Source organism: Aplidium turbinatum, chromosome 11 (assembly GCF_918807975.1).
Source record: "Aplidium turbinatum chromosome 11, kaAplTurb1.1, whole genome shotgun sequence".
In the NCBI taxonomy this organism is placed as follows: Eukaryota; Metazoa; Chordata; class Ascidiacea; order Aplousobranchia; family Polyclinidae; genus Aplidium; species Aplidium turbinatum.
The window spans coordinates 16,781,450-16,925,628 of NC_137482.1; the positions used below are offsets into that span (position 1 = coordinate 16,781,450).

General features: G+C 38.1%; 9 protein-coding genes across 10 annotated transcripts; 4 read left to right on the forward strand and 5 right to left on the reverse strand.

Moving 5' to 3' along the window:
- The first annotated feature begins 14,451 nt into the window (after positions 1-14,451).
- On the forward strand, positions 14,452-16,618 carry LOC145779295 (purine nucleoside phosphorylase LACC1-like). Its single transcript, XM_082590838.1, has one exon. The coding sequence runs from the start codon at positions 14,455-14,457 to the stop codon at positions 15,673-15,675; it is 1,221 nt and encodes a 406-aa protein (XP_082446964.1). The 5' UTR covers positions 14,452-14,454; the 3' UTR covers positions 15,676-16,618.
- A 6-nt stretch (positions 16,619-16,624) lies between these two features.
- Positions 16,625-35,621, forward strand: LOC145779294 (uncharacterized). The gene is made up of 14 exons (XM_082590837.1): positions 16,625-16,812; positions 17,281-17,482; positions 18,878-18,962; positions 19,577-19,735; positions 25,012-25,098; positions 25,267-25,341; positions 25,481-25,667; positions 26,964-27,232; positions 29,320-29,399; positions 31,458-31,622; positions 31,980-32,185; positions 32,538-32,665; positions 32,826-32,945; positions 33,734-35,621. Exons 1-14 carry the CDS (start codon positions 16,638-16,640, stop codon positions 33,971-33,973), a joined length of 2,178 nt encoding a protein of 725 aa, XP_082446963.1. The 5' UTR covers positions 16,625-16,637; the 3' UTR covers positions 33,974-35,621.
- A 351-nt stretch (positions 35,622-35,972) lies between these two features.
- LOC145779940 (zinc finger protein 704-like) lies at positions 35,973-50,500 on the reverse strand. Of its 2 annotated transcripts, none has more exons than XM_082591628.1 (9): positions 50,308-50,500; positions 49,715-49,860; positions 49,359-49,472; positions 43,009-43,121; positions 41,843-42,537; positions 41,476-41,625; positions 41,148-41,351; positions 40,816-40,916; positions 35,973-38,637 (listed from the first exon to the last, which is right to left on the reverse strand). In XM_082591628.1, the coding sequence occupies exons 1-9, from the start codon at positions 50,362-50,364 to the stop codon at positions 38,526-38,528; spliced, it is 1,692 nt and encodes a 563-aa protein (XP_082447754.1). In that variant the 5' UTR covers positions 50,365-50,500; the 3' UTR covers positions 35,973-38,525. The 2 variants fall into 2 exon arrangements, with proteins under 2 accessions (XP_082447754.1, XP_082447755.1); XM_082591629.1 differs by having other exon boundaries at positions 41,843-42,530; positions 42,999-43,121.
- Positions 50,501-59,131: 8,631 nt separating this feature from the next.
- LOC145779612 (uncharacterized) lies at positions 59,132-63,501 on the reverse strand. Its single transcript, XM_082591249.1, has 4 exons — positions 63,262-63,501; positions 61,838-62,038; positions 60,987-61,088; positions 59,132-60,347 (listed from the first exon to the last, which is right to left on the reverse strand). The coding sequence occupies exons 1-4, from the start codon at positions 63,456-63,458 to the stop codon at positions 59,951-59,953; spliced, it is 897 nt and encodes a 298-aa protein (XP_082447375.1). The 5' UTR covers positions 63,459-63,501; the 3' UTR covers positions 59,132-59,950.
- Positions 63,502-63,505: 4 nt separating this feature from the next.
- LOC145779611 (F-box only protein 42-like) lies at positions 63,506-66,116 on the reverse strand. Its single transcript, XM_082591248.1, has one exon. The coding sequence runs from the start codon at positions 65,904-65,906 to the stop codon at positions 64,572-64,574; it is 1,335 nt and encodes a 444-aa protein (XP_082447374.1). The 5' UTR covers positions 65,907-66,116; the 3' UTR covers positions 63,506-64,571.
- A 14,424-nt stretch (positions 66,117-80,540) lies between these two features.
- On the reverse strand, positions 80,541-95,813 carry LOC145779937 (alpha-tectorin-like). The gene is made up of 11 exons (XM_082591625.1): positions 95,694-95,813; positions 94,961-95,023; positions 93,117-93,192; positions 92,498-92,672; positions 89,406-89,566; positions 88,690-88,861; positions 87,828-87,901; positions 85,682-85,874; positions 84,706-84,816; positions 84,354-84,462; positions 80,541-81,577 (listed from the first exon to the last, which is right to left on the reverse strand). Exons 1-11 carry the CDS (start codon positions 95,743-95,745, stop codon positions 81,396-81,398), a joined length of 1,368 nt encoding a protein of 455 aa, XP_082447751.1. The 5' UTR covers positions 95,746-95,813; the 3' UTR covers positions 80,541-81,395.
- Positions 95,814-104,208: 8,395 nt separating this feature from the next.
- LOC145780259 (uncharacterized) lies at positions 104,209-105,156 on the forward strand. Its single transcript, XM_082591963.1, has one exon. The coding sequence runs from the start codon at positions 104,209-104,211 to the stop codon at positions 105,154-105,156; it is 948 nt and encodes a 315-aa protein (XP_082448089.1).
- A 26,324-nt stretch (positions 105,157-131,480) lies between these two features.
- On the forward strand, positions 131,481-132,092 carry LOC145780260 (uncharacterized). Its single transcript, XM_082591964.1, has one exon. It carries the CDS (start codon positions 131,481-131,483, stop codon positions 132,090-132,092), a length of 612 nt encoding a protein of 203 aa, XP_082448090.1.
- A 2,368-nt stretch (positions 132,093-134,460) lies between these two features.
- Positions 134,461-134,997, reverse strand: LOC145780261 (protein CFDP2-like). The gene has a single exon (XM_082591965.1). It carries the CDS (start codon positions 134,995-134,997, stop codon positions 134,461-134,463), a length of 537 nt encoding a protein of 178 aa, XP_082448091.1.
- Between the last annotated feature and the right edge of the window lie 9,182 nt (positions 134,998-144,179).

Consider the following 144,179-nt stretch of genomic DNA (forward strand, 5'->3'; position numbering starts at 1 on the left):
ATTGCAACTTTTACCTAAAACTTTACAGGTTTCAGCAGAGATGTTATTTTGTAAAGGCTATACTTTGGGGCAAAGTGGGACAGCTGTATTAGGGAAAAGTGGAACAATGCATTAGAGCAACATGAGACTCTAGAAGTCTAGATTGTATCTGTGGTTCTTCTGTTGATTGAATTTTTGTTTATAGCTCCTTTAGCCTTCAAGATTGTAAAATATTTATCAGCATTCATTTATATTGTACCGGTAGGCCTACACAATTTAACTCTGACAATGGTTCGTCGCTATAAGAGAAAAACTGAAATAGGTAAATGGACGGATAGGCTATCAATATTAAGAATGCAATAGAAGATGTGAAAAGCAAAAAGTTGTCTTTGAGAGAAGCGGCTAAACAGTACCAAATCATTCAAAAATGAAGTGTCCCGCTTTGCCCCACGGCTGGGGCAAAGCGGGACATTCAAAAAATAAATTCTTTTTTTATTTGTACTATAACAGAAGAAAGATTCTGCTTGATCTTCGAACCAAATATGCTGACCAACTAAGGCTTTCGATTAAAAAAGAAATTAACTAAATCCAACCATCACTGTTGCTAAAATTACGTTTTTACAAAAAGTGTCCCGCTTTACCCCGTCTTCCCCTACTTTTATACATGAATTTAATGTGAGTGTACATTTTGTATTATTATTGTAAAATCGAATTTTGTATATCTTTTAGTCGGTATTTTATTTTGTTAATCTTTTTGTAGTCGTAGTAATGTGGTGACCCTACTGATGTATAGCACTAAATAGAGTTTCCAATCCCGTAGTTATAGATATCCCTGATGAGAGCAATTTAGATGTGTTTCATTTCTTACTGCCTTGAAAATGTTACTTTTAGGACAGTATGAATGATTTAAGATGGTAATTAACAAAAACAATTGTGTAACGTAGCCTACTATGGACAGAGAAAGGGTTTTAAAAGTTTAAGAGTCAGATATGCACTATGCAGGCTGGGTCGTCAATAATTAACGTTAACTTACAACTTTCCAACAACTGTATTTAACATCAATATTTAGCGTTAGCCTACAATGTTAAATTAAATATTTGTTAATTTTATATTTTTTCGGCCTAAATTTTATAGGCCATGACTGAAAATTTGAATAAAAGAATAGCTATTGTAGAGCTCTTTATATCGAGCAAGTCAAGGAGTGATTTTGCAGACTTAAAAATGAACAGAATGTTGATCTGGAGAAATCTCAAAAGGCACAAAGAAAATGGAAGTGTCAAAAAATCGACCTGGCCAAGGTAGCCCTCGAAGCGCCAGAACTTCAAAATTGATAAAAGCAACCAGAGAAAAGGTGCGAGGAGATCCATTCAAAAACTGGCAAAGGAGGCGAACGTGGCCTATGGAACCATGTTCACAGTTCTCAAGAAGGATTTGAAGAGTCCCGGATAAGCCCATTCAAACACATGAAGAAAAAGTTGCTAAACGCCAATACCATTGAGAAACGTCTCTCCCGAGTCAGAATTCTGCTCTCACGCATTGAAGGAGTAGGCACGCTGCCAAACCTTGTGTTCAGCGATGAGAATAAATTTGATGTCCAGCATCATTTTAACAGTCAGAATGATCGTGTTTGATCAAGAGATGGTGACGTGGAACCCCGGGTAATCACTCGGAGACAAGGGGCGGCATCCGTGATGGTGTGGGCCGCAGTCAACGAATCAGGAAAGAGTCCATTGATTTTTGTGGATCAAAGAGTGAAATTCAACCAAGAAAACTACCGAAATGATATTCTTGGGGGTTCATTGTTGCCTTGGGCAAAACACACTTCAAACAACGTAGTTGGTCATTCCAACAAGATTCTGCCCCTTTATATGGAGCTAATAAGAGAACGCAAAACTGACTTTCAACCAATGTGTCGTTCTTCATTTCCAAGAAAGAATGGTCTCCTTGATCCCCAGACCTGAACCCCCTAGACTTTGGCATCGGGTTTTACCTGGAGAGCAAAGTTTCCTCTACCTGAAGGCTAATCTAAAAAAAGAATGGACCAAAATACCTCAAAGAGTTATTTGTGACTCTTGCAGGTTCTTTTCGAAGCGTCTCCGACTTGTTATCGACGCAAATGGCGGACACATTGAGTAATGAGTAAAACTTGTTTTTCCTAAATATTTATTTATTTGACAATAATATTAAATGTTTATTACTCAAAATTGTTTGTCATTTGTTAAATACGCAGTTGTTTGAAGTTGTAAACTTAATTATACCCTATATTATTGTCACAATTTTAATTATTCCTCCGGTACTTACTCATATCTAACCTGGAAGCAAAAGGTATAAATGGGAAACACACAAAAACTTTATTTTTGGTGGCGGGTTTGAGCCCCCTTAGCCCCATGCTGGGTGCGCTACTGCTACAGTCTCATCGTCTAGCAAAGAGAAAAAAATTACGTTTCGCAGGAGTCTGATTAGTGATATATATATGTGCGTTGTTATTGGTTAAGGTCAACATTGTCGTTTCGGCAGGGTCGGAAAGAAAATTTTGTGCGTTACTCTAGGTAGCTAACTAATAGTTACGCACAAAAATTCATTCCTGACGCCCGTAAATAAATAATTATTTGCAATAATTGATAAACCAACAATCAGCTTTTACCATACCACCTCTGTTTGCTCGAAAAATTTATTCTAGTGACGTTCGTGTTGGACCCCTACTTCTGTCTCTTCAAATACGTTGAATTTGAGGGTGAACAGTAACGAAGGATTTTACTGAGGCTATCATTTTTTAAGTAACATATGACCACCTTTTTTTCGCTAAAAACACTAAAAAACGTTTTTTTCCCCGTTTTTGTGAAGATTTTTAATGAAAGGTACAATCTTAAATCATAAACACTGGCTAAAAATGACCTAAAAAACATTTTCAAGGTATAGTTAGAGATGAAAAAAACTAAATTGCTCTCATAAAACAACTTTCCTACGTCAGGACAGGCATGGCGGCCATTTTAAATTTTTGTTTAGCCAATTAAACTTTTGAAATCTAGCCTACATGGTCTAAGGAAAGCCAAGGTACATAATAATATGTGCCAATTTTATGCTTGTGTCACCAAATGAAGTATTTTATGAGAAATCTGAAGTTATCTGCTTAACTATAGTAGAAGCTTTCTCTCACATCATCCAAGATCGAAAATGCGATAGGCCTACCGGGTAGTCTACAAACCGATGAAGGAAAAGAGTTCACCAATCGCATATATTAAGCTTTCCTACAAGAGAACAACAAACATTTTTTCACAAGAAATGAGACTAAAGCTAGCATTGCAGAAAGATTCCACAGAACGTTAAAAACAAAAGCGTAGCGATCAGTGTTCCCTCTAAAGTGTGCAACTGAGCAAATGTGCAGTAGCCTAGCACCAGACTATTCGCGCAGTAAAATCTCATTCTTGCGCACACTTGCAATTTCCAAATTTAAAAGCAAAATGATCTTCAACATAATTTTTGGACAGAACGCTTCTGCGCTTATCGCATTTATACCGTGTGCTGATGCACATGAACATGCACTATACAGTACCCTTTTGTTACATCTATTTGAAGTAAATGTGTAATTTGTTCGCTTGTTATTAAACTTTTTCTAGACCAGTGGTTCCCAAACTCGGTTCACAAAGTTGGTAATTTATTTTAACTCAGCATTAAAATGCTCATGCTCACTAAATCAAATATTTGCTCAGCGTAAAATTTTCTTAGAGGGAACACTGGTAGCGATACTTCACCGCGAAAAACACTCTAACCTACATTAATATCTTGAATGATTTATTGTGGAGTTACAATCACAGTTATCATCGCTCAGTCAAAAGGACTCCTGCCTCGGTTAATGAGCACAATCAGGAAGTTTTTCAGGTTCTATATGTAAAGCAACGACCTCTTAAAGGTTCCGAATTTCAGGTTCGCATCAGCAAGATAAAGCAGCTGTTTGAGTAAAGTCATGTAGGCCTATGCTTAACTAAAGGCCTACTGAAGAAACTTTTCCCGTTTCGAAACACTTGATTGGAAATCCTACTCTCTACAAGCTTAAAGACTACAATAATGAAGAAATCCAATGTCGTTTTTATCTTCAAGCACTTCAAAAAATTCACAAAGAATGATGATGAATATCTAATAGAGGGATTCCACGGTGAACCAACAGACCGTGACGGCTTGAAGCTTGCGCTGAAAGTCTAGACAAACTACAGTAGGCCTACTGCACACTGCACTGATTGTTCCGTTCATATTAAAACCAGTTTAACACCATCTTTCTGATTTATTTTTAAGTCATGAACACAGAATAGGTTACATAACCACATTATCACCATAAAAACAATTATTCAGCCAAATATGGTAACTCAAAACTAAAATAAAAGTTTGCAAGGGAAGGTAGCATTTTTGCAGTCCAGAACATTTTATCAAAGTGTATTCGCTCAATAAATAAAGACTTTGAAGTATAGACAACTAAGTCACACCAAGGAAGACCACTGAGAGCTATTTTCCCCTGAATTTGATAAAAATAGTTGTGTGTACTTTTCAGTTTTAGTTAATCTACAACGAACTGGAAACAAAAGTCATTATTAAGAGCTACTTCTTGTACACAGTTGTTTCTATATTTAAATAGACACTTCACTTCCAAGAGTCCAAATTTTTTCCCGGTTTTGTACTTGTCAAACACTTTTCCATCTGGGGAAGCTCCAAAAAAATTTAACCCAGGATTGACTATTAGGCCGCTGTCAAAAATCTCTACGTCTCTGTTTAGTTGCTTTTTCATCTTTTTACGATATAACCGAACTGCATGCTTCTCCTTTGTCAAACCGTAGCGAACAGCTGGAACATGGTGTAGCATTGGTGGTTTAAAAATTGATCTTAAAAAGGAAGTGGTCTTCCGCTTAATAATTTTTCCAAAATTTGAGATTAGTTGTCGTTTTCGGCTATTGAGCCATAAAACTGATTGAGACTGCAAAGTTGTTGCCTCCTCAAGAGCATGTAATAGTAATAATAATCATGTTTTTGATTGATTGATTGAATCTTTATCCTCGGACTGGGAAAGCTTCTTGAAGACCTTAATCCTGGCAGTTTCGCATACTTGTAGAGGCGTTGAATCACTGACGCAGGCCCGGTCACCAAGATTGACAAGAGTGAAGTTTCCGATTGTTGAAGTCTTTGCGCCCATTGCGATAACGTACAGTACACTGCGATCACAGATGCGGTACAACAGACGACAGGAAGTAGCGAAGTGACATATAGTCTTCGAGTCAGCTGCTTCCTTTATTTTGGCTTGCCACTAAGTGTCTTCGCCGAGACACAGCCGCGTGCTCTGGAGCGATGTCGAACCCACGTCCTTTCGAACGTCGCGCAGATGCTCACCACTCGGCTACGCAGCCGACGATGTGCTTCCTGTAAGCCCATGTACATTGTACAAGCATGTCTTCATTTGATGCATCATGATGTTTCAAACGGTAGGAAAATGGTGCATTTGAAGCAGAGCATGCTGCAAAGGCTTCAATTTTGCTTTCAAGCAAGGGACGTTTAAGATCATTGCATCTGGCATCGAATTTGCGTGATGCGATGATGCTTTTCACCCTCCGTTTGGTCCGGGCGGTCTCCGCTCTTGTAAAGATGTAATTTGTGACTGGTTCTGCAAAAATGGCGTTGCCTCTTGGTTTGTGCCACTGTTGCTCTGTGCTGGTGCAGGATAAAGCTCCTGGGATCATTTTTACATCACAAATGTGAAAATGATGCATCTTGTATAGCAATGCAGGCTAATGTGACTGCATCTACGACCAAGTCTGCAACACAAAGAAATGCAAATTAATACCAAACAAAAGTTTATGCACGGTAACAGAACAAAGTATAGGACTATGTAACCAAACGTGGTAGGCCTAGTTTTAGTTATCCATGTTAGTAGCCTAAACTGCTTCATATTACTACAGTAGGTAGGCTATAGGCCTACATAAACCGCATATAGGCCTAGGCTTAGCTGTAATATCAAATGGCTTATGCTACAAGCAGCAGTAGCAATAATATGGTTCATAAAAAAATAATCCTCAAAAGTGTAAAAAGACTAGTTTGTAACGACATTACAATTTAATATCACCCATCCAAACTTTCACATGACATAGAAAGAAATATTTAGCATTATAGATTACCTACAACCATTTACTCGCCCTGCCTTACAAGAGCACTTTGATTTCTGTATTACTGGACTCGATTGCTTCATCTGAAGTGTGAGTTCATGCGGTTTATCAGTTTTTCTCTGACTTGGCCAACATTTTGCCTTGCAGATAAAACTTTGAGAATCTCCACGTTTAGTAAAAATTTCACGCAAATAATCTTCAATGAAAAACTGATAACCTCCTTTGAGAGGTCTTGCAGATGGTCCAATCCAGTCTGATATTGATCTTATATCAAACCATGGTAAATATTGTAAAGATTATGACCAGTTATTCACTTCCATCGTAGATATTTAGCATCGAAACAAATAACTTGACTGGTAACAGAGGGTTTTGTAATACAGTACCTGGTTTCCATGCAACGCTTCAACCTCTCAGTGCGCATGGAAGCGTAACGTGGAATCCCTCTATTGAAGCTATAGTCGGAGAATGAAAACGAGGAAGGAATAAACAAGTAGGCTATAAGTGAAATGGTTAGGTTATCCACCTGAATTTAACACTTGGATCAATAAAAAAGATTTAATTGCTGTTTCGCTTACAATTTCTTCGCTTGTGCATTACAATCAACAAAACAAACTGTGTACAATTTGTGTGATGTATTTCGATGTTCTTCTTTATCGTGTGTCACACGGCCGTAGCCCAGAGCATCACGCAAGCTCTTGCTCTATCGTTGAACTCGGCCAAATCCTGTGCAGAACACCTTGCTTTTAAGTCAAGGCATTCGAGTAGATGTTGCATTGTTTGCTCCTGTCCGCATTTGCAACTTGTGCTCCCCGTGAAAGACTCCCAGTGTCTCATTAAAGTGTTACACCTGCCATGCCAGTTCTTAAGCGGTTGAGGCATCGCCAATACTTCCACGGTTCCATGTATTTCGATAATGCAAAACACAACATTAACGGTAGGCTATAATATTTATTTACACGATTTTTTAACGCTCCAAAATTCATCACTAAACAAATCAGGTGGGATTGAAATTAAGTTTCAACTTCCTCAAACAAGTCAAAAATCTCGCAGAGGCGTTGGGCGTCATATCCTCGATGCTCACATCCCCTAGGATCCCATTTATCAGCAGTTTGAAGGGGGGCTTCTACGCTTTTTTCTTCTTGAAGAGGAATGGAATCAACTTCTTCATCACTTTCCTCCACATCAAATATTGGAGAATGGGCTAAGAAGGGATCAAAGAAGGTGGGTAGAGACGAAATGCAGCCTTCGCGATCGGATAGGTCAAACCTTTTAAAAATACCTTCATCTTTAGGGGTTGAGCTATCTAGAGGGATAATACGTCTTCGATGGTCGGATGCATATTCACTATCTTCATCATCACTATCATTAGGTTTGAAGCGTTGAGAGAAAAAAAACTTTTTGAAGATCATCGTCCCCTCTCATCACACTCTGAAGCTTTTCACAAGACATTTTTTTAGCAAGTAGGCCTACCAATAAATTTGTAACAACAAACGAACGAAGTATTTTTAAGTTACATTCAGACTTTTTGCCGATTGTGTCCTATCACTGTCGGTCCTAACCCCTGAAACCTGCGATTTTGACTTAAAATGTACGGTAATTGTTTGTCACGAGAAACAATTATAGGCTATTTAGGGTTAAATTGCTGATATATGTCTTTTCAATTAATTTAAGGTCATATCCTAAACGTTTTCTTCGATGCTTTTGGCGTAGCCTACGTGACTTTAAGTTTGGGACGTTTCGACGAGTTTCTACGCTTTTTCAGAGTCATGTGATAGTGAAGTTTTTGAGTTTTTGTATAGCTGAGTTTTTGGTGTTCTCTAATTTTAGCCGCAGTTTTTGCCTGTTGGTGTGTACGAGCTGCCTTTACAAAGCCTCTACAAGTATGCGAAACTGCCAGGATTAAGCTCTGCAAGAAACTTTCCAGTCCGAGGATAAAGATTCAATCAATCCATCTTTAATAAGTTTTTCGCAATTCTCAAACTGAATCTGGCAACACTGAAAAGTGATATGCAGGAAGCCAAGCGAAACAAGTAAACAGAGAGAGAGAGAGAGAAACCTTTTATTTTGTCTGTTGCGAGAAAAGTATACGGTACAAAATATAGACAATGCAAATAAAATAGCACCATAACTAGAATCTACAACAGACAGGAAGCAGCGAAAGACTATATTAGTCATCGAGTCAGCTGCTTCCCGTGTTTTTAATGTGACAAATGTCAAACATCGGCATTACGTTGAAACCAAGATATGCGTTAAAATAGGATAAGCTTAAGTTCCGTAAAAAATGAAAACAAAAAGTTGTTTACTGCTGCGACAGTCAAGTGAATTGCTGTGATTTTATTCAAATATCAAAAAATATCATGCCCTACAAAAGTAGTAAGTTATGAGAAAAAAAACAAACAAAAAACTATGCATAAACAACAATTTCTAACTGCTAGCATAAAAGACGAAACAGAAACACTAAAAGTAGGCCTAATCATAGTATATAACTTTAAACCTTAACAAAATCAGTCAGTTTATAGGCCGACTTGAATACAGTTCATAAGATGACAGCCATTAATAAATAGTACTTAGCACTAGTTCGTGAGTAGTAGACCTAGGTCTACGTAGTATCAACAATGTTCAATCCGAAAAATTTGCGATAACACTCGTCAATGTTGTGGCAATAAAAACAGTCACAGACAAAGTTTTTTCATATAATAAATTTTAACATTTTTTTGTGAAAGTTTTTACACTCGTAGCCCCTACTACTTCAGAAGGTAAATCATTCCATATTTTTGGGCCTAAGAATTTCAAACTGCCTTGGCCTTTTCTTGAGCTGACACTACGTAAGTGAAAGTTATTTTTTTGAGAAGCTCTAGTGCCATGGCAATGTACTTCAGTAATTTCCTTAAAGTAAGGTTCAAAATAGCTTGGCAATAGCATATTTTTAAATTTAAAGACAAATTTAGAAATTTCTAATTGATGCAAGTTAGTGATGGGAAGTATGTCGAGATCTTGGTACAGTAGTGAAAGTTTTGCTCTTCTGTTGCTAAAGGTTATTGTGCGAATGATTCGATTTTGCATTGTCGAAATTTTCTTGAGCAGTTTTTGTGTGCTTGAACCCCAACATAAAATGCCATATTGTATTATTGATCGTGCAAGAGCATAGTACAGTGTTAACATGCTTTGTTTGTTTGTGTAGTTTCTAATTTTATAAAATATTCCAGATATTTTTGCCAATCTCCCAGATAGATCTTCAATGTGATAATTCCAACTCAGTTTGTCATCAAGAAATATGCCAAGATATTTGATGTTTGTTTTTTGAATATTTATGTTGTTTAAGACTACATTTAGTTTTGAAGTTGACCCTCCTTTTCGTTCAAGTAACATGTAAAATGTCTTGGAGTAGTTGATACATAATTTGTTTGCATTGAACCAATCAGTGATACGCTGCATCTCAATTTCAGTGTTTTGCTGCAATTGCAAAATAGATGTTGCTGAAGTAAAAAAAACAGTGTCATCAGCAAATAGCTGAGAATCGAAAGTTATTATAAGAGGCAAATCATTTATGTAAAGCAGAAAAAGCAATGGTCCAAGTATAGATCCTTGAGGAACACCACATGTGATATTTTCATGCTTTGATTTGAAGCCATCAGCAGAAACATATTGTTGGCGGTTGTGTAAGTAAGATTTTATAAGGCCTCCCATTAAACCTCTCAGGCCATAAAACTCCAGCTTTTTTAGAAGTATTTGGTGGTTAACGGTGTCAAACGCTTTTGCTAAATCAAGAAATAACAGGTAAACGTAATGATTTTTTTCTTTGAGTTCAATTAGTCTTTCATGAAGATTACTTAATGCTAACGTTGTAGAATGACCTTCCCTAAATCCAAATTGTTGATCATTAATCACGTTGAATTTGTCAAGAAAGCTCATCAAGCGTTTGTAAATAATTTTTTCTAAAAGTTTGCTGATATTTGAAAGCAAGGAAATAGGACGGTAATTAGTTGGATCTGCTTTTGCCTTTTTCTTGAAAATAGGAATAACTTTTGCAATTTTTAGAGCGTCAGGAAATATTCCTTGTTTCAAGCATGCATTAAAAAGTTTAGTTAAATGAGGTGCAATAATACTTTTTGATAACTTTAACATTCGAGAAGAGATGTCATCTGGTCCATCCGATTTTTTAACATCTAGTTTGTTTATTAGGCATTCGACTTCATTTTCATCAGTTTCATATACCGCACATGTTTGTTTTAAAGCAGGCCCCATGAATGAATCAAAGTTTGACTTTTGCTTTAAGTGTGAGGTTAATTTTTCGCCAATATGTGTAAAGTGGTAGTTAAGTTGGTTGCATATTTGTTCTTGTTTTTTGTATGAAATGTTTTCTGCAATCAGTTCATTGGGAAGAGTATTCGTTTTAGCTTTCTTTTTTTGAAGAAGTTCATTGATAGATTTCCATGTTTTTGATGAGTTGTGTCTCGATTCATTGAAGCGTTGTTTGAAGTAGTTTTGTTTTGAGATTTGTTTAATGTGAGTTAATTTGTTTCTATATTTCTTGTAAAAAGATACTTTTTCAGGACAATTTTTTTTGTAGCAAAGTTTGAATAATTTATTTTGGTGTTTGATTGAAACCAGAATTCCTTTTGTGATCCATGGCTTGTTGTACAATCCAGACTTTTTCCTACTGAGTTTTTTTAATGGGAAATGAGAGTTGATTAGTGTTTGCAAAATAAGTATCAATTTATTAGTGCTGTCGTTAATATTTTTATAGCTTGTGGTTAATTTTAGGTTTTCAAGTTGATCTGAAAGTTCACTCAAAAAAGCATCAATTTTATTTTCTTCAATTTTTCTTGTCAAATACGGACGTTTTTTCATTTTGCGTGGTACAGTTTTGATTAATAAAAATGTTGGTAAGTGATCAGATATATCATAAGTCAATACATTAGTTTGTGCACTTTCACTGTTATTAGTATAAATGTGATCAAGTAATGTTGACGAACTTTCGGTAATTCTGGTAGGCACATTAATCAAGTTTGAGCATCCCAAAGCAGTTACAGCTTGCAAATAAGAAGAAATTTTGGATTCTTTATTAGATTTGGCTAAATCAATGTTGAAATCACCCAAAACGTAGAAGTCACAACGTTCTTTTTGAATCATGTGTAAAGTATCACTGAATTTATCCAAGAAAACTTCATAATTTCTGTAAGATGGATGTCTGTATACAACGCCTATAATAATTTTTTTAGAATTGGTATGAGACAGCTCTATCCACATGTTTTCACAGTCTTCGATTATAAATTGTAGATCTTGTCTTTCAGAGTAAATGATTGAGTTATGAAGGTACATTCCAACGCCACCAGCATTGGTTGGAGAATCAGCTTGTATGAATTTGTATTCAGCAATATTAACTAATGGATTTTCCATTTTTAATTTTGTTTCCGTTATGCACATTATATTAGGTTTAAAATCCAACTGAGTCATTAATTCTTCTAATTTAAATTTGTTTTTTATTAAGCTAACCATGTTGAAGTGAAATATTGAGAATTTTTTTTTAGATCCATGCTTTAGTTTAGTACGTATTTCAGCAACGTCTGCATACTCAGAGGTGGTGACGATGGTTTTCTTTGACGTGTTTTCAGTGGCAAAATTTGCAGGCGTAGTAAATGTGTTCTGGTCATGAGAATATGTTTTGTTACTAGAGAGGGAGTTTTTTGAGTAAGAATTTACGTAGTCAGCAGACATTGCAAGAAAGAAAATGTTTCCAATAGACAAACAAACAACCAATGATATAGGATACAAAAGATAACGGAATGATTGTACAACAAAACAAATAAGTGAATAAACCACCAACACCTGCATTTATATCTTATAATCAATATAACAGAACTGAGAAATTACTTAGGCTATGGGTGACAAAAGAGACAATTTAATGCAAGAACTTGCAATTAATTAAGACTAAATAGAACGTACAGCAAATCAAGTCGAAGTAGTGTGAGAAAAAACTTAGAAACAAAATCACTATTAATACGTCATAATAAACAAGTTTAACAAGGAAGTTAAAACATCAGCCTTCTACCGTACGTACCAAGTTAGTGTTATTTAAGTAGAAATTTACAATAAAAAGTTAGTGGTGAACTACAAACTATTGGCCAACAAAAGAAAATTAAAGAAAAGGCAGAGTTGTAACATACAGTAGGCCGACAATGAAAAAGTCCAGATTTAATCCTTTAGAAAATTGATTTGGTAGGTCATAAACAACCTTTTTCTGAGTCAATGGTTACAGCACCAAACCTGGACAGGGTTTTCTCTTGTTCTGGGTGAGAATGAAGGTTGACAACGGTTAGTTAAAATATAAAGACGTCCGAAAAGATTTCTTGTTACTTTTCTTCAAAGTTCAAATTAACTCTGAGCAATCCAACTCAGAAAATGCAACTAACAGAATGGCTGCCAAATTCACTGATAGCTTCTAGCTTGCCTAAATCAAGGTTTCTTTATAGTGACCTCTTTCTACGAGTTCTTTTTCAATTTCGAAAGTTTTGCTACTGAAATGATCACAATTAAATACCTTTCTTATTTTGTCCGAATTTAGTTATTCACCAGGTCTTAGTTTTTCTTGAGTCCAATTTATATATTTAGACCTGGAGAGCAAAATCTTTGCTGTTTACTTTATAAAAGCGCGGGAAAGAAAAAACAACCAAACCAAAGTAGACTTGTGTATTGGTTCCGTTTTTTTTTGTCAAAGCTCTGCTGTTTTCGAAAGTAGTTGATTTTTTGTAGCATATGTACAATTGCTAGACTGAGTTTCAGAACGCAGACTAACATTTTAAGTGTTGCTGTGTTCTTTTGCTAGCTCAAGCACCTTTGAAGTGCCCTTATTTATTTTCGCATACAGTAGTACATACGTACCTACCTTTAACCGTATCTGTTACTGGCGTAGACCTTATGGTCTCGCCCTGTGCTAATTCAGCAATTTCACATAGAAGCAGTGACGCTAGAAACCTGAGATTTCTTGACTTTTACTTTTTTTTCTTGCCCCAAATTTTAATCCCGATTATGTTGGTATCGGATAATTGTGAAGTTCACAATAAACCTTTTGTCACAGCCAGTTATAAAATGCAAGAAATTTCCTGATATTCAATAGCTTGATTGACAGTTTACTATTAGCGTGCGGTTTCATTTTGTGTCTGTCAGTCATAACACGCCGGCGCTAAAATTCCATTCTCTACCCAGGCAGCAAAATCCGTCATTTTTACATTGATTCAACGTCGATTTTGCTGTCTGGGCAGGGAGTTGGTGTTTGACGCGATATGAGTCATTATATGCTGGCAGACATCAATTATGAAGGTAATTTATTATTTGCGCAAATTGCTTTGTAGTGCAAAACGTGCATGGAATACTGTTTGCACAAAAACGGAAAAACAAAATTGATGAAATTCTGTGTTCTATGCAAGAGGACTTTCAAAATAAAATGTCAAATGAGAAATTTGATCAAGAAATGGCGAAAATAGGTCAAAAACCGAGTCTTTATCACCTTTTCTACCTAAAAATTTTAGGTTAGGCTAAAATACACAATCACGAATATATTTTGCGAAATAAATTGATTGAAGTGATAGATAAGGCTTTTTGACCAACGGCATACTTTTTCCTGTTGTTATTTGATATAAGCCGACGAAGTAATTAGCAATAAGAGAGACGTAGACCTGATGGTCTCGGCCAGTAACTCTTGACGCCAAAAGGAAGCAGTGACAGATACGGTTAAGTGTCTTGTTGATTGAGACACAGCTGCGTGCCTGGAGCAATATCTTTTCTAAGCGTTGTGCAGGTTCTCTCACCACTTGGCCATGCAGTCATAATGCAACTTATCCTCTGATCCAATTTTCAAAAGCTCAAATTTTTAGCAGTGTTTGAAATGTTTTGGTTTATGTTTTGCCCACTTCGTCAATAGTAGTCTTTCAAGTTATAAGAAATGATTGATTGATTGAATCTTTATCCTCGGACTGGGAAAGCTTCTTGCAGAGCTTAATCCTGGCAGTTTCGCATACTTGTAGACTGTAGAGGCTTTGAATCACTGACGCAGGCGGTCACCGAGATTGACGGAGTAAAGTTTTTGATCGTTGAAGTCTTGTTGCCGGGGAACCATTCCATCCATTAGATGCCGCTGAATGGAGAGCAGTCCTTAACGTGCGTTGCTCAAGCGCACACCCCGAGAGTCGAACCAGCGCCACTTGATCTTGAAGCTTCTTCGTTCCAGAAGTGAGGCGCTAACCAATTGAGCTATCGGGGCGGATTACTTTAATTTTAATTGTTGCATATATATATGTACAGTTACTATATTTTTGTCCCTTTCAGAACAAAAATGGCGAAGTGCGCAATAGTTGTAGTTGGCAATATAAACAAAAGTTACAAGGATTTTTCTGAAGAGCTTGTTGAGTTATGGAGACAGACATGCTTTGTTTCAGAAGATGGTATTTTTGTGGTTGGTCAGGATGGAAATCGATGTTCATCAATTGTTTCCCAAGTCCTGAGCTGTGGTGTAAATCGTATCAAGTCACATGAATACCCTCATGTTCATGCTTTATACGAGGTAAAACGGAATGTTGATCGCTTGAGTATTTCGTGTTGTCATATTGTGCTACCTGAGAGTATGAAGCAATGCTACAGTGATATCTGTGATGCATTATTTACTCCTGCTTACCACATTGTGTTTTGTACTTCTGATCATCTTACAACAAATTATACTGAAGTCGAGAATGTTGAAGAATCTATTGTTCGTTATTTAAGAGATATTCCTTCTGACGAAGTAAAAATATATCATTCAAAGTTGATCCCTTCTGTATTTTTGCATGGCTATACTTCTCGAGAGGGGGGCATATCCACTTACTCTGATCAGGCATCTTTAAACATGTGCTTTTCTTCTAAGAAGAAGGATGGGAAATTTGTGGTTACGGAAAACAGAAATCGTTTAGCTCGTGCTGCAAACTTTGATCCTGAAAAACTTTTTCTTGCTAAAGCAGTGCATGGAAAAGATGTATGGGTTTATGAAGATAAAGAACCAGAATCTTATGATGGAATTGTAACAAATACACCCGGAGTGGTCATTGCTGCACCAGGGGCAGATTGTAACATGCTGATATTGGTTGATCCAATTACAAAGTCATGTGGAGCTGCTCATGCTGGCTGGAAAGGAATTTTGAAAGGAATTGTTCAAAAAACTGTATCATCCATGATTCGGAAATATGGAACAAACCCTCAAGATTTAATTGTCACAGTTGGTCCGTCTTTGAGTGTTTGTTGTTGTGAGTTTGGTGTCGAACAATCAAAGCAATTTTCAAGCATTGATCAAAACTGTGTTGTTTGGAAAGAAAATTTGCCAAAACCATATTTGGATTTGCGACTTGCTGTCAATGTTCTTCTTGAACAACTTGGAGTAAAAACTCAAAACATTGATGATGGAAAGATATCAGAATCAACATTGGACATCTGTACCAAGTGTGATCCGGACAAGCGATTTTTTTCTTACAGACAAGTTGGTTCACAGTTTGGCAATCAAATTGGTTTTGTTGGGTTGAAAAATTAAACAAAATCTGATATGACAATGCAGAGCTTTCCTATTTGTTACAAGTGAATCACCATAATTGCTGTGCAATGCTGCATTTATGACTGACTATTTCATGTCTGCATGGTATTGACACACTTTTCTTAAAAACAAGGTAGGGTGATAATTTGATGTAGTGCCGGTATTCTATTGCTTCACTACTGACAAGAATTACATTTTGCTATATCAGTCTTGTAATCTATGTTAACAATTTTATTTCAGTAGTTTCAAGACATTCTTTATCATGTGTTATTTTCTGTGTAGTTTCACTTTTGCTTTTTTTGGCATTGTTTGTTGGAACTTTTTCTCTAGTAATTGAAAGTGCTTGAAAGTTGTATTGTAGGTACTACGTATTGATGGATATTTGTGTCATTATTGTAATTCTGCAATAAAACAATAGTATTATGTATAACTGCATTTATGTTGCGTAAACAAAATTTCAATACATGCAGCAGTTACAATGAAACATTACATTTAATGGATTAATGTTTTATAAACAATAATAAAAACGATAATCATAATTAAGCAATAATAATGTGCCAGACTGTGCCTGTTACTGTATAAATGCATTCTTGCAATGGTTAATATTACAAAAGCTGATATGGTGGAAATTTTATCTCAAGCATTATGGATTGAAAGATTTAAAACCATTGTTGCAATGTTAATGTACACTAAAAGTACATTAGTGTATATATTACGGTATTGGTTAAGCTGTTTCATCTTTCCTTTTTTATGCTATGTACTTTTTGCATGTATTATGTGAATAGTTTACTCAATGTCAACAAATTTGTAAGTGTAAACTGTGATGTGGCATTATGTAAGAAGCAAAATGTTTGATTTGATTTCTGCTTGCCTATTCTAGCAACATATTTTTGAAAGGTGTTTTTGTTTTTCTGATGTGCTAATTGCTGGAATGTTTTAAACAGGTTTGTTTTAGTTAGAAAATGTTTAAATCATCAGTTGATGAATTGGAAACTTTAACTGACCAACTGGGAAAAAAGACCAAAGAGCTGAGAAGATCATGTAACATCCCTGATAAATTCTATAAAGATCTCAGTGATTTATCTGAATCCTTCACCAAAGCAGTGAAAAAATTAAGTGAACTTTCTGAGGAGTACAGTGAGCATTTGTTTCATTGATATTACCATAAAAAGTTATTGTTGCAAGCAGTACGGTTGTCGGTAATATAGAGGTCTTTGTTATTGCTTACAATGTATTTGTGCAGAAAAGTTATTTTTTGCAATTTATTATAATACATTTTATACAGTATCAAAGATAGTGATCAATCAACTTAAAAACAAGGAAGTCATTCTAAAATTATATATGTAAATCTCCCAAAAGCAAGAAATTGATGAAATGAAGCCAAAAGATTATGCCTCCAGTGCTAGATTCGGGATTTGTATAAAAGGAGACCCTTAGTCTTATGCAAGCGAGTCAAAATCACAATGTGTTCATTCATGTGTGTTTTGTTTGTACAGCTTCTGATTGATTGTTATTTTTTTAAGAAAAAGTTTAGGCTACTCCTATGAAGACTCCTTTGCACAAGTTTTGCTTAGTCCCACTTTCACTTTACATATTTACTCTCAGATTCTTTTTTGCTGCAACTTTCTCCTGCTGATGTGGGACTTCCTGAGATATTAGATCAGCAAAAATTTGGCGGTGGAAGCTTTGGAGATGTCTACCAGTCAGAGTTAACCGGAGTTAAAGTAGCTGTCAAGTTGATGAAAGAAAAGAAGAGCTCAACAGAACAAGATCAGGCTGATTTTGAAAATGAGATCAGAAATCTGAGGTGAATGTTTGCACATGCAACTAAAATATTTTTTATGACTGTCACTTTTAAGTATTTCGTCTATGTAAGCCATTCTTACACAACTTGTAAAAGATTCTTGAAACTAACGTTTGGAATGTAAAATTCAAAATATAAAAGGTACCTGCTTAAAAACTATATATACTTGATCTTTTTGCCCCATGTCTTTTCCTAGCAAAAGAATGACAGGTAATGCTCCAAGCCGGTCAGCTCCATCAAACAAACTCCTTTACCTCGCTACTATCCAACCTGAAGTTTTACAAGCGTTTTTCTGCAGCATATCTCTAGCTAAACGCCAATCATTTTCTGTCATCGAAGACACTTCCTTTTCTTAGCATAACCTCATCTCCTCAGTTGAGATATTTGGTCATTGTGATACATCACCCACCTGTTTGGGATCAGGACATTTCGTCGCAGACAAGCTGACCGCAGTCGACCTGTCACAGGAACATCTCACCGCAAGATTATTTGACGCGAATTCTATTCTATCTTGCATTGCGCAGATATTTTTGTTTGCTAGTGTTCAATTCCCATTGGCTATTGTTTCAAGATGAGAATAAACGTTGGCACGGAAATAAGCTATAAGAAAACAATTGGCACGTCAGCGTGTTTGAGTTGGATGCCCTTTTGTCTACCATAAACTTTATGTTGATGTTAGTGATTCGACCAATATATCATAATCACAGCTTGCCGTGGCTTTTTTGTGTCGAGCTTGGAGATCTGGTGATTAATTAGAAAACAGCAATAAAGTAATCTTATAACTTTCAAATCCAATACCGGCTTGGTTGCTTATGTTTGTAAGATTGTACTGTAACAAAATTGTTGTTTACCGATTAAAATATAAAACCCGCCCCCAATGTACGGTAAACTGCACAAATGATGACAAAAAAACTTTATAAGATATTGTTTAGAATTGAATAAATATGGTATGTCATCAAACGCACACTAACCTTGGTTGTTCAGGCTAGTTTTATAAGTCAAATTGTTTCCTTATAACTTATTTACTCTACACAAAAGGTGCGTGACTTAAGTTTCCGTCAATTGTTATTCGACTTTTGACCCACGCAATGTACTGTAAAGTGATGTTTTATGGCCGCAGAATAGATAAAGTAGAATTCGCGTCAAGTAGTCTCGGGGTGAAATGTCTCCGTGACAGTTCGGCCGCGGTCAGTTGTCTCGCGTCAGGTCGACCGCGTCCGTGTGTTGCGTAGCCTACCCTACTTGTTAATCCGTACCAGTGTACCTTCATTTTACTTTTTTTTTTTTATTTAAGACTTTCTTTATACTGTAGCATACAATACATTGGCTGTGGCGATCAACTTTAACACCAGTCTCATTTTTACAAAACCGAGTGACGCTTTTTATTATTTCTTTAAGGTTGTTACGGCATGACAACATAGTTGCTTATCGAGGGAGCGGCACGTTTGAAAACAGACGATTTGTTGTCATGGAATTTATTAAGGTACTCCATGTGCACTGGAATCCAGGGCTGTGGAGTCGGGTGAAAAATATACTACTCCGACTCCTCGATTTGTAACTGGCCGACTCCAGCTTCAGTGTTGCCAGATTTTTTTTTAATTTTCTCATTTAACTTCACTTAAGTTGTGATTGAAATGGCGACTTTCACAAAATCTGACAAGAACAAAAATTTCCATTTTCTGATAAAGTTTTAGACTGCAAATATAAAACACAAGAAACAATAATTTGAAAAAAATGCAAACACAATTTTATTGTTCATCGTTTTGTATATACTCGGAGTCGGCCTTTTTTACAACTCCGATTCTGGACGCGCCAAAATCCCACTGAGTCCACAACTTCGACTCCACAGCTCTGCTAGAATCTTTACCAACAACTGTTAAAGTCACATTGACATTGTCACATATATGTTCACAGACTAAAAGGATTTGTAAGCCAGTGATAAATCTCACCACTGATATTCATGGAAAACAATTTGCAAACAAAATTTATTATGAAGCATACACTTACACAATCACCATCTTTTGCTGTGCCATTGCTGTTCAGCATGGTCACAGCGTTTTCACCTACCGATAACTCGAGTTTTATTGTTATTTGCAGGACACTCTTGCTGATTTCATAATATCTCGTTCTTCTGACGACAATAGCGGTCTCACAGCGTTCCTAACTTGGCATATCGCTGGTCAGATTGCAAAGGGGTTGGCCTTTCTTCATTTTCATGAGATCACTCATAGAGACATAAAGCCAGACAACGTCTTGGTAAGAAAACTGTTGAAAAGCAGAGGATTTTTGGCACATCAAGTTCGACATGTTGTACAGGCGGTGCCATACCTGCGGACCCCTGCTAGCGGAACAAAAGACAAGGGACAAATGGATGATGATAAAATGGTGCCAGACGTTTCATTCCGGTTTGCGTGCGAAGAAATTGTTTCTTATGCTTTTTTAGCTCATAGTTTACTGAGAGTGCAGCCGGTCGACTAATCGATGTTGAATGCACTTTGGCATTTGTGAAACTTTGCTTGTTGATCAGAAAGAATTCTTTATTTGTTTTCTTAGTACTGCTAATTTGCATTCATCAAATGCTGGCATTTGCACAACAATCTAACCTCTTAGTGTAATTTATTAAGTTAAGAATCGATTTCGCTATAGTAATAGCATCTTCAGCTAGCACATGTAAAAAAAGAAGAAAATTTGAAAAATACGTAAAACGAACAAATAAAGCAAACTCCGATGTTATCAACACGCATAAAAATTATATTTCAAATAGATGGTTACATAATATTAAAATCAAAACCTGCAAGCCTAAATCTTAACTGGTGTTCTCCCACGATTTCCAACAATATACTGGTGCAAAATTCAAGAAATACATTAACCTGATCATTTGTCTAGTAAATTACAACAGTTTAAGAAGGCAAATACAAAGAAAAAACGCAATTTAGTTTCAGTCCATTGTTGTAAGTTTATATCGATAAAGCGTCAATAAAGAATAAGTGTAAATGGGCATCCATCTAGTAAATTACAACAGCAATTTAATTTCAGTCCATTGCCATAAGCTTACATAGACAAAGCGTCAAAAAAGAATACGTTTAAATGGGCATAGTTGAAGAATCTACACCACAGGGGTCGGAGGTTGCTGATGACATGGGATTTAAGTGGTTCTTCTTCTTCAATTGCCTTGCCTGAACCAGGCATCGACGGCCTCAGATGAATAATTCGACCAAATGTTCCTATTATATGTTGCATGGATAATTGTTTCTGTTTTGTCGTTAAATTGTTCCAGATGTGTTTGTTTTTGTCTGCCAGGTGCCCGCTTTCCAAAAATTTTACCAGTTAAAGAGAGATGCTCCAGTTTTTGCTTTCTTATTACATGGCCGAGAAATTTATATTGTCTGGTTTTCATACTTTTTAACAGAGTTCTGGTTTGGTTCACTTGGTGTAGAATTTCTTTATTTGTTTTCTTTGCCAGCCATGAAATGCGTTGCATTCTACGGAAACACCACATTTCAAAAGCATTAATCTTTTCTGCCATTTTTGTTGAAATATTCCAGGTTTCAGAGTTGTAATGAAAAACAGGATAAATATAGCATTTTAAAACTCTAGATCTTGTTTTGAAAGAGATATTTTTATTGCAAAGAATTGGTTTCATTTGTTGAAAGCTTGTTTTTGCCTGGGCTGTTCTTATGTTGAGCTCTGTTTCGTCTCTTGCATCCCAATTCACCATAGTACCGAGGTATTTGAATTTTTGGACCTGTTTAAGAATTGTTCCATTAACTGATAAATTACAAATAGGAGTTTCGGTTGCTTTTTTCTTTGTTCTGACCATTGTTTCTGTTTTCTTTTTATTTAATTCCATGCCAAATATCTTGCTTTTCGTACACACAATATCTAATATGTTCTGCAGTTTTACGTCCGACTCGGCTATCAAAACGGTGTCGTCAGCATATCGTATGTGGTTAATGTTGTTTCCTCCAATACTAATACCTCTTTCATCTTCAATATGTCTTAAAATTATTTCGCTGTATAATGAGAAAAGGTCAGGTGATAGCACACAACCTTGTCTTACTCCTTTCTGAATGGGCGTGTAGTCACTGCAGTCATCATTTATCCTGATAGCAGCTGATTGTTCGTAATATAAATTTTGAATGATTCTTAGATCTTTGTCGTCTATTCCAATTCTGTCGAGCATGCATAACATTTCATTATGTTGAACTCTATCAAAAGCTTTTTTATAGTCGATGAAGCACAAGTACAGGTCTTTTTGCATTTCGATTGATCTTTGAGCGAGGTTTTTCAGAATGAAGACCGCATTCCTTGTTCCTTTATCAGGCATAAACCCATATTGGCATTCGTTTATTTCTGGGTGTAATTTGTTTCTAACTCTGTTCATGATGACTCTCAGCAGTAGTTTAATAATATGGGACATCAGACTAATTGTGCGATGTTCTTCGCATTCTCTTGTGCCTGGTTTCTTCGGGATTGTAATGAAAATAGATTTTGTCATATCAGTTGGAATTTCACCGGTGTCATATATTTTGTTGAAGAGTGCGTGGAGTACGTCAATGCCAATGTCATCTAGTACTTTTATCATTTCTGTGCTTATTTCATCTGGGCCTAATGCTTTGTTTGTTTTTGTTTTACTTAAAGCAAATGTTATTTCACTTTTTAAGATGGTTGGTCCTGAAAGTGGCTCAGAGAATTTAAACGGTTTTGTTGTTCTTTCTGGGTCCCCATATAACTCTTCAATGTATTCTTTCCATCTGTTAAGGATCTTGTCTTCTTCCAAAAGTATTTCACCTGATTTAGACTTTAAACACCCAGATTTGTGTATTGATTGGAATTTTCTTGTTATTGCTTTAATCTTTTGGTGTGCTTCACCTGGTGTGAAATTGTAGATTTTTTCAATAGTAGCACATTCGTTATTGAGAAAGTCTTCTTTTGATTCGTTGCAAGCCTTCTTTATTTTGTTGTTTAAGCGTTTATATTCTAAGTCATTCTTGTTCTTATATTTTCTTCTCTCTTTGATCATATCTAAAATTTCGGGTTTCATCCAGTTCTTATGCTTTGAAGCTTCAACCGTAGGAAAAACTTCAGCTGCTTTGATTAGAGAATGTTTAATCACGTTGAAGTCTTCCTCTGTTGATGTTGCGTTTTTGTTGTTGATTTTTGAGCTGATCATTTCATTTTGGAATTTTTGTTGATGTTCATTTCTTAGGCTAATATCCTTGCAGAAGTTCCAATCAATTTTTTGTTTCTTTTTAAGTTTCTTAACTTTTTGTAGTCTGAGTCTAAACTTGGCAACCAATAGGTTGTGATCGCTGTCGCAGTCGGCTGTAGGAATTGTGGAAGCATCTGTGATAGTATTTCGAAATTTTTGAAATGTCAGAATATAGTCAATTTGATGTCTCGTGTGATTATCAGGACTCTTCCAAGTCCAAAGTTTTTCAGGGTTTTTCATAAACCAGGTGTTGGCAATGTACAAGTTTTGTTCGTGACACCATTCAATCAATGTTGTGCCTCTTTCATTCATGGATCCTAAACCGTTGTTTCCAGTTGTTTTTCCATGAGCAATATTTCCGACCTTAGCATTGAAGTCACCCATTATAATTGGTATTTCGTTGTGTTTACAGTTTTGTAGAGCTCTTTCAATGTCGCCGTAAAATGTGGTAATTTCTTCATCACAAGCAGTACTTGTTGGCGCATATACTTGTATTAGACTAATGTCTTGTTGTAAGTTCTTTAGTTTTACGAGAAGAACGCGGTCTGAAATTGCCCAGAACCCAGACAAATTAGCACAAACTTTGGGATGTAGTATTATTCCAACTCCATTAGAGTGTTTTTGATTTCCTGAGTAAATTACATTGTAACCATTCTTCTTTATTTGCCCACTATCGTTCCAACGCATTTCAGCCAAACCAAGAATGCTGATCTTCAATCTCTCAATTTCCTCAATGATATTATCAAGTTTTCCTTTTTGGTAAAGTGTTCTAACGTTCCATGTTCCAATTTTCAATGTTTTGTTTTTCCATTTTTTTCTGAGTTTCTTTTTCATTTGTTGCTGTGTTGTTTGTGGGGCAGTAGCATTGTGACGATCTGGTCCAGCCTGCCCACAAACTGGAGTCCTACCGAGCGAGGAACCTCCCAAAGGGATTGTTCCCTTTACGCTGTTCTTGTTATACTTTATCTTTGTAATATTCATGAGGTATGTTGAGCCATGATTTGACTAGCACAGGCCATTGCTAGTGCCAGAGCTCCGTTGGCCTACTAGGACTTTGCCCCAGCGTTTCCCGATCCTTACTGCGAGGAAGTGGAGTTGGTCTTCAAGGATCAATTGGTCGAATCAATTTCTGTATGTTTATGGTGGCTTTGATTGTATGTAACCATTTATCTTCAGCGATGTCTAAATAATGTTTGCTGGGTTGTTCGGCGAAAGTAACGACAAAGCAGTCTGCCAGAGCTGGTTTCTTTTTGAGTTCAATATTGTGGAGTTTCGCATAATGTTTCAATAATGCTGCTTTGTCACCGGATTTATCAAAGTAATTAAAACTGTTCCAAATAGATCTATGTGTGGCCCAACGTGTGGAAAATTTTGTCATGGTTTGTCCTACATAGTGTTCGTGACATATGGTGCACGTTGCAATGTATATCCCGTAATTTTGGCAAGTTAATTTTTGTTTGAGACTGTATGTTTTGTTGAGTTTACATTTAATAGAGGTGCATTCTTTTACCATAGGCTTATGCGCTCCATGGTTACCACACAGTGCACATTTGCCGCATGGTTTGAAGTAGCCATTGGTTGGTGTTACTGTATTCAGGGCAATTTTTTTGTATTTTGTGAGTAAATTTCCCAGCGTGCTTGGCTTTTTATATGTCATCATTTGATTGGGCTGTAGTTTTTTCTCTGCGTTGGTGGTCTTGAGTAAATTAGGAAAAGATGTAGGCCAGATTACTCTGTGGGCTTTGGTTGCATTTTTTTCTGTGGGTTTAGGTATCCGTTCTGTCCATTTTTCAGCAAGTTGAATTTTTTCTTTGATAAGTTTTTGGGGAAAATTTGATTTCAAAGCCTTGTTTTTAAGATGTTCAAGTGCTGCAGTGTAGTCGTGTTGTGTTTCATTCAATCTCCTGAGTCGTAATGCTTCTCCATGTATGATTGCCTTGAATGTAGATGTGGGGTGATGTGATTTACCATTGAGGTACAAGCGATCAATAGCTGTTTCTTTGGTGTAGTTGGTGGTCACAAATTTAAAGTTCGAAGTTTTGCAAGTGCGGTGGTTAACATCTAGAAACTCAACATTTTTATCAGTTTGGGAGGTGTTGATTTCTCTGAAAGTAAGTTCCAAGTCGTGATTTTGAAATGCTGTAATTAAGCTGTATAGCGACCAAAGTTATAGTTACAGGAAAGCATCTAACCATGGCTATAAATTACAATTACAAATTTTTGAGACACCAAACTTGTTTCTGACTTTGTTGTACTTGTTAAAAGGTGTATTATAAATAAATTTATGAATAATCCATTTTTGTGTTTCTTCTACTTCTAGCTTGACACTGCACCAATACATCCCGTGGCTAAACTGTGCGACTTTGGACTTTCGCAAAAAAAGCGAACTGGCAACTCAAACAAAAACGTAAGTTGATTACAAAGTTTGACCGATGGTGGCTAGGTAGTTACGGTTGGTAGCGCTGCAAGACATGGAAATGACATGTTTCATTCAGCACTATGACTGTTGCAGCAATACAATTGTAAACTGTATTTGTAATATCACAAGCGAGATTTACTTGGCAATTCTATGCAGCCCGGGCATGTGCGGTTCAACCCAAAAGCGAAAGATGAAGAACAAGGAGCTGTGAAAATGAAAACCCAAAAGAAGGTAACGGATTAACTAGTTTTTGGTAGATTTAAGGTCACGTGAGCGAACTCAACTGTTGAGACTAAAGTTGTTACTTTGAAGTATGTTGCTTTTTTGGAAGCTAGTAAATTTACGATTTTCTGTGCTTGGTTGGTGTCAGGATGAAGACATTGCACAGATGAAGACCCAGAGCGCTCCTCCTCAACTGATTGGGAACGAAGACTCGGATATTAGCTTTGAAAGAGCTAAGAAAGTGGACGTGTTTGGATTTGGCTTGGTAGTCCTGGCAACAAGGACCGGAAAGAAACCTTGGCAATTCCACAACACGCATGAGCTCGAAAGGAGCGGTGAGCACTCGGCTATTAGCCTTAGGTTACTTCTAGTGATGGGTCTGCTACTATTCGGCGAGTGCCCTATTCGGCGAGAGCTCTTTTCGGCGAGTTTCCTATTCGGCAATTTTTTGAATTTTTTTTTTAAATTATCGGGTATCGTAGCCGAATTATCATTGCTGCTTTTACATCGTTTTAACGTCGCTAAACGTTGAAATAAAACCCTAACCTCTAACCCCAACCCTTACCCCTAATCTCTAACCCCTAACCCTAAAACGGCAATGATAATTAGGCTACGGTACCCAATAATTTAAAAAAAAATAATTAAAAAATCGCCGAATAGGGCACTCGCCGAATCGGACTCGCCGAAACGGGCCATTCCGTCTAGTGATAGATGGAACAAACTCTGGCCATTTTTTTTCAACTCCGGCTTCGGATCGGAGGTGTGTGTGTAGCTGTTTCATGACCTTGGATAACTCAAATTGTTGTATAATTGTGGTGTTGTAATAATGCAGGAATACACATGTTGCCTGTAACATTGTCATTGGTCGGAAATATAAGATTGAAAACGGAATCAAGGAAGTCAGTCAAAAATCTTCAATATTTTAAACAATGATTCATCCGGTTTATAGAAAACATTGCCAAATTTGAAATCTACCCAAAAGTTTACTCCAAAATGGACTCTTTTAAAGGACCCTAAATGTTGTCACCAGGCACCTTCTAGAGCGCTTGATGAGACAGGTACACCATAGCGCATTGATTATATGAGGTGCTGAAGTAGATATTACTAAAAGCCGGAAGCTCCGGCCGGAGTTACAATCATCTAGCCAGTACATCCGGCCCCCTGTTAAAATGTTGCCTCAGGTGCATCACTAGTTACTTTGTAAGTTTTTTTCCTGTTTCCCATGTACAGTCGCAAGAAAACGTGCCAAATTTATGAAATGTTGTTTTTGGAAATAATTTGTTACAAATGTTTCGACGCCGCGTGAAGTATGCCTTTGATCTAGACTTTACGAAACTCTTTGTTATTTAAGTAATTGAGTGTAAGGCGCCTTGTTGGTAATTGTAATTAATTATCAAAGCAATTGAGCTTATGTCACGTAAACTTTTCTCAAAAACTTTATCTAAAGTTGCTGCAATGCTGCATACTCTTGAGTAATCCACTTGAACATAAGGTTTCAAGTTGTGCCCATAATCTGAGCATTTTAGGACATTGTTTGAAGCAATAAATGCTAATAAAAAACATCAAATGTTCATGGGTATGTTATAAACCTCATAACTTTGTTTGCATACTAACCCTGTTCTTCCTTTTAGAAATTTCCGAAAGGGTTGTTTACCAAACAACGAAGTCCTGGTACATTCGCGACATCAAAATTGCCGATGTTGCCTTTGGGAACAAACTTGGAGAGCTGGTCAAGGCTTGCTGTGCTTCGTCCTCTGCCAGGCCAAGCTTTGATGACATCATGAAGAAATACTTCGCTGCGGAGAATCCTTATAAAATGAAAGAAACAAAAGGAGAATTCTTTACCTGTGGATTTCTGAAGAATACGAACATATTTGTTGTCGACTCAGTTGATGTAGAGGTGATTTGAATTTTTATTTTTCAACCCATTAGAAAGTGTTATCAGATATCTGAGTGCTGATGCTGAGGGAGTGAGTGAAATGTTGTATTTAAAAAGACTTAGACGAATAAACGATTTGTTTTCCTTATATTCTATAAAAAGAAGTCTCATCTTAATTTATCCGCATAATGTTTACTTAAAATAGTGTCATGGCCTGGGTCTTGTTTTCACCACATGAATGTTGATGCAAAACCGGTCTATGCCCGTTTATGAGCTTTTCTATCTGCGGCAGGGTTGCCAGATGTTTTTAAAATTTCCAGCCCAAAAGCAATTTCAAACTAGCCCAAAATAGCCCAATATTGTTGCTTGTATAAACTATCCCAAAATTAGAAGAATTCGTTCACAAAATCAGTCCAAATTGACGAAACACAATCAATCATCAAAGATCTTATTTCTCACACTTAAAAAAACACCTAAACAGCAAGGCACAGTCCTAAATGTGCAATAATGCAAGATACAATAAGGATTTAAAATTAATTGTATCAAGAAACAACAAAAACGTTGCCCAAAAAAAACAATGATGAAGAGAACATTGAAACTATTTTTTCATTCTGTTTACTTCTGCCTAATTGCTTGTACCACTAAATGATTGTTCAACAGATTAGTTGCTGGAATATTATGTTGTTTGATGCTACCTTCGAGTCTTCGACCTTTGTATTAAATACTGTAAAAGTACACATAAATGCAACGATTTACACTCAAACTAACACATTCAATTGTTACACTTTGGAAATCACATCAGCAGTTCAAAAACAGTGTCTGCATTAGTTTCTAAATCACTAGTGTTAGCTTGGAAGTCGCTTTCAATGGTGTACATATCCGAGGTAAACAAACAATACATGGCTCGTGTCGGTTGAAATTTGTTGCAACAAACACCACAACGAGCCATGTAACCCCAAATACCCCAATGCGTTCCACTGCTGCATTGCTGAAGGGCAATGGAAGCAGGGAGAGAACAAATTGTGCCACTCTGGTAGTAGACAGTAAGACAGAGCACTGGGATCAGGTAATAATTAATAGATCAAACAAGCAGCCATACCATTCCTCCTTCACAGTGCCGGATTAACTATAGTAGCAGATGTAGCAGGTGCTACGGGCCCCGCGCTTCACAAGGCCCGCGCTTGGTGAGCAAAACATTTTTTTTTGCAAAAAAGCTGTCGAACATAGTTGGTAAGTAATTTTTGGCTTGCAAACTGGAATGGCATGGGAGAATATTATAGTTGTAGGATTAAATTACTTAGTCCCAACGTCTTATCCCTTCCTAATTATTGTAAACTTTAAAAACTGGTAATTTCCGCTGGAGGCAACTGCCTGTTCTGATCAACCTTCTATACAACATCTAACTACAGTATTTCACTTCGATTAAAGAAAACAACATTGACACCACGTTTCCTAACTGACAATTTGTTATGCATTTATCTATGTATGATGGTATACTAATTGTAGGCTACAGGAAAGAGATCATTTTCAAAATTGAAATTGATTAAAAACTAGCCTATCTGCGAAACACGATGGGGCAAGAGCGGCTACACTATAATCAAAAAGTATCAAATCTATAAAATATTCAATTACTTCCCAGTCATTATCTGTACATCAAATCAATCTGCTACAGGCCCGGCACTTGTTTAATCCGGCACTGCTCCTTTACGTGACGTTTTCGTCACTTTTCCGCTAAGGCCCTACGTAATCCAGTTTAACAGAAAAAAGTTTACCTAAAATTCACTCTGATTCATTCACTGTAAAGCGAAATTTATAGAATTTTATTGAAAACTGTTGTGATTTTTTGCTATTTTATGCTTAATATTGCTCCAAAAACAAGCCCAAAAACCCGCAGTAAAAAACAAAAACAAGCCCAAAAACTCGCAACCCGCGACTACTCAATTTTTCCCGCAACTCTTCAACCAAACTAGCCCAATTCCGCGGGAAAACCGCGGACCTGGCAACCTTGATCTGCGGTTCTGATGTGAGATCAGCATTGTGCAATAGATGCTCACGAAATTCTCATCAGTATTTCTTTTGATTTCATGCCCGAAGGGATTTGTTCACAGGGGGAAGCACCAGGACAACCAACCTACTCTCCGGAGAACTTGCTATGCGAAGTGGACGTCAATCCCAATGAACCGTTTGTGTACGTATGCGTAGTAGCTTTTCTTTGACTGAAACTAGTGTTGCGTACGTTGAAACTTGTAAATATTTGAATATATTGCAAAGGTCAAGACGCAGGTAATCAGATTTTGTGCACAGAGTGACTAAACGACTCAGGACGTTACCCTTATTGCTGTGGGTAGGGCCGGCGGCACAAATTCCATCCAGTGCAACTTTTGCCTCCTCTGGGTTCACAAAAAGTTCAGTAGCCTAAGCGGACTCAAACTGAAACCCGACCCAACCTTTAAGTGTAAAAGATGTACAGGAGAAGCTTGGCCCATAGAGGGTAGAACCATCACTGACATCCAAATAGATGCTAAGTTAAAAGTGGTAGACGCATTCTCTTACTTAGGTGACATGCTCAGTGGAGGTACCGATCTCAGCTCCACCACTAAAGTGAAGACAGCCTGGGCTAAATTTAAACTAATACTGCCCAATGCCCATACTCACGGACAAAGATACCCCCTTCTCAGTAAAGGCACGGTCTGCAACAGGGCTACTCAACTAATGTTAGCAAAGGTCCGTTTTGACAAAGTTGAATATTTTTGCGGTCCGGTGAATATTTCATATGCAACCACGAAAATTAAACAACCAGTAGCCTAACACCGAAACACTTTTCAGGTAGTATGTAACACGACTTGGATTTTTGTCTGACACAAACAAAGAAATAAAAAAGGAAAAAATGTTTTGTGTTTCTTTGTGATGTAGCTGTGTGGATTGCACATCAGAGAAGACGGCAAAGCATTGGGGGCCTGGGGGGTCTGGAGGTGAAGCCCACAGCTTCTTGGATAATCACAAAAAAATGCTTTTCCCTAATGGAAATCTGTTTAAAGAGCCCCTGAAACGTGGCAATGAGGTAATTCTTCCAGAAGCCCGAGGTCCACCTTCAACACCCAGAAGGTCCGGATTCGGACCGCGGTCCGCCAGTTGAGTAGCCCTGGTCTACAACCTGTGTCATGAGTGTGATGTTGTTTGCAAGCGAATGCTGGACTATGACAAAAAAGGTACTTGATAGAATGAAACGAAATGACCACGCAATGATGCTATGGATCTGCAACATCAAACCACAAGAGATCCAGTGCACCAGCTTAGGCACACTACTTGCTAGGCTGGGCTTGCCAAAGATCGAGGATGTCCTTCGCTTTAACCTTCTCGGGTTTGAATATGTTGAAAGGAGCAGCGGATGGATCAGTGCCGAGATGTGCCAGTTCCCAGCACAAAGCGGGCTGATACAATACTGTAAATGATGACAGAAAGCAGTGGTAGATGACCAACCTAGCCTCCTAGATCGTGATGAGTAGAGATTGAGTATGTGCCTTGTCAAACCCCGTTCTACCCCGACTCCGGGAAGCAACTTTCCAAAAGGTACCATTAAAAAATCCCCTTTGAACTTTGTTTGGTAATCACAGAAGAATAAAGAGCAATAGCAGTGGTGGAAATCAAACCCAGGTCAATGAAATGACTACCATCGCCCTAACCCTCTGCGCCAAATCAGCCACTGGCAAACCAATGACTTAATTTAGCTAGCATTTACGTTTTCCTTTGTTACTCAAAGGGGATTTTTTAATGGTACCTTTTGGAAAGTTGCCTCCGGGAAGTGAGACGTAAAACGGGAACAAGAAGAGGGTATGGCATCCCCATTGTTCTGCGCGTGTATATTGTAGGTTGTGCCGAAGTGCTTTGCGGAAGTTCTCCCCAAGACTGGGTGGCTTTGCCTTGTCAAACCAACAAGCGCAAATGTGCTCTGGTGTAGTATGTGTTGTTTTTTTCAATCACTATTATTTGTGACATCAGTGCACTTTAGGTGAAGTGACGTTACTCTAGCGTAGTAAGCAGGGCTGTGGATTCGGGCGAAAAATATGCGACTCCGCCTCCTCGGTTTATACAGTAAATGGCCGACTTCGGCTTCAGTCTTGCCAGATTTTTTTTTTTTTTTTCTTAATTTTTTTAAATTTAATTTTAATTTAAGGTTTGTTTTAACGATTCAGCACCTCGAAGAAAAGCATCACCTACTTTGTGTAATGCTGTGTTTTCAATGCAGGCCGAAAGACAAAGTTCTTCTGAAGCAGTTTAGGGATAATTACAAGAAGTATGTCGCCAAGTCGAAACCGCCTAACCGAGAAATTGACGACAATCCTACAATCGCCCTCAAGGAAATTACAACCGATCGTGCGGGGGAGGACGAAGCACAGAGAATCCGTTTGAAGTAGGTTGAACGTTAGTTTAAACTGATTTTCATTTTTCCAATGTCACAACCGTCATGGCATATTCGTACATCTCCATCAAAGCCTGGATCTCCCTTAAGTGTATTGTAAAGATCAAGAGTGTTTCTAAAGGTTTACAGAGTGTTTTCATGCCAATGAATTGCAATTTCAGAAATGCATTAGCGTTGTTGTACACTGTACAGTATTTTGTGAAGCAAAGAAATGCATATTTGGGCACTGATTACATTATATAATCTGCTGCAACTAACTAAACGGCTGAGTATTAGCAAACCGGAAAAATGGAAACAATCTTGTGATAAGATTACTATTCTTGTAAAGTGATGATCCTGTTTTCACAGGTTTGTTCAGTCTACTTATTGCAAGCACAGGGCTATGAGAGACATTTGGAGAAGTTTCGATGAGACGGAGAAGATCAGAGAAGTCCCTTGCAAGAGCGAAGTGCACAAGCTATACAGCACGTCGTTTGGCCTCCATGTTGCGCTTCTGACCAAGGAGAAGGACGGCAAAAAGATGTTTGTGTTTACTCAAAGAGCTATCAAAGCTGGTACGAGATGGCATCTTACTCAGTTCACTCGCTTTTCTTTCGAGTCTTGATTGATTGTTTAGTCATAAACTGATACATTTTTACAGCAGCGGTTTGTTAAACGGCTCAACATTCTGTGCCAGGGGTAAGGTGTTGGGGAGGGCACACAATGTTTGCGGCTCACGGGCACTTTGTCGAGCTCGGCTTGCAATCCCACTTCACCATCAATAGATTTGATGCGACAACCACATTGGTTTGATGTTTTCTAATTCTTGTTTACCAAACTTGGGCAGGAAAGAAGATTTTGAGCGTTAAAATTGGTTTTGTAATTTCTTAATCCTTGCTTGTATTAACTTTTCCTTCCCTTTTTTAGGCATTGCCAGCCCTGGAGCGTACACTTGTGGCGCAGTTGAAAGCTGTTCTATTTTGGATTACGTCACAAACGATGGAAAAAAAGCAAAGGTTTCCCTTCAGAAGACGGCAGCTCGTGGTCTCAGTGAGGTGAAGATATAACTTGGAACAACAAATCTGATTCGCTCATGCATTTTGCAGTGGTAAAAATTAGATTTTTTTAAAATTCTAATTAAAAAATCCAAAAGGGAGGTTAGGGGAGAATGTGTAAAGATGCCTGCTCTGTTATGAAATTTCATTACCTGCACAGGAGCTGGGACTTCCCCTGAATGAAGATGACATGAAAGCGATTCACCTGAACACGGTCTATCTTAAATTTGACAACCACGAGTGGGGAATGTGCGGATTTGTTGATCTCACCGATCCACGGGTGAGCGAGCTCTAACAATTTCCTGTCAGATCACTTACGGTCGTCGGTCAAACTTAATGTTTCCTTCCTTGAACTAGTTTGATTCAATTATTTATGTCTCCTCAATTACTCCTATACGTCTCATCGTAAATTTTCATGTTTTAACGTAAAAGATTTTTAGTCTCTGAGTCATAAATTGCGTCAGCCTCACAACATTGAACCATCTCGTTGTTTGCTCTCTTAGCAAAATTGTTTTGTTTTATTTTATGTCGGCAAATGTTTAAATGATGTAAAAAAGACAAGTTTAGTAGGTGGGTATTTGATAATCATACGAGTGTTTTGTCACTGGCCATTTACGTTGCACAGCTCTTAACTTGACTTTGCAAAATGATGTAATAATGACGATTTAAGAAGCATTGAAAGGTCTTCACGTTTGGAAATAATAATTGTAGCAGGGTTTCTCGTTATTTGGCATTGCGTTCAGTCAGGAATAGAATTGGTGTGTAGCCTATAACTGTATAGTGTATAGTGTATTATGTTTCAACAAGGTCTCCAATCTCCATTGATTATGTCGAGACTCCCCGTTTTTCTACCATGCCGTGACGATGTACATTTCCTTTACATTCATGTTTGCCTTTTTCCCGCCCAATGTGTTTTTATTTTAGCAATTTGATTGTTTTAAGGATTTTTTAGTTAGGGGATAATGGTTTTCATTAGTTGGAAGGCTCATGTGCTTTCTTAACCGATTGTGTTTTTTTGTCAAAATTTAAACTTTTTGAAAGAAAATTTATGTCGAATTTGTCCGTTAGATTTGTGAAGAAAACCAGTTCAGCTATGATCGGCTGAAGACGGCGTTCACCAGCGGACCTAAAGACAAATTCGAGCATTCCCGCATCGTGGGCGTGGAGTTCAATTTGAGCATCATGGTCTCTTGGATTCGAGAACATCACAGAGAGATGGCAAGCTCTGCAAAGATAGCTGTTGTCAAAGTCTTGCAAGCTTACTTTGGCACTGCTGCTGTCACAAAGGAATTTGAAAAGTTTGAATGAGATACATAATATGAGCGACTGACAGTAAGCCTTTTATGTTTGAGGCAGTGGTATAGCAATATTTTAAGAAGCAACATCGATATAAAATGTTTGTATTTCATTAAAATTGCCAATGTTCTGTGAATTGAGGGTTTTACGACTGCAACTTTTAGCTTTATGTCGAAACTTATCTTTCACTGACTATTTGTATACAAGCACTTGCTTACAAGAGTCGCATCTATGTTTCCATCGTTTTCAAATATGTGAACCATCATCACGATTTAATTTTTCAAGCCACAAGACTGTGGTGGTTCAACAAACGATGACATTCCATTGTTGATTCCCATTTATAGCTTGATACTTTGTGGGGACTATTGGCGACTTCTATAGTCGTTTTCTTTTAGTTTGTCCTATTAGAATCTCTTTCTGAATCGTGCCGAAATTGTAAATTTTTTCATGCTTCGCTCCTGATGTAATCAATTTATGCAAACGAAAAGCTGAGTAACTGATTCCTGCCAAGCAAGGAGCTGTTTGAATATCATGTGATTCTATTTTCCTGCTTTTTTCGCTCTCTTAATTATGACATCTATCTATGCGACGATTCTGAAAGTCCCTCAAAGGGTATAGCAGTTTAATGGCCCTTGAAACTTTCTTAAGTTGTTGCGCTGTTCATATTCCAAGGCGGCTTTCTAATTAATGTTCGTCTTTTTAAGCCAATTTAGAGCAATTTTAAACCAGTTTAAGCCTTTTCAAGCTTAACTTATGCCACAGTATTCGAAGTTGAACTTTTGTAAGCATCGCAACGCTCTACCATTGAACTTTTAAAATTACAACGATAAAATCGTTTTCGAAATGTTTCTCAATCAAAAGAAATTTACAATCAGATTTGAATAGTTTTCAAAGAAATTGTGAATTTAAAACGAGACTTTTTTTTGCAACTATCAAACATTGTCGGTCCCCTGCATTCAAAAAGCTTAACCAAGTAGGCTCAGCCCCGGATTTAGAGGGGGCAGAGGGTGCAGTTGCCCCGGGCCCCCTTTTTGAAGGACCCCCCGACGTGGAAAAATGTGATTTTGTGTTATTATTATTTTTTCTCAGCCTTTGAAGTTTCTGCAAAATGCCTCCTTTTTCTTAAGGTGGTGACTGAGCTTGGCGTAAAGGCATTAGCGGTGTGGGTGACTTTGATTGATTGAATCTTTATCCTCGGACTGGAAAAGCTTCTTGCAGAGCTTAATCCTGGCAGTTTTGCATACTTGTGGAAGAGGCTTTTGGATCACTGATGCAGGCCCGGTCACCGAGATTGACAGAGTGAAGTTTCCGATTGTTGAAGTCTTGTCGCCGGGGAATTATTCCATCCATTAAATGCTAACCCGGCCCTGAGTAGGCTACCATTTCCGCAAGAGAACAACATTTGGGGGTGCGAACAAAGTTTGCCCAACTTTTGTCTTTGCAAATATATCATATTTTTAAAAACGCAGCAATTTACGATTTTTCCCAAATTCGCGATGTTTTTCTTTTGTAGTGGGGAGCAACTTCCCCCCTGCACCCCTGTTTCTTACGGCTGTGCCAAGTACTGTACCACAATTTCTTTCCACGCATTGTTCAATTTTTATTGTCCACATTTCTGCTTAACCATTTCCACAAATAAACATGATGCTTTGAAACATTATTCTATTTTTGATATTCTGTTTGATTTCCTGCCTCATTGCAAATATCGCAACACCCCCTCCCTTTGCAAGCGAAGGATCTCAACTAGGAATTGACCTAGAGAAATTACGATAGGTCAACTAGGAGTTCAATCAAACAATGTGTTTGTTCACATTCTCATGAGTGAATATCAAACCGCTATATTATTTCTTGAAAAGGGAGACCTAACGGTAGTTTTTCTGAGAATCGTATTTAAGCTTATCAGCTAAAAATATCTTGCGCTGCGACATTGCTGTGAAAGTGCAGCACATTCACATGTTCCTAGCTTGCTGATAGATATAAACATTTCAAAAATACACACAGCATGTTTGTACAATTTGTAATAAGACTTTATTCACAAGCGAAAATTATAAAGTAAAAGTATACAATAAACCACCTTGTAAAAAACACCAACACATAATACTGTTATGTATAGCATCACTTGAAAGAAAAGAAATGCACAAAAAGGATGGAAACATTCTTTCGTTACCTTGAAAGTTCACCTTATTGAATTCACTAAAAGTAGTTAAAAATTATGCAACTTCTACAATATAAAGACGCTAAAAAAAATAGGTTGAAACGAAGCAATGGCTGAAGAAATTAAAAATTCACAAGGTGAGATGTGGCAATATCATCAGAAAGATGAACTCTGGTCTTACGTTTCCAGTTTTACAAAGGATTAAAAAAAATCGTTTGGTTTTAGTAATTATTTAATGACGTTTGCAGCTGATTTAAGCGCGGAACTAATTTGGCGTGATTAGCATTATAATCTTCACTTTCAAAATGAGATGCCTAAGTTTAAAAAATTACATCACTCGTAGAAAAATAACCTCAAATATTCTTTCCCAAGACCATTTTCACAAGTTGAATGGCAAGAAACTTGCTTAATCAATGAACTCCTTTGGTTTTTATTGGGAGGTGAACAAATATCACTTGGGGGTGACAAAACCAGTTTATAGTTTGGGAAAAAACGCCACGCGGGGAGTGAAGAAATGGCGTCATACGATTTGAACCGCGCTTTGTCCCAATGAGAGGAGTTATTCCATCCCTGCCAACAAACCAGTCATTTTTGACATTGATATAACGTCTATGGACGTTAAACATAAAAAAAGGACTGACATACTTGCTGAGACAGCGTTTTCTTCAGGGCTGTGGAGTCGGGGTCGTATGTTTTTCGCCCGACTCCACAGCCCTGGTTTTATTGGCCACCACAGCGGGATAGTAAACTAGTGATCAGCGGTAAGGGGAGTAGGCTAGACAATTGGGAGAATGTGTGGAAAATGTATACAGAGAAAGAGAGAATTAAAAAAAGAACATTAAATATCTCAGAAAACAAGTGAAATCACAGCATATACACTAACGATATAAACAACGTTAGAAAAGACATCAAGTATGCATTCACGCCATAACAAGATTATTCATCGTCATCTAAAACTGTACCGTTACACAGTGGATAAACGTTCCAAAAACGTCAAAACCAAATGTTACCCAGTCGACAAAACGAGACATGTTTGTATCAATCCAACGTCTGTAGAGGTCGAATTTATTAAAAATTGCCTGATTTTGTCAACAGGTTGGTTTCAACAATGTGATCGATTCGTTTAACCACCGACGTGCGTAGACGTTGAGCCAATGTGACATTGGCATGCGAAAAAGTAAGCAGCACTTGTTATTGAAAAAGCACAAGTAATTTTCAGGCAAACCCAACCACGAAATCATCCGTTTTTACATCATGTAAAAAAAGCTGATTTGCCGACTGAAACAGAAGTGCTTTAACACGATAAAACCCCGAAAGATAAATCAGCGTTCAAACTAGCGACGTGATAATGTACTTTGTACAAGAGAAAACAACAAACCGGAACGTCGTGACTCACAGACTTGCTACAAAACGTCATACGTCAAGCTACATGTCGCACGCGGGGGTGATGGAAATTGTACAACGAATGATTTAACGAATTCATCAACCGATGAAATCTCCATGTTTGTTTCAATTTCAGGCATGTTATTGTCCAGAGATATTCATCAAACCAAAGTGCTTTGTACATTTTTGTAAGAGTTTTAAAATAAAAAGTGAAAAATTCAAAACGATGACTGAGCAAAGAAATTCATTCTAAAGCGATATTCGAAGCACACAAACATTCGCCTGTTGCCAGTGCTGCGCAAGAACCTGCGCGTAAATTCAAACAGCAATGCCCTCCTACGAATGAATTGATATCGATGTTTGTTTCGAAAAGTTTAAGTGGTTTATCGGCAGACTTCGAGGCTGTTCCAGTATCATATGACGCTTTGGGGTGTCAGAACCATCATATCACGTTGAAAAGTTTGGTTAGCCTCATACGAGGGCTTGAAAAGCAATAAAATGGCGTCATATCGATACTCAAACAGCCGCAGTACAAATTTCTTGGTAAAACTACAAGGAATAAAAATGATTGCTGAACAACAACCGCAGGTCACTAAGGAAGAGTGGAAATCGTTGGTATGAGCTTAGAAATGAAACTTTGACGTCTAGTTACGTAAGAACGATGTAAAACGACGGTTGGCGCGTATTTCATTCACTTTTATCGATAGCTCAAGGCTTATTTTTATCTTTAAATAACGGAATGCGTGACAAAACTAAGCGGATTACGCTGAAGGTAAAATTGGCGGGGCACTGCGCTGACCAACAGTGGGGCAAAGTTCAACATTCTATGGCTTCATCTGCCTTTTGTGACCCCATAACAAATGTTTATTTTACGTCCAAATTATTCCAAAACCGCTTGGCTGCTACACTTGCAACGAAAACTAAACCGGTTGATACATTGCCGCCCTCTCTGTGCTCAGCGCAACTGTTGGTACCTCTGCCAAACAAACCACCACCCGAAGGAGGTGTCCTTGAAACTACGTCATGTCAATCTGGAAAGCGTTGGCAGGCTTTCTTCCATTTGCACGCGGTACACCACAAATCTCGGTTCTCCATGCCGTAAACCTTGCGGCACTTTTTTCCATCTCCGCGCACTTTCCTGAAAGTAAACATCCGATCATTATAAATAAGCTGAGCTGTGCAATTATTCTTAAAGCAACCGACCTTGGAAGAAATTTACTTCTAAAATATTAGAGAAAACATTTTAATCTTTTCATCAGAAGGTTTGTCTTATAATCAGAAGATAAAAAATCAGAAGGTAAGATTTCCTGTCAACAGGTTGAAATGTCGTCATAATCAGGAATCGCACGCGATTGGCTTCCGAGAAACAACCACCATGACGGCACATGATGAATCAAAAGAGAAATGAGAACTGCTGACTGCGCCAGAAATTTACATACAAAAGCATATTACCGTACACCACTCCAGCTGCCAAATTTCAACACTATTCCAGCGGGCATTGTGATGTTATGAATGGGACGTGTGGTCAGTGGTGTAAGCAGAATGGCGTACAATTCTTTGGCTTTGTTTCGAATTTAGTTTGTAGACTTTCGCTTCGGAAACCAACAACTTTCGTTTCGAGGTGCAGTCGAAAACGAAATGTTGCACCCGGGATTCTTTCAGCGCAGAAAATTTAAGGGAGCGGTCTCGCACCATGATTTTCGAACTATCAAGTTTACGAGCTAATGTCGGAATGAAAAACCGCACAATCCTGTTGCGTTTTTGATTTCCCGAATTAACTTTCTTTATTTCGAACAACCGCTCATAGAGAATTCGTATGGTTGCAATAAAACCAGCGTTTCGAATAAGTTTACATGAAGAAGACAATACTGAAATTTCATTTTGAGAAGTTTGAAAAATAAATATCATCTAGCCCAGGGTTTCCCAAACTGTGGTCCGCGGACCATTGGTGGTCCGCGACCACTGCACAGGTGGTCCGTGGCGATATGACAAGAAATTAAAAAGTCACACATATACGTTGTACAATGTACACTGTACAGTACGTACCCTGTCAAAGATAATTGCCGCAAACAAACAAAATAGCAGATTTCATAAAGAAACTCAACATATGGAAAACCAGGATAAATGATAATGTTGTGCATATTATGTTTCCTGTTCTGTGAGACTACATTACCAACAAACCCTTAATTAATACAGAGTTGATTTTCTCTGACGTTATACAACATTTGGAATTGCTTTCTGCACATTTCAAGAAGTACTTTTTTAAATGAGATATGAGGATTTTGACTGGATTTTAAACCCTTTTGTTGTTACAAAGACTGATCTGCCAGGACGCAAAGAAGAAGAAATAGCCGAATTATCATCTGATGGAACTTTAATGCTTAGTTTTAATCGAACAGCTATTGCATCTTTCTGGTTGAGTGTTGTGGAAGAATACCCAATGCTATCGCAAAGGCAGCTAAAATTTTATTGCCTTTTGCCACGACCTACATGTGTGAGACAGCATTTTTAGCTCCTTCCAACATGAAGACAAAATACAGGTACAGACTTTCCGTGGACCCTGACTTACAAGTTTGCCTTTCACAAATAACTCCGAGAATTGATGACTTGTGCAATAAGAAGCAGTCCCATTGATGTTGTCAGTTTTTTAAATAAACAAAACTCGGTTTTATTTATTTTTACCTTTGTATTGGGGGTCCGCGAATAAACAGCTTCACAAATAGTGGTCCGTGGCCCAAAAAACTTTGGGAAACCCTGATCTAGCCTACCACTGCAGTGTTTTCCAACTTTTTTTGAGCCACGAAACACTTTATGCATTAACATAATCTTGCGAAACACCAAACGAAATGTTATTATAATTTAATAAAATAAACAACACAACAATTTCGTCACTTTCAGATTTTATCAGTGCGATATCTGGGCCTGTATGGAAGAGCGCAAAGTGATGTTCGGACAGGAATTGCAGAAAAACAAACGCGAAGCTCTGGTGATATTGATTTTCGATCGGTGTTTCATGGAACACTAGTTAAACTAATAAAATTCTTGCGAAACACTAGAGTTCCGGTTTTTAACCGTTTTTTTGGTAGTATTTCGGAACACCGGTTGAAAATAACTGTACTACTGAACCTACTAACAAGTTTTAAAAAATCTGCTATCTTTCTGGATTCATGCCATTCAACACATCTTTTGTTTAAACTTTGACTGAGGTCATAACAGAAACCATCGCTTGAGGTAACCGCAAAATCGAAGATAAAATGTCGAGTTACGTCGATAAACATCACCACGACACTAACGTTCTGTTTGTAACAACACTCACCTCCCCATTGCCACAGACTTGGGAGACATCGGAAAAGTCGCTTTTGTCGACGAGGTCTGTTGCAATGGTTGTCTCTGTTGAACAACAGGTTTCGGGACAAACTGCAAAAGTCCATTTGTTATTATCAATTCATGTTAACATGATAAGAGCGAAAAAATATTTGTAAAGAGAGCGCAATTCTAGATATCAATAATAATCGGATCGCTGCATGCATTGGACAACATAATTTTGTAGTAAGAATGAAAATATGGCAATCATCACAATATTATATCAAAACAATTCTAAGCAAAAAAGCAGCAAACAATATATCGCTTCGATAAACGTCCACTTACACTAGCAGAAGCGCCGCTGTGCCAGGAGAAAGCCTTTGTGTTGGGGGCGTTGACAGATTGTCCGTGCATAGCGTTTGGATATGGGCTGTCTCGAAGGATAGAGTAGCGAGGAGGGTTGGAAGGGACAGATATTGGGTTGCTGTGAATGTTTGCGGCCGGCGATGTGTAGGGAGAAGTTTTTGAAGCCAGAGGCGATCGAGAATGCTGGAAAATCAAGAAAAACAAATTAAGGTGAAAAATAAAAATGTAACTGAAAACTTATTTTTCTTTTAACACTGTTGAAAAACATAAACAATTTTAAGCTCATCCAGAAACGTCGTATATTTACTTTCCCGTGGTGTGATGGTGAAAAGGACAGACTCGCAACGGGCACAGGTGGATTGGGAAAGTTATAATAACTTGATGGGGCAGATCCAAAAGATAATGTGGACGGGCTGCTGCCTCCGGAAGGAGACGGGACTGAAGCATCTTCGTTTTTCTAAACAACCAAAACATATTGCATTTTTTACAAGCTGTGGTTATTAAGCAATACCAATGACTATGCCTGCAATCGATGCTTACACAGCGTGGTAATGTATTTAAGAAATTTAAAAAAGATATCTGTTTAGAAAAACCAATATTAAAGCAATTATTGGGAGATTTGAGAACAATTCAAAAGTGAATCATAACAATCGATAAAAGCATGTGTGCTTTACCTTGTAAGGGACAGCCCTATGAAGATGCCGATGCATTTTGCTGTCGATGTAACCTGGGGCAGATGATCCAACCTCTGGTGACCGGGAACGACGGGGAGGGGTGCCAGCTAGCTGAAATCTGAACTCGGCAGGGAGGCTGGCAGGAAACGGCTGTTGGAAAAGTCCCGGCGCGAAGTAGTAAGGCAGTGGAATCTGTGGAGTCAGCGCCAAAGGCATTGCCATGGGTATCGAAACGCCTTGTTCAATTTTAGGGCATGTTTCTTCTTTTTCCATAACAACTTCCAACCGCCCTGGCTCTGAATATGAAGAGGAAGCCTGAGAAGAGTGAGATGCAGGTCTCGGGGAGAGGATGTGTTCCACATGAACTTTCGGCACGCGGAGATCTTGTGGTTCATCTGAAATTTCCATGTCTTTCGATTTATCCCCCAAGGTGGCTTTAGTTGGAGTAGGAGTCGATCTCTGAAGCAAGATTGTGCCAGATTCAGCATCAAGTACATCTTCAGGAGTAGAGGACCTAGGTGCTCGCTCTTGCTCTTTGAAAATTCTTTCTCTGGGATCAATATGGGGGGAGGCTCGCATGTGAGTGCTTCGTTGTGGGGTTCCGACTGAGGGAGGCTGTCGTGAAGGTGATGTGTGACGGGAATCCTGACTCCAACTTCCCATGTCACTGCTGCCGAAACTTTGTAGACTTGACGCTGAAATATACGTGTAGTTATTGCGACTGATGCGCTCCACGATTACGTGATCTTAGTAACTGCAACTATGTCTGTTTTATATAGAGCTGCAGCAATTGCTGATGAGGATTTATTCTCAACATTTTACAAAGAAAACCGGTTTAGCACAGCCAAGAACATCATTACCCACAATTCACTCTCTTAGTGCTGAGTGCTAAACTGAGACGAAATTCAGTACCACTTTCATAAAGGTCTTTTGTATTACCCGATAAGGTGTCGAACCCACGCTTAAAGAACCAAGAGGCTAGCACTCAATGCACCTAGCGAATACAAATAATGAAACTTAACGCAACGCACGACAAACTTACAACGGTTCAACATTTTCAAAATATAATTCTATTTTTCCGTACAGTATTGCAGTGCTTGTCGTTGACGTGTTTGGTAGGAAAAAACACATCTGACTTTACAAACGGCTAAAGTACTTTATAGTACCTTTGAGATTATCTGGATTGTGGAAGACAGGACTTGAAGATAAACTGCTGAGAACCATGGCAGCCATCAGCTCTGTCATGGTTGGCTCTTCGGATGTTCTCCGAACTCGAGGTCTGCAAGTCAACAACTCATTACCTCATTGTTAATGGTAAAGATAAAGGTATGAATGGCAAATACTTACGTTTTATTATCAATTTGTACTGGAATTAAAAAGCATTTGTTTGTATGGAAAGCGATTTGTCTAAAGGAATTGATATCAAGCGTGAAGTACGACAAGGATAGGATGTGTACTTTCTCCATGTCTTTTAATTTATATACAGAAATGATTTTTCGACGCATTGATGATGTGAAAGGGGTAAATATTGGCGGTTTGAACTTAACAAATTTACGCTTTGCTGATGATAGGTTTGTTCTGTTATGTTATGCTGATGATACTGTTCTGGCTGAATCACAAGAAGTTCTTCAAGAAGTATTGGACTATGTTAACTCAATTGGAAAAGAATTTAATATGAAAATTAACACTAAAAAAACAAATCAATGATAATCTCAAAATCACCACACACTCCAGTACTCCAAATTATAATTGACAATGAAAATACACAAAAAGTAAAAAAAAATCTATCTTGGACATTTAATAACTGAAGATGGGAGGTGTGACCATGAAATTCTAAGACGGATAGAAATTGCAAGAACTACATTTTGAAAAATGAAAAATGTTTTAATCAATCAAAGTTAAAATTTATCATATCGTCAAAGGATATTAAATGCCATATCTGGTCAACCCTTTTATACATGTCTGAAACTTGAACAGTGCCAAAAAAATGGATAAACGGATCGATGCCTTCGAGCTCTGGACAATGGACATACAGGCAAATGTTAAAAATTTCATGAAAATAAAAGATCACTAACGATGAAGTATAATATCCATTTCAATTTAAGCAAAATTTATTTACAAATAGTCAAAAGAAGAAAATTGAAGTATTTCGGACACACAATAAGGCAAAACTCGTTACAAAGATCATTAATAGAAGGGAAGATAAACGGTGAAAGAAACAAAGGCAGACCAAGAATGATTTGGACAACAAACATCACCAAATGGATAAAATTAAGTGATGAAAGTGCAGGAACTACTACTGCCGAGAACAATGGCGTATTGCATCCAACCCTCAATACGAGGAAGCAACATAATGATTATGATGAATGATATGGCTGAAGAGGGGCATCCAAGAATAGACTCTGTTAGATTGCTTTAATTAACAACCAGGTCAACAAAATTTGCTACATCTACGTCGTTATAAAATGGCTATCTATGCGTTGAAACGATCCAAGAAAGCAATGTGCGAGGTACAGGCGGTTTTATCCAGAAAGCCACAGCTGACCAAACACCAACCTTCCGCACAAACTAATCTCGGTAAAAATTTGCTGCGTGTGCAAACATGTCGGTAGCAGTGCTATATTTACAATTATTGATCCGTCACCAAGCGAAGTTATATTTAGTAGTAATAATGCCTACACTACTAACTCGCATTCCTTTAAGTATGCTTACGCAAGCAAGTCCAAAAGTTAATTTGCAATGCTGCTGTTGTTGCGGTAAAATAAAATCTGTTGTTCGACGCCATCTGAAAACTCAATTCAACGCTCAATTAACGTTAAACAACGCAGTTTGGTGTTCGAATTGGCATCGCAGAAAATCAATCCATTCGGCTTCTTGGGGCGCATACTTATCGCAGAAGTTCGAAATCACAAACGATCTCTCCCGTCGTGATAACTTTTTATGCGAAAAACAAATACGAATAGTTCCGGCTGAAATTGCAATCGTATCAAACATTGCTCGAGGCAACGGCATCCAAACGAGTCACAAACATCTCATGCGAGCACGTTTATTTTGCCGAATCATTTTCACATGTCCATTGACGCCTTCTTTATTATTCAATTGGTAGGGATGATATGCCAATCTCAATGAAGCGGTGACGTTTAAAAATTTCCATTTGGTGGAAGTCGTTTGTCATGCCAATTATAATTGCGTGACTGTTGCATCTTACGCATTTAAAGTACATTTCCTATACAATGTAATAAATTCTATTTAATTGCATCCAAAATCCCATGAAAATGTTTCCAATAGCAAAAGCTCACGAACCCAAACCTTAGCACAAACTGTACAAATCCCACACAGCACAGCGATACTTACATAAAAGTACGCGTCTTTCACTATAGTCATTAAAAGTAGAAAAGTGTTCACACTGTTGTGTAACACAAACCAAGGTAAGGCCAAATCAAAAGATATGCCACGTTTGATTCGGATAAGTTCACACTCCCACATTCACACAAGTAAGACAGTAGTTTTCCTTTTCTAGATAAGTGATAAGATAAGATAAATTAGCGGAATTTTTGTGGTTAACAAAAAAGTTTAGCGCAACAACAAACTTTCCAAAAAAGTGGAACTCAAAAGTTCTTGAAATATCGTAAATTATGTTGAATTATAACAAGATACAAAGTTCAAAATTTAAAGATTGGAACACATAGTTAATTTCCAAACGGAACTGCTGTGAGACAGTGAGAGTAGAAACAATCTGCAATTTCAATGACAAAAAGTAAGTAGGTGATTTATTTAATATTTCTAAAGCGCGGGAATTCACATATTTGGGAGGGAAAGTGAACAGCCTTCTATTCCTGTATTGAAGCGGCCATTGGTGACGTATGACACCGGGATTTTTGGTGCTTTCTTTGTCTGAGTGTGTGCGCGCGCACGCGGCTCGTTTTCACGGGAGATATAAAATATGAGTCACGTGATGAACGTTCCAACCGCAAGAGCAACCATGTGACTAAAATTTCGTCATCTTATTTGACAACACGATGACCGAGCACAAATGAGGAACCGGGCGGTGGAAAGGTTTGTACAAGAACTTTAACGTTTTACCGATTGCCATGTAAAGCTGCACAATCTTTGAAATGATTCAAATACGATAAAACTTTAAGTTTGCGCATTGTTTGAACGTATCCTAAAAAAATATGGTAAAATTGCTCTGGCTAAGAGTTTTCGGTATGGTCACAAAGGTTCCAACCCCTTTCAAACGAGTGAAAAATTTGAAGCCAATAAAGACACGCTTTCATACAAACAACTGGGTTCTGAAAACATGATTTTACACAGAAATATGCAGCATAAGGCCAGCTTACATAACGTCCAAACTGATAATTAAAAAGTTTAATTTAAATGACGACACGTAATTGATTACATTACAGTAGAAATTCAAAAAACGATATTTAATCAATGAAAAATGATTTTATCTGGCCATGAGATCCAAAATTGGTGAAAATTGCCTTGAAGCAAAGCCACAAGTTGAACTTTGCTTGGTTAGCTTGTATATTTCCAATCAGTGCCCACAGTAAACTCGGGTGACTCATTGTTACGCAACAAGTGACAAAAATAAACCTTGGAAGTAGAACCATGAGTAACGAGCAAATAAAACACATTCCAACCTGGCCTTTACATCGATCAAACGTTAATGCAAGGTACAAAACAGCTAAACGTCAGCTACCTGAAGAGTCAAAAGACAGCGTTTGTTTCCGCAGCAGCAACAAACTGGAAACTCAACACAACAGTTCAGTCAAATGTGTACACAAACTTAACGTTGTAAAACTTTGAAATATAGCAGAAACAACGTGACTACCCAACTAACTCCGTGGAATAATATAGAAGAATTTCCATGCATTTTGCAATAAGTTAGCTTAGGCCAGGGGTGTCCAAACTTTTTCCCAGGCGGGCCAGATTTTGATAATGCAAAAGTGCACCAGCAGCCTCAGACAGTTATTTTGCGTAAAAGTTTTGCATCTACACTTTCTACAGTATAGTGATATCGTGTTATTTAATGTAATTTTCATACAACAGAGCAATATGCAGTTTCAAGTATTCTGTTAGGGTTAAGGTTAATGTGAAGGATGAAACTGACGTCTTGATTTCTACAGCCTACCTAGGTCAAGTCTGGTTCGAGTGACAGATAAGCGTAAAATATTACGTAGGTGGCAGTCGCTCAGCTTTGATCTCAAGCGGTTCTTGTTCAAATTCATAACAGAGAACGTCTGCTCACACAAGTATGTTGAACCGAACAAGGTCAACATTTTCTTGGAAAACGTTCACATTTCTGCAAATTTGTTTTTATCGAGCCGCTGGTAAAAAGGCACCAGAGAAAGATGTTACTGTCGCTTCGGCATGACAGAAGCTCAATTAGCTACACGTGGAGCCTCATCAGGGTTCAAGCAGAATAAGCGAATAGCAATACCCCATTTACAACTGCGGAAAAATCTCGAAAGCGGTCGTTGAATTTGCTAGCAAGAAAATGTCTGCAGGAAATATTGTCTTCAATAATCTTTTTAAAAATTTAAGTTGAATTTGTATGATTTCTGTGTGTCTGCGGGCCAAAAGTAATAAATTGTGCAACAACAAGCCGGCCATACAAAAACCTATCACGGGCCGGACTTTGGACATCCCAGCCATAGGCCAATTCGCTCCATGTTGAAATAAAAGAAGTCAAATATTCTCAAAGTACTGCTAACATTTTATCTTCAAACACGCAGCGACTCGATTAAACTTGGTAAACACTGGAAAGCAAAAACTACAACACACAAAATTGTAATGGAAATAATTAAAATGGAAACTCTAAACCTAAGGTGAGCAAAAGACTAAGAAAGCAAATTCAGACGAAAATGCTACACCAAACAATACCACAAAAAATTACAGGTAAAGTGCTATTAATAGAAAATCAGTAAACACAAAAAAGCATCTATACTTTTATAGCATTGCGTGTATGTAGGTTTTTCAAACACTTCAAACAACCAACCAAGTTATAAGGGTAAGTTTTTCGTGACGTTTTTGCTATTGCTGGTGGCCGTGAAACAGTAGCCTTCGCAGGAAACAGTATCAACTCTTCAACAAACGTTGGTTTCCTACAGTTACGGATACACAGTTAAACGTCACCGACATCGGCTAAACTAAAAGCTGCAGTTTTATTACAGACTAACTTACCGATTTGGAGTTGAACATGACATCAATCCAAATTTGGGTTAAGGGCGACTGTTTCAAAACTTTACGTGTGCTAATGTAACAGTCAATAGACTATCGAACAGAAACTATGAAAATACAACTTGCAGAATCTGAAAAGAAATCTATTCAAAACGGTACGCACCGCAAGAAAATATCAATATTTGTTTACTACCAAGCTAATGCGTGCGAACGAACAGCGCAAAAGCACAATCACTTATGAAAAGCCGACTTTGAGGAACCGATACTTCGTCACAGGTTACGCTTCAACAAAGCGAACAGAGAACCGCGTTACCATCCCGGCTTTGAATTAAATGGAAAAATTGCGCATATCGTTACGTTTAAGAACTTGGTTTATGAGGGGATTTCCTCAACTACTGCCTACAGTCTACAGTTACACGATTCTCCTTGGCAAATGAACCAACATGACATGATTCAGGTGAGCGAAATTGATCTTGACAAAAATCACGATGTGGTGGATAAGCTTGACATTTTTTGTTTTTTTTTAACTCTTATCTTCGTTCCAAAGTACTGCCATATATTACAAATGTAACAGAAAAGAAATGCAAGTTGATCGTATTAAACATCCACTATGCAAAAGCATTAGCGGAGTAAAGATAGACTGTTTCTGACACAAACAAATTAGAAAAGCCAAAGATTTCGTTAGAAAAATATTTGCTTTAACAACAAAACAAAAAGATTTAAAAAAAGGTTCTATAAATCCGGAACCAGTCTTTCATTGCGTAATAAAATCATCAAGATACTAACCGCAATCAAATGCAGAATTGGAGATAGTTCAACAGATAGAAGCACTGTTGGGAAATGATTGGCTACGCGAAGGGGCGTGACAGACGAATATCACAATGACACCACAACACATCACGCCACACCGAAGGAAAAGAGTTGCGAAATATTTTCAAAACAAAATGTTGACGAATAAACATAATATGTAACCGGGCGAGGCGCTCTACTGAATGTGCAGATACGCAAAAGAGTCTTTCATCTTTTGGTTTATAATCTAATTCTAAAAACCTAAGATGTAGAAATTTTAGTCTGACACATAGACCTACAGCTACTGCAACAAGCGCGGAACTAAACCTTGGCACAAAACCAACTAATTCTGGTATGTCTTCAAAACGTGCCTTTGCAATTGGCGTAATGAACCCGAAGTTACAATTAAATGATTGTAGGTCGAAACGATGGAAAGTCCAAAGAAATCACCCAGTCAGTTAAATTAGCCTTTTTTGCATCGTTTCAACGTCGCGAAGTGAGGTGAAAACGTTAAAATTTTCTTTCTGAGTAAAAAATTACTCACCCCGGCTGTGGCACCTCGATGCTGGCTGACACGGTTCGACACTTGCGCAGGTTGCTTTCTTCGGACATTTTCCTGTATTCCATTGGGTTTGACGTCTGAAGTTTTTGAGTTTTCCTAAACAATCGGAAACTGCTTGGTCATACAGAAATTATTTTTTAATTAGTTTTCTCCAGTCAGCAAAAAATTTTGTGACAACATTTCACTGAAACTTAATTATGTAACGTCACAACAGCAAAAACCCAATAAATGTTGCTAGCCGGATCCGTCTGGGCAAGTATCCAAAACAGCATCCGATTTACAATCTTACAGCAAAAAACGTTATGGTTGTATACAAATCACTCGGTAAGAGTAATTACCGGCTGTCAAGCAGACGTATCTGGTCCGGCTTTCTTGATATAATTTCTTTTCCCTCAATATTTCCAGGGATACGAATTAATACTTCGTCACCTTGATAGCGCTGTATATAACCGCCGACCTCTCTCCCGTTGTGTGTTGTAAAGACCTATAAAACAAAGTTTTAAAATGACATGACAGGCAATTGACCGGCAGAGACATACCTATTATGCAGCCGTTCAAGAGTTCAGAATGACATCATGGGTGGTAGTTTTGTGATTTGCAACGTCAGCCTTCCGCCAAAGTTGAAAGTAAATATCAAAATTTAACCTAGCTTTATAAGTCTAGCACTGTATTGGCTTCAACAAGACCATGTTTAAAAATTGACATTACAGTAGTTCCCGCTTATTGAGCCCACAGTTAATAGACCCACATGCTTATTAAGCCCAATTTGGTCGGGTCCGGAATTAATGAATGCATAAGAGTGGTAAAGAATTGTTCCTCGATAGGTCCACCCCTATAACAAGCCCAAAATCGTCCGGTTTGGAGGTGGGCTTAACAAGCGGGGACCACTGTATTTGTATGAATCATGAAGAAAATTAAAATTCGTGTTTACTTTTTGAAACCGTTGCAGGTGGATGTCCGAAGCAGTTCTGAAGTTTGTACCAATCATATCCTTAGAGACACACAAATGATTCTGTTGTTTAACTCCACAATGTAAGAGTATCGTCGCTAATAACTCCGTAGTTGATTTTACAGGATAATATCAAAAACAACTTGGTGAGATACTGATTAACAAATTAAACTACACTTCTGAAAGACAAAAATTCACAATAATGACGCAATTTCAATGAATCTAATGAATTCGAAATTGAAATCGGGTTGGCGAAATTCGTATTTTTCAAGCTTACTTCTCCGGATTAAAACGCACGCTTTCATATTGTATAAAGATATGACAAAGGTCGATAAAACCTATGAAGGCTGGGCTGGTGTGGTAGTTACTAGATACAGCTACTTCGGGCAAAGTCACGAGAGCATTGTGGCGCCCCAAGACGGCTTGAACGTGCGTTGCTGTAAATGACGTAGGCACAAGAAGAAAGGTTGCATACTGGATGACTCCAACACTAAATTATTAATGCAGTAGACTACACATGAGAAAAATACATTAAAATCAAATGGGATAGGGCACCAGAAATAATCCGTAAACATTTCGTCATAGCACACACGGGCAAGCTCATGCTTTCGTATGTTTTTAACCTCAAGACTTGGCACTTGAAAATCTATCTTTCAAAATGCAGCCACTGGCACGCAAAAAGTAAGCGTAAAACCGGTAAAACTATGCAGTAAAGGTATTCAAAACAGATTTATCTCAAGCGAAAGGACACTTTGTTTGTTCTGCAAAAGAATTGATTTCGAGAAGTAAAAACCAAACAACTTGAAAGAAATCAAATCAAAACCAAAAAAGTTTACCAAGCTGGTGTACAAGTCTCCACCCTGGTCATAAATGGTACAATGTGATATAAAACAATGATTGGAAACGACCAAGACATGTAGAGTGAAGTGTATGAACAGTAAAGCAAAGGTAAAGTAGTTTCACCCTATATTTTTGATCGATTTCAATATATGACATTGTGGTATTTCAGACCAGGGCGGAAACTTGTACACCAGCTTCAAGTTTACGACGAGACGAAATTTTATTTAGTAATGTTTTTGTTTTCAATGGAGCCACTATAAAGCTCGGAACTCAACTGTTGTAATTCTGCAGCTAAACTGAATAATACTACTGTCTACTACTCGCATATCCTTCTCTGTATGACACATGTGACTACCACCAAAAGTAATCAGTCTACTGAAATCGGTACCAATAATGAGATAAACAGCACACATCACTCTGTCCAGATTGCAGTAAACAACAAACATACTGTCCTACCAAACACAAAGGAAGAGTGGTGATGGCAAGACTCTGACCCACACACACATATATATTTATGCAGGGAGTGAAAAGAACTGCCAATAACACAAAAAGAGAGGCTCAGCTACTCTTTTCAGTCTCTCTGTACCAGACGCGCGCACACACGCGCCACAACAAACAACAAGCTCGCACAACTACGAACAGTTGCTCCAGCACGCTCCAAGTGATAGGCTGCAGTGATACGCTGTGGTGTGGGAGAAATACCAACAACAAAGAAAAGTATTAATTACCAGACGGCTTTCAAGTTATGCGCATCCGGTTGGCTGGCATTCACCTGAAGAAAGTTCTCGGTAAAATGAGTTGAAGTGTTCTATATTTATCTGAAATATAAGTGTGAGTGAATTACTTTCACAGTGATGCAAAGTAAATACAATGTTACAGAATTTGACAAAAAAAAAATAGTCCTGACGGTTTTGAAGCTAATCATTCATAAGTTAATGACATACGCGATGTGTGATCATTGAAAGTGTAAAAGTGTGGTATTTACACTCGGCAATGCAGCCGACATCACCGAAGTGATAAAGGTGAACAACTCCTGCGGTTTCTGTGTTAATTTAAAACTGAAAAATAAGACGCAAAATCACACGTCTTCTTATAAACTCTATTAGATTAAAATTAAGTTTATTGAAAACCCCAATCCCAATCTATTGACCTAATCAGTGGCATAATTGGGAACGCATGGTAGACGTTTTTATCTGCTCCTCGAAAATTAAGATAATAATGCAATACTGTATTTCAAAGTAAACGCATTGGTAATGGTCACTCAACTGGCTAACAATTAAATTGACCTATTTCAGTGTTGATGGAGGTATGAGGTAAATGTGGCTTGTACAAGCTGTAGATACGGGAAGGTAGGAACATCTCAGACGGATTTTCAAAATTTGATGAACGCTAACACAACGCTACACGATTTTTCAACAAGTACGGTTTTATTTAGTAGTTTCATTTAGTAATGTGTCGTTGCCCACTGTGACACAAAAGCAAATGATCCCTTTCAAACTAATTTAACAGCTTGCACTAGAGCTGTAAAATTCCAATCACCAAACTCGCTAAAAGTAAGCCAACCGGATTTCTCTATCTCAGACAGCAAATCAACCCTTTTTTAAATTGATTCAACGTCTGCAGACGTTAAACCAATGTAGGAAACGGTTGATTTACTGGCTGAGATTGTAGTGAGCCAAGCAGATGCAAAAACGCTTGATATAGTTCCTTGCACTGAAACTATTTTTATTTGTGTAGACAAATGAAGTAGATAAATCACGTTGTGTTACTTAGCATACCGTACTTTAAAAGCACAGCTAACAAATCCCTCCTATCACAATTGACTTAGTGCAAACCTGGGAGTTACCTAGGCCTACTTTAGGTCGTCTGTCAGGGGACACCCACCACCAAATTTGTCTGTCACATACATTTTTGTGAAGCTTAACACTCACACATTAATTTTCAATTGGTTTTATCCGGTAACTATTTCAGCTGACCTAGCTCAGTTAGGGGGGTCACCTACTTTAGGTCGTCTGTCAGGGGACACCCTCCAGCAAATTTGTCTGTCACATATATTTTTGTGAAGCTTAACACTCACAGATTAATAATCAGTTAGTTTTATCCCGTAACTTTTTCAGCTGACCTAGCGCAAATTTTGGGGGGTATAAAACTTGTCTGTCAGAGCCCCCACACCATTGAAAATGTCTGTCACATACCAGACAATCATCTAGAAACAATTTACTTTACAACCAACTAAGTTTCAAGTGGTAACTATTTCAGCTGACCTAGCGCATTTTTTGGGCCATGAAAAATGCCCCCCATTCCCATACCCACCACCGGCGGCCCGGCAGACTTCCAGATTATGAGTAGCCACATACCACCGGACATCGCTGTATGTATTGAAATTGGTAACTTTTTCACCTAGGATCAGGGCTGGATTTCAGCCGGAACGGTCCGGAGCGCCGCTCCGGAAGCTCGATCAAAAAGTTGACTTGTCCGGAACGGCGTTCCGGAAGCTCAAATATATTATACTCTTATTATGCATTGCCCTGTTCAGTAAAAGTATATCTATAATAATTCTAAATGAGTCGACCACGTTAAATCGCGTATCCACTCTGATAACACTGGCCGACACAATTTTTGGTGCCGGCAGTTTTTGAATTGATTTAGACTAACTTTGGGGCGCTGATTTCGAAAATGCAATCAGTTTTTCTCCATCAGGTCAACTTTTTAAGTTACGGTACGGTGATTTTGACTTTTTTATTGTATTTGCCCTACAAAGTAGCACAAATGCAATAGTTTTAATGCTGTCATTATGGGATTACAACCTTTATTATTGCTCTTGCATTACATCCTAAAACAAACAATGAAAGTAGACAATGCCAAGGCAATTGTTTTCTGTGTTAAATGCTAGTAGGTGCAAATCAAAGCAGCAGAATTGTGCTTTTTTTTGGGGGGGGAATCTAGCGCGCTTATGGTTACAACATCAAGAAGACGTTGTCTCAGTAACACAAATATTTTCTGCAACATCTGTGGTGATTACGCACTAGAGCAGGGGTGGGGAACCTGCGGCCCGCGTGACTGTTCCATGTGGCCCACGTCAAAATTTCTTTACCCAAAATATATTGAAACAACAGCTCAAAAAAGAATAGGGTGTGAATTCTTGGTATTGCGAATGGCCTTTTATGACTAGTTAATCCATCATAGAAGATTAAGAATTGCAATTAAGAGTTGAGTTCCAATTAAGAGTTGCAACATCTTCCGTGTCAGCAGATATCACACGACTCACGAAAAATAAAAGCTTTCAGCCATCCCACTAGCTGTAAAAGTGAAATAAATCATTGTCTACTAACTGTCTTCGCTGCATTTTTTATCTGTAAATAAAATTTCAAAAATTTTAGTGGCCCGCCTGTGTTATTTCTCATTTTATGTGGCCCGCAATACTAAAAAGGTTCCTCACCCCTGCACTAGAGCCTAACAGAAAACGCATCTTCTATCATCATTTAGAAAATTCGATCCAAGTTCGCTTGTTGAATTCAACAGACTTGTCATTTATTAACAGCTGCAAAATACTTCATTCAACTACTTGGCTTGAGGACACAATAATCACACACGGAGAAAACCAAATCAAGGAAGTGACAGAGATTGCGCTTAGATGAACGCGAAGCTGTTAGAGGACTTCGTGAATATATAACTACGAAAAGAAGATCCAAGAGTCTTCAAAGTTTGATAACACATGGCCACCTGGAGATGCGGCCTGATTTGTCACATTTTGGAGATTTTGATTACAGCTACTGCTGGTGCTTGACTGACATTTTTTGAGATGTTCTTACTTTTTGCGGTTTCCTAATGACATAAAACTTTTTTGTTGCCTTGGGGAAGCAGTAGCAAATGAGAAAAAGTAAGTTGAAAAACGCAAAATCAGACTGTTCTTGAAAATTAACAGTCTGACTAAAATCTTCAAAATCAAATTTTCTTTGTTTTTCAACATGTGAAGATGTTAAAACCTATTGTATCATCGGGGGAAAAGAATAATAAAAGCGTAAAAATCTAATTTTTAGAAAAATTTATTTAAACGTTCGCCCAAAGTTAGAAAAACCTGAAAATTTATGCAAAATGTGACAAATCAGACCGTATCTTTAGGTGGCCATGGATAACGTCACGAAAATCTCTTCCAATTTCATCTAGCAGTGTGAACGCGGATTTCCACAATGAACCTCATAGCCTACTGACATCTGACCGTGTTTCTCTACACACTATGCAACTTTTCAAGTTTACCCTTTATACGAATGGTCGGTCCTCCACTGAAAAAGTTTTAACCAGCAAAGATTACAAATAAAATACAACATCTGTAGGCTACGAACTGCATTGGCACGACTGGAGTCATAAATTAATCAATAACATATATTTACATCAACATAAACAAACAGATACATATGAATAAACTCAACACGGTAATTACAAATTACAATCCTGAAACATTTTGTTGGCTCAACAAGTTTTTATGTTTGTAGGCCCAAAGAAGTTGACTTTGCAAATGCAAAATGACATTTTAATTTAGAGCATAATGTCTAACTTTCTACTTGATTTGGCAAGTTCGTTTAACACCACTTCCGCGCTTGGAATTTAAGTAGGCTCAAGCCCGGATTTAGGGGGGGGGGGCAGTTGCCCCGGGCCCCCCGACTTTTGAAGGGCCCCCCTATGTGGAAAAAAATGTGATTTTGTGTTATTTTTTGCCTTTTGGCCTTTAAAGTTTCTGCAAAATGCTGTGCAGTACTGGACTGATGCTACTGTAGACGTAGAGACGGTTTTTCGCGCCATACGCGCAAAAAAATTTTTTGCACGGGGCCCCCCGATTTAAAAGTGCCCCGGGCCCCCCATCAACTAAATCCGGCCCTGAGTAGGCTACGATGGATTTGCATGAGAGCTAGTCCAGAAAGCCTGTCCTGCCCCATAGTGCTTCTAAGGTAACTTTTCAAGCGTCGTAGACAGCTAAATGTTCTTTCTGCAGAAGCAGTTGTGACTGGAAGTGTACCGGTAGCCAAAATTATCAAGAGTTTGTAAATGTTTGGATAAAACTCTTTTTGGGATTCTATTGCTGACACCGCATCAATCGCACTTGCTGGCCTTTCACTTTCAAGAATTCGTTCCCACTTAATTTTCCACCTGGCAAGTTCATCTATCACGGCTTCGCAGTCAATGTCTCCTTTGTAAAATTGTACTGTATTGTCAATGTCACTATAGGCTACCTCGTTGAAGCGACATTTCTAGGCACAATGAGTTGAATTTGGGCAGCTGTTTTAAAATGCTCATGAAATCTTCCTTGCAATTCTTGTAGAAGGCCATCTACATACGGTATGTAGCCTATACAGATTGACGATAGAAATCTTCCGGATCATTTGTCTCGTAGTTTTCTCTCATTGATTGGCGACCAGCTTTCCTAGGTATTGTTATTGCATCTAGAAGCAGCTTTTGGGCCTTAGAATATATTGTTTTGAAATCAGCAACTGCATTTTCTCTGCAATCAAATACAACTGCTTGAACTCCGCTAATTTCCTTTGCACACTGTGTGAGGTCCATATTTGGAGATTGAAGAATTTTAGAAATCGGCAAAAGTAATCTTGAAAATCTGGCGCACACACAAAGAGATACAACTAATTTTGGAGAGAGCATAGCACATAAATATTGCGGTGCCTTGGGAGCAGAAGTTGTATCTGACCACTCTGTCATTCCTTCAAGTGTGTCAAGCACGACAGGAAACATTTCCACAAATTTTGTGACATTCTTGTGACGATCCACCCACCTGGTTTGGTTTCACACAGGCGTGTGAGTGACTTACTCCTACATGCACCCGAAATGGATTCACTGCTCTGTTGCAATGCTTTCATGCGCTTTGCTGAACCTCTAACAAATGTGGTGATGTCTTTAATTGTGCTCACGCAATTAGATATGGCAGCTACACTGGAAGCCTTACAAACAACCAGATTCAATACGTGTGAAGCACAGTGCATATACAGTACACAGCAGTAGGGTACTGTCTTTTTACATGTGCCTGCACACCATTAACGTACCCTTTCATCGATGCAGATAATGAGGATGCCAGCCTAATTTATCGAACAAAGTCGTTAGCATGGCTTCCAACCAGCGTAGCCTACTTTCGCTTTCGATAGTCTACACTCTACACTACAGTATGGCTGTAAGTGTACGACGTACGTCGTCTATTCATGGTACATTTCATACTGCATAGAACGCTTAAAATTTTTTCAAAAAATTTCGGGGGGGCAAATGCCCCCAATGCCCCCCCCCCTGGTTGCGGGCTTGCGGCATGATATATACTTTAGCAACGTTTTACGTACATCAAGTGTGTTGTTTCAAAGTCTTATAAGGGCATATTTCCGAATCTCTTATACGGCACCAAGCGCATTTGGAAAGTAAAAAATTAACGTTCCGGAAGCTAATCTTCTGGAAATCCACCACTGCCTAGGATGGACGTCGCGGGCTCCCGGTCTACCCATTTACTTGCATTAAACATGCATTTATGTAAAAACGAAACAATCTAGAAAAACTTTAGCTGTAGCTAAAAGAAGTCGAATGATACTTCTTTCAATTGCACTATCTAGCATCTCGATACCATTGGCACAGAACGAGATATATGCTGATTTGTAAAAATTGTGACAACACGCCCTTTGCCCTACTTAGACGGTGAACCTACTTGGCGCAGTTTTTATTTTTGAGTAAGCCTACTTTTGCTGTGTTTTTTTTTTAAGCAGAAAGTTTTTATTTAAAAATACACTTTTCTTGAAATGGGATAATAGACTTGATATAGTAAAGGTGTACGTGTTACTAGTATAAAAAAACAAGATAATGGTTGATTTGCTTTCGGAGTGGACTTCAGAGTGCCCGCCCCGTTAGCTCAGTGGTTACGCGCCCGGCTCAAGATCAGGCGGGGCAAATTCAACTCTAGGGGTGTGCGCTTGAGCATTGAGCAACGCACTTCAGGACTGCTCTTCATTCAGCGGCACGTAGGGAATGGAATAATTTCCCAGCAACAACACTTCAACAGTCGGAAACTTCACTCTGCCTATCTCGGTAAGCGGCCCTGCGTTAAGAGCCTCTACAAATATGCGAACCTACCAGGAATAACCAATCAAGGCTTTGTCAGTCCGAGGATAAAGATTTAAAAACCAAACCAGTCAATATTTCTAAAGTATTTGGAGCAACTTCGGAATTAAGTCCAAAAAACCTGACTCCGTACACTTCTGAGGCCCAGTCATTTCGAGATAGTGACATTTTTGCTTGTTGAAATGTTGTTGTCTGCAAATTATTTCATCCACTAAACGAAGAGCAATTCTTGCTTAAGCGCACAACCTATAGCAGCGCTTGATCTTGTGGTTTCTTCATGCACAAAGTCGGGCGCTTAATCAACTGAACTATTGGAATGCAGTTAGCTTCATGAACAATTCCTAAACCCACATAAGCTACGCACAAAAAATTTGATAAAGGGCAGTTAAAACCTACAAGTAATGTTTTAAATAACAATCTACTGACTACTGATCCCTGTTACCTTAGCAATTGAGGTTTTAGCTTTCTAAACATGGAACATGGATCGTTTCAGAACAAGACTAGGTCAGAAAGCGAGGCAGACTCCGACTCAGCTCAGCAGCAGCCTAGAGCAGTTAGCTACACAAAAAATTTGGGTCTAATTAATTAAAAACTTTTTATAAGCTACTTAAGTTTTTGGTAAAAGCGTAAGATGTTAATCAAATGCAAGTGTAGCCTATAAAAAAAACTTTCAGTCTACGAAAATAACACAGGTAACCAAAGGAACTGTCTATTAGAAAAGTTACGAGTGGTAGGGGAGGGGGTTTATTTGGCAAAAAAATTAGGATAAAAGTCAACCCGGGTTTTCAGATACAAGATATTTTAAGGCGCTGGTTCGGCTCGAGGGGTGTGCACTTGAATAATGCACTTCAGAACTGCTCTCCATTAAGCAGCAACCCAGCAACAAGAGAAAACTTCATTCTGACAATATTGGTAACAACGCCTCTACGAATATCCAAAACTGCCGGTAGTATCCCATTAAAGGCTTTGTCAGTCCGAGGATAAAGATTCAAACCAAAAATAATACTCATATGTCAACGGTGGGCAAGCCTTAACCAGAAGAAAACAATTTGCAATGCACGGAATTGATGGGGGGGTGGTTTTCTATCATCTCTTGAGCAGCATTAGGCTTTTAAAATTACGCAAACTAATCCGTGGACGATTTATTCAGGTGCCGCAATAAAACAAGCAAATAAGAATCCGAATTTTAACCAACATGCAAATTGTTTGATTTTATTTGCGATTTGTTGTTGCCAATGCTGTGACTAAACCATACAAAACCTTTAGAGCAATTCTTGTTTGCATCCAGCAAGATACAGGCATGAATACATGGCGAAACACCATTGTTCGTAATCTATCAGGTGCATGAAACATCTGTAGCCTACATAGAAAAACCCATCTCAGCAAAAACAACATATTTTTCTTGAGTTAAACCAATAAGAAAGTTGCAGTGATAAAAATCTTGGGTTTTTTGTGAAGCAACAATACAATAAAAAGCAGCCTTTGTAACTACACAACTTATAGTACAAGATCACGTTTTACTGTTACAATGTGTTCACGATGCAATCAAGCATAAAATCACATCGAAGTTTAATAAATGCAGTGGCAGTTGGTCCCACTTTTGAAAACAACGCATGGGCATATGCAGCTGCATTCAATATCAAGTTATGTCTTTACCATCATCTGTTGTTCTTCGTATCTATCTTCACTCTTCACCGGATCTGTCTTCCTTTTGACATGAGTTGGATCTGCGTCCGGCATCACTTGAACCTCTGCTGTGTGACCTCTTTCCATCCCGACCGTTTTCGTCCACTAAACTTTTTGAAGAAGAAGGTTCCTTTTTCTGCTCTTCACTTCCAGAACGTGTCCGGGTTCGTCTGTTGCTTCGTCTTCGTGGTGATTTCGATCTGCTCTTGGAGTGTTTTCTGCTCTGATTCCTCGTCGTGCTTCTCGAACGAGACTTGCTCCGTCGTGGAGAGGGATCGCGGCTCCTTGATCTTGACTTGGAGCGATTGCGACTTTTCCTTGGAGAATGAGAGCGATTTCTCTTGCTACGGCTACTCCTCCTTTTTGGACTGCCGTTATCACTTTTGCTATCCGATCTAAACATATTCGATTATTCGTAGCTGATACTACAGGACTTCAAGAGTGATTGTCAGAACTGAAACCCTTGGCTGAGCTCTTAATACATTTGCATCAAAAATGCAAATGGCCCCATTTTGGTTGAGTTTACTTTCCTTGGAACAAGCTTTTAAAGCTCTTTTCTAGCCTCCAGAAAAGAACGCGCCATCCTTGCAGCCGCTGATTTCGTCACAAAACAAAACTTAACAATTGAATCAATAGCTTTTCAACAAAACTAACCAAATAGAAGAGCTTAAAAAAAGTTTATAAAAACGTTTATGATTGATTGAATCTTCATCCTCGGAGTGGGAAAGCTTCTTGCAGAGCTTAATCCTGGCAGTTTCGCATACATATTGTAGAGGCTTGAATCACTGACGCAGGCCCGGTCACCAAGATCGACAGAGTGAAGTTTCCGATTGTTGAAGTCTTAGTGCAGGGAAATTATTCCATCCATTAGATGCCGCTGAATGGAGAGTAATCCTTTACATGCGTTGCTCAAGCGCACACCCCGAGAGTCGAACCAGCGCTGCTTGATCTTGAAGCTTCTTCGTTCCAGAAGTCAAGCGCTAACCAACTGAGCTAGCGGGGCGGTGAACGTGATTGCAAAGCTAACAAACTACCTGCTGCGTGATCTGCGACGTTTTCTTGGACTTCTGGATCGGGAAGAAGAATATGATCGAGATCTTGAACGCGATCTGGAGTATGATCTCTGTCTTCGGAAGCTAAGTTTTTGATGAAAGTATGTGTTAGCCATCTCTGACACAAGCAGATGAGGGAGAAGAATATTTGCAAGACAAGGTGAGATTTTCAAAATTAACTTTTTCAAATGCACACAACTAACAAGACAATTCTTCAGGAAATTATGCTATTAATACTTACATGGTTGTACAACATCTTTACGTACGCTGTCTAAATCGTAACCAGGCTTACTAGGGCCGATCGCATACTATGTGGACATGTCAAGTCGTTAAGTTGAAACTACGCGTAGAACAGCTGCCGTGCATGCGCCCATCGGAGACACCAGTCTTTGCGTCGCACGATTTCTCAACGCACTCGCTTGTGGCCATTGAACATAAACTACCGCACGCATTGCTGTATCGCCAAATCCTTTGGCAGTTCGAACGAGGACCAAGAGACAATTCCAATACCAACAAGAGCGCGGCGCACGGTGTGCCGTGTCTACCAATCCTACAAGTGGTTTAGGGATAAGTGAAGCTTTGCAGTAAAGTGGTACATGTTTAACAATCGTACTGTAGAACAAAAAGATGTGGTTTTAAAAACAACTAAAAAAGAAAAGATTTCGATTTAAAAACTAAATGAACACCATTCATCTCACGTGAATTTTGCAGCCAAGTAACAAGTACTAATAGCTTAGGTTGCAAAGACGAAAACGTCTTGCTTACATCATGGCGCTTACATATGACGTTACAGTTCGTTTATGAACAACAAGATTTTTAACGGTCAATATTACCTTCGCGCTCGCGGGCAGTCTCTGGCGAAGTGGCCCATTCCACTGCAGTTGTAGCATCGCATGTCGTTGCGTGGTCTGCCTCCTCCCCCGCGAAAGTCGAAGCGCGAAGGGGGTCGACGCATCGGACGCCGGTCGTTGGATCTTGAACTCCCCACTGCCGGGTTGGAAATGTCAACTTTAACGCGGCGGTCGCAAATTGTTCTGAAAGATAAAGTGGTTCAGCTCTCTCAGGTGATCATGCCAAAACTAGCAATCACATGGATTAAAATATTTCTTTGTCTAAAAAATTAAAAACCAATCAGTTTATTCAATCAGACGCAGCAAATACTTATCCTAGCAATCCAAACCAGTTCTGTTCAGTAGTTTTTAGATAAGCTTCTTTGAGATTTAGACTTTAGAAAAGCAATTATTATGTAGAAAGATTCTTAAAAATCGAATAATTTTTATATACCACAGTTCCGTACTAGATAATATTTTAAAATGGACAACGATAAATCTTTGCTTGACTCTGCTATCATTTCAATTAAACTGTATAATTTGTTGTGTTCTGAAACTACACAACTGCAATTGAAATACTTTACCTTCCTTAAAAAAGGATTGTGTATGTGATGTGCCTCACCTAATTCAATCACGCGTTGTTCCTTTTTAATCAACGCAGCTATGTTTGAAGTCCGTGCTGTCTGTCAGATACTATTTTGTTTATGACAGTATAACAATATACAGCAATCTATGACAGTATGGGCTTTCTAGAATATGCAGTAGTGCTATATATATATATACAACATTGGCGTGTGCTGGTTGACTTCTGAAGGCATGCAATTTCAGCGCGTGCTAAATTGGTGTAACTATAAAACGCAATCTTTTCAACTAGATACAGGGTAACCCGGTATTACGGTGTTACATTTATACAATCTTTAAACACAATTCAGAAACTTGAACAATAAACAAAAGAATGAGTGAAAGAATATTGTACATCATGCGATAAACTGAAGTGCTACGTCAACAAATGATTGGCTATGGTGTGGATTTTTAGATCTTAATGCGGTAAAACGATTTATGTGATTATCAAGTTCGCAATTAACTAGATTTCACTAATTGTAAAAACAAAAGAGCAGTCCACAAGAGATTGCCGAGCCATGTGCAGCTCAAGAGCCACGGATTGGCTATCGTTGGTCTACTGAATCAAAGTGACCCATATGTAAAAATCCATCTTGAATGCTGTTAACTAACGATGAACTCAAACACTATCATATAACGTGTTTGTGACTTACCAAACGTAATTGTAATTTGGACAAAATTTTCCAACTTACAAAATACACAACAACCGTCTCAGTTATAGTTACATGAATATGTGTAATTAATTACATTCAATTATAATTGAACCAACTCTGGTATGCAAAACACAATTTAGCAACGTAACTCACTTGCCATCTAAACCTTTCACAGCATCTTTTGCATCCCTTGAGTCTTCAAAAAGCACATAGGCAAATCCGGGTGGATTACGGGCTATCCATACACTAACTAAAGGACCATAATAACTAAATTCATCTTCTAGTTCAGTTCTTGAAGCATTATTGCCAAGATTTCCAACATAAACTTTTCTATCTGACCCTTCTCTCATAGCAGTTGTTTGAATATCAGCCTAAAATTAACACGTGAGAAACCTAACTGCAAAAAAATAAAATAAAAATGAGATGGGTTATTTGCAGGAATTGAGCACAAGAAACATAAAACAACAATTCTTTTCAATTCCCAATATTAAAAGCATATTAAACTTAAAGTTAGTTTTACTTCAAAGTAGACGCTAAGTGGAGAACCTAAACAAATGTAGTTTGATTGATTCATCAGTTACAAGACTCTAGTCAAGAATAAATCGCACAACCAATCCATAATAAGGTAACAAAGGAATTAGCAACGCAAAATACGAAGCATAAAACTGGTACCTTTATAAATACACTGGACAGTGGACATGCAACAAAATTTTGACAATGCAAAATCATCTGCTACGAATGCTTTTTGGGAAATGCAACAGCAATTTAACATTAAAAATATTTTGCTGCACATGTCATTTTATGATGGATGTGCATTGTACATTATGTACAATGGCACCAAGCATTGCCTATTTGCTTCACTTGAGTATACTCTCAACAACGCCCCTTTCTTTCCTACACTATTGATTTTTTTTTCAGGATGTTTCAAACTGCAACATACAAGCCACAAGTGCTTTTAACCAAAATCTCTATGACTAAAGATGTTAAAAACGATTTTTCAATTATACTATTTAAATTCATTGCAATCTATTCATACATTTTTCAAGCAACAATAGTTGAGCATTAGGATCTGTAAAAGTGAAAGCAGAACTTCAAAGTCATGTTTGCTGAACAGCCTTGTATTAACTAAATTTGTTTAGACCTAGCTTTATTAATTTTTACCACAAAGCTAATTAAAATATCCTGCAGTTGAATCATTGATACAGGCGACTCTTATTGATATTTTACATTTTCATAAGCGTAAACATTCAAAACTCTGTTTCAGCATCTAATTTTTTACACAAACAAACTTTGTAAATCATTAACTACCACATACACATACAATTTGTTTGTAATCTTTCATTAAAGGAAGATGACATTAAATGAACACTATATCTGCACAGTACTATGTTGTGGCTGATATCGCTCTCTGCATTTGTCACTACGGTAGATTAATTAACATTTTAAAGATAACATTAAAACTGTTATTGCTTGCTTCGAATTATATGCAATATCATTACTATTTCTCTTCCTAATTTTCTTGCACCATGTAAAATTATTTCTCCTCTTCCCATTATAGCAGTCGCTGGATTTAGCCCTTTTATGAAAAAACTTGGATGCAGTATTCCACTTTTAGAACTCCACTGGTTTACACACTCCACAATGCTCTCTGTTTCGATTTTTCTTAAGTCAAGAATGTTAATAAAAGACAACGCAAATTCATTGGAAGGCAAAAGTGAAACAGATTGCTTATTCTCCTTCACTTTAGAAGCTGAATGCAAAACTATAGGTTTAGAAATAGCATCCAATGAAGGAAAAAATGTTGAAGGAGGAAAAATTCCAAAACATATTAAGGTCTTGCCTAAAACTAAAGTAGGAAAATGAGTGCTGTACGCTGACAGAATATCATGGTTTTCAGTTGGCCTTTTCAACTTCTGCATTGTCCATTCAGAAACTCCTGTTCTGTACATCAACCACATTGAATGCATGCCGCTGTTCACAGCCAACATAGAAGAAGAATAAGAACTGGTTTTCAATCTTAAAAATTGCAACGCTGATGCATCTATAGCAAAATGTGAATCATCGTCACAGATCAATGTCTGTTTTCTCCAAGTCCAAAAGTACAAATCGAGACACCAAACACTGGAGCTTCTTTCTTGTTGACCAGATGACTTTTTCTTGCCACCATACAATATCATAATGTCCAATTCAGGATCAACATGGTCTGCGATCAAGCAAGTTTTTGGCATATACAGTTCTTCTGGACATTCATCAGGAAGAAATGATTTCAGTGTCCATGTTTCAGTGATAATATCATAAATATGAAGATGATTATAATATTCAGAAGCACCTCGTCGCAGAGTGTTTGAAGGGGTTAAAGATGAACCACCAAACAGAATTAAAAAGTTTTTATAACTGTCTAAAGTACATCCATACTTAGGCGGTGGAATATTTCCTTTAGCAGTTGGACGTTTCCACAGCAGAGAATGCATATCCAAGCATAATAAATCATTAAAACCTGTAGAAGCATTTTGAATCGATTTTCCACCAAAAACATACATTGATCGAGAATAGTCAGAATAGCAAGCGGCTTGAAAAAGCCGTGGTGTGACTGATGTAACCTGGTTGCCTTCATCTACAGAATACAATTGGATGTTGCCAGAAGTCATATCATTTTCAAATTTATTTGGAAGCTGGCATAGCATCCTATGAAGTATTTGCATCCAATTTTTACATACACATGAGGCAATATCATACTCTTTATATGGAGAAAGATATGAAAATATAACTTCTAAAATTTCTTCAGGTAATTGCTCCATATTTCTACATACAATAATAGTTAATTAAAATCAGTTTTACAGCTGACAAAATACTATTTAAACAGTTCCACAGTACACCATTGCATTATTTTAAATGGGAAAAACAAAATCTTCAGAAGAATATCATATTTAGGTGGTTAATATGAAATCGTTACATCTGGCACAACCGATTTGCTGCACAACAATTGACTGCAGACAACCTGTTGAAAGGACATCTCATCACACAAGTATAATCTCACCAAGAGATTATTTGGCACGAAATCTATTTCATTCATTGTGCATATATTGCCTTGTGCAGATTTTTTCTTTACCAGTGTGAAGTTTCCCATGAAATATTTTTTGACCTGACATTTATTAAGTTGCATCAAGCTTTCCAATATTAATTATGATCTAGTACTTTACTAATATCACAAGAAATTAAACATTAGCATATAACGGTCACATCATTTAAAATTATGTTATTCTATTATTTTTTATCAGAATATCAGTTTGCCTGGTAACTTGTTAAAGTTAATTCTTCCTGAGAAAGGATCAATCATCAAAATAAAATAGAAAAGTAGTGTGGCCAGCAGATGAATTTTCCTGTCACTGCACAAACTCCACATAAGCAGCTTTATTATTAACCCACACTTGTCCACCAAAAGTCAAATTCAAGAGAAAGTTAACTTCTGCCAAGCTAATTGTGATTAAATAAAGCCTCTTTGTCATTTTTGTCAAACACACCAAACCTTTTGACATGTAGTGAGTAGAAACGGATATTGGAATATCTTTGAACGTTTTGAGTGCTGTCCTACGACATCTTTTTGTAACTTTTAATGTGTTATAGCTTCAAAGTGTTTTATTTCATCATGTCAGAAAAGAAATCGGTTTAGATTCACAATCTTTGTTGCCTACTTGGATGAATAGACCACTTCATTGGCCAATTTCCAGTGTTTTGGTTGGATAATTTTGTCAGTTCAGTTGTTTTTATTTCTGACCATCACAGCGAAAACATTATAGGTTGTAACTCTTGCGACTTTTTTTGCGGTATTATCGTGTTCCCTTGTGTCATGATTAGAAATTTGAAACACTAGCTAGGTATTTGTGTGCTTCTTAAGAATTTAGAACGCTAACTAATAATTTGAGTGCATTCTTGCAATCGGTAGTTTGATACATATACACAATACACATGTAGTGTATTGTGTTAGTAATAACTATATTTGATTTAAAACCATCTAAACCCGTAACAGCCTGTTTCACTTAAATGGATCATCAGAAGGTTCTTACTCAAATAGAAATTTTATTTGAATAAGAACCTTCTGATGATCCACTAAGGTGAAACAGGCTGTCAAGGGTTTAGATAGTAATAAATAACTATATTTGACTGAATACTGAAAAGTTTGGGTGTTCATCAGGACAATTATCGTTTCTAGCACTAGTTGCAACGTTCATCTGATGAAATTGAAAGTAAAGGTAACAACAAACAAGATATGTTTCTCGGCAGCCGATTTGTAGCAAGAATTGACAGCGATAGACACGTGTTTCGCCCATGAGGCTGGGCTCATCAGTATCGCACCGTATTCTGCCACAAATTTATTCGACCACCGCTGATTGTGCTGATAGCCGGGAAGAACGCCTCTTTCTTCACAACAAACAAGATAGTTTATTGCTTCACTGACATTTCGCGCACCATGACAATGCGCATCCTCAGAGCAATTAACATACAAAATAAAATTTCACAAGGTTATATACTGCAGTGCGATTGAAGGCAAGAAAAAATAAAACACGCAACATTTTAAAATTTGGCCAATTTTTAAAATATTGCGTGTTTTATGGTGCAGTGCAGATGGTCGATTGGCCGTGAGGGGATCACATCTTGATGCAAATCCAATTCAGAGATATTTATAACTACGGGATTGGAAACTCTGTGGAACTGAAAACCATTTTATACACCAGTAGGGTCACTGTTGTTTGTGCGCGGTTGTGATAAATATTCACATAAACTGACCTCAAAGGGAAGCAAGTAGGCTAAACAAACAACCAAAAGTGTAACAATCAATTCATCTGCTGTTAGGTCTGCGCTTGTTTAACTTATTTGTTTGTATTCCATTAGTGCAGTCGTGTTGTATTTTGTTTGCTGCTCAAAAAAATTCCAGAATGACCATTGGTTTTGGTTCTGATGACATCTTAAACGTATTGGTTTCGTACTGGATTGGTCCGTGAACAAGTTGATGATGCAACAGCATATTTCACTAATTGCTGAACACTCCTCATGTTAGCATGTACTTCTGATCCGATTTGCAGTACGCAAATGCTAAAGAATAACAGTAGGTGGTTTTTGGACTTGTTGCATTCATTCATTTTTTGGATTCATTATTTTTTTCTACATTCGTAAATATGCTTTTATCCATCACTTAAGTTTTGGTGTGAGTGTACATTTGTATTACGGTACTATTGTAAAATCAAATGTTGTACCGTGTATCTTTTAGTCCGGAATGGCCCGTTTCGGCGATTCCAGACTTGGTGATGAAAAGCATGGATGTTTTAAAAAAAGAAAAGACAAAGCAACTTTGCCAGTGCAAACCGTCTTGACAGACGGGAGACTTAAGATTGTTCCTACCCAAACTGAAACCCCCGATATCAAGTGGCTGATGAAATTGCACCGGGTTCATCTGTCTCATTAGAGTTGGACTTTGTGATGAAAGGAAAACAACTTTGGCTTTACTTTTTTTGTCAACGGGCTTTTGATACTCTGTTTGTTGTTCAGGGGGGCGCTATTTAAAAAAAGTTTGGGAAACAATAGACTACACTGTGGTACATTTACATTTTCAACGGTGCAGAGTGCGGACAGACATTTGCAGTGCTGTGCGGGCAGCGGGGAGATTTTTTCTATCCATAACATCAGCCTGCTTCGAAGTCGCTTATCGAAGTTTTCTTGAAAAAATGTGCAATTTGTCAAAAACTTTTTCAATGAGTTATTTCATTTCTCCAAATGTATTGAAATCAGCAGTCACTGTAATTTTTGTTATGAGTCACCATAAAATAAGTGACCTTTTTCTGTTGCATTTTATACTCCTTCAACAAATTGATCATGTTTAATCAGCTGTAATCTTCCATATGAACTGCCTCCATTTTGTTCTGTCTTTTGTTTGTAGTGGTGCTTCCGGCATGCTTTTATTCATGTAATTTACTTGATATTGTCAAAATATTTCATTTTTTGTCGTCCTTTTGCCTTGCACCATCCCAGTTAACATTGAGTTTTCCAAGGAGTTGCTTCTTGCTTTCAGGTTTGGTGGCCGTGCTTAACTATATTTATGGATGCATACCGTATACTGTACTGCAATATTAGATCCTTTCATGCACGTCTTAAATCATTATGGTTTTGCCACCTTTTCCTTTTGTTGGTTTTGTTACTGTATTTCTTTTTCACTAGGCCTATATCATTTCTTTTGCATTCTGACAATAAAAAAAATTGAATTGAATTGAATTGCTATGTGTCCGAAATATTTCCATTTTCTGAGGTACGGTAATCCAGAGCAGGGTTGCCAGATACTCAAGCTATAGTAAGGCCAAATCCATTATAAAATAAGGCCAAAAAAAGGCCAAATTTTATATTTACTTCTAAGGCTAAATAAACGCTAACAACTTAATTGAAATAATTTTTTGAAAATGCCATTTTACCGTACAATCAAATACCGTATGACAAATAATAATTTAGCACTGTCAGAGCAGTGCCGGTCTTTGGGGTGTGCAAACCGTGCGATTGCACAGGGCCCGCAATTTACTCAGAAACTGCAGTAATTTTGTCATTTCCAATGGAAAAATTCAACAAGTGAGTTCAACAAATAAGGAATTAGCAACAAGAAAACATAGAGACTCAACGGGTGCAACCTATTTCGTACCCTGAAAAGATCGAGAAAAAAAACAACAGAGCCGAAGTCGCTGATCGGAGTTGCCGCAAACATTTCAAAATTTCTCGATCTTTTCAGGGGACGAAATAGGTCAAAATTTTTTTTTTATTGCACGGATTCAGGGTACGAAATCGGGGTAGCCTACGAATTTTTAGGGGACGAAATAGGTTGCATCCATACTCAACATTAGAGACATAGCTTTGTTTCCGAAAAATGCCAAAGAAAGCATGATCTTATCCTTTTGCTATGCCACCGGACAGAACCATTTTACAGTAATATTTATACGCAAATTTTTGTTGAACATGCTCTCAGAATGCCCCAAATTCAAAGAAATTTTTCAAAATTTTCTAGGAGAGGCCCCCCAGACTCCCCGCTGCTGGGTGTCGCCTTCGGCGATCACGCCGTCAGACTTCGCCCGCCGACCGTCAAACCACCCCCTTCTCCTTTCAAAATACCAAGCTACGCTACTGAATTGGATCATTGTCATTGGGGCCCACAAAGCATATTTCGCACAGGGCCCGAAATACCCTAAGACCGGCACTGGTCAGAGCATAATGACCGGTTCGTTTGCATAATTTGATTAATGAAAAATTACTGTAGTAGCAGATAAACTAGAAACCACTATTACTTCAATTCATGAACAGTGCTATTCGGAACATCTAGCTAAGCAATAAGCATGAATTTGTCTTATTGAGTATATGTACCAGGAATGTCTACAACTACAGGATTGGAAACTATTTTCAGGGCTATACATGAATACAGAAGAATTATTAAAATAAAACACTGTTTGTATCAACTAAAGAATGTATAAAATTCAATTTCGCAATAACAATATAAAATATAGCCTTCACTCACATCAAAACTTATTTGCTGGTTTTTTTTTTGGTCATTTATCAGTCATTGACCGATTTTTTAGCAAAATGTCCGAAAAAAATGTAGTCAATTCGGTCAAAATGTCCGAAAAAATATATAGTCAATTGACTATTAATGACCAAAAATGACTAAAAATGATCGAAATAAATAAAAAATGACCGAATTTTTTCAAGTCATTTCGGACAAATGACCGAAAAGTCTCAGCAAAAAAAAAATCCCAGCTTGATGTATAGAAGTTTAAAACCACGAATCTAAAAAATCAAAAATAAACGAATGCAAAGATTTCCTGTCGTTCTGTAGCATTTTGCGTATTGCAAACCGGATCAGAAGTACGGTAAACGTGGAGTGTTCAAAAATCAGTGAAATGTGTTGTCGTAGGCTTTTATAATAAACTTATTCACAGACCAACCCAGTACAAAATCAATACGTTTAAGATGTCATAAGAACTAAAACTAATACTGTAGGCTACTCGGTTTTGAAATTATTTAGCAGCAAACAAAATACGACAAAATTGAACAAATGGAATGCAAACACATCACATTAACAAACAAGGCAAGTGTATACTTTACGGTTTACGGCAGGTGCAACTTAATAGAATCGCCCTGTCCACCGCTAACACATTCTCTACTCTCTGCCAATGTCTCTACTCACTAATTAAAACGAATATAGGTCAGCCTCTAAGTGATGATAAGTGATACTTTTATATTACAATTGAAATTGAATTTCCTTAAAATAATACTTTCTAAACCGGTCAAAACTTGCAGCCATAAAAAGGGCCAAATAAGGCCAGATTTTCTGGCCTTATTTGCATCAATTTTTGTAGGCCAACTGCAATTTAAAAAGGCCAGTTTTCTGGAATTTGGCCTAAAAAAAGGCCATCTGGCAACCCTGATCCAGAGTCCAGACTCCATTTTTCACCATAACTAGGTATTTCAATTTTTCACTTTTTTAAAAAGGTTTCCTGCAGTGAATCCATTAGTTAGAATGATTAGTTGATTACATCAAGATGAACGCAAAACGGGGAGGCAAACTGCGACTAAAAAAGTTTGCAGATAAAGAGATATCAACTAACATGATGGACTGAGCTTAACTTGTGGAAACCTATTTTTCGGATGAACACCTGGCCCGATAGCGCAGTTGGTTAATCGCCCGACTAAGTTGACAAAGAAACTGCAAAATCAAGCAACGATAAGTCAACTCTCGCGGTATCCGCTTAGCTTGCAATGGTGTTCAACCTGCGGACGTACAGCCGCATGCGGCCGTTCAATCGTTGACACGTAATTTAAGCTAATAAGCAAGTGTTGGCGCCGCCAACACATGTCTTTCGGCAAAATTTGTTTCTGTTGAAAATTCTGTTTTGTTTTCAACTTTCCAAGCTTTGTAAACCTCAAATAATTGAAACATTTCAGGACGTGGCAAAGGCGGCGGAAAATCCAAGCCGAAGCCAAAGAGACAGACTCTTTCGCACTGGACACTACTCGGAGCGCGTAGGTGCAGAAGCACCAGTGTAGCCTACCTTGTGGCCGTGCTCGAGTAGGCTACTTGAGCGCCGAGGTGTTGGAGTTGGCCGGTAACGCCGCCCGCGACAACAAAAAGACGAGAATCATTCCCTGTCACCTTCAGCTCGCCATCCGCAACGACGAATAACTAAACAAGCTTCTGGGCGTAGTCACCATATTGCACAAAGTGGTGTTTTGCCCAACATCCAAGCCAAGGTAAGTTTAGCTCTTACATTTTGGGCTTTGCAGTTTTTACTCTACCTACAAGTTGCATTCCAAACTTTTTTACTTTGTTATTAAACAAAAATTTTGTAATTGGACCGAATCCATGTTTGTTTGAACTTTACTTGGGTTTGTGATTTGTGAATAGCAGTTCTATTTAACCTCAAGCCGCGCGTGTTTGGAAATCTAAGCATGGCAGTGGCACGTACGAAAATACATTGCAGGCACCAATGCATTTGACCATCTGACTTCATCTGACTTCAATGCATTTGCCAATCCATTTGTCGCCAACTTGGCGGCCGTGCCCGTGCTGGCATGCGTTAATGGTTGATATGCTAATATATTGCTAGCCTATATTGTATGTGGTTTATATATTGCTATATGGTTTAAGTCTGGTCATAGTAGCCTACTGACATGAGTGTTTTTTTTTATTAAAACAAGCAGTGTCCGCTTATATCAGTCATGACACTATGTATATTCTGTCTTTTTGGATGCTTCAAAAGCCTTCGACAAAGTCAATCAGCATTTATTGTTTAAAACGCTTATCACACGGAACGTGCTTATGAATTTTGTTCGCTTATTGGAATACTGGTAGGCTATAGTAAACAAACCATGCAAGTGAGGTGGGGAGGTCACCTGTCCCAATCATTTATTGTGTTCAATGGAGTCAGACAAGGTGGGGTGTTAAGCCCTTATCTTTTTGCCGTATATATTGATCAGCTTTCTTACGAGCTCAATAAAACAAAAGTTGGTTGCTATGTTGGCAATTTTGTCTAAATCATATTATGTTTGCTGATGACATTTGCTGCATCTCGCCTATAGTTTGTGTGGCTTACAAAATTTGTTGGATGTTTGCCACAAGTATGCTGTTGAACATGAAATTCCTTTCAATTCTAAAAAGTCATTTGGTATGTTAATCTCCCCAAAAAACTTTTATCTTTCACGTGCTCCCCTGCTACATCTAAGTAAATCTGAAATTGTGTTCACAGACTCTGTAAAATAGGCAGGGCCGGATTTAGCTGATGGGGGCTCGGGGCACTTTCAGATCAAGGGGCCCCTGTGCAAAAAATTTTTTTGTGCCTACGGCGCGAAAAACCATCTCTACGTCTGCAATAGCATCAGTCTAGTACTGCACAGCATTTTGCAGGAACTTTAAAGGCTGAAAAGAAAAAAAATAACACAAAATCACATTTTTTCCACACAGGGGGCCCTTTAAAAGTCGGGGGGCCCGGGGCTCCTGCACCCTCTGCCCCCCCTAAATCCGGGCCTGAAAATAGGCTACCTGGGTATATTTATTGAGAGTTCTCTCTCAGATGAAAATGATATTTCAAGGCAAGTACGCTCTCAGTAGCCTACTGTGCTGCAAATAATGAAAAATCTCATTTTTCTAAATGCCCACCCGCTGTAAAAAACATTGTATTTCGTTCTTATTGTAAGTTATGCCGTTTTACGCATCCCAGTTGTGGAATAAGTTTAGATCTTCTAGTATCAAACGAATAACGATTACGTGTTGCTAACAATGACTCTTTCAGAATATTACACAATTTGCTTCCTTATGTCAGTGCCTGTGAATATCAAGTAATGAATAATATAACAACGTTTGATGCTTTATTGAGGAAAAACATGTTTTCGTTTATTAACGGTTGCATAGGCCTACTCAATTCGCTTTATATTAGACCTGATGTCATCTGATTGTTTTTATCGTTCTGAATACTTTCAATTCTTCCAACGCTCATTGTATGTGCAGGGGTTCTAGGTTTAATTTTATTAAATGTTTATTCCCCTGATAACAGCAGATACGCTGCTGACGTAACAAAGCTTCGATGGCACAGAGGTAACGCAATGAGTCTCAAGGAACTGTTTTATTCGTGAGTTCGAATTGCAGAATTTAAAACACCAATTTCTGAACTAGTGTTTTTCCAGAATGAATAGAGTTTTTGAATTTGAAAAGTAAGAATTATCGTAATGTTTATACTATTATGTTATACTATGTATGTGAAACTTGTTTGTGCGGAGGTATATAGCCTAAAGCACTTTCAAAATAAAAGAAAAAGCAAGCAATTACGTAATTTAAAATTGGCAAATTACAACAATATGTTTGCGATTGTAGAACAGCAAAGGTAAAATCATGTTTAGGATTTCGTCACAGAGGTGAATTGCGGAGATTTGCATAGTTGTTATTTCACAGCAACAACTTGAAACTGAAGCCATTTCTTTAAAAGTTATAGTTGATGAAATCACACGATTTTACATCATAATGCAACGTTTTGCTAAAACGGAGAAAATTGAGCCATCAATCGCCATAGAACAGAATCCTGGTAAAAACTGCGGTTGCGTAGAAAACGTAACAGTAAATAGCCTATTAAGTGAGGTTTTTAACCGACGGCATCCAAAGTTGTTCTCTGTGACCTTTGTGCATTTGCAGTTTGTGTATTGTTCAGGGGCGTATCCTCAATGGAAGCAAGGGAAGCATTGCTTCCCCTGTCAAAATTGAAAAAAGAGAAGCTGATATTTTTCAGTAAAACGATTTCGTAATTTCTTTACCTAAATGCGATTTAGAACGGTTTTTAACTCATGCCCCCCGTATGATTTTGAACTCGGTTTTAATTTTAAAAAAGTTGGAAGCCAACGGAAGCGAAGATTCGTATTGCATCCGTTGCTCTCGTTTTTGCAATAAGAAGAAACAAGTTTGAAAGAAAGGAAAAAAGCAGCGCAAAGTTTTCGCAATTTACGTTTCTTTTAACTAATCGCTGGAAGCGATTTAAAAATTGCTTCCAGTCGCGGAGTTGCCAGATTAGCCAAATTCCGAGAATTAGTTTTTTTTTAAATAACTTTTCAAAATGTATAATAATCAATATTTCTCTAATATTGTAACCTTACCAGATGAAACCATATTCAACATTGTTCAATACATGTTCTATACTTGTTTAATACTCGTAATGTGGCGGATCAAAACTCATCCGCTACTTTTATAGGCTAACTTGCTATTTTTTGGGTTACTTTCAGAATTATTTTTGCTACAATTTATTAAAATCCACTACAAGTTATAAAATATATATGTAAATTTTATTATTTTTGATAGAAACAGGTAAATATATCCATTTGGCCTTTTTTGTCTAATATTTTCCTTGTTTTAGCCTTTTCTTTGTATTATTTTGGCTTTAAGACTTTTTTATAGTCTGGCAACTCTGCTCTGTTGGATGTTGTGCCAGTGAGCTATGTAATGAGAAAATCTAGGGCACTGTTATGGTTATAATATCGGCCTTGTAAGCAAAAGTTTGAGCCAAGTGTTGGCTTTACACTGTTATCCTGGCTGGATAGACTTTGGAATAAGACAGGATATGTGAGGTCTAAGCTAGACTTGACTTTGTAGCTGAGTTTTTGGTGTTCTCTAATTATAGTCGCATTTTTGCCCGTTCGTGTGTATGAGCTACCTTTAATAAGTTAATAGCTGTTTATCTGCTAATAAATTTCATACAAAAATTACCCTAAAAGTGTTTCCAGAAAGCAGTATAATTCATTATTTGAGTGTAATTTTGCAAAAATTTTCCGGGGGAGCATGCCCCCGGACCCCCCTAGAAAACACGTGCCTTCGGCACGCTCTATTCCCCCACGAGTTTTATTGCTTCCCTTGCTCAACCAACCAGGATACGCCACTGGTATTGTTTCATTGTTTTGTTATGGATATGGACACTGGACAGCTTGTCTGACGCAAATAAATAATAATGTCCTTAAAAAGAGAAAGAACAGTAGCAGAGGAGAAAAGGGTATTCAATTCCAAATGGGAGTTGGATTATTTCATGATCGAGAAGGCAGCGCATAGCTTACTATGATGTGTAAGTTTAATATGCAGTCAAGTAGTTAAAACTGTTAAAGGAGAAAATGCAAAAGCAGCATTTTTGTCGTTATATGTCACACAACAAGGCCTAAGCAAAATTGGAAGTCGAGTCGAAGAAAATCTGTATCGAAAATTTGAAGAAAAGTGTGCGACAGCAGACATCTTGCATGTCTACTTTCATTCAATCGAACAATAATCGCTGTGAAGCGTCTAATAGAGTCGCATATCATCTTGGTGCAGCGGGAAGCGAATTTTTTTTTTCCCACGAACCTTTTGTTTCATTTGTATATTTCTGTAAGTGTAGCCATTACTGGTTACTGTGCGGCGCGCGTAACTGTTTTTACCGATTTTCGCCCTCACAGCAGCCGATTTTCGCCCTTCAGGTCCAAATCTAAACATGAAACTTGAAAAAATACGTAGCCTGGAGACACACCTAGTCTAGTCAAGTTTAAAAATTGATCCTGGTAAGGAAACTGACTTCTGTATTCTTCAATTGCTCTCTCGAGTAATACAGTTCAACGTCGGCAAGATGATATCGCCAAACAGTTGACCTTGACCCTCTGCCTGCAGACAAAGGTTAACAAAGAAGCAACTTTGTTTTCACTGGGTATCGATGAATCAACTGACATTAAGGACTATGCGCAACTATTGATCTTCATTCGTTCTCAGTCTCCAAATTGTGAGCTCTGCGAAGATCTTCCTTCAATGAAAACACTCTCTTCTCGCAATCGTGGCGAAGACATATTTGTTGCTGTTAAGAATGCTTGCATTCGCAATGGATTAGACTTAAAAAATCTTCGTGGTATTTATACAATGTGCAGATGGAGCACTTGCAATGATAGGTAACACACAAGGCTTTGTGGCAAGATTCAAGAAAGTGTTCCGTTACATCTTGAGATGGAACTGGTGGAATTAGAAAATAATGAACAGCTTGTGACTAAGTTCAAATACAAAGAAAAGTTGCTTGGCACGTGGAAAAGTGCACTTGATTATCCAATATTGCGAGAATTGGCAAAAGACGCTCTTGTTCTTTTCGGAAGCACTTACGTGTGCGAGTCTGCCTTTTCACAAATGAAGTACCGTAGCCTACCTGAAAAACGAGTAGGCCTACCGAACGGGATTGTTGGAGGAAACCTGGAGTCTCAACTAAGACTGGTGGTATCTCGCGAGGTTCCCAACTTTACAAGTTTATCTGCTTGTATGCAAAATCAAGGGAGTCACTAGTTGCAATGTCGCATCATTTTATCGAATAAATCCATTTAAAAAAATGCTTGATATTTTATGATGGCACAATTAGGTACCGTAGTAACTTATGACAAGTTTAGTAGATATTAACGAATAAATTCTCCTCTTTGATAATGTAAATATAAAAAAATCATTTAAAACTTAGGCTACCGTGCTTTGTACAGGGTGATTGAAAAGTAACTCCCTATTTTAAAATAAATACAATTTATTCAAATGCTATATCATGTTTCTCAATTTTTGTGTATATATTACTTAATGTATGGCAATTTAATTTATGTTCTTGTTTTCCTTTCAGATTTGTTTAAATATTGTTCAATTTCAATCTTTTCAAATTTATTTTATTTCAAAACCCTACAAAAATGGCTGGACGTCTTACTCTACAGGAACGTGCCCAGATAGCCGCGCGTTACGAAGTTTGGGGATGCATTGTTCAAGTGCAAAGATGGTGGAGAACTATTAAGGGAAAACATGCCCATAATTGACCCGAAGACGATCAAGAATTGTCATAAAAAACTTATGACCACAGGATCTGTGGCTGATACTCAAAGAAGCGGTCGTCCTTCCAAATCCAGAGATCCTGAGGTAGTGCAAGTTGTTCAAGAAATGTTTACCTGTAGCCCACATAAGTCAATTCGTCAAGCAACAAGAGAAAGTGGGCTCTCCTTTCATTGTGTACGTAATGTGCTAAAAAACGAGCTTAAATGGCGTGCTTGGAAGCCGCATTACTGTCAAGCACTCTCTGCCGAAGACTTTGACATTCGTATGGAGTTTGGTGAAATAATGTTGGCTTGGTTTAGAGATTGGCCCAACCTCTTTAAAAATATTCTATGGAGTGATGAAGCTGTATTCCACATAGGTGGATTTGTGAACCGTCATAACTGCCACTACTGGGCGGAAGAAGATCCTCGTGTTACCTGTGAAAAAATGCAAAATCGACCCAAAGTAACGGTATGGTGTGGAATGACTTTTGATAGGATTGTGGGTCCTTTCATTCTTCGCGATACCATGAATGCCGAAAGGTACCTCGCTATGTTGAAAGATGAAATTTGGCCAATTATCAGTGCTTGGGAAAATATTGAAGATTTGATTTTCATGCAAGATGGAGCTCCTCCACACTTTGCTATTGTTGTTCGTGAATGACTAAATGCTCAATTTCCTGGAAGATGGATGGGTCGTCGCGGTTCACACGAATGGCCGGCCAGAAGTCCTGACTTAACACCCTGCGACTTTTTTCTCTGGGGTTGGCTGAAAGAGGAAGTCTACTCAACCAAACCAAGAAATTTGGAAGAACTTGAAGGGCGAATACGAGAAGTTATGATTTCCATCCCGCAAGAGTTTCTTGCGAAATCAGTTGATGCGATTCCTGGTCGACTTGAGAAGCTGGTGGCAAATAAAGGCGCCCATATCGAATTTTAAATAAAAGCCCATGCATTATACTTCCTTCTCATATTCATTAATTGTAGAAATTCTACTTTTAAAATAAATTATAGTTTTTTTAAAATAGGGAGTTACTTTTCAATCACCCTGATAGAATTAATCTGAATGCGGCCGGCAATAGCAAAAAGGTTGTGCACCCCTGCGCTTGAGCAACGCATTTTGCTGCTCTCCGTTCATCTTCCAAGACTGCTCTCTATTCATCTGCACCTGGTGGATGAAATATTTTACAAACAACAACACTTTATAAACCTGCAGAAACTTTACTTTGTTAATCTTGGTGACCGGGCTTGTGTTAATGGCTCCAAAGCCTACGTGTAATGAAGAAACTTCTAACAAAAAGGCTATAAACATGGGGAAAATGTTTGCAAAATTAAAAAAAAAATACGATTTTGCTTAATTGAAACCGTTGACCCTTCGATAAATTCCGACTAAAAGTTTATTCCGAAACACATTCCTCTGTTGTTTTTTAAATACACCGTATTCAGTATAAAATTTTCTTTCCAGGGATGCGTAGCTCGAGTTGTCCAATATGAAGGAACTCCAAGCAGAATGGTTGAAAAAATAGAAAAAATATTTACGAAAATCAATCATCAATCAATCATTTTATTTTTCGTCATTAACGTGAAAATGAAAAATTAATAAAATGTTATAATTTTGCCTCATTGAACTTCTTCGACAAATCTTTGGGATGAATGTTTTATAACTTCTTGTTGAACACGATAGGCTACATTTGCAATGCATCGAATTCGAAAGGACGTTTAAAAGATAAAATCGGATTATTTTCTTGAATTTCTTAAATATTTCCTTTATCTTTGAGTCGTTTAGGAAAGAGTTCTTTCACAATGCGCTCTGGGGCGGCTTACCGGAGTAATTTTTCTTTACAAAACAATGTTGTCTTCGTTGGCATTGAATATTTCGTGCTGGAGATTTTTTTGGTTTAATTTATACAAAACTGCTGGAAATCGTTTTATATTTGGTTTTATGTCCGTATTTCAATCCAGTGTTGTATTTTGCAATTTACAGTACTGCAGTCTAGCAATCACAAGTTGTTTGATATGGGCTACCGTATCGTATCTAACACATCACCGACGCCAAGGTAAGCTATAGCCTAAATGTTTCTGAATTGTCTCACTAAAAGAAATTATCATAGACTTCTGGCTCTTTGAAGGAAGGCAAAACATTTAAATTTAGTGAAGACAACTAAATTTATTTATATTTCTCAACCGAAGCTAGAGTCGAAACTTATACATTTTTTTGCAGAAGTGACTGGAGACAATATTTTCGGCGGTCTTCTTGCCACTTAGGAATTAACACCTGTTTAAGGCAGGTTGGATTTGAGAACGAAACTTAAACACTTTCGCTTGAGCGCAGATTGTGCTAGGCCTTTGACTCTCTTGCTTGAAGACAGCGTTATTGGTAGACTACCTTTCTTTTATTTTCACTGCTAGAACCAACAGCAATCTTGATGAACACACAAACTTCTCAGTATTTACAAATGTTGCCTCTCAATTATTCCATTCGCTAGGTGCCGCTGAGTGGAAAGTTAACTCTGGAGTGCGTTACAACGAGAACCATCTTTGCTAAATTTTGCCGTTTCATAAGTCTAGCATGGTCTAGCGTTGGTATTTTTTCGCCGAGCAGTGAATTTCAATCATTCAGTAAAACGAGGCCTAACTTTGCAAGTAAGAACAACATAGAAAATTTCTAAATATATATTTTGTTTGATTTAACAAGCTACAAAATGCACAGCACATTGGGTTACACTTTAATATATTGTGAGTTTGAAATAATATTAAGTCTGCAGCACAAAATGTTATTGAAATATTCGACCTGTAAGCAGAGTAACAATTGGGTTGAGGCCCTGAACCTCCTTTAAATACAGACAGACGTTAAAACAAATATGAAAAAAATATAGCCTCGACTATAACTGTTAACGGAGATGTTTTCCATCCATGCAAACAATATGTTCAACCTTTAAAGTACCGTAACCATATTTATTAGACTTGTTGTGGTTCCTTGATCCACTCGATCAATTAAGCCTACTTGTCTATTGAGAAAGACAAATGCAAACTAAAACAACATGGTTAAAATATGTAAAATCGATTAGCTTAAGATGCAAAAAAAATTCTAATTAGGTTTTGTTAAGCAATTTAATTAACCAATGTCACAATTAAAGCAGTGACAAAAAGAGCAAGAAAAATAATCGTTTGAAGAGAGTCAAATGTAGACAAAAATTTGATGTTTGAGTATGAGGCATATGATTTGAACAAGCAGTAAAGAAAACGCTATTGTAGGTCAAGATTCTCAATGCTGGCCTTGTCGCCTATTGCGAACGCGCAACTTTATAACGATTAGGTAGTATAGGTACTAGCAATATGCACTAATTTAACATGGATGTCTTTGAAAAATACTGTATATCTGAAGTCAGGTTAAAGCTAGATGCTCTTAAAATTATCATCTTGTAAAAAGGTATGTCTTTGATAATCTAAATGTCATTTGCTTGCTTTAGCGCAAAAGTACTTTTCTTCTTTGGTCTCCTAGCCACGTACAAGATACCGCTCAAAATTGCCACACAGAGTGCAACCAGCAGCGTCAAGTAGAAAACGTTGAAATCCTGAGTATACCTTGGCATTGGGGCTATAACAACAGTTTCTTCGTTTTCCACACCTGCACATATGAATAAGTTAAAAGCACTAGAAACATGACGAACATTAAAAGCAGATTATGCTAAACAAGTAGTAATGACGATAGTTTTGAGGTGTTCTTTGGCAAATGTGAAGCATGGCTTACGCAAAAATTATTCAAGCAAAGAGTTTGAAATAAATTTCATGAAAAAAGTGCGTTAAACTAAAAGTAAAAACTAAATAGTTGCAACCATGACCTTCTTTATATGGAGGCCTTGTACACGTGCGATTGGAGACAATGACTATTGATTAAATCTGACAGTTAGCAGCAACTGTGAGGTTGTAAGCGACCTTCAATGTCTGTGTGGTCGCATAATGCGAGCTTGAAGTAATGATTAGGCTACACTTTCACATCAGTATCAATTTGTTATGCTGTTTTTAAAGTCAACCCATCATGTAATACGGTATGTCGCTATAGATGTCGTTCCAAACTAACAATGAAGTGTGGTAATTTAAAGAACAAAGTTTAAAGTTTCAAAGCAAGCACATAAGAAGCTGTGATTTGGTCAAACTTGAGTTGCTGTTTCAGTATGAAAGTGACAACGTAGCCTACATGAGATATAAAACCACATGAGATATAATGTGTAAATACATGAGGCTGCGCAGATAACCTATTTACTCAGTAGGCTACAGAACTATCATCAAATCAGACCTACAAATTCATACCGCTCGGTGGGTATCTAAATTGCAAAGATAAATTACATACCAATACTTAACAAGAAAAATAGTTTGTCGCAAAGCAGTACAACAATACGTGCTGTGGCACCGACAGGATAGATTAAAGTGACAGTGTGTCATATACAAAATGCAGAAACACCATTGGCAACTTACACAAAAATCTCTTACCAACATAATCGGCTTGTTATTTTCTTATGCTCTACACCGTGGCCTCTTTTGAAAATTTTAAAAAATTAATGGCCCCCTATTTTTTCAACCTTGTAAAAAAATTAAAAAACTTCATTTTAAATAAAAAAAACTTAGTTATTTCATGAAGATTTGGGCAAAATGTACTAGTATTTTTATTAAATTTTAATTTATTTTTTTGTTATATAGTGTTGGATTGGATTTAGAGATGATAAATTAAAAAAATTATTATTTTTCAAATTTTTCCATGACCCCCTTGAAAAAGGCTCATGGCCCCCAGGTTGAGAACCCCTGCTCTAAATAAAGCTAAGTTAAGTAGTAGCAAAAGTTTTTTCTCACGGGGCAACACAAGCACCAAAACCATCAAACAAACAAAAAGTAGCCTAATGTTAAAAGAAGTTAATTTTCAGTTAGTTTACAACAATTAATTTTCCTTATATTAACTTTTTGTAACACTTGTTGCACATTGACGAAATACGTATCACCAGAGCATTGGCGTAATTTTGTAAAAGCTTTTTCAATGGGGTCGCAGTTAAAATTCCCAAAAGCGACATAGTCGTGTGAAATGCAAGATAAACCAGACCTCCGCAAGTTTGAATAAGTGCAGATGCTGTATCATTCGTGAATGACCTTTCTCTTTCACCTTTTTTTTGGTTTCATAAATTCAGACAAATCAACTAAATCCAGAAAAAAAATGCAAACTTTCATCATCTGCTGTTTTTATGACAGATCTTGTCGGGTCTTTTGAGATTGTATCTTAATTCAATCTTGATTCAGTCACAAAAAATTGCGCACGTGTACGAGGCCTCTAACTGAAGATGACTATGGCTGCAACCTATTTTTACCAAACAACAAAATCATAAGCAAGAGTATGATAATTGATAAGCCACAAGATGTAGGTGAACAATAGTTATTCTTTTGGTTAGGGTTATAAGACTGTTGAGTAAATCTATCTCACGTAAACCTACTATTTTCCTTAGAAAACTTATACTTGTGTTGGCTTAGTGTACATAGCAAGCTAAGTCATGAATGCAACGAGTTTCCTACAAGTCAGCAGTTGTAAACTGAGCAAGCCGCAACTGAGTGACAACTAAACTAGCAACATTTCAGCAAGTGGCTGAAGTTGATAAATGATGAAACTGAGTAAGTAACAACTGAGCAAGTCTTAACTTAGAATGTCACAAGTTAGCAAACTCAGTTAGGCAAGCGATGACCAAGCAAGGCCCAACCTGAGCACGTAAATCTCATTTGCTGACTTTGCAGTAGCTGAAATGTAATTGCTGAGTTGAAGCACTTGTTGACTTGCTGAGTGGTCCTACGACCAAGTGCAACGTATTCGTTGCATATACGGCATGTCAAGGGTCTTTTTTTTCCAATAAGTTAGAAAATTTGTTAGTGAGAATTTTCAAATAATTTTCAGAAAATGTTTATAAGAGTGAGATTGAAATTTACTTACAGAACTATATTATTTAAGGGTTTATTATTGCCCTACTACGAAAAAAGTGGTTCTATGATGATCAAAATTTGTGCAAGTGTTTGGAATATCTTACGCTCTTGTTGACGCAGCGCTTTTGCCGTAGACGTCACATTAACCAATGTCATGAAATAACTTTTAGTAATTAACAGATATGATTTTACTTTTAGTAATCTTGATTTGAGCTAATACCGTCACTAGCTTGCAAGTACATCTTTCAATTCCGGGAACAGAATTAAGTTCAGCTGCACAAATCTACAAGTGCACTCAAAGTTATTTCGTCCCAACATCAAGATGTTTCAAACTATTTATCTTTTTACATAAAAAGACCCATTTAAACTTTATTTATCAAACAAAGACAAACCCTGGCCAAAACCATGTATAGAAGAAAACAAAAGAATAAGATAAAGCTATAACTTACTTTGTCTGCAAGTCTTCAAATCCTGCCGCAAAGTCCAACCTTCAGGGCAAATGCACATTTCAGCTCCAAGTCTTGATGTAGCACATTCGTGAGAACATCCTAATTTGGCCTGACAAGAAATTTAACAAAATGTAGAAGGTAGGCAAAAGGTAGCTTGTAGGTAGAAGATAAAAAGATATACTACAGAATAAAGAAAAGTTATTAGCCTAATAGCCTAAGTGGTAAAACATATTGGCCTTTTCAACAACCTATAAGAAAAACTAGACAATAACACTTTGCATAAACTGATAAATTTAATGATGTTGAATGAATGAATCTTTGTATTTTTTTGCATTTTTTAAAACAAAATTACCCTGTCACAAGGCTGAGAACGAATCGTTAGTGGATTCATCTTTACAATCTTTTCATTGCTGTCTAAACCAGTTGAAAGGTCACTTCTGCGCCGTCTTGAGAAGGCACAACTCTAAAAATTTATGGAAATACACATAATCGGTGAGTAAACGGCAAATATTCCTTACATCCGTAGCCTATGTTCGTATCCTGGGTCAGTATCCGTATGTGATCACGTAACTAGAATTTTCTTGCGGAAGCCTCTAATGAGATTTTACAACCAGCGTGTTTTTGAAGAAAAATAATTTTCTTCATAGCATGCAGGCAAATTGGATAAAGCCCCATGCTCCTAACATAAAGCAGCGTACTTAACATAGGCCTATACATAACCTTGACGTAACCTTACCATAATTGAAATATCAAACAACTACATCATTTCAGATAACTTTTGCGTTGAAATGTCGCGGCATATTTGGGGCTGTTCGGTATATCTGTATCGTATGACAAGCCCAGGTATTTCAACCATATCATCATATTTCAACTGCTTGATAAAATAAACATAAAAATAACGTCATGTACGAATTTAGCACATTTTAGCTCTCGGAGTGTGCGCTTGAGCAACGAATTTCTGGACTGCTTTCCATTCAGCGACACCTTGTGGATGGAGAAATTTTTTGGCTACAACACTTCAACAATCAGAAACTTCACTGTGCCAATCTTGATAATCGGCCCAGAGCCAGTGATTCAAAGCTTCTAAAAGTATGCGAAACTGTCAGAAATAACCTATCAAAGGCTGTGTTAGTCCGAAGATAAAGATTAAAAAAAAAACGAAAACAAAACATATAGGCCAGTGCCGTTGTAAAGCTGTATACAACAGAAACAATCAGCAAAAGCCATTTCGCATTTTTTGCACAGTATGTTTCCACAGTATATAGCCTACTTTGAGGTTCATCAATGTCTGGCTGACATATCTATAATACATTTCTTAGTGTTCTTACCGGTTTAGTAGTGCATGTGCTGCCGGGAATAAGACTTTCACAAACTTTCACTTTGCAATAAACAAAAATTCTTTGACCAGGAACAGGCATTTGTGACCAAACAAACGATTTAAAGGAAAACTTTGCTTTGATTCCCTCGTAGTTTTCGTAAATCACGTTGGCACCAGGTAAATTCGGATCCGGTGCCTCACATCTGCATGGAATTAAAAAATGACAGTTTGGTTGCTTGGTAGCCTACTGGCAAGGCCGTTGAAAGGATAAGGGCCCGGTGCCAATGAGACTTTTCGGCTCCAAATTCAGACATTTTTAGAAAAAAAGCATCATCCAACAAATACAAGGTGGTTTTCTACCTACTGCTAAGTTGCAGTATTTAAGTTCCCGGCTCCTTGAAATGGTTACCACCCCTAAAATTATCCAGGGCGCAGGTCCAAAAGCACCATCTGGACCCCCTTCTCAACGATACTGCCTACCGGTAAAAGTTGTAAAATATCAACAAAACTTTTATTTAAAAACCTAGAAAAAGATTCGTTTTTGAATTTGCGATAGAATTAAAGAATTCTTGCCCTAATACAATCGATTGTGCCTAAGCAATTTTTGCGACAAACCATACGCTATATAGCCGGGCTACTCAACTGGCGGACCGCGGTCCGAATTCGGACCTTCTGAGTGTTGATAGTGGACCTCGGGCTTTCGGAAAAACAACCTCATTGCCACGTTTTTGGGCCTCTTTAAACAGATTTCTACTGGAAGAAAGCATTTTCTTCTGTGATTATCCTAGTAGTTCGGAGCGAAGCCCCCCAATACTTTGTCAAAAATCCTAGAGGAGTTACATTTTACCTAACAAAAAATGGTTCGTTACGATTATTGATACTTTAACTTTTCATGGTTGCATATGAAGTAATTTATGCACCGGACCGCTAAAAGCATTCCATTTGTTACACTGGACCTTTATTAACATTAGTTGAGTAACCCTGCTATTGCCTATAGCCTACTTTACACTTTCCCATGTCTAACAGTGGCACATGCACATGCAGGCTAGAGCAGTGGCACATGCACAGAGGAGGATCAAAAATCCCCTATTGAGCTTGATATCTGGCTATTTTATTGTTTTATTATTTATCATGACTTTATTTAATGCTTTATCTTCTATTTTTCTTTATCAGCGTAACTTACATGGTGTCGGTGTAAATCAAGTTTAGTGAACACGTATTTTGTTGTGATATAACAGAGCATAATCTCAATTCTTAATCACGAAACCAAATGGTTCAAATTTAATGAAATTTGGAAAGCATGTTAAAATTTGTAACGGCACTCCGGACTGAAAAGCACAAACTAAACAAGTGATACAAGAAATGATTACGACCTAAATTATATGGAGGGGAAACAGATCACATGATGTGTAAACTACAGGCATGTGACAAACAATTAGAACACACACAAAAGGAACGATGAGCCACAAGCGATTTATGTATATTGCAGATTTAAGTAATTCCTGATGAGAACACGCGTAGCCAACGCGTCGAAAACGTTTGAGTTGATTTTTTTTAATTATGTTGCATTTCTTTGTAATAAAACATATTCAACCCGCAAAAGTTACTTTGTTTTGTTTGTCTATGATTCAACAAAGCAAACTATCTACCAAAGTTTTATGTTGAAATTTCTTGCCTAAACTTTAAATAAATTGTCCATATTCTAAACTGAAAATTTTGAGTGTGAAGTCGCACTCCCTGCATCGCCACCTACTACATCCATGACTAACAAAACAACCATGAAATGGTAAAGTTTGCAAATTAGTTGTCTGTTGCAACTTTCAAGGTTATTTGTTACTGCCTGAAATTTTGTTAGAAAATACTTCGAAACTTTGGACTTTACTCAACTTTGCTAGATGCAAACTGTTTGTATAGACTAAAATCCTTTCCTCAATCAATTTATAGCCTAATTTACTTTAAGCTCATGCAATACGGATGTTTCAAACCGTTATACCGATACAGTAAAGTTTGCCTACCATTAGCGAAAATTATTTTCTTTCAGGCCCACATTTCCGTAGGCCAACATGTAAAGTACTAATGGGGATTTGTTTCCTGTAGCCTATGTCTAACGATGCAGAACAAATTCGATTCAATGTCTAAGCATAGTTGTGGCTTACCCTGGAGGACTTATGATATTGTACCGTCTTGATTCTCCAGGAAAATCAGTAGGTTGAGCCCAGCAATCCATGACCTAATTGAAAATTTTCAAATCGTTGCTGATATTACTTAAAATCTTAAAATTGAAAGTAGTTTAAGCTATTATAGTGGTGCGTTTTTTTTTTTCTTCTTTCAATGCAAAGTCAGCTACAAACAGTTGATTAATCGTCATACATCATCGGAGATTGGGGGTCCTGTAAATGACATGGGGTCGGGCGGTATGAAGGCTGGTGTGGTGAGCAAAGGAGTTTCACTTTAACACCAATCGAAAGCACAAAGTTTTTTCTTGCCAAGACACTTAGAACAGGTTTGTAGAGAGATGGGAAGATTGATTTCTTTGCCTTTCTGTTCATAATCTAAATGTTACCGCAACCATCATGCATCAACCAAGAAGGGACAAGAAATCAGATTATAATGATGATCTATTACGAATACTAAGTTGCTTATACTATAATTTATATTAATGTAATTCTTATTAATTTTAAGTGAATATTCTCAGAAAAAGAAGTTCTCTATGTTTACGATTTTTTTCAAATGTTCTTTGTCTGTTGTCATTGACAAAAATATAAGGTAGTCTTTGCCATAAAACTTATACGAGGAGAATGCAGCTGATAAGGGGGAAAAACGCTCTTGGGAAAACCGCTCTTGGGAAAACCGGAAAAACACAATTTAAAAACTATTTTATTTAAAAAAAAATTGCTTCAAAGATACAGTACAGCATTTTTGTACAAAATGTAGCAAGACTGTAAAGAGGCAGCCCCACTTTCAGCTACTACATTTGTCCCTGCTGCTTTAAGAACTGTGTTTTAGAGCTTAGTCCACCTGAAGGATTAGTCCAGTATTTTCTCCATAATCCAGCTTCACTCCAACAAAAACAGGATAAGGCATCACAACGTCCCCACTCATGTCCAAGTCAGTGCAATTTGAATTGGTGTATCTTTTCATACTAATCTGAATATCTCCTAATTGATCTTCTCCTTTCACTTCGACTTTTCTTGAAAATTAAAATATGAAAATTCGTACAAGTGTGAGTCTATATAATACTTTTTCGCAAAGCATCAAGGACATCCAGAATTGTCAATTAAATATATTGACAACTATTAATGAGATAAAAGTAATAAAATACAACTTCAGTAAGAAGTTGCTGTGCTTAGTTTAACCACAAGCAAACAAAACAAAATAACAGCACAAACATTCAAAAAATAAAGAGTCCAAAATGAGATGCTAAACTTAATCTTGACCATAAACACGAGAAAAGAACATAAACAACTAAACTGATGTTGCTAAACATTATGATGATGATGATGATGATGATGATGATGATGATGATGTGATGTTTCATTATGAATAAATAAATAATACCAGCCTAATTATATTTTCAAAGATGAATTTAAACTTTTTTATTTATTTTTTACAAATTAAATAATTAAAGTTTATTTAATTTCTGAGCACGGAATCGTCTGAAACATAATTATCTAAAAGACGCACAAGCTTTACAATGATAACCCTAGAATAGAAAGAACTTGCCACCAGCCTACTTGATTAAAGGTTTGATGTAATAATCATCAGCATATATTGTGCTGTTGTATTCGCAAGCTAGCCAAAGAGTCGTCGAAACATCTCTGGCAATCAATTGGCTTGGAGGGTGAAAAGGGACTATACAGATTTTATACCGTACTGTTACGACACCTTCAAGAACCTGTAAAACACATGGGATATAATTTCTTAACAGGAAGTAACCGTTTGAATCATCATAAAAACAAGGTTGCAAGATTGAGACAGATTTCTAACTTTTTTTACAATCATTTTCATATTTCTTTTTTAATCTTAAGACGCATAATTTTCACAATGCCACACTCAATATTAATAAAAAGCATTCGTAGTGATTCAGTGTTGCGACTTGCGACATCCTTGTAATTATCAAACACTAACTCGGTTTCTACCTTTTGATGGCTCTGCTATGTTATAACTAAGCTTAGTATTGGAAGCTAGTTGGCGCTTTAATGCACGAAAATAAAAGTTTTAATTAAAAAAACTAACGACATGTTTGTAAATCAATGCTCGAAAGTGTAGGATAGAAACAAGTGAGAGGTCAATTGATTAAACTGGTAGGTTGGGCCATGGCCACCTGGAGATGCGGCCTTATTTGTCATGTTTTGCAGATTTTGGTTACCGCTCCTGCTAGTGTCTGACTGACATTTTCTGAGATGCTTTTACTTTTTGCTGTCTCTTAATGATATAAAAGCTTTTGTTGCCTTGGGGAAGCAGTAGCAAATGAGAAAAATTAAGTTGAAAAACGCTCAATCAGATTGTTATTGAAAAATTAACAGTCTGACTAAAATCTTCCAAATCAAATTGTCTTTATTTTTTAACATCTGATTATGTTAAAACTTATTGTGTCATCTGGGGAAAACAGTAAAGAAGGCGTAAAAATATAATTTTTAGAAAAAATTATTTAATAGTCTCCCAAGAACCTTAGCTATGGCGGTTTTGCTCAACAAGCTTTTGACTATCGTCAGAGCCAGTCTCGGAAATTGACAGGCTGAATGTTACACTACTGCTAATGTTGTTGCTTACAAAAGCAGTCGGTTCAATCGTATCAAAACCAAAGAGCCATTTTAAAACAGAGATAACCGATTGAACTTTACATATGCAGACTTTTCGTTTTGAATAGCTTATCTTGTTGCAAACTTATAGAATTATCTTCATGCAATTCCTCTGTATTTATTGGTGCGCTTGCATATGTGTTTAAATGGCCTCAAATCGTGGCAAAAGTAGCTTCAAAGCGGCCAGATCATTTACTGTAACATTTAAGATTTAATATACCGTTGCATAAAATATTGTGAACCACTTTATACACTTCAAGTTTATTGAATCTGCTTTTGCTTTTTCCATAAATACATTTTTGATGTAGACGTAATTTTCTTAACCCATAAGTAAATAAACCCTAGCACCAACAAGGCATTTAACATAATGCCATAGGCTATAGCCTACATGTTGGCCGTTTAGCAAATAGGAGGCGTCTACGGTAAACAACTGTTAAGGCGGGGATTGTAGAATTTATAAGCAAAGCATCGTGGATTTTAGTATCAAGTTTGATAAAACAATTGCGTAAAATTCTAAAAGACTTTAAAGATGGTTTATTGTTTAAGCAAATTTGACATTTGAGTATAAGATCTTTAATGACAATGTAGGCTATGTGCAGTTTGCGTCGTGTGAACAAGTGAACGCTTACACTTCCAAGATGAAAAGGCATGACCCTTAGATTTAAGCTAAAAGTAATAGGCTAACAATTTTGAATGTTTTATACACGGGGGAAAAAGTATCAGTGTTAGACTTTATTTTAATGAAACTCGACATGTCATTAACAAAATATTTAATTTTTTTTACCGATAAAACGAACTGTGAGAAAGTTGTTATTTCATGTTGCCCACATGAGTATCATACAATCAATTGCGAGAATCTATATAAGCAAACATTTCGGATTTGCATGAGTAGACACTTAATTAATCCAGAATTGTAGTTCGAAGAGCAGACAGAGGTTGCTTTTTACCAAACCCAAGTGTTAAATTTGTGGCTATTTGCTAACGTCTTTACTTAATTAATCATGATTAATCTTTTAATTCCTGCTTGGCACTGAGCAATGGGATGGATTCGGATAATAATGCACTCTGCTGCGCCTCTATACGGCTGCATTGACACTGTCTGCTTTGCAAAGCGCTGAGAAACAACGCATTCTGCGATGGATACAGAGCTATATAAAAACAAGCATTATTATTATGCGAAGCAGGCTACTCTTTCCTCATGTGAATCTCCTTTGCCATGCTAGTTTCATTCTTGCACATTTGTTTTTTCAATGTATGTGTGTGTAGATCAATTATTTCGTTGCTTGTTAATGTTTGACAAGGGCTAGGAAGTTAATTTATAGTTTATTTTCACTTTACGGTATCATGTTAAATGCCGTGTCGTTGCTAAGTTGCATCTACTTTCCGGAAACGCGGATATCTTTGCTCAGAACGAAGTCTCTTGATCACCGAATTCCCATAACTGCGGACCTTCTGTAGCCTACTCACTGAGAATTAAAATAGTGCCGTTTAATTGTTTTCATTTTCAAAGCCCATCCATTTACAAGGTAGGCCATGGCCACCTGGAGATGCGGCCTGATTTGTCACATTTTGCAGATTTTGATTACAGCTACTGCTAGTGCTTGACTGACATTTTTTGAGATGTTTTTACTTTTTGTGGTTTCCTAATGACATAAAACTTTTTTGTTGCCTTGGGGAAGCAGTAGTAAATGAGAAAAAGTAAGTTGAAAAACGCAAAATCAGACTGTTATTGAAAATTAACAGTCTGACTAAAATCTTCGAAATCAAATTTTCTTTGCTTTTCAACATGTGAGAATGTTAAAACCTATTGTGTCATCTGGGGAAAAGAATAAAGAAAGCGTAAGAATATAATTTTAAAAAAAATTTATTTAAACGTTTGCTCAAAGTTAGAAAAACCTGGAAATTTCTGCAAAATGTGACAAATCAGGCCGTATCTTTAGGTGGCCATGGGTAGGCCTATATATTGATTGATCCATTGAGAGTTTTTTGAGAGAAATAGTTTGGCTAAAACGTATTTTGCTTACCTCAATGGATGCAGCACATTTACCAAAGGCTCCTGCTATATCAGCATGAACGTTCCCAACACCATTATATTCAAAGGTGCATCCAGGAATTGAATTGAATTCACTGTCCAAGAAAACTATTTCTTTGACCTGACGTATGGTTAGGCTTAATCCCATAAAAAAGGAATCTAAAATCCTTAAAAAGCAAACAATTGTTTCACCGTACATTTCTGAAACATCGCTAATAGACCAAAATTAAATAATATAAAACTTTGAAAGTCGAAAAATACTCCGAAAAATTAACCCATGAAACAAATTGACTCATTGTATGAAGTTTTATCTTCGAACCGAAAAAAAAGCTTTGTTGAAAGTTACATAATTATCGGAGTTTTGAGCGACTTATGTAGATCCTCTTACAACGGGTCACAGAGTAAGGTTTCCGCTTGTAAATATTGTATTTCTTGGAAACGTTTTTTTCCACTAAATGCCTATGAACAAAAAGCTGTTCTTACTCGCCGGTAGTTGAATATATTGTTATCTGTTAATGTTCTGATGAAACTGTAGTAGCACGAGCTAAAGATAAAGTGATGCTACCAGCTATCAGCTTACAAGCCTAAAAGAAAGTTTGATTTTCTCTTACCATATGTTGGTGTCGTTGTAATCGCATTCGATTCTAACTCCGGAACCAGTCTCGTTTAGCGGTATATTCTTTACCACTAAAAAACATGAGCATTGATAGCAGAAGTATTAAGATCCTGAAAAATTTCCATAACGAAAAACTTTTTATCAAATGCCTTGATAATTATGTCTCGTTTCGACAAACCTATGTATACTCTACGTTTTGAGCGATAAAAATCAATGTGAAACCCTTAATAAAATTTGTTGCTATATGTGTAGCCTACTGTACCCAACCAGCCTTAGACAAAAGTGTGGTTGTTTATATGATTTTTAAAACCTTTTGTTGTTTTATTTGCCTTCTTTCACATTTGGTTTCTGGCTCTAACACTAAAAAAGCATGATGAACAATATTCTTAATATAATACCACCATTGATTCACTCGGTTTTGTTTCAGCAATAGCCTACAACCAACGAACATGCTTTGTTATGCAGTCGATTGAGTTTCTCTTTTAGTACCATGATCGTTGTTAATGTCACCAATATGGTTACCTAGGCTGCGACAATGTTTTGTTTAGTTCAGTTTTTTCGTACTTAGTTCGAAGTGTCGAAGAAGATAAGGTTCTTCTCATTGTGCCCACCCAATTTATTACACCCTAGGAAAGGTGAACGGTGTTTTCAACAAACAGCTTACGCCGCGAGTCGAACCAGGTTTGTATTATTGGAAAACCAACGCCTTATCCGCTGCGCCATCTCACCGCCGGCTTTAGTAGGGCTACTTAATGTGTAATTTTGTTGGATTCTCAATTCCAAAAAATCCTGTGATTTTAGGGTAAAAAGTCAAAGGTAATTACAATATAAAGGATTTTAACTTAACTCCAAAATCTCAAGCCCAAATGTGAGGGGGCAAATATTATCTCCTAAAACTAAATAGCAATGCTGGTTTCCGAAATATGGGTATTATACAAATCAGTTGTGGATCTATTTTCGGTGGGTAAAAGCTTCTAAGACCTAGGCTACTTGGGTATCACACTTGCTTAAATTAAACCTCTAGCGAGCTATTCAGCCGCTTTTATGTAAGTGGCAACAACTTAAAACAACCACAAATATTAATTTTGGTTCAAGTTCCACTCCGTTCCGTGATTCCAATCTCAGTTCAACTCCTACTTAAGACAAGGTGGTGTTTTCTTGAACAAACAGTAAGCTACACGACACTGACAAGGTAAAGCAGACGTTAAATCAATGTAAAAAAACGTTGATTTGCTGCAAGGTTACAACAAGTCAACCGATGTTAGTTACCAAACTACACCTCTGGCCTATACAGCACAGTGGTAGGATTCTTATTGCCTAGCCCTACAGAAAAATAGTAACCTGATCATTCAAGCAATAGGCTATCATGGGAAAGTTTCCCAGCCTTAGTGGAAAATTTGACCCTAGTTGTAATCCAAGTCCAGTCCTCAATTTCATGTGAAGTAATTTTCGCCTTAGGCCTACAAGCTAAACTAAACTTCCTATCTAGTCCCGATTTTGCACATTTTTAGCCAAGCTTTATGTGCTATAGACCCAGGGGTATAGGCCTAAGTAGGCCAGCCTGCGTTATTCGTTCTTTATCATTTAAAAATGCAATTAAGTAGGCTATATAATAGCAATAGCTTAGCTTGAAAAGTTTCCAAAGTGCTACAATTCACAAAATTTGTACGTCAGCAGTCCGATGAAAAGAATTTTTAAAATGATGAAATGATTAAATAGATCAATTAGCTTGAAGAAATCCGCTCTGGATGTAACTCAATAATTTGTTTTAAACTTGGAAAGGGATAAGTGAAATGACTTTGTCTGGACGGGTTTGTAGCATTTCTAAGATGCACTTACTTCCGTATAAGCCTCCTGATTGTTCAATTTGTCCAATCCCTCGTCGTTCACGTCCAGACTGACCTGTCAAAAAGTGCAATAAATATTTGACAGTAGGCTCAGCTTTGAAAGAACAGTGGTTTTGTTGTACCCTGACACATTTTTAAAACGCATAGGCCAAGCCAAGTAGTTCTATATAGATTTTTACAGCCTTTTTAGGTATGAGAATCTTCAATCTCATAGTTTGCTTCAAGGGCATCAGGAAACGAAATTGCTTAGGTGTCGGGTTCTAATAAGAAACTCGCTTTAAAGCTAACCAAAATAAAGCAAAGAAATTTGAAATAAAATATTTTTGAGTGGTACTATTAGGATAACAAACTAGTTCTATTTTCGAAGTTTTTGCATGAGCAACGTATTTCTGGGACAGCTCACCATTCAGCAAAATTCAGTGGACGGAATAACCAACAGACAACACTTCAATCACAAGAGAATACATCAGACTGTCAATCTTGATGACTGGTTCTACGTTTGTGGTCCAAAGCCTCTACAAGTATGCAAAATTGTCAAGATGAAGTTTTTAAAGAAGCATTATCAGTTCGAAGATAAATAGGCTAGGGTTCCCATACTCATTCAAAATTTTAACTTTTGAAGAGCTAATATAAATTTTTGGCGCAATTGCCACAAAGCTATCCATAGCTACATATTTTCAATATAGGCTATATTCAAAATCAATTTAACTTGGACTTGCGCTCACCTGGTGCTACACACGCCATCAACACAAAGCCAAAAACAATGAGATAACGCATTGTTTTGACCTTTACGACACTTAAAATTTGTAAAAACGTATACCTATTTATATATCAGATTATCAAGCTGCAAAACAAAATATGACTGCAAGTAGGTAAAGGCTTTTTGTTGCACTGTTAATAGCTACATACTAATAATTTATTAATTTCGTCCGGTAGTATTTTCCCCCGTGAATCACAAGACAGTTAACAATAACCCAAGCAATTCAGGCTTTGTCAGAAGAGTATATTGATCATAGAAGATTTAATGGCATCTAACTTATTTATGAAGGTATGGTGGAAGGAAAAAGGCGCAGGGAAAGAAGGAGAATAACATGGGGAGATGACGTTATACAGTGGGCTAATTTGTCAAGCATTGGAGAAACAAAAAGAGTAGCGGAAGAACGTGACTTGTGGAAGAAAATGACAGCCAACCTTCGGATCGGAGACGGCACGTGATGATGATAAACTTATATATAACTGTATCAGCCTAAAGCTTCAAAAAGTGACATTTGTTTGTTGTCTGCAGGCAAAGCCCTTGTAAGAGGATAATTTGGGCCCGGTACTGATGAGACGGTCAGGAGCCCAGGTAAGAAGTCTCTAAAGAAAGCAATAACTCTGAAGAATACGAATTACGAGGTGTTTCGTTCTCAGAGCTCTTAAAAAAACACGGGACCCTACAATGATTCCGGAGCCAAAAGCATCCCCATAAACTGCTTGTTAATGTTTCTTTCTGTTTGCAGCTCAGCTTGATTCACTGTCTGGCAGGTGATTAAATTACTGTAGGCTGACAGCGAAAATCACCACAAAGCCTATTCATTGCAACCTAAACTTGCACTATGGTCAGAAATAAAAACAAACAAAAATCATAGACTACAATTTACAAAATGCAGCTAATCTTTAGAAAATAAAATCAAGAAACCAATTGCAAAGATAATGTTGTAGCCTCTTATCCGATCAAAGGGCCCTCTCCACCGGAGATGATCGCATCAACTTTAATTTCTTACATAATTTAATATCTGTGATTATAAATATTAATAGCCTATATGCCCTATAACAAAGTAAGTTCTAGGCTGCAAACAATAAATCAACACATCTCTTACTTTTTTAGATTATGTTTATTCTGTAGCTGCCCAAAGAGCATTGGGTGTGTCGTGTGTTACAGTGGCGTAGCTAGGGAATGTGCCGCCCGGGGCGGATTCAGATTTTGCCGCCCCTTAATTGACTTAACGTGGAATTATTCTATGTTTTGAACGTTGCCATTCTGTTTGCTTTTATTTTTTGTGTACTTTTGCAATATCAAAAAAACAAAAAAAAACACGTCCTGTCTGAAAGTGCCGCCCCAGACGTGACGCCCGGGGCGGTCCGTCCTCCTAGCTATGCCACTAAGTGTGTATTGTGGGCTGTTCGAAGTGTGTTCGATGAAATAAACAGAGATGCATTATAGGCTATGCTGCTTTGGGTAGTTGCATAACGAATTGACCAAATTCAAACAATTTGATATTTGGTGACTGTCCGAATCAACACCATTGGCTACAGTTGTGTAGCCTAAATGAGCAAAGTTAAGGGTTTTGTTGATTTTGGAGCAATTGCATCATCTTGATTTGGACAATTTCACAAAAAAAAATACACAAATTCAAGATACTTTCATACCAGTAGCTTACTTTGTGACTTCCCAAATCGATAGGCCTACAGGTCTTAATATGCAGACTGCAGAGTCGAATAAACAAACTTAATAAGATTTTGTTATTTTTCTCATTAGTAGCCTAACTTAGATAAAAAAACAGAACAATTTGGCACGTCCATATGAGTGTGCCAAATGAAAACTCTACAGCACCGGTAGTCTATAAATATTTTGCGTAACTTAGGCTTATATTTTTTATTTGACACAATTCTACAGCTTTTTAGCAACCTTTGCATTGTTTTTGAACCTGGCTTGTACCCCTATGGAACGCAAATTCTAGCGACGCTCCTATCATCGTTCAGTCACTCTCACCCAAACCGAGCAATTAAAATTCTTTTGAGTTGCGCTTATAATAATCCTACCGTACTACCTGCAATCCTTGTTGAATTACCCATATTTAAAATGGCTGTGGTAGCAAAATGTGGAAAATTAGGCTACTCCTGATTTTCGCACTTTCGCTTTAACTTCAAACTGCATTAAATTTTCTCGTCCTAATTTTGACTCTTTTGAATGAGTTTCTATTTTTTCGGCTTGATAATTTTTCAAGATAAACCTGCAATGTATCTGCAGGGAACAAAAGAATAGCCCATATTGGAGAATGAATGGACGAAGCGGAAACAAATCCTTGTGATTTCATCGCTTCATTTCCTTTTTAGACGCGCGGAGATACGTAGCCTGCAGGTTTGTTAAGCTCGATTTGTGACAACAGCTCCACGGAAGGAGGGTTTGTCTGATGCATAATGTCGAAGCAGTTTACTAATGGATTACACACTGTTCCGAGTTGGCCTCGTGCGACTACTGGACTAACAACCGCATAGGTCTTGCAATTGCCAGATTGCGCCGCGTTTGTTTGAAAACCTGTGATAAATCTTTAACTGCCGTAATTGGTTCCAAGCTTTTCATACCTTTTTACCTATTCCGTGTGGAATGTTATAGCCTATTGTTTACCATTCGTCCTTTGATCTGCTTTTGCACACACAAAGCTTGTGAGATAGTTTTTATTAAAACAACAATATTGTTAGCTATGAATTTGACACAACGTACTCGAGTCCATCAACTGAAGTTTAACGAAAAACAATCTATTTAAAAAAAAAATTAATTATCAACTATCTTCATAGAACTAAATATAAGCCACCCAGGGATATTTAACCCTTATCCTGTAATTACGGGCCTAGGAGGCCCGGTGAGAGAGAAAATTCTTTTAATTTTTTTCTTTTTTGGTTTTTAGAGCTGTTGCTCTAGAAATGCCTAAAATAGTGTCGTTTGCAAAACTTAAAACCGGAGTGTAAGGATTAATAAGTCCAAAAAAAAATTTGTTGGCTAAAAACAAAAGTAGGCTACACCTCAAATTGCAATTTAGGGCCTCGGAGGCCCGGTTGTAGTTTAGAGTAAACTTTAGATTATAATTTAAATTATAATAGAATTAAGAAGTGGTAGGCATACACCAGCGAGGTGGTGTTCGCCCCTTTTAAAGTTCATGAGTCAGCAATTCTAGAACTGGCATGTGTTGACTTTGATTTGGGTACAAACAAGCCCGCAACCAGGGGGGGGACATTGGGGGCATTTGCCCCCTCCGAAATTTTTTGAAAAAATTTTCAGCGTTCTATGCAGTATGAAATGTAGCCTACTATGAATAGACGTACGTCGTACACGTACAGCCATACTGTAGAGTGTAAACCATAGGCGTAGCCAGGGGAGGATCGAAAGGGGCCATGGCCCCTCCAAATTTTCAAAGCTTGAATTCCGAAGTTGAGCGCTTTGTTGAAAATATAATAAAATTTGTAGAAATTTATAACGTTTTCCAAAACATCTGGCTATGAACACCACAAGGACTTGTTTTAGACCTGTGGTTCTCAACCTTTTTTCTTTCGTGGCCCATTTTTGTTTGCATAAAAGTTCTGTGGCTCATTCAGTTTTATGTAAGAAAAAAATTACAAAACAGGTTTATAAACAAAAGCAGCAGAACATTGCCTTTGGAATGTTGCTGGAATCCCCTTGTTGAATCCAGGCGCTGACGCTTCACAGTATCTTCTTTTCATTAAAAAAAAATTCACATCTTCATCCTTCTTGTAATTTGGATGACTAAGAACCTTACAACATAATACGCATTGTCCTCTTTCTTCTCTGTTATCAAAAATTGATGTAGGCTGCATACTGAATGTAATTTTTATCAAACTTAAAGCTTCAAGTACTGTATTGTCAATTCCTCCCCAAAATAATCCACAAAACAAAATGCTGCACGTACTAAAAACGCGGATCTGCAGAAGTTCAACAAGGCTACCGCTTATAAAGATGGTGTTACGTTCACTGTTCGCACCCTTATTACATCATTGTTTTTTAGTTTCGAAATCGGAAGTCGATGTCTAAGTCACTTCGGGTCATAACAAGAAAAAACAATTTATTTCCTTTGTTTCGAGCATTTAAAGAGAATGTCCCCACTGATTGATATAACCCCTGTTGATAATTTGTGCCATAAACAGCGTTTTTTAGGCAACTGACCTCAACTGACTGGTTTGTTTTGATGCTAAACCCGCTACGTAATGCCCAATGTGTTGTTATTGTGAATGCTGCTTCGTTTAGCCGTTTATTTGAGCGTCAGCAAAATCTTACATTTTGTCTACTCTGTGTATCTTGACGTTGAACCAACGTAGTTAGAAGTTTGCGCCGGCAAAGGCAGCTTGTATCTTTTTGAGTATGACGCTATCATTGGAATCATTTCTCTTCTCTTTTCGTACTATATATGAAGTCTGTTCTTAGCGAAATTCATAATTTTAATGTTACATTAGTTAACTACAGTACATGAACGTACCAATTCTGTTGAGAATCGATTTAGTAGTTATAAGGATCGCCCGACAAAGTTTCGGTGAGTTTATGTTGCTATTTCATTATTGTTTTTTAGTTATTGATCAACAGAGCACATTTCGACAAAATGTTTAATAATTCGGTTCTTCCGACGTAACATCGATTTGTAGATTTGTTTGCCGTTTTGTAGATTCCTTTGATTCTTATATATCGTAGATTGTTTTGATTTGAACGTGTTTATAACGTCATTTTAAGCGTAATTATTTTATGTTAGTAGCCAAGGTCTTTTCGTTTACAGAAAGACCGTGATCAACGATAGAAGATAACGACACGAGGGTCGGACTGTCTTGCTATTTTCACGCGTCCACGATATACTGGGTGGTATCGTTTGTACATTAAAGTTATCATTTATTTTATACTTCTCATCTATGGGTGTGAGTTCACGGGCGGAACTAAGAATTCATTTTCAACACAACATAGAAGAAAGTCTTTCGAAACTTTTATTTTGTTAATTTCGATTGAATAAAGTAGGTTGCTCTTTGCATCATGACTGAGGATGCATCTCGAAGAAATAGTAACTCTACAGACGCTGAAGTCAGTGTCCCAGTGTCCACAGAGCAGGACTATGGCTTTTTGAAGAACTTTCATTACGAGTATTCAGAACAGAAAAGCTACACTCCTTCTGTTCGATCGGTTGCGTCAACGACAGCTTCCGAAAGGGTACGTCGTCAAGCTAAATTAGATAGAGAGCTTGCGCTGGCTAATCTATTGTCGATAGATAGTCAAAATAAATTTGACCTCGAAGTGTCCCAAAAGAAAGCCCAATTGCGACAAGAGAAAGCCGCATTGGAAGAAAAGCAGCATTTCCAGATGCAGCTTTTAGATAGTCAACAAAAGAGATTAGAAGCTTTGTCTGCTCTTCGAAAGGCAGAAGCAACAGACAGAGTAATTAATGGTCCTGACATTTTTCAGCCTGATTCGTTAAATGAACACGAGCCTGAAATTAAATCGGGGGGAGAATTTCTATCCCCACCTATAATCACTGCACCTGTTTCTTTGTCTTCACGGTCGCCTGGTGAGCCTGTTCCTTTCACTAGTCCTAGGAACATTGCGCCCTCAGTTGGCAGCAATCTTAGCGTTTCCGACACGTTCTTGGCTCCGCAGACATACCCTTCGCGTAGTTTAGGTAAACTAGCAAGGAAAGGGTCAAGTTATGTGAAACAAAGCGCCATTGTCGAAGCCCCGCGAAGGGAAACTTTGCCGAAAGTGTCGCTTTCAAAGACGGATCCACCGTCTATAAACTACATTAATAGGTCTAATACATTTCATATGTCTGGTGAACCCTTTCAAGTTGCTCAGACATTTGTGACTTCTTCGAACCAAGGACAAAGATTCTCCCTGCCCGTCAATGTTGATGATCACGACAACTACTACCGGCAACAAGACGCGGAGGGACGTCAACCATACATGGATAATTCAAGGCATGGGAATGGAGACAATTTGCCAGGTCAGTTGACACAAACTCAAAATTTGCGCCCTCAGAACAGCGTCGATCTACTCTCAACATTCGCTGAACTAATGGTAATGCCCAAACTGGAATGCCCCACCTTTCACGGGGACCCAGAATCATATTGTGCCTTTGTGAGGTTCTTCACTGAAAATGTAGACGGTAAAAACTACAGCTATCAGCAAAGGTTAGCTATGCTTCTGCAACACACCGAGGGTGCGGCCAAAGAAGCAGTTGCACACTGTAGTTCAATATTGTCGTCCGAAAGGGGCTACCAAGAAGCGCGCAAAGTGTTGTACGAACGGTTTGGCAAACCAAGGGTGATCGCTGAGGCATTTCAGCGTAGTCTGATGAAAGCGCCAAATATTAGGAAAGCGAGTAAATTAGACATTTCAAATTTCTCTAATCAGTTGAAAAGATGTCTAATGACGTTGGAAGGGTTAGGCGACTACACCGATCTCAGCAGCATCGATTGCCTTCAAAAATTGGCGGAAAAGTTACCCTCTTCGATGTTTGAACAGTGGAAAGTTAGGTATGCGACCATTTGCAACAACGAAGAGCGTAAACCAAACTTTAAAGATTTTGTTGTTTTCGTAGAGGAAAAATCTAAACTTCTTCAAGCGTACCCGGAAGAGTTTACCTTTTTAAATGCAGCCTCAAGCAAGGGACGGAGTGACAATGACTTCTCGAAGCGAAAGCTATGCGCGACAGTCTCTGTTGGTAACCCGCATGGCAGCGATGCAAACCAGCAAGCTCATAGGAAATCCTCCCTCAATGATTTCCCACGACGTTTACAGTGTGAGTATTGCTCAAAAGGACACGTTACATACAAGTGCAGAGATCTTGGCAAATTACCTGTCCAAGAAAAAATGGAATTTGTCAAAAGAAAAAGATTATGCTTTGTATGTCTCGGCCCTCACTTTAGCAGTAACTGCAAAAGTGACTATTTATGCACTGTAACAGACTGCGGCAAACGCCACAGCCGTATTTTACACAGGTCTCAACCCATCAAGGAAGGCAATTTCGATGAGGTATCTTCAAAGAAGAAGGAGCAAGACACCACAAGCTTCTATTGTTCTAAACAAGCGTCAAGAGGGTTTCGAACCGTTGTACCTGTGAAAGTTGCTGCTGGAGAAAAGGTAATCGAGACTTATGCTTTTCTGGATAATGGGTCTGAAGCATCGTTTTGCGATGAGCAGCTAATACGCCAACTTGGCATATGTGGCGAACCAGTAAAAGTCAGCGTTTCGACATTAACAAAAGAACTATCTCCACTAAAACGGTTTAATGTAGACATGACCGTGGAAGGAATTGCAAGTGAAACGTCGAAGTTTCATCTAAACAACATAATCTGTGTAAAACAATTGCCTATTCAACCTAACGAAACATTAAGCAAAGCTGACTTAGAGAAACTGCCTCATCTGCACAATTTAAAGTTTCCAGAAATTAATAAAAATCGGGTTTCCATGCTAATTGGGCTCGACTGTCCAAACGCGCACAGGATTCTGGAAATGAAAGTGGGCGATGGAAAGCAACCAAACGCCGTTCTCACACCTTTCGGTTGGTCTTTGCTGGGCCCCGCTTTAGAAAGCGATCGAAAGGACGGATTGCAGTCCTATTTTATTCAAATGGACGATCACGTCGATAAAGCAATACAAAGGTCATGGTTTCGGGACTTCGAGCCGGATAATGCGCTACGTCCCACGTCCAAAGAAGACAGGCATGTCTTCAAATTGCTAGAAGATCAAGTTACCCACACCAAGGTCAGTACGATTCATCACTGCCTTGGGGAAAGGATGTTGTCTCGCCCGAAAGTTGCTGGCCGACGGCTCCCGAAGCAAACCATTCTGAGATTCCAGATGAATTCAAGCCGCTGGAAGAAAAAGGCGTTGCGGCAGTCCAATGTTCAACTGTCAGTGAGCATGCTACAGTAGATGACTTAATTAACAGATACTCAGATCTATATAAGCTTAAAAGGGCTGCTTGCTGGTTAATCCGTTTTGTAAAATTTCTAAAAGATAAAAAGGCGGCTGTCACTGCCGGCCTTACTGTCGAAGAGTTACAATCTTCCGAAACTAAATTGTTGCAGTACGTGCAAGGAAAAGAGTTTAAACCTGTTATCAACCTTCTAGAAAAGGGTTTACCTCTAGAAAGTCACTTGAAAAAGAAAATTCAAGCAAATACCAATATACGACCACTTTACAAAGCAGATCCCTGCATGATACATGGACTGCTGCGCATTGGCGGACGGTTGCGCAACGCAACGATTGACTATGAAAGTAAGCACCCGATAATTCTTCCTTACAGCAATAATTTGACCAATTTGTATATTCGGCACTTCCACAAATTGTGTGGACACTCTGGATTTACCTTTACTTGGTCATTAATTCGAGAAAAATTCTGGATAATCAAAGGCGGTGTAGCTGTAAGAAAAGAAATCTCAAAATGTCTCTTGTGTAAGAAGAGAAGTTCCCCTCGCCTGTATCAAAAAATGGCAGATTTGCCTTCTGCCCGACTGCAGTGCTATGAACCGCCTTTCTCTTGTTGCGGTGTCGACTACTGTGGTCCTTTCTTAGTAAAGCGTTGCCGCAGCGTTGAAAAACGTTACGGTTGCGTATTTTCATGCCTCACGACTCGAGCCGTGCATATCGAAGTCGCGAAAGATTTGTCTACAGATTCCTTTCTTCAAGCCTTTCGTCGATTTATCGGACGAAGGGGAAAGCCAAAGGAATTATTTTCTGATAACGGTACCAATTTTATTGGAGCTGAAAGGGAGTTAAAACGTTCTTTAGATCAGTTAAACCAGTCTGTCATCGCCGAATGTCTGAAACAGGACAACATAATTTGGAAGTTCAACCCTCCATCTGCTCCACATATGGGAGGGTCCTGGGAAAGAATGATACGTTCTATAAAACGCATTCTCAATGTCCTACTTAAAAATCAAACGGTCACCGAAGACGTTTTACACACGCTACTTGTTGAAGTAGAAAGCATTTTAAATTCTAGGCCTTTAACTCCTGTGATGTTAGACACTGATGGATTAGTGCCACTAACTCCTAACCACCTTTTACTTAATCGTTCCATCGAAAACATGCCACCAGGGGTATTTGATTCAAAGGATAACTATGTAAGAAACAGATGGCGACAGGTACAATATCTGACGAATTCCTTTTGGAAGCGATGGCTCAGAGAATACCTGCCCACCATAGCTGTACGTGAAAAATGGCCAGATCGGCAACCCAATCTAAAGGTCGACGATGTGGTGCTAATCGTGGAAGATCACTTTCCTCGAAGTAAATGGAAAACCGGACGAGTCATAGAATGCTACCCCGGAAAAGACGGCCTTGTACGACAAGTTCGATTGAAAACAAACAGCGGTGAGCTGCTAAGGCCAGTCACCAACCTCTGTCTAATCTGTGAATCAGATAGACACGAGTAACAGTCCTCTGTTTTCTGTTCGACGGTAATAGGACGTCGACCCCTAGCCGGCAGAAAACAAGACAACAAATAGAATTACACATAAAACAGTCTGACATGCTTGATGCATATGAACTTTATAAACAATAAACGAGCCTTGCTCATGCGAACAATGTTTGACATACAGTGTTGTAAAAACTGAGTTGATGTAAAACTGTACTGTATGTTGCAATAATTAGATAGAATGATGATTGCCACTTTGTAGCTAAAAACAGCAGCATCATTCATTGTAACTAAACAAACACACAAGTGACAAAAATGAAACAAAATGTTTCAATAAATTTTTCAATTTTTAAAATATGTCTGTGGCCCACCTCAAAATGCTTCTATGGCCCACCAGTGAGCCATGGCCCACTGGTTGAGAACCGCTGTTTTAGACATACAGAAAGACACCAATAAATTTTGCAAATCGTAAATCGCGCAAAATTTACTCGATTTACGTTTCTTTTAACTAATTTGTGGAAGCAATTTCAGAATGGCTTACTCTGTTGGGTTTTTGTGTAGCTGAGTTTTTGGTGTTCTCTAATTTTATCCGCAGATTTTGCCCGTTCGTGTGTAAGAGCTACCTTAAGTTAATAGCTGTTTATCTGCTAATAAATTTCATACAAATATTATCCTAAAAGTGTTTCCAGAAAGCGCTATAATCCATTGTTTGAGTGTAATTTTGCAAAAAATTTCCGGGGGAGCATACCCCCGGACCCCCCTAGAATACGCGTGCGTTCGGCACGCTCTCACCCCCACCAGTTTCATTGCTTTCCCTTGCTCAACCCACCAGGATACACCACTGCACACCAGGTGGCGATGTCTTAAATCAAACACTTTGTCGTTCTCTTCAATTCATCAAATATTGACCCCTCCAATTTTTTTTTTCCTGGCTACGCCACTGGTGTAGACTATCGAAACCGAAAGTAGGCTACGCTGGTTGGAAGCCATGCTAACGATTTTGTTTGTGGACATTAACATAAAAATGTCACAATGCATCATTTTAATGTTTGTTCTTTGATAAAAATTAAATGCCCCCCCCCCGAAAATATTTGCTGGTTGCGGGCCTGGGTACGAACATCGGTCTTGCGTAGCGTGAAGTGTCGACCTAAGATTGGTGACCTTGCCATCTCCGAGCTGTGTCGTTCTGTGTTCTGCAGCGGCTGTTTGGAGAGTTTCACTATCCCAACCTACCGTATAGCTCCAATTGGGGTTTCAGGGTGGGATTGGGGAAGGATTTCGATGTCGGGGGGCTCTCTTGAGTGTGGAGCTCATTCATCTTGGGTTAGGGTTGTGTTTGTCCATCATTCACGTTGCATTCTTTTCATTTTGTTTCCGTATATGTTAATTCCGTATATAATATATATATTAGGCCTATATAATATGTATAACGATCAATGCATCCTTCCGACCGCTACATAGCCTATGGTGCAGAAACGTGGAACCTTACAAAGAAATTAACACTTAAACTAAGAACTATGCAGAGAGCACATGAACGAATCATGATGGGTTTAACATGGCGAGATAAAAAGACTGCCGAATGGATCAGAAATCAAACGAAATTACGAGATATATTAAGCACAATCAAGAAACTAAAATGGTCCTGGGCAGGTCATATAGCAAGATATCAGGACAATAAATGGACTAAACAATTAACAACATGGACACCACGAGAAACCAAAAGAAAGACAGGAAAACCAAAAGTGAGATGAAGGGACGACATTGACAAACAATGCAATAGGGGAGACTGGGGGAAGTTGGGCCGGTGGGGCACGTTGGGCCACCCATATATCTTACGATACACAATCGCTACATGTCACGTGATGGCGTCATGTGATGCCGTTTCGTTCTCAGATCATACAATGGTGAGGTGAAGTTGATTGTGGTCAGCGTTTATGAGTGAAGTAGGAAAGTTTATTTTTTTGTGTTTTTTTGAAAAATTATCTACTTGAAACGTAAGCATGCAGAACTGCAACTGAAAGTGCTATATTTGTGGCTCATATATATTTATATCGCCAGAGGTTAAGTGTCAATTTATGGTACTCCATTCTGTCGAATCTTTTAGAGATCAATCTGGCAAGTTGTACAAAGCAAAATGTCTGCTGTTGGGGTAAGTTGGGCCACTTTGAAAAGTTAAAAAAGTTACCTATTTCTGCATTGTTTGTTTAAAAATGTTTTGTTGTAATTATGAGAACCTGTACACAATTATCCGAAAGACGCTTGCCCAAAAGGACACTTGTTCAAACATGATACTTGCCCGAAAGGACACTTGCCCGCAATTGCACTTCCCTGAAGGAACATTGCATATAAAATACACTTTATTTTCGGGCAAGTGTCCTATTGGGAAAGTGTCCTTTCGGGAAAGTATTTCGGGACAGTGATCATTTATGATATTAATTCATCGTTTGCAGTTACCTGTAACACTGACTTAGTATGGTTATGTCTTATTGTTTTGCATACCGGCCCAACGTGCCCCATGTGCGGCCCAATGTACCCCAGGGGTGGGGGCACATTGGGCCGAAAAGTTATCGTTTTTTAAACCCTCATACATTTTTTCCTGAAAGACTTAGAATAAATTCAAAATTCAGAAAGAATTACTCGAAGAATCAAGATCATAATGATGCATAGCGTTCTACAATCGAATTAGAGTTGAGTGATCTACGTTCAAAAATGTGAAAAATGGCCCAACTTCCCCCAGTCTCCCCTACAGTACAACCAATTGGTACCAACTAGCACATAATCATGTTAATTGGCATGAAAAGGGGAAGGCTTACGCTCTGCAGTGGGCTCTCACAGGCTGAAAATGATGATATGTTAATTCATTTACATAGATAGTACCGGTAGTAGACAAAACGTTAAATGTCAGTAACATAATTATATTGGGCTGCAGATTCATTGCTTTATATCGAATGAAACATACATTTACTGTTTAGTTTTACAAAGATTTAAAACTGTTAACATTGAAGTGATTACTGGTAATGCTTACTGAGTATTTTATTGGCGTGCCCATAACCTATTTCAATTATATCACTAAGTTATGACTGTATTACAATAGTTGCTTAATAGCCTACATGTGTTTTTTATATAACTACAGTTGTTTGATTTTGACACTGGATAGGCTGAAAATGTAGTTTTTTGTTGTTAATTATTGCAGGGATGAAACCAGTTTCAAAAAATTTGGGGAAAAAAAGGAAAATCTGGAGTCACCCCAAGAAAATATTTTTGAAACGGTAGAGCTAGGCCTACATTGAATTTAGCACATTCTGTGGCAATTTTTCGGAGGGCAAAATAAAATTTTTAGGGGGCAGTTCCTCCCCTGGGCAACCCTGTTGCTACATCCGTGCATTATAGACAACTTTGGCCTACAATCATTTTCTGAAAACGAATACAGCCGATGTAATGAATTGAGATACGATTGACTTACTTTTTCATATTATATTGGGCCTAAGAGGCCCGTAATCACTGTTTGTGTTACAGAACAGTAATCACAGGATAAGGGTTAAAGGGGATGCGAAGGTTTTTATTTCGTCTGACAATGGAAGGGCTTCTGTTCATCGTAAAATGACAATTACCACCAATAGTAGCCTAATTTAATAAACTTTGTTATGATAACCTGCATTGCGCTATTTCCATCAGGCATGGGTATTCACTGAATGCTTATAATTACTTGTTAATTCAACTACACGTATGCTATAGGCTACTTTCTTTACAAGAAAAACAGCTCACTGGAAACCTTTCAACTGTCTTTCCAAACAAGTGTTCTTTAATTATAAACACTGATATCAGTAAAAAAGCAACCAGGTTTGTTCTTTAATTATGCTTGACATAACATTTGTTAACTGTCTTCTGTAGCTGACTGTAGGCCTCCTAGCTGCACAACAAAACTTTCTGCAAATTAAAAAAGACCCGCAGTTTAACGTGGTACCAGCTACCGCCCTTTTAATGTAGTAAGAATAAGGCAATCGATGTAAGCCTTCGTATCCCTTTCTTTAGATATCCCCGATATAGCCTACATAGCACATGACTAGGGGACTGTGTTCCGAAAGCTAGTGCAATCCGCTATTGCCACAGCGAACTCGCAGCATCAGGCTAAAACAAGTCGTTAAAATCTACATTGTGAAGTAAAAAATCCCTGATATAGCCTACTGCTGTGTGTCCTTAAACTTTGCCTCAGAGTGGATCGCCAAGTCAAGATTTTCCACACATGTATCTTGGCGACACCGTTAGCCTACATATTGTCGTTATTTTAAGCGAGCAGAGGTTGTTGGACCATGGGATTAGGTAGACCACTTTTGAAATGAATGAAGCTTTGGAATATATCAAACGAATACGGCAAAGCAGAGCGAATTAAATCAAATATAGGCCTAGTTATTACTATCTGAAGCCTTTACAAATTGTTTCACCTAACGGATCATCAGAAGGTCTGAAAAAACATGCAAACAGTAAAGAATCGATAATTCTGAAAAAATATTAAAACTGTAGGCTAATTTAATCTGCCAAAAAAAAATCTCTAAACCTGTACTTCCTGAGAAGATATTAAATATTGCAACTGTAATTTAATCTGCAAAAAAAACCTCTAAACCTGAATTCCTGAAAAGATATTAAATATTATAACCGTAATCCAATCTGCAGAAAAAAACCTCAGAATCACTAAGGACAACATCCATCCGCCACGACAAAGCTTCAATCAATTTGTCCCAATGGAAACCAAACAGCATGATGGCAACATCTATGACATCACAAAGAAGCAAAATGCATATGTGATGATCAGCGCAATCTGTAGTAGCCTAATCTGAACAAAATGAATAAAAATTGTTTTTAAACCTGTAAAAATTAAATGAGATTTATAACCTGTAAAAATCAAATGAAATTTAATTTTTTCAAAATTATAACCTGTGAAAATCCCAAGGAATTGTGATGATGTAACCTGTAGTGACCCCAACAAATGAAATAAAATCTGTTTTTAAACCTGTAAAAATTAAATGAGATTTATAGCCTGTAAAAATCAAATGAAATTTTTTAAAAAAAACCTGTGAAAATCAAAAGAAATTTATTTTATTTTGAAGTACTTGAGTTTAAATTTGTTTCTATGACGACATTTGCCGACCAGTTCCGAACGCTTGTTCAAAAGGTGGCCACTATCAGCCTTCAGAATGGCCAGCTTTTCAGCCAAACATAGGCCACAATTGTTACGACCACTATAAGGCCGAGCACAGCTGTGGATGGACCAAGTTATTTTAGGGTCAACACCCTTGTCCTTAAGGTCCCAAACCGCCTTAGATAGCTCGGTGCTGTTTCGTTTAGACCTATCCATGAAGGTACATTTATGGTTGGAAAAACGTTTTTTAAAAGTAGTTTCACAACAACCAATGTAATTAAGAACCTTCGGGCTGTTATCAATAGTAGCTTTGTAAACAACGGCCTTCTGCAAGCATTGCCCATTCAAAGGACAATCTGGCCTCACCCTACAATTGCAACCAGGCTGCGATGGTACATTATCAGCCTGCAATATTGCTTTATTGTGGGAGGATATGACACTTGCAACATTCGGAGTACAACTGTAGCTCAGCTTAATAGTATTACGGTTGAATATTTTGTGCAATCTATGATGGGGTGGAAAGTGTATGGAAACAAGATTGAAAAATTCCTTACCAATATTGCTATCAACCTGCAAGCTGAAAGGAGGGTTAAACCATAAAATTTTCCGGCTCCTTTTCCTAGATGTTCGTAAGTTATTAGCAGGGTTGTAGCAAACTAGGAAACATCTAGGAAAAGGAGCCGGAAAATTTTATGGTTTAACCCTCCTTTCAGCTTGCAGGTTGATAGCAATATTGGTAAGGAATTTTTCAATCTTGTTTCCATACACTTTCCACCCCATCATAGATTGCACAAAATATTCAACCGTAATACTATTAAGCTGAGCTACAGTTGTACTCCGAATGTTGCAAGTGTCATATCCTCCCACAATAAAGCAATATTGCAGGCTGATAATGTACCATCGCAGCATGGTTGCAATTGTAGAGTGAGGCCAGATTGTCCTTTGAATGGGCAATGCTTGCAGAAGGCCGTTGTTTACAAAGCTACTATTGATAACAGCCCGAAGGTTCTTAATTACATTGGTTGTTGTGAAACTACTTTTAAAAAACGTTTTTTCAACCATAAATGTACCTTCATGGATAGGTCTAAACGAAACAGCACCGAGCTATCTAAGGCGGTTTGGGACCTTAAGGACAAGGGTGTTGACCCTAAAATAACTTGGTCCATCCACAGCTGTGCTCGGCCTTATAGTGGTCGTAACAATTGTGGCCTATGTTTGGCTGAAAAGCTGGCCATTCTGAAGGCTGATAGTGGCCACCTTTTGAACAAGCGTTCGGAACTGGTCGGCAAATGTCGTCATAGAAACAAATTTAAACTCAAGTACTTCAAAATAAAATAAATTTCTTTTGATTTTCACAAGTTTTTTTAAAAAAATTTCATTTGATTTTTACAGGCTATAAATCTCATTTAATTTTTACAGGTTTAAAAACAGATTTTATTTCATTTGTTGGGGTCACTACAGGTTACATCATCACAATTCCTTGGGATTTTCACAGGTTATAATTTTGAAAAAATTAAATTTCATTTGATTTTTACAGGTTATAAATCTCATTTAATTTTTACAGGTTTAAAAACAATTTTTATTCATTTTGTTCAGATTAGGCTACTACAGATTGCGCTGATCATCACATATGCATTTTGCTTCTTTGTGATGTCATAGATGTTGCCATCATGTTGTTTGGTTTCCATTGGGACAAATTGATTGAAGCTTTGTCGTGGCGGATGAATGTTGTCCTTAGTGATTCTGAGGTTTTTTTTTTCTGCAGATTGGATTACGGTTATAATATTTAATATCTTTTCAGGAATTCAGGTTTAGAGGGTTTTTTTGCAGATTAAATTACAGTTGCAATATTTAGTATCTTCTCAGGAAGTACAGGTTTAGAGATTTTTTTTGGCAGATTAAATTACAGTTGTAATATTTAATATTTTTTCAGAATTATCGATTCTTTACTGTTTGCATGTTTTTTCAGACCTTCTGATGATCCGTTAGGTGAAACAATTTGTAAAGGCTTCAGATAGTAATAACTATATTTGATTCAAACGAATACGGTATGCTTGTTATGGTCATGTTCAGACCATGAATCTTGATTCTTTAGTCGGGTGATCTCTTCACAGACTATCGGATCGCCTGTTTGCTGAAAATAACCACTCAACATTGGCAAACACAAGTCATTCTCCGTTTATTTGATGTAAACGACGGAAGCAACAAACTGATGTTCATTCATAATAATAATACAGTAAGCTATAAACTGCAGCGGGAGACTAATGAATAGCCTACAACAAAGCAAAAACAGCCCAATTGAGAAAAAAATACTGCAACAGTATTTAAACATGGCAACACACTTTCAAATCATCTCACAACAAACTTTTGAGGAGGGGAGCTAGTTGAAAAGATGGATTGAGTTAGCGATTTTATCTCCTAATAGCCTATTTATTATAAGTATTTATTGCAATCGTGTGTAATGACAAAACTGCCTTTCACATAAAAGCTCTTTAGCGCCGCCAGAAACATATCATCATAAACCCGATGCTTTTTTCTATTTGTCAACGAACGGCGGCGATAGATTAAAAATCTAGGGTCTTTTGATGGTGGTGGTGGTTTGAATTGAAGAAAGCAACAGGCTACAACTAGCTCAATCGCAATTTGTTGTGATATGTGGTTCCCAAACAGCAAATACCGAGGACAGAATTAAATGATTGAATCTTTATCCCGGCAGTTTCGCATACTTGTAGCGGCTTTAAATCACTGACACAGGCCCGGTCGCGAATTTTTTCCCACGAACTTTCTGTCTCATTTACATATTTCGGTAAAGTAAGTTTAGACATAACTGGTGACCACGTGCGGTAAATATATCTGTCGGTTACTTCGCATACAGTTTGTATTAATATCGTGTGAATGCAAACATTTATTCGTTGGCAGGTTTAGTTCAGTGGTTTCATCTGGTGCCTAATGTTCGTGAGATCAACGGTTCGACGCTCATCGAAATCAATTTTTTTTTTCAAATTAATTCTTGCGGTGCACAAAAGCTTTTCAAAAAAAAAAGGGTTGGAGTTAATTCTTAATCAATTCGGAAAATCTTACTTTTAGAGTGACCAGAATCACTTTCTTTTCTCAACTTATTTAAACTATGACTTGACTAGGTGTGTCTCCAGGCTACGTTTTTTTCAAGTTCACTGTTTAGATTTGGACCTGGAGGGCGAAAATTGGCTGCTGACTTTGAAAACCGCGCGAAAAAATAAATCGGTAAAAACAGTTACTGCGCGCGGTAGGGGAGAGTGGGGTTTGTTGGACAACGGGGTTAGTTTAAAAACTGCGATTTTTTTAACTCCCCACAATTTTTAAAATTTTGTTGCCATCTTGTAAAACATGACCTTTAAACCTTTTCGTCATATTCTTTTTGGTTTGATCAAGCAAGAAGCTGTTTTGCAAAAACAAAATTTTGTGTTTTTGAACTGTTTTCCATAGGTGATATAAATTAGTATGTAGCCTAACTTAGTTGTTTGTTCGGTTGAAGTCTGTTATTATGTAATGCTAGTAGGTGTCGTACAACACCAATAACTACAGCATTTGCAGTAGATATTAATGAGTTTTGCTGATCAGATTATGTGGGGTTAGTTAGAAAATTTCAGATGGGGTATGTTGGAAAGTTTTTCCAACAAATGCCTGAATTTTAAATAAAGCTGTTTAAACAGTAATATTCCTATTTTGGTTTACAAAATGGCGTAGGTTGTTGATGTTTACTTAAACCATCAGTGGTAACTGCACAGTAAATCGAAAGGGTGGAATTTTTTAATTTTTGGGGTGGTTTGGGGTGTTTTAGCGGGGTGGAATTTGACATCCTAACAATTAAAGGGGTGGGATTTTTTTCAGTTTGGGGTAGAATGGGGTGTTTTTCGTTTTACAGGGTGAAACTGTACCGACTACTGTCTCGCATTCGTCATCAACCAATATTCTGCAGTGCAGTTATCTTAATTCAATTGCTTAGCCTACCGTACTCAACTGTTTCAAGTTTTAATTAATTAGCATTGCGTCTGGCAGCACTCGCCAAGGGTGACTGATTTCGCCTATAAAACATACTGGTGTGGTAATCTTCCTTCCTTTTCGATCTACGCTCTCACCACGGGAAGTCAGTGACGTTTCTGAATCCGCCTTGATCACTTCATACGTGGCGTAATACAAGATGTACTTTCTGATACCAACAATCTAGCGTCGTTGTCAGCCACTCTTAGTCAGAAGCATTCAACCGGCAATCCCAGTAACGTTACAAAACTACCCATCCCAAAATTGAGAGAAAATCTTTTTCATTCGAAGTGGAATAGGATGGTTGCTGTTTATCCGTTGTATTTTCTCAAGAGTGGTATGCTTACAATCGAAGGAAAATTTCGGGTAGATTAGACGCCTATTTTCGCAAATTCGCCCTAGAATAAGCAAAAATCGGTAATACGCTTGATGATTCTGAGACCATCCACTCTGATGTAAAAGTGTGCAGTCGTACGTCTGAGTGATTAATTCATATCACTTATTTTTATATTGCTCAGGATCCCCCATTTAGCTCTCTTGTGCTTTTTAACCAAAATCCGTAAAAGGATCAGTAGTCGTTCGATCTTTTCAATGGCGTAAAAGCAGAATCAAGGGAAATTTTTTATTGGTATTAAGTACATTTCTAATAAAAAAATAGACCTTAATCAGCATTGAGTAATATCTTAAAGCTTTTCAACTTTTGAAATATAGGGGAGAGTGCCCAACAGTGCCCCGGGTGCCTACAGTGCCCCTCCCATCGTTTTTCACAATCCGTGACAAATTATTCACTCAAGCGTGCATTACCATGGCCACGTGGTCCGTAGAAGCTGCTGAAACTAAGTTAGGCAGAAATAAGTCATAGTTGGCAGAAGTAAGTCATAGTTGGCAGAAATAAGTTGGCAGAAGTGAAAGTTTGTTTTAGGTGGTAAAAAGTAAATTTTCAGAACTGTATTACTTTTTTTGTTACAGTTTTTACGGTGGCTTCAGGGATGCTTCACAAGTTTTTTTATGTTTGGTCAGTCACTAGACTAGGTTTCAGTAGTAACGTTTCAGATCGTAGGCCTGGGTAAAAAAAACTGACGCCATTTTATCTTGTAGGCCCGTGGTTCCAACAGTGCCCCACCCTGAGGTCTCCTACAGTGCCCCGGTGGAGCACTGTTGGAAGCCATGAGATTTTATTAATCAATGTACAGTGCCAAAATGATTATCAACATTTTATGTTCTAAATGGCAGATTGTTAGGTATTTTCTGAATTAAAAAGCTATTTGTGTCCTCTTATCAAGAAATGGCAAGACGTAAGATTGGAAATTGTCCTCCTAAGGACATGAAGGAAGCTTGCAAGTGTGTGCTGAATGGTACTATGAGTCAGCGAAAAGCTGTTAAAAGCTTTGGCGTTAATAGGCGTTCACTGGCACGATACATGAAGAAATGCCAGAGTGGTGGACTGGACGACATGCAGCTGTCCGACTTTGAACCAAACTATGGGGTAAATGCAATATTTTCAGCCACAGAGCAAAAAGCTGTGAGTTGCTATTTCATAAGGACTGCCAAGCTGCATTATGGCTTTACTTTGAAAAATGCAAGACTTTTTGCATATGAACTTGCTGTTAAATATAACAAGGCAATTCCACCAAGCTGAACTGACCAGCTTGTCTCGAGAAACTGGTTTTAACCGCATTGTCGTTAGCGAATTTTTTGACAATCTAAGAAGAGTGTGCGAAAAAAACAACTTTAGTCCAGATCGCATTTACAGTGTGGATGAAACTGGGCTAAGCACAGTCCAGAATGCAGGTAGGGTAATTGCAGAAACTGGATCTCGCCAAGTAGGGCAGGTAACCTCTGCAGAAAAGGGGATTACCACTACAGCAATTTGCTGTATTAATGCACTGGGAAATGCCATTCCTCCAGCGATGGTGTTTCCCCGTGTCCATATTAAAGACCACATGATCAACGGAACACCAGCAGGAACAATTGGTTTTGCTAACATATCAGGGTGGTCAAACACCGAAATCTTTTCGCAATGGCTACAACATTTTGTGAAATTTTCCCATCCCACTGAGGAAGCTCCAGTCCTTCTTCTCATGGACAACCATGTATCACACATTGGTGTGCAGTCATTGGACTACGCAAAAGAAAACCCTGTTGTGCTTTTGACGTTTCCTCCGCATTGCTCACACAAGTTGCAGCCGCTTGATGTTTGTGTGTATGGCCCACTGAAAACTTACTATCACCAAGAGTGCAGCAATTGGATGCTAAACAACCCGTCCAAACGCGTAACCATCTATGAAGTTGGCGAGTTGTGTGCAAGAGCCTATGTCAAAGCATTTAACCAGCAAAATATCACCTCCAGCTTCAGAAAAACTGGATGTTTTCCATTTGCCGATAACATCTTTAGCGAAGATGATTTTGCTCCATCTGAAGTTACGAATCAGCCAGCTCCAGAATTCGACTTTGAGGTACAAGACCCAGCTTCATCCAGTGTTGATGAGCAAGAGGTTGAAGGCAGAATCTCTGAAGGTACAATAGCAACTCCTGAACTGCCCGTTACGTCACCAGTTCAAACTGACTTCACTCCGGAAGTAGTACGGCCGTACCCAAAAGCACAAGCCAGTCTCACAACTGCTGAAAAACCCAAAAGAAAGCGAAGAGAAAAGGGAAGATCATTAATTCTCACCAATACTCCCGTCAAGAACAGAATCACTGCGCAGCTTAGTGAAAAGAAAAATCCTCCAGCCAAGAATAAAAAAGGAAGCCAATAAGCTGAAGAAGAAACAGAAGACCATCACAAAACCCAAACCTGTTAGACGTGCTCTTAAAGTGGGTTCTATCGATAATGAAGGTGCTTCCTCGACCTCAGATAAAATTTATTTTTGCACTGTTTGCCAAGAACAATACATTGCAGAAGATCCAGAAGACTGGGTGCAATGCTGTTGTTCTGGTTGCAATGCATGCTCCAATGAAAGATTTTCAAGCAAACATTATTGCACCAATTGGTCGCATGAAATTTGCTTAAACAGCGATGAAACACCCCTGTGTTTTGACTGTGAGGAATCTTCGAGTGCCTGTCCTGGAAACAAGTGAATCTTGTCATTTTTGTGTCATTGCAATATTATAGGTGTTGGGGAGTTTTTGGTATGTTTCTAAATTTCGGCTGTGGAAGAAGCTTCCAGTGCCTGAACTATATGTAGGCTTATTGTTTAGTAATTTTGTCTGTCAGATTTGATTATTTTTCTCCATAAACCAAGCCATTTCTTGTGAACCACATGTCAATATAGGCCTACCAAAGTGTGTTGTGTCTGTATCTTGTGTTAATTATAGCCTACCTTCCATGTTGGCCAAATCAATGATGTCTTTAATTTCCTGCATTGCATGTTCTTTCACTGATTGACTGTTGAATAAACACCTTCCTTGTCATTGCAATTGGTAGTTAGGTCATAACACCAAAGCTTTTAAAAAGGTAATTACAGCTCTGATTAAATCAACTTGAGCTGTTCTATAAGCTACAGCTCAGTGTGTTAGTTTGGTTCCTTGAAACCCATTCGCTATCTTTCGTTTAAGCACAGTCACCACGATGGATAGATAGCGTGTCCCACATGTTATGATATTGTTGCTGGTATATTTTGTGTCTGTGATAATTGTGTAGCCTATGTAGCCTACCACTTTTTAAAGGTTTTGTCTTGACCTGACCAGCTCAGTGTCATCCATCATGTGAAACACTACCGGTACTAACACAAGTTTCATACCTAGGGTAATCATTGCAAAAAGAGTGGCTCAACATTGCAACTAAAGACACCAATTACTTTGATAGGGGCACTGTTGGATACCATATCCAACAGTGCCCCACTTTGACAGGTGATTTTTAACGCCTGATTATGAAATTTGTGTAAAACTTTTAAACTTTTTTTTATGTTAAGCTTTTCTTCATTATATTTTATCTGTAAAGTGTAGTGCAAACTCTGTGATTTGCCATGTGTTTCAAAACAAAGAGCGAAAGAAAATAGTAGAAATAGTTGAAAGAACCTTTGAGAATAACAACTGAATAGCGTGGAAATTTAGTCTAGAGCTATAAGACAGTTATCTTCTTTGGGTACCAGAATAGTGCATATGTGTTGTGTTCCTCAGTGCAATACAGGTTATCGATCCAATAAGATTGATGGAGAGAAGTGTATGATCTTTCGACTTCCCAAGGATCCTGAGATGCGTCAAACTTGGATAAATGCCATTCCACGTAAAAATTTAAATGTTACTGATTTTTGTAGAATATGCGCCAAACACTTCTGTGAAGACGACTTTGAAAAATGTTCCACTGATAAAAGTAAAAGCCGACAACAACGGAGAGGTTCTGCAGCTCTTAAACAACTTCGATTAAAAGCAACAGGAATTCCTCGAGTGTTTCCTGGACTACCACAATATTTGTCAAAACCTGCACCAAGAAAACGTGAAACTTCTGCTTCTACAACCACTGCAATATGTGAAAAGGTCAATGCAAAAATTCAGTGACAAACCAAAGCATTTCATGCCGAAGATGTTGTTAATAATGTGAGCTCTTAAAAATTAAATTATGTAATGCTGTGTTACCAACCAACTATGTGAAAGTAGTAAAAGAACATTCAATTGAACTTCCATTGATCATAACAGAAGATATGGTTGCACATGCTTTTGTGTCATCAATTCAGCTACCAAAAGAAATGTACATGCATTTGATGGGCTCTCCTTTGATATGCAAAGTTACAGAAGTTTGCAATTTACTTGCATCCCAGTCAGCAAGGGTTCGTGGGGCCCACGTGGGATTTCCATGGGCATTGGTGGGCTAAGTGGGCTTTAAGGTGGGTTTATCTGATGTTTCCGATGAGGCCCCAAGTGCGCGGCCCACTTCATATTTTTTTTTCTTTACAACCGATTCCCGGCATCTTTTATTGAATTTATCTTGATAATGTTATCATATCATGAAAATGTATCTGGGAATTTATTTTCATTTCTTGAAGTAAACTTTCTGGGCTTTCTGTGGGCATGAAGTGGGCTACCCACCATGATGAAAAATTATAAAATATACGTTCGCACTGGTCCATTATGCTATATTAAAGTGCAATAATCATAAAAATTGAATATATACAACGATACAATGCGACGGCGGTTTACATTTTAATAATGGTTTCATGGTGGGCTGCCCACTGATTTATGATATCACCCCTTTCCTCGTTGGCCCCTGCTGGGCTTTGTTTGAGCTTGCCCATGTCCCTACTTTTTGATCGCCTACCAATAATTTTATGCTTGAACTGCACAGCTACACCGGTATCGTTAATGATTGTAACCATCATAAATATTTTGGCCTACGATTTTAAACTTTGTGGGCTTGGCGTGGGCAGCACACCGTGATTACAATAAGATAAAAATTCCGGGCATCGTTTGATAGCGGCGATTGGTTTCTAAACTGCAATGTTTACAATAATCACAAACTTGAAAGCCTGCAAGTTTTGCTGGCGATTTCCTACGCCCCCTTGTGTAGATACTAGATAATGCCTTCTTTGACAAAATTAGTTTTGCAACATTTGAACAAAGCATTTGCTATGTAGCCTACTGTGGTTATAAACATGCAGGCTCAGTAAACAATCACTGTGTACAGCACAAGAAGATCTCGGCCCATATCAGGTACAATTGGTATAGGATAAATCCATGAACTAAAATCAATTAAAGCCTTGCAAAGAGGTTCAGCGTGGCGCAGTGGTTAGCGGTATACCGGCTTAAGGTATAATCTCGTCGATGAGCAAGAATGGTACAAGCTCACGAGTCGTGGGTTCGAATCTCACCTCTGAGCCATTTTTATGGCTATCTTTGACGTTAAAAACATTTGCTATTTGTTTATTTATTGCAGAAACAGCAAGAAGATACGTCATGGGCGACAATATCCTCCACAACTTGATAAAAGTTGCCCTAGAGAACCAAGAAAGATTGAAGGTGCTGACATCACTACTTCAATCATCATTAAATGAAAGACAGGTGGATGTCAGCACCTATAATGCATTGCCCGAGGGCATCAAGTTGCCTCTATCTTCCATTGAAGAGTGAACGGCATTCGAGGAGCACATTCAAGTCGACGCTACGAAAAACATCTTGGTTAGTTACATGTCATTGACGCATGCTTTTATTGATACGATATAAACGCACGTTTCTTTTATTTTTGTAAACTTTTTTGCAGCACTGGCTTTTAAAGTATAAGTCCAGAATGTAAGCGAGATTTGTTCTTATTTTATTTTTTTAATGAGTTTTTATCGTGGAATACCATTTCATTTTCAGGTTAACATCCTGCGTGACATCGGGGGACGCTCCGTTGACGAGTTTGTCCGACGCACTCTCAAACACGTCCTAAAAGACGAAGTTGGTGAAAATTGCAATTTAACCGGACGAAACGGGAAAACCGGCATCCGGCAAATTGAAAATATTTGATGTACTTTACTGTAAGTGTGACCTTTGTTGCATGTGATTCTAATATTTTCTTTCACTTTTGTAATGTGCTTTTGATTGTTGGAGTCTCCTTGTTAATCTTCATTGTTGAAAGTTGTCTAGATTTGCATTGTTTCGCAATCTCGTATTGTTTACGTGTTGCTAGTAGTGGCCACACACGTTGGGAAGGCTTGAAGAAGACCAGTTTATTGAGAATTGGCTGGACAGGCTGGGAAATATCCAATGTGCTAAAAATGCCACTTTTTTGCTTTTAATAATTTCAAAAATTTCTTGTTGGCCAATCATGCCTAAGTTGTTTTTCCCTATTCTAACCTGCTCTATTTTTCTTAAAAATGCCAAAATTTGTTGCTCCTCCAGCGCAAATATATTTTGGTAGAACTTTTAATGTGATTGATGCTAGCATCGGCTGGAATTTATTATGTATTTTTCTGTCTATGGCTACAAAAACATGTTTTTATCTATCATGGCAAAAATGCTCACTGCTAAAATTTAGGGCCCACAAGTAACTTTTCAATCTTTTGCGGGCGGTTTGAAAATGAACTTCGCAACAAAGAATGCCACAAAGCAAGATTTGGATAAGGCTGTTTCGAAGTGGTGTGTGGGAAGCCGTGATAGAGGTGGCAACCGCGCCAAACGAGCCAAAAGAGAAGGTTTAAAGAGAAAAGCTCAAGATGACGACGAGTGACACTTTTCGGTACGACACCATATACTTTTCAGTGGTCTCTTCAGATTCCACTAGTATTAAGCGAATTGTAGTGCACTTTTTGCGCCACCTAACTTGTCTTGTTAATATAGTGTTGTACGTATACTTCAAGGTGGTCAATGCAGTCCAAAAAGCAGAAGCAGCTTCACAGCACATCTTTCAGGCGTTAAACGTCCTAGCCCCTGCTGCAGGTGGCGGATGGTATCATCCAACCAAATATATTTTGAACCTTTAGATGCTTTGTTGTGTATCCAGCTCCAACAGTTTCGAAATCTCACAAATAGTTATGAAGTTGGGCACAGGACAAGTGTCGAAAAGATCAAAATACATGAAGGCGGTGAATATAGCCCTTTGCGAGTAGATGGGTTAGCCTACGCAAATAGGCAGTGGTAGCCGCGTGGGTTAGCCCAAGTATAACCCATTAGACGTAGGTGGGCTGCCCACTTTTGACATTTCCGCAAACCGTGGTACTGGGTTTTGCTGACTGGGATTCTGCAAAAATCTTTGTAGTGCCAACAATTATAATGCTTGTAACAATAACTACCATTTGCTCACTTTGGCTTGTACCTCAATTGAGCAGCACGTCATTACCCAAGAAGACAATGAGGATTCAACCTGTCGACCAGTACTTCAGTTTTTAACAGAACAGCTTAAATTAATGCAACATGAAAAGAGTGATCGTTGATATTCATGAAATTTGATAAAACTTTCATTTTTATGGCAACTAACTAGCAACTATTTATATAAACAACTATGCAACTTTTTTATGCAATAATCTGCTTTTAAAATTGATATAATTTGGCGTGCGTGTGCTTGTCTTGGCAATCTGAGTGCATCGACATGTATGCTAGATAATCAATAAAGAAATCCTTTTGAACAGCAATTATAGTGCCTAATAAATGTATTCAGATAGCTAGGATGAATTCCAACTGAGTTATTCCCCGTTGCTAGTCAGCAGAAGACAACAATCAACATCCTGTCAATTTCTTTTTGTTACCTCGTGTTAACAGTTTGTTGGGAAACACCTCAATCACGCCATTCCCTCTTACTGTTACAAAGGAAAGAATTAGGTTAGATTGTTACTGTGAAAATAGGGCTAGGTGCAAGTGAGGTGTTGGCCTACGTTAGAATTTAGGTTAGTGATAATTATGGCACTGTGGCATGAAATTCGTTAGACCAATTTTCTGAAGTCTTGATCTCAAACGTTCAAAAGATCTCCTAGAGTGGTTTTGTGGGTCTGAGTCTTAGCCTACTAAGTTTGACAGCACTCTATGTATATATATATAATATGGTAAGTGTCTGTGTGGTAACTGTCTGTGCACCAGTTTGAATATATCTTTTTCATAGCACTTTATTATTTGTTTAAATAAATAAGAATAAGTGATGTCATATAGTGCTGTTGAAATTCCATGCCCTAAACTGGCTGCTGCAAAAAAAGAACATCATCAAAACTTTTGTTTGAGCATTTGAAGTGCGATCATCATGCTGATGTTTCAACTCGTTTGTTAACTTGTAAAATTTCGAACTGTGGTATGCAATGTTTGACTATGCAAAGCTATTACAAGCATGTGCATAGAACACATTCTGATTTGCTATGTATAAGTTGACCTGCTGTTTATGATGTTGAAATGGATGGTGATGCTGATGAACATTGTAAATTTGAAAACAGGAATAGAACAGATTCCCATTTGGAAAGGCAAAAAAAACTTTTGGACACAATTTTGCAACTTTTTGCTTATAATCACAAGAAAAATACGTGCTTCCAAAGTCTAAATTTATTTCAATTGTGGATGATGTGGTTTCGTTATTGTGATCCTACCATGAAGAGTTAAATGATAGTACTCTATCTAGCAGACAAGCATTACCTGACAAAGCGTTAACAATGATGCATAGTACCTGGGAAAAGTTAAAAACAGACAAAGGGTATTTAAAATACTGCAAATCTATTGGTTTAGTTTCTCCTGTACAAATAAGTTTAACTTTAGTACACACTTATCAATATATACCCATTATTGACAGTCTTTCTAAATATTTGAGCCATTATGATGTTTTTACAAGTGGCACATACTTTCAATTCCATAAATACTTTCAAGGGCGCAAAGATATGTTGCGCCTACACATGTACTGTGATGAAATTGAGTTGTGTAATCCATTAGGATCATCGCGAAAAAAGAATAAACTGATGTGGTTTTACTGTCTGGTTGGAAACATTGGACCTACATATTTCTCTGCACTCAAAAACATAATAGTAATAAAATCAACTACTTTGCAAGCATTCGGTTATGCAAAAGTACTGGCACCTTTCATAGCAGATTTGAAGCTCCTAGAACGAAATGGTGTAAGTTTTGATGTTGTATTTAACAATGGATTAACTAAGAGAATTACCCTATTTGGCACTGCAGCGACTGATAACCTGGCTGCCCATGATCTTGCTAGATTTAGGAGATGCTTTAGCAGTGGACGTATTTGTCGGTTTTGTATGCGTAGTTACTAAGATCTGACAAAAAAACACAGAGAATGTGATTTTGTGTTGAGGACACCAAGTGCTCATGCAGTACAATTATCACATGTGGAGAATGATCCCAGCATGGTCAGTATGTATGGAGTGAGAAATAACTGCCTTTTGCATGAGTTGTGCGGATTTCATGCAACAACCTCCTTTCCACCTGACATAATGCATGACTGTTTAGAAAGAGTCATTCCTTGGTTTCTCAAGTTTTTTTTTCTCATTCTGTATCGAACATTTCTATCTCTCTAGTAAATTCTAAAATAAGGTCATTTTCCTTTGGTTCTTCTGATAAAAAAAATAAACCGAGGTGCTTGCCTTTTGATGTTGTCCATATAATTATAAATGGAAAAATTACTCTTACTGCAAGTGAGTCGTGGTGCCTTTTCAGGTTACTACCTTTAATTATTGGCAGTATGGTACCTGAAGATGACTTTATGTGGAGCCTTTATTTAAAGTTGGCATCACTGTTTGAAATAGTCTTTGCCCCTATCATAAAATTGGAATGGGTCAATGAGTTGCAACAACTCATTGATGACTTCTATTGTAGAGTGTTACGATGTCCAGAGACAGCTAATAGTATCAAACCCAAGCTTCACTTCATGATCCACTACCCAGAGCTTATTCGAAAATTTGGACCACTACGACATTTGTGGTGCATGAGGTTTGAAGCATTTCATTCCAAAATTAAGGCAGTGGCAAAATCTGGCAACAACTTCAAAAATATTTCTGAGAGTGTTGCTCAAAAAATTCAATATAAGAACTGCTGGGAGCAAAGTGGAGATACCTTTCTTTTTGAGCCAGAAAAATTAGTAAATCCCAAATCAACAACCATAACTTCATTACCTATTGATGTTCGACTGTTGTTACAACAGCAATTTAATGTTGCAGATGAATTTGGCGTCCAGACAGCTTCTAAAGCTTCCTATTATGGTACCGAATATACCATTAACTCTGTTTTTGTTCTAGATGTGGTACAGAAAATACCAAAATTTGTTAAAGTTTTAGGAATTGTTTACTGTAAAACTTCTTTATTGTTGTGGGCTGTTTCGTTGCAAGTTTTACGGTTTGCAAAACATCTGCACTCTTATTGTGTGTCAGATACACGTGAAATTTCAGTTGTGACTGCTGGTGAAGAATTAAATCATCATCCTTTAGATTTATATCATGATAATCATAAGTTCTATGTACGAATGAGGTATCGTGTTTGCATAAAAAGCTGATACAAGACATGACATGTACAAGACATGTACAAACATGTTGACCTTTGTTTATGATTTTGCCAAATATGGGCAATTGGTATTTTTGATCAAAGTTTGACCAGTTTCATAAATGAAGGTTTTAATATGAACAATTCTAGCTTTTTATTTGTTTAAAAATATTAATTTTAGAGGGTAGTTCATTTAAATAGGCTTTTAAACAACTTGTACTCTTCTACCGTATATTTGACAATGAAGATTTGACTGTGGAATTTAACACTGCACCTCTTAATGCTTCTGAAGACCCTTTCTTCCTTTAAAAGGACCTTTGCTGCCCTTGTAGGGTGGAAAAAATTATGTTTAAAAATTACATGGATATATTCATATCTATTTGGTGTAATGTCATTTTTTCACATACTGTTTTGTGCTATTTTAACTTTGTTCTGCTTTACTTGTTCAATACTGTTTTCAGACAAACATCGATGCTGAGTATAATTATTTAATTTCTTACAAGCAAAATAAGAAAATTGTTTGCTGTGTGAAAAAAGAAGACATTTGCACTAATGCTAAGGAAATATTCAAATTGCCCAAGGCAGCAATTGTTGAGTTTCAAATCTTCAATGAAGAATTTGGTAGTCTTTGTGATGCTGAAGTGGAAGACCTACCTGAAAAGGGGAATTTAACCTTAATTGTAAATTGCAATGAAGGTACGGTATAGTTACTATAGTTTAAACTGTTTGGGGATTGACAAGGGTGTTGTAAAGGTTACGAAAGAATTGGAAAGGGAGGAATGCAAAAATTTGAAATTGTTATGGTTTGTCTTATAAACTATTACATTGATTGAATTTGTAATTTTGTAGAAAGTCAATATGGTTAGCAACCTTTATTAAGATTTCAGACATAAGACACATGGGAAATGGAATGAACTGTGGTGTTATTGAGTTCAATTTTTGTGTGGGATTTCAATAATTTGGGAGTTAGGAGCCATTAGATTCAACGATGTTATATATATTGCTTGTTTTGCTACTGGTATTATTGCTTTTAGTAACATGCATTATAATAATTAATGTAATAATATACTAGATGAAGATGATCATGATGTCAACAGGTGGGCTAACTTGTGAAAATTGTATAAAGTTTTCAGTTACTAAGGAAGTAGCCTAGGGTACGGACCAAGCATGAAATGGCTGTACAATGCATGGTCTGGATAAGTATCACAATACAATTTAGAAGCAATCTCCCTTGATTTTTTACAGGTGTAAAGCATACAACGGCTGCTAGTTGGTTCAATTTGTAGTAGACGTATACTCGCAATATTTCGTGAACAGAATTCTAAATTTCATTCTGAACAGAAAGAAAAAATTACACTGGCAAAACCTCCTCTAAGCAAAAATCACATTGTGTCGTCTGACAAGGCAATGTCATTTACGGTCTCTAGTGAAAGCAATGCTGCTGTATACTACAAGGTTGATCTTCTGTCTGGTGTTTGCACTTGTCCAGTGGGCTTAAATGGCAAATTGTGCAAACACCAAAAAAACATTTTAGTTCATGAACAGTTGAAATCAGACAAGTACTATGAAGGATCACCGGAGAAGCACCGCTATGTCTCCATTGCTTTGGGAGAAGAAAATGCGATTCCTCAAAGTTTTTTTCAAGGGCTGGTCAAACAAAGCACAAGTAGGCCTATTTCCCAAGTCAGCCAGACCGAAATCAGCATGGAGGAGCAGCTTTCTCCAACCGAAGAAGAGAAAACTGACAAAGAGACCCAAGATTATGCTTCTCGAAACACCGCAATCATTGACACCTTACCGTCTCTTCTTCAGTACAAGCTTTCATCGCAGTGGAACACAGAAGTATTGAACAGTGCTCTTTTGAAATTTGTTGATGCAGTGAAATTGGCTCGCTCAGAAGCGAACATTATTTCAGCTTTACATCGCTTTAGCAAGGACGCTACACCAAAAACAAGTGAAGGGAAAAAAATTCATTGTCAGCCAGCATCGATTGCTCGCAGGAGCTTAGGAGTCAGTAGAAGTTCGGCACCACTTGGGAAAGGTCGCCCTCCATCTACCTCCACATCAGCGCCAAGAAAGAAGAGAAAGCGTAGTTTAGCTGCCAATATTATGTGTAACCAGCACAATGCAAAAAGCCATGGTAATGGTCATTAATTTCTTTAACTTGTGTAACTGTTTGATGTTGCTGTTAACATTAGGATTACTGGTTTATTACTACCGACTTTTACCACGGTGTCCTATAAAACTTATTATTACTGCAAAAAATATATAAATACTGCAAAAACAAGAATGATCTGTGTTTTATAGGACACCGTGGTAGTCCTAGTGGTAAGGTACTATATGTTCGTTTTGTGTACATCCGAGTTTACCTGTGGACTTCCGCAAAATCGTAAATTGTTGGGAAGCAATGCTCCCAAAAGCGCTTCACGCAACCTGCTCTCCTTTAAATAGCTGGACTAACGTAACTCCACACAAACTATTCTTTATATTTAACAGACGCTCTTGCTCAGGAAAATCCATACCAATGTGGCTTACACATTCCGGCCCAGTATTGCTACGTGACTTTGTAAAAACACACAAAAACGATGACCTGGTCCAAGAAGTTCACTTGAGAGAAGCCAACCTTAACTGTGCAAGTATCCCGTATCCTGATGGAGTGATGGGAGAGAGAGTCAGGCCTCAATCGGTGATCTGGCTACTTGTGCGAAACAACTCAGGGGAACGGATTCGGTTCCACGTGACTCCATGCTACCGCTCGACGGAGAGACCCAGCCACTCACCCGGAATCATGAGGAAGTTTTGCTGGCGGTGAGCCTACTCGCAGTGCTTCATCCGAAGAAAACATTAAACTTGCCTTATGCAGATCAACTCGATCTACTCATGGGGTCCCTCCTGCCAGATACGGTGGCGAAGTTTCGTATTGAATGGGAGTGAATCTTGTGAATTGCCCTAAAACTTGCCTGAGTTCATTTGTATTTGTTGATTGACACGTTTGTTTCACTCGCTCTGTATTGTGCCTGTGTTCCTTTTGTGTTGACTGATGATGACCTCTAACAAATCACCTGACTGATGATGTTGACTAATCAGTTTGTTGCAAACCCGATCAGTTGTACAAGTGTTTAGTTCTCAGTCAGACGCCTAATTCTATTCTCAGTCATGAGCTTTATTTTCTGTAATTCTTTGTGTTTTTAGATGCTTCACTTCTAAGTTAATCAAAGCTTTCAATAAAGGTTCATCACAACCATTACAAAGAAGCGAGGTGATACATTCTTGGATAGGGAGTCCCAGTTTATGCAGGATGCCGACCAACTTTTCAATGTGTATTGCAGTGATGCTGCGCAACGTAGGAAGATGGAAAAAAATTCAAATTAAAAATACAGGTCGAAGATGATGACGTGCAAATAGTGCAAAATAAGTGCAGAAGTGCAAATACATCACTATCATCGTCAATTTGGAATGAATTACCAGCTGACGATCTACGTGATGCAGCATCAACATCGACATTACAATCCGAATCCTCCATTGACTCCGTGTTTGTTAGAGGTAACTCCATGGAACTTGTACAACAAAACCGAATCAAGCGGAGCAATCTGGCCAGAATGTGCGAGCGTTATCAGATATCTGATTGGGCTGCTGCTGCGATTGCCAATAGCGCATTGCAGGATGTTGGTTTTATATCCAATAATGATCAGACTAATGTCATTGATCGTAGCAAGCTTAAAACAGAATGTGATAGATGCAGAGAAGAAATAAGAAAAGACGACCAAAAAAATTTAAAGTTTGTGGATGAGCTGTACTGTGATGGCCACAACGGATGCAACTCAAACTGTCACTGAAGGTCCAAACAACAAGCTATATCGGAGAGCACAGCTAGAGGAGCACTATGCTGTAGTTGGGGAGCCGGCTGAGTATTATATCAGTCACCTAACACCTTCCAATGCAAAGGGACGAACAATTGCGAGAGATCTTTTTAAATTATTTGAAGGGACGGAATTGAAAAATAAGTTGGCAATTGTTGGATCAGATGGTACTGCGTCAATGACCGAAAGATATACTGTAATTGATGGAAAAGCAACTTCAGTGGGTTATTTGCCTTCATCATGCCAATGAACTTCTCCTGCGCCATGTGTTTACAACTCTTGATGGAACAACAAATAGTCCGGATACCTTTACTGGAGAAATTGGAAAATGCTTGAGTGGAACTGTATCTGACTGGCCAGTCGTGGATTTTAGACCAATATTATATCCACACTTTCCGGAATTACCACAACCAGTTGTTGAAGATCTCAGTACCGATCAACATTATGCATATAGAATTTGTATGGCTGTTATCGTTGTGTCTGTAGACAGTGACCTTGAATTCCTGGTAGATGGGCCAATTGTACGTTCGCGGTGATTGACCCTTGCCTGTCAAATTCTCTGTCATTATGTGTCGGTCAAGAAGCCCTCTGCGAGTTTGTTGTCTCTTGCGTAGTTTTGTTTTATAGGTATATTTCCCAATTTGGGTTCAAATTAAACAGGACAACAAATTAATCCATGGATCATTTTTTTTAAATTTGATCTAAAGAATCTTCAAGGTTTCCAACAGGAGAGTAAAAGAGATTGCGTTGAAAGTTATGCAGAAAATTGCAGCAGTTATGTTGAAAGTTTTGCACATCTTGTACTTGCAATGTTGGGTGATGGTGATGAGGAAATCTGTAGACTTGCTGTAAATAAAGTGCAGGCATTACGTGGAAAGATATCCTCATTTGATATCCCAAATGAAATTTTGAATGTGAGAATACTGATCGTAAAGAGGAAGATTTCGGTGCGGTAGCTGCTTCTGTGCCTAGAAGTAGTCACATTCGATTATACCATCTGCCTGAAATAAATCTCAATGCAAAGGCATACTACAAAATGGTAAATTTAAATTCAGCAGACGTCCAAGAACCACCGGCCATCAAGATCTTGGCTGATGCCAACATTGAAAAAGTCAGAAGTGATCAGCTGATTCTAGATCACCCATGCCACAACCAAGCTGTTGAAAGTTGATTACCGAAGCATCAGCACAGGTAGCTGGCTTTAAACGAAGAGATGGACTCATTCGCCAGAAAATCAAGTCCTGCAAGTTGATGAAAAAATTTAACACAAAAAAGCAATTTGTTTAAAAGTCATTGTCGACTGCCAGTGATTAAACTGGCATTCCTCGCTTGCTTTGTTTTGTGGGTAGGATGGCTAGACACCCTGCAAGACTCTAAATCACCTGAAAAGGGCAGATGAACTCCTAAGTCAATGGCCAGCAAACAACCAGTTATATGCCTATTGGGGACGGTTCTGGTAAAAAAACAACAATGCGCAATGATTAACTACCTCTTTCAACTGTCAAGTGTCTAGCCTTTTCAGTTAATAGGTGGTGAGGAAATGTTACTCAGATACGGAATCGCGGATCAGATAATCGTGTATTGTTTCTGTTGAGGCTTCCACTGAAACCATTTCAATTTTAAAAATATTTGGTAACAGTTGCACTGCCAAAAATTTATATAATAAGGAAATTTTGTGCCGATTTTCATAAAAAATATGGTTTTTGGCTAATAACCTTTTTTCTAATCAAAATCAGGAAAAAGTTTTTATAATTTGATGATTTTGCAACTTTTGAGCCCATAGTGAACCTTCTAGCATGAATCGTTCCAAACTTATTGCAATTTGGCCTTTTGTGGGCACGTTCAGGCCGGTTGCCGGGCCAAAACAATTACAACCACCCAAAACCAGTTTTTATAAAAATTTTTGCTTATTTGCTCGGCATTGACAAAGGAGATTTTTCAAATTTCTAAAAAAAATTTTTCACGCCACCTCAGCAAACACTTTTTTAATTTGGGTTGAAAGCTTTCGCTTCCAGCAGCGGAACACTCACAGAATCTCAGAGATCAGACACAGAAAATGAACCTGATAATGCCTATGAAAATGTAGTTTCAGATCAGGATGAAGAAGCCGACTCACACTCAAATACATTTAATTGAAGCAGAGTTGTCAGCAAATATGATTGACCTTAATCCAGACAGAGAAAATAAACTTACTGTTGTCATGCAAAAAGTCACTTCAGCTCAGGATGAAAAAACAGGCTCACACTCGTAAAATGTGGAGATAAATGAAGCTGGGATGTTGGCTGATTCTGTGGCAATGTATGCAGACGATGAAAATTGTGATGAAAATGTTTCAACAGATGCCTTTGCACAGTGCACACATGGAGACAAGTTCAAATCTTAAGTTGTATTGTTCAACTGTAGGTCTTGATATTGGTTGCATTCCATCTGAGTGTCCTTCTAAAAATGAATGTTAAAAATGATGTGATCAATGAACGCATTCCTCTGCCTAAAAAATTCCCAAAAGATAATGAAAATCGTGATTTCCCAACAGTGACATTGCAATCTCAAAGCTCCAATGAAGAGCGACATACAGACTGGCTTGTATGGAGCCAAAAGAAACAGGCATTATATTGCTTTCCATGGAGGTTATTCTTTGATAGCAGTATAAAGCCTAGGCCAAAGTCTGCTTTTGTGACACCCGACGGTTACAACATAAATACAAGATGGCGAAAGTTGTACAACAGGATACCAGAACATGAAAGAAACAACAATCATCCGGAATGTTATCTGGCATGGCAAGAATCAGAAAGGCGTCTCAAATCTTTCAGAGATGTTAACAGTTTACTGGAAGTGTTTATACAATCTGAAGCATTGAAGTGGTACAATATTTTAAAACGAGTTATCGATGTTGTACTTTTCTTGGGTGAACGTGGTCTAGCATTCAGTGGTGCATTTTATCGGATTGAAACCAACAATGGAAATTTTTTGGGAGTGATTGAATTGCTATCTCGTTGGGACTCCGTTCTTACGGAGCATGTATTACATGTCAAAGAATCACAGAAAAACAAAAAATGACTGCAAGTTCATTACCTGTCCCCAGATTCTCAAAATGAATTCATTGCTGAATGCTCTGATTTGGTGAAGCAACAAATTTTAATAAAGAAGCTGCAAAATATTTTGCTGTAATGGTAGATGGTATGAGATCAGATTCTTCACATACAGAGTAAACAACGTTTCTTTTGAGATATGTACTTGTTTCCGAGGTTCATTTGTGTAATTGTTTCTGCACACGCGTCATCTATTTCGTTAGCGCTTTACCTGCGGCAGGGCGCCTTCTCAGAGCCAGTATTGTTTCACTGTTTACTTTCAATCACTTCAGTTTTTTTTTAAAGCCGTCCAGATGACTGAGATTTTTTCATGTGCGGACATTTTGCCGAAACCCATTTTGCCGAAAGGACATTATGCTGAAGGACATTTTGCCGAAAGGACAAATTGCCGAAAGGACTAATTGCCGAATGGACTAATTGCCGAAAGGACAAATTGCCGAAAGGACAAATTGCTTTAAGAATTTGGAAAAAAAAATTACTTTGAAGTGACACAAAATCTCGTTACTATGCAAGCTTCTTCTTCATCCGTTCAGTCGTTTACGACTCTCAGTCACTCTATATGTCATCTTTCTCCACATCTCTCGATTCCACGCAGCCTCCTTCAATTCATGCACTCCCATACCACTGTCATTTACGATTGTGTCAAGCCATCTTGTTTTTGGGCGCTCCCTTCCTCTTCCTCCGCTGACCAAACCAAGTATGATGTCTTTTTCCATTGATTTGCTTCTCATTATGTGGCCAAAATATGAAAGTGTCTGCCTGACGATTCTAGCTTCTAGGGATATGTCCGGTTTAATTTGTTCGAGAATTTTCTCATTTGTTACTTTGGCTGTCCAAGGAACATGCAGTAACCTTCTCCAACACCACAATTCAAATGCGTCAATCTTTCTTCTGTCTGTTTTGTTTCTATGTTCTGCTATTTTAATTGTTACAGGGAAAATCCATTGAGCAGATTTGGATGTCTTTTTACTCGGTACATTATTTGCAGCTACGTCCAAGATCTTTTCCTTTATATTGTCCCATATCATATCCGCTTGCTTATTTTCAGTGCTTAGAAATTTCAAAATGTTTCAAACTTCGGCTGTATAATTTCGTCCAATCTGTTCTGTGTCATATATCATGTTTCTTTTTTCTCGTTTTGTAACGGCGTTGCAAAATCGTACTTTTAGTTTGGTTACTGGCAACTGGTGATCTGTTCCACAGTCAGCTCCCGGATATGTCTTTGTCGCCAGAGTGGAGCTTGACCATTTCTGTTGGCATAAAATATAATCAATTTGATTTCTGTAGTGTCCGTTTGGTGAAGTCCAGGTGTACAATCTTCTTTTAGGCTGTTTAAACATAGTGTTGGTTATTGAAAGTTGATGTTCTTGGCAAAATTGAAATAATCTTTCTCCTGATTTGTTTCGGTGACCCGACCCAAACCAAACCCGCCAGTAACTCCCGGTTCTAATGTACTTCCAATCTTAGCGTTGAAATATCCCATAATGCAGCGTTTCTTAACCTGGGGGTCGCGAAGGTCATTTCATGGGGGTCGCAAAGATATTCATAAAAGATTTTCGAAATCGCAAAAATTTCCGGATAAATGAAAAATCTTTGTAGCAATTACTTTAGTATACAGTAATGTTGTAGCAAGTGACTAATTGGTCGCACTGTTACGAAAGAGAATGCGTAGCTCGGTTGTAGGCCAATTTATCATCGTTTGTTCAAGTAGAACAGTATTTCTCTGAGCTCAAACAAAGAGATGCCGCATTTGTACGAAATCCGTTCTCTACTGCTTTGGATGTTGCTGATATTCCAGATGAATTACAAGACCAATTTTATGATCTTCAAAATGATTCTTCCGCATGTAACGTTTTTCATCAAATGCTCTCTCTCAGTTCTGGTGTGCTGCCGTATGCGAAAATCTTACCCACAACTATCTGAACAAGCTTTTCGAATATTATTTCCATTTGCCACAAAGTGGTTTTTCAGCTCTTGTCCATATGAAAACGACGGCAAGAAATCGAAGGAAAGTTGAAGATGATATGAGATGAGATCAAGCACTCAACCACTAATTTCGAAGTTGGCCAAGCAGTTGCAGAGTCAACTGTAGCATTAAAAGTTGTGATATTCAGCAGTTCTTTTAAATTAAATGTTATTGAAATGTATTTTTGTGCTAATTTGTATATCTATAGAAAACATAGCAGGAAGGGGGGTCGCAGGCTGTATTAAACACCTACAAGGGGTCGTGAACCACAAAAGGTTGAGAAACACTGCCATAATGTATATAATATCTTTTGTAGGTGTTTGCTTCAAAGTGTTATGTAGATCATCATAGAAGTTATCCAAATCTTGTTCTAGAGAATCTGCTGTGGGAGCGTATACCTGGATGATTGTAACACTGCAAGGTTTCCTTGAATTCGTATGGTCATTATTCTGTCACTGAATACCTGATAGTGTTCGATGCATTTCGACACTTTCTTCGTTGTAATAAACCCAACCCTTCTTCGTCTTGTTGTATCATTGCCTGAGTAATAAATAATGTGTTCGTCAGAGTTGAAAAAAGCATTGCTAATCCAATGCACTTCGCTTAACCCAAGGATGATAATATTGAGTCGATTCATTTTGTTTTTTATGACTTCCAGTTTTCCTGTATTTAGTCCATTGACATTCCATGTTCCAATTTTGTATGGTTTAGTGAAGCGTAGAGTGGTAGTTTCACTGCAAGCCATTTCAGCAATTAGGGGTCCAAAAGGCTTTGCCCTATTCACGTCATTAGTACTTGAGTTCATTTGACTTTCTCTTTGCTCTTCTCTAGTAGCTTGATTGGTACCGTCCAGCCTGGAGGTTCCACTTTCTGGTACCATTTCGTCTTCACTTTTTCGTTTTTTCATCATAGAGTATTTAGGCAAAAGTTCTGGGGTAAACTATGCAAGCAGTGCCCTTGATTTCGCAGTGTGGTCGTCGACGTCGTCCTTCCTTCATTCCATCGCTTTGGAATATACACGATCGAGTTGTTGATGATCTTCCTCGTACTAACAATTTCATCGAAGGATGGCACCATGACCAACGAGTCTCCATCACACACCCCACGATACGTCGACTGACAGTAAAGTTGATAAAGGAACAATCGCACAACAAACTAATCCTGGAGCAGGTATCAGCTTGCGTTCAATTGGTGCCACCAAATAAAAAATATAAGGTTGTGAACGATAGACTAAAACACATTGTGGAGAATATCGATACATATAACACTTCTGTCACACATAATTTGTGAGTGAAATCTGTTTGTGAATGATATTTATGTGTTATTAGGTTATGATAATACATATAATACATTTGTACAATTTCGGCAATTTGTCCAATCGGCATTTAGTCCTTTCGATAAAATGTCCATTCGGCAAAATGTCAGTGTAACGATTTTTCGGTGTTGATATTGTTCAGTGTCATGAAAGATCTATTTTTAATCCTTTAAAAAGCAACACAAATATGTTTCAAAAAGTTGTGTGTTGAAGGAACTTGAAGATTGTGGTTGAAGCAACCAAATTAAAAAAGTAGTCCGAAGACCATCAGATTAATCTAACGTTTGCAACATCAGAAGAAGAAAAGAAACTTTGTAGGCCTATTTGTGATTAAGGACAGTAGCCTACAAAATTACCTATTGGGGAGGAATTCAATCATAAATGGAATAAATAGAGAAGACAATCAGAAGAAACAAAGAACGTCCAGCAAACAAACTCTTGGCATGCAAGGTAGTTCCGAACTTGTTCTCAATTGAATAATTAACTGTGTTGTATTGTATTTCTTTAGCCAGTAAGTGGTAGGCGAATGTCTTCGTCGCTCATCTCTAGTTGTATCTGAGGGCCTAAAAACTGTTGGAATTAGTGATTGTAGTGATACGTTGAGGGCCACCCACCGATCGATAACTTGACTAAAGAGTGTGATGAGACAATTCCTGATGTTAATTACACATATAAAAAGGGGTCTCACCCCATGATAACTCGGCTTAAAGCTAAGATCGCAACTCAATCTCATCTGGCTGCTTACGAATCACAACTTGAACTACAGTCTCAAAACTTTGACCTCAATGCAGGGCATTCTGAAGCCCTTATAGAATTTAATAAACAAAGAGATATTAATGCCCTGATAGCTGGGAATGAATAGAAAAAAAGCGATAAGATCTAACTTAGCCATTCAAAATTTAAATGCCGAGTCTGAATTCAAGAAACAGCAAGTTAAATTAAATGTCACCGCTGGCTTGGGTGAAGCTCACCAATCGTTGCTTGAGTCGAGCACTAATCTGAATAATAATGTTCCCTTTGATGAACCCACGCATCCGGAATTTAAGAGATGTGTAAGCTTTGGAGCCGCTAGAGATAACCCCACCGAGTCGACTTTACATAGGAACGATAACTTAACCTGGAAAGCCTTGCTTCTTAATGAAACCCCAGTGGTCTCTCGATCCCCTGAGCCTCATGGGCTCTAGCCTAACTTTAGGGACACATATGGGCGCCAGACATTCTGCAGTGGAACCGGCAGAGGAACAACAATGGCTGACAATGATGATGATGGGAGCCAGACAGTAACTCAGAACTTTGGTACAAACCATTTTCACAATCCACAGGTAATCTCAAGGCACGTAAGTACTTGTCGTTCTAACATCTATAATTCTTGGCCACCTAAGGAGACAGAAACTTATAGTACACAACAAGACTCATCTTTTCAATATCAAAACTGTAGAGCCTATCTCGACAGAGCTACCTTGATTGCTTAGAATGGAGAGAATATGCCCTTCATATTTTTTCAAAAATCAAATCACTGCTTTAATGAAAAGCTGCCCTTTCCAAGAATCTTGCCTAACTTTACTGCAAGCTGCATGTGTCGGAACAGCCACGCAAACTATAGCTAATCTTGTTTCTGATACCCCAGGGTTGCCTCCTGAGGCTGGAGTTAACATGTCCCAAGAACGGCTATCACAACGCTTTGGAGTACATGGTGGCTTTTATGCGGAACCGGAAGTCAGGAAGTATCGTTGGGGACCTAAGTGGCCATCGGTGTTGGCCTTTATGTGGAAAGATTACAAGGATCAATTAATTATTATTATCACAATGTTTGCTTAAACGCTCAGGCACATGACCAACGCAACAATTTGGAAGGACGGTTTGTATTAGACTTAGCGAAAAGACTGCCAATTTGAAATCCCGGTCCTGTTGATGATTAACATCAAGTTTCTTAACAATCATAAGCTGGCAGTAGACAGGGCCACGGCACTTCGGAAAAAGGCTTTGAAACAACCCGACTTTTGTGAATATCTAACCGATACGATGAAAGACTTGCAGTCGAATGGCTATATCGAGCGTATCGGTGATGACTTGAGTGCAACTCATGCTAGGGGTTGTACATGGTATCTGCCGTATTTTGTCACTTCGCAATCTAAGGAGCGCATTGTATATGATGGGAAGTCCGAATTTAAAGGTGTGTGTGTAAATGACGTAAGTATGTCTGGCCCGGATCTCTTGAATCCGTTGCTACATGTGCTAACTAGGTTCAGGATAGGGAAATTTGACTTGATGGCCGATGTTATAAAATGTTTCTTTCAGATAAGACTGCCGGCGAGGCAGAGGGATCCCTTTCCAACACTCTGGTTCGACCAAGATGACATAACAAACGACAAACTAGTCCCATTTCGTTTTTGCGTCCACCCTTGGGGTGTGAAAAGCATCCCATATGTAGCCTGTTTAGCCTTCAAGATGGCTGAACAGTATCCCAATTATGAATGTAATTTGACTTTGAGTAAAGGAAGAATATGTTCAGAACATTAAGTTAGCCAAGGAAGAACTCTTGCAGTTCAATTTAACAGCTAATACAAACACTGAAGTCAATGGAGCTTGATCATACGTTTCATCGTTTGTTTGCATATTGATGTTAGCTGTGTGGTTCAAAATGTTAGCTCACAAAGACTTGTGCAACCGTTCGTAGAAAATCAGCTGTTTCAAGGACGTGGTAGAGCTCGCAAAAGAGCAAGGCAACACGATGATTGTACACAAGCTGTGAGTTTAGCAGAAGCTAGTGAAAAAAATAACTCACCAGAAGAGGGATTTTTTAGAAAGCATATTCTCTATATTGTCATTGATACTGTTATTTCAGGATTAACTGTTTGCTTTGTAGCGCCCTGCGTTTTCACTTTAGGTCTTTTCAATCTTCCTTAACGCTTGTTACCGCCTTGATATCATCGTTCTGTTGCATATATGTAATGTTACTCTGTAAGTCAACCAATTCATGTAGTTTGGCAAGTATGGGACATTCCAAAAACGGCCATCGTTACGCCCATTGGCGGCTTCGAATTTTGTAAATTAAGCATGGGTCTGTGTAATGCTAGTCAAACGTTTCAACGCTTCATGAACGAGGTTTTGCGTGGATTGAACTTCGTGTTTTGCTATGTCGATGATGTGTTAATCTTCTCCAAAAATAAAGAAGAACATGCGATCCACCTGAGGGCAGTTTTTCGACGCTTGACTCACTACGGGCTCATTCTCAATAAGGGAAAATGTGTGTTTGGTGTTCCGAAGGTAAAATTCTTAGGTCATGAGGTCAACTCTGAAGGCATTCAACCCCTTTCTGGCAAGGTGGAAGCAATCCAGAAGTTTCAGCGCCCACTACAGGCAGGGCAGCTCAGGAAGTATCTTGGCATGGTGAACTTCTACCGTAAATTCATTCCCGATTGTGCACGGCTCTTGCAGCCGCTACACGGCATCTTAACTCCTAAGCTATCCGGTCAGAAACCGATACCTTGGACCGATGATGCAATCTCAGCCTTCGACAGGTCGAAGGAAGGCTTAAAGAGCATTTCACTGTTAGCGTATCCAGCCCCCGGCGCCGCGACCTCTCTCGTCGTAGATGCATCTTCCACTGCTGTCAGTGCCGTGGTCCAACAGGAAATCGATGGTAAACAGAAGCCCATTACTTTCTTTTCCAAATGTCTGGATAATACTCAGAGACGCTATTCTACATTCGACCGTGAGTTGTTGGCAATATACCTCGCCTTAAGGCATCCCAACAAGCGAGCCACCTTTTTAGACGACGCCCTGCTATCATGTACGCATGTGTTCGTCCGAACGGACAGAGTGTTGAGCAGCCTGCAACGGTCATACCAAGGACCGTATCTCATCCTCAACCGCAGTGATAAGTATTTCACCCTGAGCATCAAGGGCAGGGCTGATACAGTATCAATCGACAGACTTAAAGCCGCGGTGCTTCACCTCATAGTAGGAATAGAGAACTCGGAGGCGCTCTCGCCTCAGACTGGACCTGGTCCCACGGTAGAACGCGAAAATGCGCAATGCTCTGGGGCTCCGCTTGTGGACGTTGGCGAGCGTCATTACAGTTCCGTCGTCTCCCGTGCCGGCAGGAACATCGTTGCACCCGCATACTTGAAAGACTATGATTTATCTTAACCATTTCCCCGTCCTGGGCATGACGTAAAACTGCATCCATCCAGCCGTCCTGGGCATGACGTAAAACTGCACCCATCCAGCCGTCCTGGGCATGACGTAAAACTGCATCCATCCAGTCGTCCTGGGCATGACGTAAAACTGCATCCATTCATCCCATCTTTCATCAGCTAGGTGCCGTTCTTGTTATTGTATTAATTACAGCAGTCGTCGTCCTGGACACGACGTAAAACTCCATCCATCCATTCCACCTTTCCTTAGTTAGCTAGTCATCGCTCTTGCATACAGTCATCTAATGAATTACGGTAGCTCTCAACCATTCCTTAGTCCTGGGTAAGACTTGAAACTGCATACATTTCCTCAGTTAATCACTCCCTCGTTTAGCAGTTCCCTGCTCTGTAGTTGTCTTTAGGAGCTTTAGGAGTTGTGTCTTTAGGAGCTGCGCTTCCCTCATACAGGCGTGCGACGCAGTACACTTCCTTTATCTTGTTATAATCCTTGTCTGACCATTGGTCATCCGTAGGAGTCGGTTGTTCACGTAGCGCCTTGTTATCCTTGTAGCCACTGTTGTCGGGAATTGCTTGTTAAGGCGGTATCATAGATATAAGTCGACATGCTGCTTGCGACTAGCTTGCCCGTCGCTTTCTGCCTCATTGGCCTTGTTTCGTCACAGCTACTCGCAATCATCTGTCCACCGCTTCCTGCCCTGTTGGACTGGTTCTCCGTGCAGTCGCTTCGCATAGCTATCATGCTTTCAGTGTATCTATCGTTTGGTCCCTGTACCTGCAGCACTGCATACACACATTAAATGCTTCCGCAGTGCTCACCTGCTGTAACCGTTGTGTTTAGATTGTACCCTTGTTGTAGTTGTAATTGTAACCTAATTGTAACCTTGTAGTTGTAATTGTAACCTTGTTGTAGTCGTAACCTTGTTGTTGTAGTTGTAACCTTGTTGTAATAGTAACCTGTGTGTAATTGTAATTCATGATTGTTATCGCCCTCACTAAACCGCATTTTTGTTGCACAGAATAGTCTTGTCACTGGCCGGATGTCCACTGCACGAGACCTCTGCTTCGACCGACCGTCAAGAGCCGACCAGCCGCTCCCTGGAATTAGAGGAACTGTTAGCTCTCACGCCGTGCGGAGGGGATCCGACCCCGTTCTTTTCAGTGCATACCGGATTGTCGATTTAATTTAGACTTCACATTGTTACATATACATTCTGTGTCTTGTACTTGCACGTTTTGCTTCACGCACCTTCATCAGAAGCCAAACTGTTTGCTCCGTTTGCCTTCTTGCGGGGGTGTCTGTAGCGCCCTGCGTTTTCACTTTAGGTCTTTTCAATCTTCCTTAACGCTTGTTACCGCCTTGATATCATCGTTCTGTTGCATATATGTAATGTTACTCTGTAAGTCAACCAATTCATGTAGTTTGGCAAGTATGCTTCGGGCTTCCTGAAGTATGATTAGGAATTTGCTTGCCCCTTAAGAAATCGTTTGCCAATCAGCTAAAAGCATTCTTACAACCTGTAGCTTCAATCACATATGCGTAGTTTTCGTCTTTTCAACGTTATAGCTTACAGATGTTTCATTCCTCAGCGACTATGTATATCGCGTTTTGGCCGACCATTCGACAGACAGAGAATTTTAGTTTTGGTGTAAAGGATATGGTACTTGTAATCGAGAACTTTACTAGACCTTTACTGTAATAGATTTTACTTTACTATTCAACTATATTATTGGAGACGATTCAAGAAGGTTCGCTATTATTTTCTGGTTGCAACCAAGCTGGCTATTTGATTTCTGCAAGTTGAAGTTCTATTCTTTGAAACTTCGGTGTTCTTAGTTCGCTATGTTTAAATTTCTGTTCTCCTGAAAATAGTGGATCAATTAATAAACGACGGAGCCTTGTAGAATTCAATCTCGTAGTCAAGCATTAGCTGTCAAGCCAGTTAGTAAATAGACAGTGTGAAAACCACCGTGTCCTGGTCATTCCTTGCCAGTCCCAATCTCGTTCTGCCCAGGAATGTCGCCGTCAGCACGGACGGCAGCATATGAGCGCGCGCACTAACCGACGCGTCCGCTACAGCTTCAATGCTGTCAGGCAGTTAGCAGAAAGATTTGATTTTTTGTGGAAATATCTCACCATTTCCAAAGAAGATTTGCGGAGTAAAGCTTTATATTTAGCACATCACAATCCTGCAGACCTAAACGGGGAAGATTTTGTAACGGAAATTCAAGAATTATCTGCCATACACGAGGGAAATTTTGGAAATTCACAGTTGCCACCATTGGATTTATTAAATAAAATTGCTCAATTCAAACTAAGTGGACTGCTTCCGAATGTGTGTGTCACCTTGCGGATATTCTTAACTATTCCACCAACAGTAGCCTCAGCAGAAAGGTCATTCAGCAAATTGAAACTATTAAAAACTATTTAAGATCTACTATGTCTCAAGAACGTCTTGTTGATTTGACTTGACCAGATCTAGTTTTGATTCAAAGCATTGAATCAAAACTAGCCAAAACAATTGATTTTGACACAGTTATCAGAAATCTTACGGGTAGAAAGGCCAGAAAAGTTCCTCTAAAAAGTATATAAGCTTTATGTGAATAGGCCTGTTTCAGAGTGTAGATTTTATGTGATATTTCAGTGTGTGCACTGTGCAGGCCTTGAATTTGCAGTTTTTGTGGTGGTCAAACAGGTCCAATTGAACTGCCTCCTTCGGCTTGTTAAAAATGCAACACTCAGTCAAATGAAATCATTTGCAAATTTTCATTGTCTATTGTAAACACTTCAGGGCTACTACCGGTAAACAAGCAGTGCTAACGAGCAGGTCAGCACCATCTGCCAGAAAGATTCCCTGAGACAACTTCAAAAATGTGTAACTGTACATTCTTACAGTACAATTAACATAGTTAGAGTCACTGCTTTGTAATCCTGTTGGAAGTCTGAGTGTAATCATGACAGAGACCAGCAAACACGTCCACCGGCAAGGTCTGCATAGCTGAATGTGGCAGAAATGTCTGCCAGGGATTTGGAGGGCTGTATGTGTGTTTTAATGTGAATATTTCAGTGTTTATGTTTAACGCAAATATTGCAGCGTGAGTGAATATTTCAGTTTATTTCACTGTTTTAATTTCAGTGTTAGTGCTTTAATTTCAATGTTAGTCTGGGTGCTTTGGTGTGAATATTTGGGTGTGTATGTTTTAATAAGCAATTGATTGATCAGGTTAGGTTACAACCATTACATAGAAGGTATTCTATGCATTTTTCTGACATCTTGTCAATTTATGACACTTTAGCAAGCAGTGACAGTTACGTGTAATCATGTTGAACTGCTACAATCTTAGTTGTATATCATCTTGTTTAGTGTGATATTTTATGTGTTCAGAAAATAGTAAAAAGTATTGAAATATTGTTAGAATTGCTGAGCAAGAGGTCGTCACTGTCACTTTTTCAGTGCAAAAATGTTCAAGTGTTTTTTTGGGTATTAATTATATTGCAGTCATGAAACTTCTCTGATATACAGTACAGTATTTTTGAGTTTTTAGGAGTTGCTGAATCATTTTGCTATATTGGAATGTAAGCAAGTTTCATGGAGGCAATGCTGGAAAATAATTTTTGTTCTTGTAGCAGGGCCAAATATCATAACAGTGTAACAGAAATCGAAAAAATTAAAAGATTAGTAAAAGTGTAACCTTTGAGTAAAAAATCATAGGTCTTCACTTCTCTTGAAGTATAGTTATTTTTAACTCTAGACAGAATCAGAAGTGCCTAGTTGCAGTGCAACTTAATTTTTCCAGCACTGCAGAAAGGTGCTCATTTTCAAAAATATGCTTAGTATATAAACAAATTTTTTTTTTTATTTCTTAAGTTTTCCTTCCCATTGATCCTGAAATAAGTTTAGTATTTCTTAATGTCATGAACCAATAGCAATGCATTCACCCTAAGTTTTCTTCCCTAGTTGGTTGCAGTTGCCGAAAAATGTGATTTTTTGTTAATTTTACTTTTTTTTTTAGCCTTTGAAGTTTCTGCAAAATGCCTCCTTTTTCATTTCAGGTTAATTTTTAGTCACAAGGTGGCGACTAAGCTTGGCGTAAAGGTATTAGCAAGGTGTGGGTGACTTCCAAGTTACCTTGTGTAGTGTGCTAAGTTACTTTATTTTTATGGCGATAAGAATATGATAGCACTTTTTTCTTTTTTCATTCAAGCTTTATATTGTTTTTGTTTAGAGAGTTCCTACTGCTTTTGAATATATTTTAACCTTGACTATGCCACAAAAAATTCAGCTTTCAGAAGCTTAGAAAAGAAAAATTTCCAAGGAATTAAATCAAAAAATGCTGCAGTTGTTGCAAAGACAAAATGTCTCACAGATTTTTTCTCTCCGCAAAACATACAAAGTACCGGTACCAGTACTGAACAGTCTGAACTTGAAGTACATAATCTTGAAACCGCATCAATATCCTTAAGTTCATTTGCAGACAACCAAAGTGACTTAACAAAACAAGGTGAAGTAGTGGTGATTTTCAACATAGTGGCACTCTTTTTGCAGATACTTTTGTAGATTAGGCTAGTGAAGTCTCACGGTACGATCCTGACCACCCAGCTATGTGGTTTCCTGA

Bases quoted from the DNA above. Each gene is read 5' to 3' on its own strand.
- LOC145779611 (XM_082591248.1), bottom strand. From the start codon at position 65,906: ATGGAGCAATTACCTGAAGAAATTTTAGAAGTTATATTTTCATATCTT.
- LOC145779937 (XM_082591625.1), bottom strand. From the start codon at position 95,745: ATGCGTTATCTCATTGTTTTTGGCTTTGTGTTGATGGCGTGTGTAGCA. The intron at 88,862-89,405 runs GTAGGCTGGTGG...TTAATTTTCAAG, and splicing joins TACATCAAACCTTTAATCAA to AAAAGTCGAAGTGAAAGGAG. The intron at 85,875-87,827 runs GTAAGCCACAAC...AATTCCATGCAG, and splicing joins AATATCATAAGTCCTCCAGG to ATGTGAGGCACCGGATCCGA.
- LOC145779295 (XM_082590838.1), top strand. From the start codon at position 14,455: ATGGCGAAGTGCGCAATAGTTGTAGTTGGCAATATAAACAAAAGTTAC.
- LOC145779612 (XM_082591249.1), bottom strand. From the start codon at position 63,458: ATGAGAGAAGGGTCAGATAGAAAAGTTTATGTTGGAAATCTTGGCAAT. The intron at 62,039-63,261 runs GTGAGTTACGTT...TTTATCTTTCAG, and splicing joins GTGAAAGGTTTAGATGGCAA to AACAATTTGCGACCGCCGCG. The intron at 61,089-61,837 runs GTAATATTGACC...TCAAAAACTTAG, and splicing joins GACTGCCCGCGAGCGCGAAG to CTTCCGAAGACAGAGATCAT.
- LOC145780259 (XM_082591963.1), top strand. From the start codon at position 104,209: ATGGCAGATTTGCCTTCTGCCCGACTGCAGTGCTATGAACCGCCTTTC.
- LOC145780261 (XM_082591965.1), bottom strand. From the start codon at position 134,997: ATGAAAAAACGAAAAAGTGAAGACGAAATGGTACCAGAAAGTGGAACC.
- LOC145779294 (XM_082590837.1), top strand. From the start codon at position 16,638: ATGTTTAAATCATCAGTTGATGAATTGGAAACTTTAACTGACCAACTG. The intron at 19,736-25,011 runs GTAAGAAAACTG...TTCTACTTCTAG, and splicing joins TAAAGCCAGACAACGTCTTG to CTTGACACTGCACCAATACA. The intron at 29,400-31,457 runs GTACGTATGCGT...TTTTCAATGCAG, and splicing joins AATCCCAATGAACCGTTTGT to GCCGAAAGACAAAGTTCTTC.
- LOC145779940 (XM_082591629.1), bottom strand. From the start codon at position 50,364: ATGATTGGTACAAACTTCAGAACTGCTTCGGACATCCACCTGCAACGG. The intron at 49,861-50,307 runs GTAAACACGAAT...TTTGTTTTATAG, and splicing joins ACCTGCAACGGTTTCAAAAA to GTCTTTACAACACACAACGG. The intron at 41,352-41,475 runs GTAAATATACGA...TTGATTTTCCAG, and splicing joins CACCATCACACCACGGGAAA to CATTCTCGATCGCCTCTGGC.
- LOC145780260 (XM_082591964.1), top strand. From the start codon at position 131,481: ATGAATGTTAAAAATGATGTGATCAATGAACGCATTCCTCTGCCTAAA.